We start from the raw sequence: 115,875 nt of genomic DNA, 5'->3' as shown, positions 1-115,875 counted from the left end.
TATGTACATAATTATATATTTTAATTCTATAATTCTTATTAAGGGGGTTCTAAACGTCCTTGAGAAGTCTGTTATTTTTTTCCTGTTTCATCGACAAAATGTGAGGTTAAATAAACTATAAATCAATTTATTGGCTATACGGATTGTTTTTTACCTGAAATTGGAAGAATTCAAGAATTCTGCAACCTAGATATATAAGACTATACAGATTGATACATCTTTTTCCTGTACAAATTAAAGTATTAATATTCACAAATTGCGAAGTGCTCTAATTTCTAGCGTAACCTCACATTTTGTCGATAAAACGGAAAAAAAAACAACAGACTTCTCAAGAGCGTTTAGGATCCCCTTAAATTCTTATAATTACGGATCGCGACAAAAAGGGGCATTTATTTATTTGAAATATCGAAAAATGCAAACTGCGAGCGCGAAACAATCTATCAAGAGCACGGTTTCTCACGCACGGACCTTTACAGACGGATTTACGCCATAGGGCCACTTCCTTCGTTCGCGCCGCGCCTATCCTCGGGAATAAACGAAGGCACGTCGGTATAGTAATCACACCATCGCCATCACCATCGCCTACGCTCGAGCGGGCGTGCTGAGCCGAACCGAGCGAGGAGCCGAGCATACCACTACTCGTCTCGCCTCTCCTTCGACGGCAAAGAGAGAGAGGGAGAGAGAGAGTGCGTCGGGCTCTCTAGGTGGTACTTCTCCGGTAATTTTAGCCGGATCTGCATATTTTAGCACGAACACTTCCGTCGATCATTATCCTCGTATTCGCCGCCGCTCCTCGACCCCCCACGCGCGACTTTGTTGCATACAATCGCGGGGGACGGCGATTCGCGCACACGCGAGGCTACCGGAGAAAGAGAGAGAGAGAGAGAAAGAGTCGTGCAATTCGCTTTATGGAAAATCGTTGCACCCTGACCTGCACTCCTTTCTCGCGAGAAAAGCGAGCGGAGCAAGGCTTATATCGGAGACGCGCAGACTTCGCGTCAAAATGATTGTAACTTGTAACGAGATGATGCCTCGAAGGTTTTTCCTTGTGATTTTCATCTTACGTATTTTTTGTCGCTAACTTAACGCACGTGTAAAATGGCTGCGAAGGTGTAAGGTAATTAGCAACACGTACGCGATTATTCGGTTGTTGAACCAGGGTGTTCACGCCTATAGGAAAATCTGAGATTATCAAGGACTTTTTAGCTCGAGAAATCAGGGAATTTTATTTAAAAACATTTATTTTATTTATTATTTATTTTTTTTATTTAAGTGTCTAGCGAACCAAAAGAAGTTTATCATAATTATTATTAATTATCATTATTAGAGCCGTTATACAATTAATTCAGTATTTTGATTTTATAAGGGAAATTATCAGAAATTTGATCAAGAATTTTTTCCAACATTCCAAGATTCGAGCAGGCATATTATAAATAATGTATACGTGAAAAACATAGAAAGAAGTTCATCTGATCGCCGTTTCGCGATGCTAACTCCTTTATGCTTTCCTTTGCATTATCCGCTACACATATCGTATATATTATATATGTGTAGCTCTTTGAAGAATTGTTACCTTTTGAATCGGTTCCGCGCACGCATGAGGTAATTTTTCATTGTGAACACACCGAGGTAGCTACCGTTTTCCGCAATGAAAATTCTAATTACTCTCTAATTTTAATCGGCGCAACGCGCAATAAAGCGCAATTACAGAACGCGCGCGTTATAAACATAAACGCGCGTCCGGATTTCTCGCGTAAGTATATGGATCGTACAGATTGTGCCTCGAATATATTCTGTATATCATTGATGAACGCGAAGACGAACAAAACACGGCGCTAGAAAGAAGAAAAAAAATAAAGCCACACAGAGAGAATTTTTTTCTTAGAATTTTCTCTTAGAAACTCTGATAATCATGGTAATCATAGACAATATGGTATTGGAAGGATTTTATAAGAATTTTTCTGATTAATATTTACCACAATAAAAATAATAATTATCTATCACAATAAAATATAAAATATGTTAGATGAATATTTTACTGAGTACATAGTAAAATTTACTATGTACATATCTAAAAAAAAAAAATTTATTGAATTTGAATAAGTATCATATATTTATTTTAATACTGTCAAATAAATTATTTATTTTAAACTAATAATATTGATTTGATAAAAAAAATATTTATTTGATATAAGAAAATTTTTTTCAAAACAAATAAAATATTTATTTATTGCAAATAAATTATTTATTTGGGAGTATTCAAATAAATATTTATTAATTTAGTCATTATTTTAGTGTACTAAAATTAACTATGTACATATTAATATTTTTTATTGTGATAAATCAGAGAAATGTGTGTGATTAATGAGAGAAATGAAATGATTAATCAGAGAAATTCTTATAAAATTCTTCTAATACCTTATTGTCCATGATTACCATGATTTTCAGGATAAATTCAAAGAGAAAATTCTTTCCATGCACGAATGAATTTCAATAGTATGATTCGAGCTTTGACCTTCTTTCTCTTTATCTCTATTTTTCTTCAGGATAGAAATCTCTCGCTAGGTACCTCTTTCTCTCTTGATTCCTTTCCCCCTTCCGAGCAAAACACGATTGTACGCCAGACAAAGTATGTATATATACGGCCTTGTTTCTCTGCATTATGGATGCATTCTAATTATTTATTCGTTTTTCATAGGCACATAACATCGTGGCGAGCCGTTCGTGCGCTTTGCCTCTGATTGCGGACGAGAAAGAGCTATAGCTTCCAACGAGTTCGTATCGGGGGAGCGAAAGAAAGGGGTTGGAAAAAAGGGGAAAAAAGACAAAATGTGCGAGATACGCGATTACTGCGTGTTGTCGATATCTCATGTCACCTTACTTGAGAAACGTGTCCCTTTACCTCTCTAAGTTTGAGCTCTGAAGGTTAAAGTATTCATCCTAGGCATAACTTTTTGATGCAATCATTAAAAGTGCAAATTATAGTGCTGTCTTCTGTTATTCTCTCAAAATTTCCCTTCAGAAATATTAACAAAACAAAACAAAAACAAAAACAACAACAAAACAACAACAACAGCAATGGCAACAGCAATAATAACAGCAATAGCAATAGCAACAGCAACAACAACAACAATAATAATAAAATATATATAAAATATAATAATAATAATAATTTTACTATTATAAATAATGATTTTTGTTTAGAATTTTCCTCGGAATTGTTTTCTTTTCTCTCTCTACAAAAAAACGATGAGAATCCAGAAATTAAGGGTTTTAAGCATATTTCGCAGAACAAAGGATAATGAAATATTAATGGAAAATTTTCGCGTGTGTGTCGCAACCTTTGTTTTAACTGTTTTGTTGTTGTCGCATTATGTTTCCGCGTATATCACGCGAAATATCTGTCGTGTCCGTCGATGTGGCAAAAGATTCCGGAAAATATGCATCGTGCGATGCTTATCGCCGGGCAGTGATACGTTTCCGTTCCTCATAAACAATGGATAATAGCCGTATAATGGCATCGCACAAATTGCGATACCGCGATAGCAGTTTATAATATGCCGTGCTTTGTCAGTTCTTTTTGTGCAATATCGTCAGCTGTCTCTTTTCCCTTGGACGGCTTTTCCCCTACTTTTTTCCCCTTTTTCTCCGTACAATCGCTTTTTACAATATTTATTTTCACTTAAAATATTATTTATTAATTACGCAATTTTGTTCCACATTTAAATTAATTATACACCTTATCGTTGAAAAAATATCGTCATACATTTCCATAATATTTATTTTCATTTAAAATATTATAATTTATTTTTATTATGCAATTGAGTTCCTCATTTGAATTAATTATATCCTTATCGAATAATTACATTACTAAGGCGTTCTTTTTTTAAATTAAATTACTCGCTATCGTATATACAAGCTTTTTACACTTGCTGATCGGGAGAGTGTATGCCTGCGCGTCGATGACTTTTTTTCGTGAAAAATAAAATCGTAACCTCGGCTTAGGTCTCTCATACGAGGGGGTGGACTAGGACGCGTCCCTCTTTTTCGTGTGCGGGGATAAAATGGAAATGTCTGGCAGCGGGCGGTATATATAGGGGAAACCCCGCGGATTCGACTGTTTCCAGGCAAAGAGTGCGAGAGAACGAAAAGCGTACAAGGGAGTCATCCGGATTTGCCCCTTCGAACTATCGCCCGCACTGAAAGCAATGTTTCCTACTCTTATGCCAAAAAAAAAGACTCCCCGATTTATTTCTCCGGGCGATCGCACATCGGAATATATATATATATATATACATATATATTTACAGTACCCTCCATAAGTTTGGAAACACCTTACATTTTACAGTTAAAAAATTGCATGGCAGCGATCTGTCATAAATAAAAATGTCATTTAAATATTTTACGTTTATTTTACGATTTATTTATACAAAAAATCTGCACAGATCTGTCAAAAAATCCTCTTAATTTAAGAGAAAAATTCTCTAAAGAAATATTCTTTAATTAGATATTCGTAACATGCAAGATTATAAACTTAATGGGATGTTTTTTATCAGTATATATTATTTGAAATATTATTAATTGTGATAACAAAAAACAGTCTTATAAATGGATATTTGTTATTTATTGCATACAGTACCCTTTACAAGGTAGAAAACACCTTACATTTTACAGTTAAAGAATTGCACGACAGCGATCTGTCATAAATATAAATGTCATAAATAAAAATTTAAATATTTATTCATACAAAAAATCTACACAGATCGCTGCCATATTGTTAAATTGTAAAATGTAAGGTGTTTCCAAACTTGTGGAGAATATTGTATATATTTGTGTGTATGGAGGTATGCATATGTGTGTGTGTGAGCGCCGATAAAATCCGGCGGTGACTGATCAAAATCTTTCCTTTTTTCGGCTACACAACGTTTCCATCGGTTTGAACGATTCAAATCTGCACGAGAGATGCATACATATAATATATACACGCACGCACACAATGCATCGACTATTATTCCCCGTCACTCGTGGAAGAAAAAAAGACACAAGATTTTGTCAGAAACAAAATATATCTCTGTTTTTAAATGCAGCCAATATAGTACATATGTATATGAGATAAAAATTTATAGTAACATATTTATTTTGTTGTAAAAAATATCAGTTTTTGAACAAGAGTCTTGTTCATTTCTTGTAAATTTATCACATCATAAAAGTATAAAAGTGTATATAATTTTAAATAATTCACAACGCAAAATTTGTTTCTAACATCATAATTTATCATATAATTGTATAAAATTAGATCGATAAATAATTGTATAAAAAAATATATTAGAATCGTTATTTATAGGACAACAAAAATAACAAGATTTAAACAAGGTTTTTTTAGCGTATATATTAATATGTATGAATTATATCGAATTTTCTGATCTAATCCGCGCGGAGTCAATCTAAATAAAATTCATATGCAGTTATCGAGTGAAAACCAATAATCAAAGTCGCTCGATTTTCGATATAAGTACCTATATATAGAAAAATCGAGATTTGTTGATTCATAAAATCATCTCATTTTATTAATGAAACATTGAGTTATTAACATTCTCGATTTTCTTCTTGCGCCTTTCTCATATTCTTCTCGTGTTTCTCTAATTTGTTAAAAGGCACGCTTGCTATTGATGAAACTCGACATACATAGATAAAAACTAAAAAAAGATATGCCGACACTTTTTTTCACAACTTTTAGTTGTTTAGGTGTCATACATCATTAATTAAAGTGTCATATTACATGTCCATCTGTCATCTAGTTTCTTATCGCGCGCATGTGATTAATGTCTCAATTTTATCCACACAAATTTATTTCATTCATTTCAGTTTCACACGCGATTGTGACTTCGGTGTACTTTCGAGCTTTTTTACGAGCGTAGGAATGTATATAAAATGTATATACATCATTGATGCCTTTTGAAATTCTCAATGTAAATAAGATAACATTTTAATTGACGTTTAATATTAATTCGTTGGTGATTTTTACTCATTTGTATATTTCTATATGAAACATCTTGTATCTTCTAAAAAATATATAATATGTACATGGCTTTAGACATTCTTCTTTTTAATATTTTTATTTATGAATTAATTAAATATTGTATCAAATAAAAATTTTTTACAACTACTACTTCCTGCAAAATTAGAAAAATTTATACTCGTGTTATAAGAATTCATCTTCAATGAAAGATGTAATCTAAATATGGGTGGGAACAGATAATATATACATTTGGAATATTTTTATTATGTACATTCTTAAACTATTTAATGCACAAAGTGCTAAATTATTAGTAGGCCAATCTCATTTTTATTAGTTATGAAATATTGAAGTTTAAAGGATACTTTTTATCACTAACATTTATAATATTTGCATTATTTATTGAATGTATTTATTTATTTATTATATTTATTTTATAAATATAGTACTTTGAAGCATCTGTAAGATCTCCTTGACTGCAACGAGAATTTTCAGGACACTTAAAACGCACTATTTTGATTAAAACTCTTTAAAGAAGACTCAAACATAATTTTGTCATTTTTTATTTCGATTGATCAATTAAACGCTCTGAAGCATTCTAGCATATCTCTCAGATCAAATCTCCGTTATACACAATGATGGCAAATTATTTAAACACCTTCAGTAGTTTTAATCTTATTGTCTATTTGTTAGTTAATTAATATTATTAAAACAATGACTTTTAATTCCCATAAAAATAATAACTACACACAGTACCCTCCACAAGTTTGGAAACACCTTACATTTTACAGCTAAAGAATTGCACGGCAGCGATCTGCCATAAATAAAAATGTCATCATAAATATTTTACGTTTATTTTACGATTTATTCATACAAAAAATCTGCACAGATCTGTCAAAAGGATTCTCTTAATTTAAAAGAAAAATTTTCTAAAAAAATATTCTTTAATTAGATAGACGTAACATGCAAGAATATAAATTTAATGGGATGTTTTTTATCAGTATATTATTTGAAATATTATTAATCGTGATAACAAAAAACAGTCTTTAAATGAACATTTATTATTCATTGCATACAGTACCTTTCACAAGTTTGGAAACACCTTACATTTTACAGTTAAACAATCGCATGACAGCGATCTGTCATAAATAAAAATGTCATTTAAATATTTAATGATTTATTCATACAAAAAATCTGCACAGATCGCTGCCATACGATTGTTTAACTGTAAAATGTAAGATGTTTCCAAACTTGTAGAGTGCTGTAACTTTTTCTATTATTTGATTACAACTCTTTAAAGAAGGCTCAAGCGTAATTTTGTCATTCTTTATTTTTGACTTATTTTCACTTCATCAATTCATTCTCCACATGGAGAGAATTTTCTCTTAAAATTTACCCTGAAAATTATGGTAATCGTGCGACAATATGGTATTGGAAGAATCTTATAAATTTCTCTGATTAATATTTACCACAATATAGTATATTGTCTATCAAGTGCGGAAAGTTGACAATTGGTCACGAGTGCGGGGGATGGTCGCACGAGCCAAAGGCAAGTGCGACTACCCCACACGAGTGAACAATTGTCAATCCGCACATGATACACATACTATTTTGTACAAGTGCAGGCAAAGTGGCTTTGTGCGCGTTTCTGTGCGCGAGGTGGCCGATCGCACGCCGCCATCTTGCGGCGGCACGGTGCGGGAATAGCCGTGTTCAATACATTGCCTACGGCTTCAGCCGTGGACAATAACTTTGAACGCGGCTCAGCCGTAGGCAATGGCTTTGAATGCGGCTTATTCACTCACCGCGTCGCCGCTAGATGGCGAAGTGGGAAATCGGCCGCTTTCCGCACAGAAAACACGCACACAAAGTGCCACTTTGCCTGCACGTGTAATACAAAAAATATTAATATGTACATAGTAAATTTTACTATTAATATTTTTTTGTGGTAAATATTAAACAGAGAAATTCTTACAAGATTCCTTCAATACCACCCATACAGCACGGATTATTGGAATTATATTGCAGCAACGTTGCAATGTTGCAAGTTGCAATGCAACATTATAAAGACATTGCAGAGATATAGGTGCACAAAATTCCAGCACACTTGTAGCAACATGACATTAATATTTCGGAAATATTGCATGTAATCCAAATTCTATAATTTATATATTGTAATATATATAAATTAATTACAACGTATTTTCATTAATGATTTATTTACATTTATATACCTGTATATGCAACATTAGTTTATGGTTGCAATAACAATGCATTATTGCAAATTCATAACATTGCAATATTGTTGTAATATTTTGTTGCAATCTTCCAAAAAGCGGACATTTTAACATTGCTGCAGTTCAACAGCAATGATGTAGCAACATTTTGCAGTGAATTTGCAATATTGCAATATTGCGGTGAAAGATTGTTGTAATGTTTTTGCAATCTATCGGTGCTGTATGGGCATATTCTACAAGAAAATTCTCTCTGTGCAGAGATGGGGCTTATGATACATTCTGTATAATAAATAAGAAATTTCAAGTTTTTTATTCGGTTCGATTTTCCGCGGATTGCGATCTCTTGTAATGATTTCGGGGTACGATTCGGAGAGTTTGAAGATTGCTCCGATATTTTTCCCGAGGAGACTAGAATCTGTCCGCGTGAACGGAGGAGAAAGAGAGTCGGGGGCGAGAGCCGCCGCAGTTTATTTTGGTCGGGTTAATTAGTGTTGCCTCGCGAGGTTTACGGTTGACATTTCGTTGGTCGTTCGTTCGTCGTTCCACGGAGGGTGAAGAGTCGAGAGGGAAAAGAGAAGGTGGAACAGAGACGAGGGGGCTGAGAGGGGGGCAGAAAGGGGGGACCGGCTTTTTTACGGCAACACGCTGGTCGGCCATGCCGAAGAGGAAGACGAAGTCGGCGCAGAAGGGTGGAGGAGGAAAACGGACGAGTTACAAGAACGCGTTCCTGACCAATAAAACTGCGGTGCCCCTCGAAGGTACCCCTCGAAGGCGCCAGGGCAGTCTGGATCTCTCTCCTCTTATTAGTCTCTCTCTCTTTCTGGCGAGAAAGAGCGTAACAATCTTTTGTCTTATTCTCCGCGGTGTGAATCGCGCCATTCGAATTAGATCCGCTTTTATGATTCCGCCGTCGGGATTGCTTTCGAAAAGAGCGATAGAAAACTCGTAAAGCTGTCGTAAAAGCTAGTCGAGGTATTACAATAGTGTAATGTAATAGGATGAATGAATTTAGAGAGGTCCTTGTTTAAAAAAAAGTTTTATGTAACAGCAAGTAGATTTTCCTCTTTTCTCCATTATTTTAAATATTTCAGAATAAATAGCTGATGGTCTAAGAAAAGAAACTTATGAATTGCGAAATGCAACTCGTAAAATAATTACATGCTATAAAATATTATAAAATATTAAAACTGATGTTTTGTTCTCATATAATCATAAATGTTGCGCCCAACAAAATAAATGGACATTCCACAGTCATCGAGTGATATTTTCACATCGTACATCAGATTTCATTTTGTCATCTCCGCATCCGTCGCATAATTCTTCTAATTTAATTATTCGAACAATATTGCATAATCAGAATAGACAATATTTTTTTCTGTGTTAAAATATTTTTTACTAATAAAAATATCTGTGTTATTTATAAGCTGAAGTAAAGGCTAATAATCTTGTCTGATATGCGATCTATTTAAAAAAAAGATAGATGCATGAAAAGTTTTAATTTCTTAGAGAAGTTTCGATGTTTCAAAAAAAAAGAGACATATATTTTTTATTACATTTTCTTCAAATTCAAAATTTTAAAATAGTTCCTGAAATATTTTAGTGAAAGTAATTTATAACCTACTTTTCCTTTTTCTGTATTTATACTAATATATAAAGAGGTAAAGTTTGTTTGTTCCATTATTCGGTACTCTCAGAAACTACTGAACTGATTTGGAAAAATCACGCACTGATAAATAGCTCAGATTTTCCTGAGTAATATAAACTATGTGGCGTTGTGCTGCAACATCTACAAACTACAAACCGTGTACTTAATAAAGAAGAACATGCACTAAGCCATAAAAACTATACATTCTTCACGCTCTATATTCTAATTTAACGTAGAAATTACCGATTTTGATGAAATCTTCAAAGTGCAATTATAGGCATTTCAGGAGTTTCTAAGGATACAAATTATTACGTTACAATTCTAAAGTTTTTACGTAATAATTGAGTTGAACAATAAATAAAAAAGTGGTGCAACGTGTAAAAAAAATTGATACAATAGCAAACAGTTTCTCACTTAGAGATTTAAAAGAGAAGCTTTTAGTAAAACTAGATTAAATAATTTTAAAATAGGGTGATTTGACTTTTAAGTATCACAGTGGATAAGTAATATTAATAAAGAAAATGAAAAATAAGGGAAAATTTTTGACTCGAAATACGTACAAAGCTTGAAAGTCACGAGTGTAACAGTTAAAAGAAAGTCTTAATAGTTGTGTATCTTTTAAAATACAATCCGATTTGCCGAAAAATTGGAAAACATCTTCAAACTTTGCATGGTGAGAATATGATGTTTTTCATTCAATGACGATTTTCCAGAAAGAAACGAAGGATTGAGCACAAATTATGTATCTTTAGATGTTGCGCGTGACTCTTTAAAAAGTGACAAGTAGGAGTTGAGGTCTTTCTGATGTAACAAAAAGCCTGCGGTTTTGGGACAAGTTTTCTTAAGATTTCTCTGTATTATGGGCTTGGGATTATGTTCGTTATACGGCCATGATCAGCAGGTTACCCAGGTTTACGCACAACAATAAATCATCAAGGGTTCGTTTCCTCGTACCCCCAGGGTGCAGATACGAAGGGATGTTTATCTCGTCTCTTGAGTACCTCGTCAACCTGTCAGTTAATCCTATTAGCAAGGGTATCTTATTGCGTCCAACTAATATCTTCTCGTTGTCTTCCGACCATTTTTATCTGTTTTCGTCCTTGTTCTCCAAATATCTTTATCTTCGAAAAGACCATCCTATTAAAGCTATTTTTTTCATAAGCAAGTTAGTTCTAAACATGCTAATATATCATTGATTATCAGATATTTCTTTCCAATTTTTAAATCAGTACATACAATTTAATGATTCGACAAATTAGATTTAGTTCTTATGGTACAGAACACAACGCCAACGCGTTATGGAATAGCTCTCCTCGACAATGAAAATTCTTGTATGTATAAGCGAACGCAGCAATCTCTTACGCTAATTCAGCGGATAAGTATTTCATGCGCGGTTAATGGTTTCGGCCCATTGGTACGACCTAATAACCCGTGAAATTATTCAGGTTGCACAGTACGGGGCAAATCCCACGGGCTAATCTTCTCGGCGTCCATCGTTCGTGAAATTTTCAATGGGAGAACAATAGGCCAGAATAAATGTTTGGCTTATGCACCGGCGCCAGAAACGTAGGTACATAGACATTATACAGGGTGACCGCGTTTTGTCTACTTTCCTCTCTATCGTAAACTCTTCTCTCGAGAGAGCGCGATACATGATAAAAAAATATAATTTTATAAAGAACTTTGCCCATTTTTATAGGGGTTTTGAGACCTTCCGAGCCCAGAAATAAGACATATATTAAATTTCAAGGTATTATGGATTTTAAAATAGGTATCAATGTCCAAAGCATCCGCCGGTCAATGTTCAAATGTCATCAATGTTGGTGTATAAAGTGTATTCATTTTGTTATCTATACTCATACGTTTGCAATCAACTGATGATTTTTTATTTTATAATTGAACATGACTCTCAGAATTCTTGTTTTTTGTATTCATCCTTTCCTACAGATTTCTTTACGCCTTCTGGTATAGAGGTGCATTGGTATTTATGCTGTAGGCTATTATTTTCATATCATATCAATTATTTAGTATCTAGAATATATTAAATATCTTTCAAAAGGTATGCGGATACTTTCTGATCATAGTAATGATATATATTTGTTATCTTGAGACAATTTTGATGAGTTATCAAACGAATATGTACATTATATCATTAAAAGGTAGAACTACTCCGGGAGAAGGTGAGATTGTTGTGTTCTGAGTTCTAAAGCGTTGCTGTACGCAGATCACTTGATTAAGCTTATTCAACACATTAATTAATAAAAGAGCATAAATCATAGTAAGTACGATCAAAACTTTGGAAGTATTTATTCTTCAAAATTGATAATTAAGTGAGTTGTAACTTTGGATTAATGTTTATGATAAGCCCAATCCAATCTCTGATTTTGATCAACTATTTTAGGAGTCTTCTTTATAGAACTAATTGCCAGAGATTATAACTTTTTAAATTACACTAATGTAATGTATTTTTTTAAATCCAACTGCTGGCATTTCGAGAAATGACTTTCCTTAAGATGCGAGTTGCTTCGAAGGGGGAAATTGGTTCCCCACGCTGACATTTGACAATCGCACTATCTTGGGATCTCGCGGGCCGGAAGAAGTCCGCTCCTCCCCTGCGTGCTAGGAGGGGCAAGAGAGAAAGGGAGAGAGAAAGAAACGCGGATTTATTCAAGTCCCTCGCCGAGTCGAGTTGACAAGAGTAGAGCCGCGTAAACACACTCGTTTCTCCTTGTTCAGCCGCGATCGGATGCAGCATCCCGTGGCGACGAGGCAGGGCGTCGCGACGCCGGATCGTTCGACGATCCACCGCCACTTTGGGGGTGAGTGGTGGGACGGGAGGGGAGGAAAGGCGTCGCGACGTCAATGGATACGTTCAAAAAATAACTTTCGCAACCAATCAGGGACGGTTGAGCAGCTCGTAGATCCCACCCACAGACTAGCGAGCGACTCCGTGATTGGTTGCGTTTCGCGCTAGTCCCCGCCCACTTGTCCTCTGGTGGGGATACGCGATGCTTTCAGTTTTCCTCGCCAGAGGGGGGGAGTCGCGACGGAGAAAGAGAGAGCGAGCGAGCGAGGGAGAAAGAGAGAGAGGAGCCGGAGAAGCCCGCTGAAGTGGTGTGAGTGGTGCCGAGTCAGTCGCAGACTGGAGTGCCCTGTGAGAGCAGGGGCCGGACCGAACGAACGAACGAGAGAACTTTTACTCCACTATATATCCTGCTGAACGCGCGTTCGTGTGAAACAACGGCCTCGCATCGCTCGCTCGCTCGCGTGAAACGAATGACCGTCTGTCCGAATGTCCGTCCCGTGTCTTCTCACCCGGTGTCGTGGTCCCGATCTCGCGTCGTCCCGTCGGTGTCACCCGTGCCAGCTGTTTTCATGACGTGCCGCGAACCGTACCGTGTTTTCGCGACCAGAGGAAGCGCTGCCGCGGATCGCCGCTGATGATCTCGCGCCTCCCTCGTTTGAACGTCCAGCGGGAACTCGGGATTTTGAAGTGCGCGATGACGTCTCTCGTTGATGAATAATCGTGTGCTCGCTGGAGGAGAGAAAAACGTGCGTCATGAGGTCGGTCACGACCGACCAGGACTTGGGCGCAGCCTGATGTCTCGTTACTCCGTTTAACGTCGCGCAACTCATAGACCTAGTGAAGGAAAGCAAGGGAGAGCGAAAGAGAGAAAGAGAGAAAGAGAGAAAGAGAGAGAGCGAGAGAGAGAGAAAGAGAAAAAGAGTGCAGTGTGTGCAGGTACGAGATCGGGCTGCGTTTCGCGAGAAAAGGGAGAAGACAGCTTCATTCACGTTCATCAACGTCCGTAAACTCTAGACATGTCAGCGTACGCGCAATTTGGATACTCGTATCCGTCGGCGTCCCAGGTAAGTCACTTATTAAGCATTAATCATTACAAATCACGCTCGATGCACTCAACATTTGATCACGCTTATTGTTTTTATATTTATTGAATAATTTAGAGAGGGACAAAAGGAGACGTAAAAAAGTTCATTTAATCATTTGCTCCAAATGTGTATTTTATAAACATATCAGATATACCCCTAACAGCACAACATATCCAAAAAACGTTCAGAGGATATCCAGAGGATATCCAGGGACATTCGAATATTCTCTGGATGTCCGTCTTTCAAATATGTGAATTCTGTTAGGGACGAGAGGGTATTGATGTGTTTTCATTGTATTTTTCATTAAAACGTACGTAATCGCGTAAGTTACGTAAGTAACTTGTCTAGCGAAGAGAGACAAGGTCTCTCTCTCTCTTTCTCTATCTCTCTTTTTCTCTCGTGCGCGCGCGCGCAAAACGAGGAGCGATCGCAGAAGCGGAATTCCACGCGACTGGTCGTTGCCAATAATAGCGCACAATTAACATTCGCGCGAGCTCGCCCGAAGAAAGCGAGATCGCCTTAGAGAGACGCGCACCTGCCTTAGATAGGCTAGAGCCTGCGGAAACTCAGCGACGGCCGTCGCTCGAGCGCGTGATGGGAAGGGACTTCTCGCGTTCTATAATGCTGGAACTTAATAATAACGTTAATAATAACGATCGTCGAATTCTCATCTGACGCGCCACTCCCGATCTCAATAATTTAATTGCGAGAAACGTAATTTACGTCAAATACGAAAACAGCTGTTTTATTTGAAACGATACCCACGGGAGATCATTTAACATTTAGCGTTAAATGTTTCGAGTGTGAACTCAAATTATATCTTTTCTCCTTCCCTCTCATTTTCATGGCGTGTTTTATTTATTTATTTATGTTTATTAGCTTAATTTATTATTATTAATTTATATTTATATCATTAGTTTAATTTATTAGCGCGTGGATAAAAAATACGACCGATCGATGCGGAAAAATTCTAAGTGAATATTTGCATTATGCTTTTCTGAAAAAAAAAGGAAATAATTGATTAATTCATTACTCGTGTAGAGCGATTAATTATCTTCGATATTTCTGTCGATGGTTCTTGGAGAGAATAAGCGAGATCTGCACTCGCGGTTATTTGCAAACAGATTTCTTCTTCATCAACGTCAATATCCTTAACTTAATGAGATAATGGCTGTTTTTACGCTGATGCTCATTCGCGGATTTTCCGAACGGAATTAGTAATTAAGAGAAGTCACGCGCAGACTTAACTGATAAGTTTCCTTTTTCTGCGATGCGTAAAAATGTAATTTTGCGCGTAGGATGTTATTATGGGCTTATGGGGATCGAGTAAATAAGCGTAGAAGTAGGAATTCTTGCGTTTCCCAAGTCAGTAATCTTAGATTGATATATATATATACATATATAAATATATCGGATGCATAAATGTATCTCAACTATTTGCATTCCTGGCTGAATTACACGCAATTCGTCGACTGCAAATGTAAGCAGAATAACAAGAAAGTGTTCGGTAATTAATAATAAAAAGATATTGTGAGGTTGAAATGTGTAAATACTTGTTTGCCCCGACGTTGACTGAAAACGAGTTTCCGTCCGGTTTTCAGCTTTAATACCTCCAACTATGTCAGCGTTATCTCGTTAATCGGATTTATCCTACTCTTTGTATATATATATATATATATATATATATAAAGAAGAAAAATCGCGAGGTATAATTTTAATATGCGTACTGTGATATAAAGAACTTTATTGTTAGACCTATAAAATGCGTCTTTTATTATTTTATTCGTATATTATAATTTTTCTTATAATATAGTATCATATACTGAAAAAAATTGTTAAATTAACACATATTTAGTTCAAATAAATCATTGATTTAAAATAAATAAATATTTATTTGTTTTGAAAAGGATTTTCTTATATCAAATAAATATTATATTATTAATTTTAAATAAATGATTTATTCGACAGTATTGAAATAAATATTTATAAGAAGTAACTAATTATAGTCTTTTTAATTAATTTGCTATAATTCTCGTGTATGATTAATGTACAAGAAAGTTGATAGAAAATTAAGTGTTGACTATAAATATATATCATTTAAGAATAGACGAGAGAAAAAAATGATGCAAACATCGACAAAATTTACATGAAAAACATATGACTAACTAGTATCACAGTGCTCGCATAAATTCATGTTTGTATAACAATCGCTCGGTGAACACACACAATATTAAAATACGCTGTTAAAATATGCGGGATAACATTAATGTTAACAAAACGCCGGACGATACGGCATTATAAAGATATATTATGTGTTGGTTGTCGGGTTAAATTAGATAGGCGGTAATTAAAATTCTAGTTGGTCTGCGATGAATATTCAGCCGCGCGTTTCGTTTGAGTTTTTCCTCCACTTGATCCTGATGCGCGTCGGAATTTCGCTCGCCGGTGAATTTATCGGAAATCGTTTGAATGGCTCCATTAACGATGCCGTTTAATTTATATTAGAATTAAATATGAAGCAAAAAAATAATTCATTTTGCGTACAATGCAAATCGTGGAATGTATCGTGCAAACAGATTGCAATAACGTTACATTCAACAAATTGACATGTTGAACAGAAAAAAAATAGGAAAATCGGACTTTGAGACAATTTTGTTCATTTTTTATGACATTAAAAATTAAAAAAAATATTGATTCTCTCGTAAAATATTGATTTTCTCGTAAAATATTGATTTTCTCGTAAAACTTGTCGTATTTGGATACCTGGGTGGTATTACACTTCTCGGACACTTCCGGTATAGACATTATAATTTTGTTTCCCAAAGATGGGGATCCCAAAGTTTTTCTTTTATTTTCAATCTTCATTTTTGACCTAACATTTTTACTTTGATGCTTTAAGTAGTCGTTTTAGTTTTCTTCGAAATTATTTAAATTATAGTTTTCTGGTTCTTTTTCGGAAAAATAGGAGCTGAATTTCACTGCAAGAAATTATTTTATTATTTTTGTAGTAATTTGCAAAACATAAACTTTTATGTGCACCATAAAGTGCATATACATCAATTTTAAACTTTGGTGTCTACTCTTTTTTGTGAACTTGAAGCCATCTAAAATGTCAGTCGAATTTGGTACAATTCGGACGTATTTGCTTTATAAATTTAAGAGCCTATCGTAAGATATGTACGGCATTTGAAGAAGATGCGGTAACAGAACTAGACTGTCACATTTGAAATAGATTACAATTTTAGAATAAAATAGAGATTAAACCTGAACTTACTTTTAGATACAACAATTTTATAAAAGCGGAATTTATTTTTTTATCTCGTTGGGAAAGTGTTGTCAAGGTGATTATTTTAATGAACAAAATATTTAATAATTAAAATGTTCTGTGCTTGTTTAAAAAAAGATTTAAATATATAAAATCTCTCGCACCTAAATAAATGAAACCTCTATCGAGATCCTCGAAAGTCCAGTAAAGGTAAAAAAAAGATGCGCCATTAAAATTGGAGCGAAATTTTGACGCGGGATGATGCACGTGCTCGGCGTCGCATGTTCTAAAAAAAAAAGGAGGAAGATGGAAATAAATAATGCTCGATAAAAGCGGCGCATACGTAAAGTGCACCGAGGGTCGCGCAGGTGCAGCCTCTGCGCCGACTCTAGACGGCAATAATACGGGTAGAGAGGAGGTTTGCCCGCATCGGAGGATCCGTTGCAAGCGAGCGAGCGCTGTAAATTGCATTATTACAATATTTGCCGCAAACGTCAAAGCTGAAGCCTCCATGTATTCCAGACACGGAGAGAGGCACAGCTGATATTCCCGCCGGGAGAAAAAGGAAGAGAAATTAAAATATTGCACCGAGACTTCTCTCTCTCTCTTTCTATGCCGTCCAAGAATCTGCATAATCGTGCCGATGAGCGACGCGGTGCCTTCACTTTAATAAATACCGCGTACTTGATTGATTCATTGGGACGTGAAGTAATTTGAGGAGAAACTTGGCTATTTCGATGTAATCCGTACATCTAGCGTTGCAACACATCTCTGTCTCTCATCCCATGAGAGATTATCCGAGTCCTATGAATTCGTTGGAGTTACAAGTGTCGAGAGCGGTGTAAAACTTGAGCAACGTCTAACGACTTCGATCGACTTGCACGATTACTTCGATTATATGTTTTATTAATATCTTTTTGCGACAAACTATCCAAAAATAGTATATTTATTGCACATCGGAATGCACATGTGCAAAAAAATGTTGTTCTTTTAATATTATGAGATTAAATGTAGGTTACAATGTGACGTTGACGACGATGAGCCTCGTTCATTTCTTCGTCAATCTACATATATCGCAAAAATGGAGTAGGAGATCCGGTTGTACCGTTGGAAACCGAATGATTAACATGTACATAAGCGTAGTAATTATGTATAATTATCTAAATGGCGTTACGAAATTTGTCATGGTTTACGAACAAGTGCGCGTTGCACGTCGATGCCATAAGATAATAACTACCTTGTACCAATGATTTCTAAGCATATGCGATAATTGATGTTTATACTCTACTTATAACGCGACTCTCTCGCGCGCCCGTAGATAGAACTGCAGGACGAGTCGTAAAATCTACAATTGTAATTTTAATTGCGAATTAATTCTACCTCGGTGGCTTTGATTACTTAATATTTGCCAATGAGCTCTCTTTCTCTATCTCTATATCTCTGTATATCGCGCTATCTCTCTTGTCTCCTTGAAATCGTCGTAATCATCGGTGTAGATAAGGAACAGTAATAAGATACATTCCGTGTAGAAATAAATCGCAAGAAGGATTTACATCGTTCACTCCGTTCAAGAACGTTTAACTATTACAGAAATTATCATAATCAAAGAATACAAAAATAAAAAAGGAGAACGCGTTTCAGAAAAAATCACGATCGAGTCAGGTTCCTTTCAATCTTCTGAATTTTATTTTCAGTTGGATTATATTTACAAATCGAAAAGGGAGGTTCTTCTTAGTGTGGATATATGTATGCACAAATTATTACATACTCGAAATTACATTTTAATATTTAAGAAGAAAATCACTTTTCTTCTCCAAACGTCAAAATTTGGACAATTCGAAAACACTGTATTGTTAAATAATTGTAATTCAATTAAGATAAATTATTTTATTATTGGATTCTACCACTGAAAAAGATGTGTGCTCTTTCTCATAATTTCTAGGCGCAAAAATTATTTTCTTCCCCAAACGTCAAAATTTTGACAATTCAAAAACACTCTGTATTGTTAAATAATTGTAATTCAATTAAGATAAATTATTTTATTATTGAATTCTACCACTGAAAAAGATGTGTGCTCTTTCTAATAATTTCTAGGAACAAAAATTATTTTCTTCCCCAAACGTCAAAATTTTGACAATTCAAAAACACTCTGTATTGTTAAATAATTGTAATTTAATTAAGATAAATTATTTTATTATATTGGATTCCACCACTAAAAAAAGATGTGTGGTCTCTCTAATAATTTCTAAGCACAAAAATTTACTTCCCCAAACGTCAAAATTTTGACAATTTAAAAGTATTCTGTATTGTCAAATAATTGTAATTCAATTAAGATAAATTATTTTATTATTAGATTCCATCACTGAAAAAGATGTTTGCTCTCTCTAGTAATTTCTAGGAATAAAAATTATAAAGAAATCTTCAAAATCTTTCATAAAATAAATAAATATAATTAACTTGAAAAATGTAAAAAGATATAACTTTGTGAATAATTTTAAACATAAAAATAAAATGAGCATAAAAATATGTTTGAGTCCAATAATCTGAACACGTCTGTATATAAGTTTGCGAGTGTGCAATTGCGCGCATACACTAAAATGGTTAAACTGGTCGCGATCGTTCCGTCATTCAGCGACGTCGCTCTATCTATGCTCGAGCATCGTGCGCTCTGTTCGCTAACAATAAGTTACACTACCGTGATGGCAATAATGGGAATCGTGCAACGCGGTATATCGTGCACCGCGGCATATAATTACGACCGTCGACACGGAAGCGCCTCGGCATCCGCGATATCGATTTTCAGGATCGTGCTCTGTAGGTTTCTCTCTCTCGCTTTCATTCACGCCACCCTCTTTTTGCGCTGTTCGCGGCCATTGTTATCGCGAGGGAATCGACGCGAACCCTTGGCAGAGGAGTGACGCGAGAGAGATCGACGAGCTAACTCAACTGCGAATGTGAACGCATCGCTAATTCTCGCCACTCCTCTTGCTTTCATGAACTAGTAATTAGGCGATATCCGAGAGCCGGAGAGAGAGAGAGAGAGAGAGAGAGAGAGAGAGAGAGAGTTAGGAAATCGTTACACTGTAGTGTACATGGCAAGAACAATATATAGAATCTATATATGTATATAATATATAAATATAATAATAATATATAATATAATAATAGAGTATAAAATTAAATATAATTAATAAATATAATAATAATATATAAATAATAATGTTTGAAAAAAATACAAAATAATATATATGTAGATGTATATATTACTTAGAAAAAAATAATAAAATTAGGAAAAGGCTGTATATAAAGAAGGAATCCGATTTATTTTTCTCTCGATCATTAGGTCGGTTAATTATAATTTATTAAAGATATTGTGTATCTGGCTTTGAGGATTTTCGTGCGGAAATTTTTATTCCCGATATGCATATATATATATAGCTTTAATGATATACAAATTGCCGCGCCCATGTAATTACAGCGTAAAAAAGTACAACTTTGTTGCAACGTCGTCTCTCCTCTCCGTCCATTGGTTTACAATAATGCCCGGCGAGATATTAGCCTTTCATTTTATGCTCTTCTCACGATCGCATGTCTGGAAAAAGGGAATTTCGCGTGGTGCAGTGGACCCCGCTCACTTCGTTAACTCGCATTATTATGCCGTCGTTATATTCGGTTATACTTTGTTATTACGCGCTGTTTATCTCGTATCACACGCGGGATTTGGCAGCGGCATGAAAACACCGTCGCCCGATGATTGACGGAATCGGCAATTACGCCACGAATTCTCGCACGTACTTGCCGAACGGTCTTCTTCGGGCTCTTGTGTGTTGTCTCGCGTTTACACGCACGTCGCGTGGAGAAACCGGTTGCGGGTTTTTAAAGGTGCACACGTGTCCCTCTCTTTCTCTCTGTCTTTCTTTTTCGTTCGCATAGAAACGGCCTCTTTCGTGAGCGAGCGCGCGAGCGCGAATTTATCGCCCTTTTTTTCTTCGCGAATTTCCAAAGGGTTGACGAGAGACGGAAATTAAATCAATCGGGCCGAGAAAAGGCTCTCTTTAGAAAGAAGTTTGAAAAAATTAGCCCCACATCGAGAGATAGAATCCCCTGCAGCACGAAATATTGCTAAAATATTGCAGAAATATTTCAATATTACAAATATTGCAGCAATATTGTGCTAATATTAAATTGATTGCTCAGAAATCGGACAAATAAATATCTGAATAAATGAAGAAAGTAAGAAATAAGAAATGTTCTGCAATATTTTATAAATATTATATTCACGTTTGCAGAAATAAATCAGCATTATTGCAGAAATGTTGCACAATATAGTTTGGGAGTGGACATATTTATATTGTGGCAACCTTTCAGGAATATTGCATGCAATAATTGTTTTTTACTTACATCAGAACACTTACGTCTTCAACATCCACATTAAAAAAAAAACAGAAGTGAGATTTATCTGAGTTTTGATGAAAATGGAAATCAACTAATATTTCAATCTTGCAAAACAATATTCTTGCAATATTCCGTCAATATTTCGTGTTGTAAGGGATGTGAGAAACGGAAAAATAAGTACATAATTTTTATCTAGTACTAGGATGAATTTGGAATACAGAAAATAAATATTTGTGTAAAATAAATTTTGACAAACCATTTAATTATCTTCCATAGCCTCATATCGAGAAAATATGAGAAAGATAAATATATGATTTATGTAGGTCTGGGATATATCCTTTGGGATATAGAGAATAAATAATTGTGTGAAATAAATACGCGGGAAAAATATTATAAAGAAATTAATTTTGATGTTTAAAAAAATTATAATCGTATTTATTATTATAATTTCTCTTCTTTAGTGTATTGAAATGAATATTAAGGGAAAAAGACAAGAGAAAGATTAAAAGCAAAATACATGAAGCGCTAAGTAAAAGAAGAGATGATATATTAGAGTCGATTTTTTATGAATCAACATCACACACATTCTTTGGAATATTTATGTAGTACAACCCTTGCTTATTATTAGATAATATGAATATCTGTATTGAGTCATTATACAGTATTAATTATTAGAGTTAATAAATATACTACTGGTTTAACTGGATTAGCAGAACATGATAAATGGATTGAAAGTTGCAACCTTGGATATTGCTTGGATTAATTGCTTTTCAGTTTTCATTACAATGTGTAACTAGTTATGAGAGCAATGAGAAAGAAAAATATGAAAAAAAACTCACAATAATAACGAAATTAATAATATTAATGGACCTATGTATTCAATTATTCCCAGAATTATTTGAAATTATCCATAACTCTAATAATGATCTTCATTTAGAATTGTACCTTTTTTTATCTCTATTCTTGATTTTTCAAAAATTTACATGAAAACTGAAAATTATAAAAATCTAGATATCCAGATTAGTCAGAAACCATCTAAATTGATTGCTTGATTCCCTTTACGCTTCTTTATATCATTCTGAATGGTAAAAAACGCGCAGTCAATTAAACACAAGACTCGCATATATCAGAACCTGGTGTTTTTTTATTGTTTCCTACATTCCAAGCATGCCATAATACTCGTATTTATCATTTATATTTATACCGATAATTATCGGCCGACATAATTAATATCAGCATAACTTACCTTGTATCTACTTTTATACTTGTCAGCACTTTGTCCACCTTTAACGCGTCAATTTATCATACGATACCTCGATGTCCTATATAAGAAAAACAATTTTCACGCTCGCAAATTTGAATATCCAAGAGATAACAATCCCGATCTATGCAATTTCAATAACTTCAATAACATTTCTATCACTCTCCTTCCTACTTAATTTAACCACTCAAAAGTTATGACTCCATGAAAGCCAAGTTTGACAGGTCTTCTCCATCTAAAAGAGAGAAGGTAGAGAATTTTTCGGAATTTTTCCTTCGGCCGCCAATTTAATTCCGGATGCTCGTAAGGATTTCCTCCTCGGGGCGTCGATAAACGCTTCAACGAGCCGCGTAAAAATACCCCTGTCGCGATACCCCCGCGACACGTTCGCGCCTTCTTAACGTCGAGTTACTACCGCTTTAACAGCGGTCTTTAACACGCCTCAAATAGATCCCGCTCGCGCGCGGTGACGTTTTTACAGCCGCGCGCTCGCGGAATTCTCTCATCCCCACGTGACATCGTCCGTTCGTCGCGTCGCGTCTCATCTCCTCAGACGGACGTAATTAACGTGGGGAACTGTCTCGCCCGTGTAACGCTCGCAACTTTCGTGACGGCTTTCCGCGCACGTCGCATTAAGTTCGCCGACCAACAATCCGTCCGTATATACATATTTGTAAACTTTCTGCATTATCCATCCGTCCGTCGGATTTAAGTATTAAATAAACCGTTCCGTGTCGTACTGTGAAAATTGCGTCGTCGCGTCGGTGCACTCAATTTTATTTGACAGATGTGGAGTAACTCGATTTTAATGCTCTCGATTGTATGGAGGGCAAGATAGAGGGAGGAGAGAATTAATTTTAGCGACAAAGCTGAAGAACATGAAGATTATTTTTAGGAATAATCGAGTTCTGCAAAATGCAAAGTAAACAAAAAATTAATTCTTGACATCTTAGAATTATAATTTTATTTTTAATTTTACAAATCACTTGATAAGGACTCAAAGAAGGGTCGAAACGTTGTGATTGAATAAATAATATTTGCCAGTACGGTCGAGAGAAGATTTTTACCTTTTTTAAATTCTGTCTGGCGATTCTCAAATATCTACGTTCTTATTATTAAACAAAAAATTATTATGAGATATATAATTCTATTTTGTATGAAAAATATGATTAATGTTTTAGGGTGGAAAAGAGACGGAAGAGAAAAAGGGAGGAGAAAAAGAAATTTATTTTAACGATAAAGCACATATTTTTGCGAACATGAAGATTATTTTTAAAACTAATCGAGTCGAAAAATTTAAAGAAAAAATTATTAAAGATTTTTTTTTACAAAACAACAGTCAGTCAATTAATATCGTGAGAAAAGAGGGACAATTAATTACGTATCGAGTATAGTTGGCTATCGGCGACGTTGTTTTTCGCAAATTTGCAGACTGCTTCGAAACCTCGGCATTCTGTTAAATTTTAATGGAAGATCTCTTCTGTCCGCATATTACAAAGTCTTTCCGCTTGGCGGCTAATTTGTCGAGAGAAGAAGGGCTCTCTCTTTCTCTCCCCGTAATGTCGTTGTCGTACAAGAATTCCTACCGGAAAGGTCTAAGGGAGAATCTTGCGGATTTTCTGCTCGCTTTTGCCGCGATTGGTTGCGATTTCAGTGAAGAGAGAGAAAAATACATGCGCGCGCGCTAGAAAAAGAGGAAAAGAAAAGAAGAGAGAGAAAGAGAGATAGAAGCCGCAGCTTGTAAAAGAGGAGCGGTCTCTGAAGAGGAAAGGCAGGCGAGCGAAAAGATCGACCACGCATTCAATCTCCCATCCCTCTCCTCCCTTCCTCCGGTCGCCATCTTTCCAGTATAAACCGCGCGTCCGCGTAATTGGTGGCTGCCAGTTTGTTGTAATGGATTTACGAACATACGTCTTTAAAAAAACAAAAAAAAAACGCAAATAACAGGATTCGAGCATCGCTGCTTGAGAAAACGTTGAAATATTCCGGCTACCGGTAAATTCTATCGCAAACACACAGGAAGGAAGGAACGAAGAGGAGAGGGTAATAACTTTTGTTATTTAGGTATTCGCGCGTTTTGCGCGAGAATGATGATTAAGGGGATCCTAAACGTTCTTGCGTTTCAGTCCTGTTTTATCGACAAAATGTGAGGTTAAATAAACTATAAATCTATGTATTGGCTATACGGACTGTTTTTTACCTGAAATAAAAGCGTTCCCACATTTGTTAATATTAATACTTAAATTTCTACAGGAAAAAGATTTATTTCAGATAAAAAACAATCCGTATAGTCAATAAATAGATTTATAGTTGAATCTAACCTCACATTTTGTCGATAAAACAGAACTGAAACTCAAGGACGTTTAGGATCCCCTTAAATAAGAGTTTAATGTAATAAGAACGAAGCCAGATGTCGATTATTTTCTCGTAGATGATAATCGATGACGGGATGATTAACCCCGTAACGGAATACTATTCAGTTTCACTTGGAAACACTTGTAATCCTGTTTATACAAGCCCGTTCGCAACGAATACGTGTACACAAAAGCTGTCCTTGGAGGACTTCGATTTCTCCGGGTTCTTTCGTTCCCTGCCCCTTCCTCCCTTTTCTTTCACCCCTTTTTTCTCCCTTTGTTCGCGCCTATGAACGTACGTGCGTGTTTACGCAGCCGCGTGCAACGATGCGGATGTATCGATAAATGGCAAGAACGTGCGTGTATATTGTAGATAGATGAATGAAAGGGTAATATACATATATATATGCAGCGTAAAATTTGAGAAAAATATATGCAACGAGAGATTGGTAAGATCAATCCTCGCACGCACTTTTAATAAACGCGTGCAAATTAATAGGGTGTCATGTACTCCCTGGAGGAATCTGGAATTCTTCAAGCTTTCTTTTTTATGTAGAATAATCGGGAATTATTATAGGGAATAAAATTTGAAAAAAAAGAATATGTAACAAGAGTCAGGCAAGATCGATCCGCACGCACTTTTAATAAATGCGTGCAAATTAAGAGGGTGTCATGTACTCTTTGGAGGAATCTGGAATTCTCAAGGCTTTCTTTTTTACGTAGAAAAATCAGGACCTATTAAGGGGAATAAAATTTAAAAAGAAATTGAAAAAAAAAGAATATGCAACGAGAGTCAGGCAAGATCGATCCGCACGCACTTTTAATAGAGTGCATGTCCTTTCGAGGAATCTGAAATTCTCAAGGCTTTCTTTTTTACCTAGAAAAATTAGGGAATTATCAACCAATTTTATTGGAATTTGTTAAAAAATTCTCTCTTTCTTTGATCATTTGCTTTTATATTGTAATCATTAATTGACTAAATTGCAGAAATAATTATGAATACTTTTCTTTCTATTTATATATTTAATATATAAACAAAATGTTAAAATACATATCTATATATTCTTGATTGTAATTTTAATAATAAATAATTGAATCTTTTGTCACATTTTTCAAAATCTAACATTTGAAACTTAAAAAGCTCTTTATTTTTCCTATAAGTAGAAAGTATTATAAAAAGGAGCAAGGATTATTTATAAATGCTGAATTTCAAAAGTCTCTTTATCCGGAAATTTTGAACAAAAGTAACTGAGAGGTGGGGAATTTTTTTTGCTAGATTTGAGTAGACACCCCGGAGAAAATAGTTTTACCCACAATACGCTTTGTCACGACGTCTTCCGCTTTGCATGAGAGATTCTCGCGATTGTAACAAAATAAAAAGCGAATCTCGAATCACATTCTTTGTCGACCATGTCATGCGTTCTGTCGCTACAAAGATCTTTACTTGAGTTGTACATGGTGAAAGTTGTAATCGAGAATCCTTTCTATCTCGACAAAGTGACGAATCTTGTCAATTTCGTGAGGCAGATTATATTATTGGTCGACTATCTCTTTTGATTAATCGTTGCGATAAACGACACTGATTTATTGTTCTCAGAAGAAGCCGCTCGTTTCTTTTTCTTTTGTGATAATGAAAATTATCGACTATGCGATAACAATAAACGATAGCGATACTTCAGCATTTTCACTTGGCCTATTTAAGCACGGTTTAAAAAAATTTTAATTTAAATTAAAATTTCTTATTCTTTTAGAGATGAAGAAAATATTTTATGCTTTGCATTAAAAATTAAGATTTATTAACTATCACATTGCCAATATGTATAAATTATTTTTTATCATAATATATCAATTTTTTGCGTGGAGAGATCAATTGATTCAGTCAAGGCTTCGGAGAAAGAAGAAAATTGAATTATTATTTCAATTATTGAATTATATGTCGATTACTTGCTATTATATCGATCGTTCACGAATTCAGGAAACTTTAAGAACGATTCAACTTTTTTACGTCTGAAATTAATAGAGATCAGATTGCGGCTGAGTATGTTTTGTTCAAGAAATCATGCGAATAATGTCTGCTATTTTCCGGACGATGACGTCGAATAATGGAGCTTTCGCCACTTTTGTGTCTTATTTTCCAAAGAGTAGAAACCTACTTGATCAATGATACCATTACGCAAACCACAAAACATCGAGTATTAATGAAGGTACTTTTCTAGCTGATGTGTTTGCAAACGATCCTTGAATTTGGAATTATTTAGCGTCGTCCTCGCACACACGTGTTGACGATCGTTTAAAGGAGAAAATACGTAGGCTCGAGCGAAAAACTCTCCGACGGTGGGATTCGCACTCGGCTTCTCGAGGGGTTGCTTCGCCAAGGCGAAGATGATACAAGAGAGAAAGAGAGAGGGATAGAGATCCGAAGGATTTTCGCGACGACCGCTGCAGGGGTGGAAGCGAGATCTTAAAAGGTTCGGGTGGGATCCCAGCAGGACGCGAATGGCTTCAGACACGCACGCTGGAGGTGTCGCCGGAACGTTTCGTTAGAGGCGAGAAAAAAAAAGCACGTCGGAAAAGACGACGAGAACCATATACACTACCATCAAAAAGTTTAAGACCAAAGTAATAAAGATCACAGAAAAAATAGAAATATAATATTTCGCTAATTGCATCTTTTTTTATTAATAGCTACAAGATCATTTTATAACACCACAAAAGTAAAAATAGTTTGCATTATTTTTTGGGTAGAAATGATAAATTTATAAATTTTTTTGGTCTTAAACTTTGTATCGTTAAAAACTAGCTAGATCAAGATGAGATGAAAATATGTAAATTGATCTTAGACAAGATAAAGATGATTTTGTTTTAAATATATCTAGATAAAAGATAAAACTATTTGGTGATTCATCTAGATAACTTATATATATTATACCTTATATAATATTATATATTTTTTTAAGATCTCTTATATAAATACAGTTTTATTATACAAAAAAATGTAAATTATAAAAAGGATATAAAAATGATATATATTTTAATTTGTAAGTTTTTATTGCTTAAGTTCTACTACTTAATAAAAACACTTTTAAGTATTTTTAAGTGCTGTGATTCTAAATCAAGTTATATCTGAATATTATTCTAGATAATTTAATAAAAATAACACTTTCTTTCATCTAAGATGCGCGCGCAGATATGTATAATACATATTTTATTATCTATATAAAGATATAAGATGATGTACAAAAATTTCATTTAGATAATCATCTATATAATTTTATTTAGATAACAGCAAACACTGGTTATGCGTGAACGACGCGATAGACATGTAAGATAGACCCATGAATGCCCTTGGCAGAATGGATGAAGAGGCAAAACATAGGGGAATTTTCTCTCTTTATCTGCGCAGATAGGATGTGCAGTCGTCTTTCGAAAGCTATTGACGCATAACACTATATTTATTCATCAGATTATTGACAATTAATTGTCGGCCATTGCTGACATTAATGCGCAGAAAAGGACGCAGATTCATTGATGTTTTGCCTTTCTATCCGTTCTGTCAAACTTAACTTATTGGAGTCCTAGATAACAGAGATGCGACACTCACGAGCATGGCCTGATTGGCTGTCAAAATCACGTGGTCACAACGCCATTGTATTTCCTCACTGGTGTTCTTTAATACATGCAAAATTGAAAACATTAAGTTTATAACGGAGAAATAGAGTCTACGGAGAAATACAAAGTGCAATATAAAGCTATTATTATGGTGTAAGTATTTTTATTTGTCTAAATATTTAGTAGAGAGTATTGAGTTTAGAGAGTATTAATTTAACCTAACTTAACTTCTATCTTTAGCGTCTCGTCTTCCTAAAGCTGCGTTCGTTTTGGACGTTTTCAGTGCAATAAGCATCTTCTGTCTTCATTTGATATTTGATGTGCAACGAAGACAGAAGATGTTTATAGCGCTGAAAGCGTCAAAGCAAATACAGCCTAAGTGCCCATAAGGAAACAAAATGTCGGTTTTTGATATATCGAACCTATCGACCATGAGTGTCGCATCTCTGTTATCTAGGACTTTAAACTTACCCAGATAGCAGAGATTTTGATGTCAAAATGATGTCATAATAATTACTGTGGCTATCTGGGTATATCCTGAGGAAATGTATGGCATGTTGGCTCTATCTTATATGTCCATAATATATGCGCATGCGCACGTAACTCGAAGTTTGCCACCGCATATGTATGTACCAAGAGATGAAAATGTCCGGGAAAGCTTCTGTTCACGAAAGTTGGATCTACCTCGCCTTCTCTTCGCCCTTCTATTTTTGCAACGCCAAGTCCCGGGATATTTCTTGTGAAAATACGCGGGTTTATTGACGCGCGCGGAAAAATCGATGACGCGTCCAAGATTGTAAACATTGCGAGCTGTATCCGGCTAGAGATGTCCCGGAAAAGCGAATTTCCTCGGATTTTTTCCCACGAAGACGAAATTCGTAATTAAACTAAAAATTCTAAATTAAATTAATAAATTTTAATTTATTAAATTAAATTAGAAATTTAGTAAATTAAATTAGAATTTATTGAATAAAAATTTATTCCATTTATTAAGTTAAAAATTAAATCTATCTGAATTAAATGAAAAATTACGTAGAGTAATTTAACTTTACGTCGTGGATAAATACTTGTCACGTAAATTACAGGCGAAAATTATTTCTTCCTTGAAATAAAAACATCGCAATCATATGTTGTCGTGGAAGTATCATATATTAATAGTCGAACTTCGAATAAACAGAAAATCGAAGCGACCGTCTCCAAGGAATTGCTTAACAACCGAGAGACAGTTTTGTCGTGCGATAAAAAATCCCATCAATATATATGCAAAAAACTTGACCGCAAAAACTTGATCGTTGTATTTTTCTAAACGCACACTGACATTGACATTGATAAGCATTTCAATAATTCACGAAAAGAGAAAGAGAGGGAAGCGAACGCTAAATAAAAATGCGAGGGAAAATCGTTTGTGAAAATAAATTTCTCGTCGACAAATCCTATCCATCACACACTCTCGTGTTTTCGATACGATCTACGAATAGAAAGATCTATATAATCGAGTTTTGTTTTTAGTGTTTTTTCCGTACTATCTCTCTCTTTTTTTCTTCTCGATTTGTACAACGGAAGAGAGTTCGAGAGGGAAAGACTTTATCAACGTGAATACATATATATATGTATATACGGAAATAATTTCGCGCCCTTGCCATATTAATTACTGGGATTTATTCCGTTCTCATTTACAATAGGCCAATTTAGCGCGAGGTAACGCACATGAGAGAGTGACGTCTTTCTGTTTATACGGGAGCTGTTTATACGGAGCTATTAATCGTCAGGGAATAATCGTTCGCGATTATTCGCCGAGATTCACCTCCGATAAAATTGAATACCGTATGAAATGTACATTGTACTACGTTTATTCGTAATATGTTTTTTTCTAAAAAGATGAAGCTCTGATTGTAGAAGATCTTCCATAGTGCATAAGATTCTCGTAAAAAAAAAGAAAAAATATATACTCGAAACATTTTTTTTTCATTTATTCTGTTGAAAGAATTTTTAAAAGAATTATTAATGATGTTATAAACAATTTCTGCCTCTAGATTAATTTTCTCTTATAAGATATTTTTACAGAATAATTTTGTCTACTAATTAAATAATAATTAATTAAGAAATAATAAATAATTACATTTACAATCTTGATTTAATATAATGTTAAATAAATCATTAAAATAATTTTTTAATATTAAGTTTGTTAATTTACACTTTTAGTGATTATTACTTTATAAATATGCAACATCTACGAGTTGACTTCTAATCGAGCATTTTACAATTTTTGTATTTCATATAAATGTATATACAATATATTTGCTATTCAACATATTCATGCTTATTGCAAATATCGGAAAGTCGTTGAGGCGATGTAAATTGATTAAAAAGACAACGGGGAAAAAATAGATTTTTTTTTTTACGTCTCTCTAATCGTACGTGAATATGTAATACACAATGTAATGTACATATACAATATAGTATACATATACAATACTCTTATCACGACATGTCTATGCATATTTGCGTGCGAGCAGCTACCGCTTGATGTGTCATTTATATGTATCACTGAAAAGAGAGTGAAGAGAATGCAAAATGGAAATCCGTTCAGAAGGAAAACAAATAGTTTCTGCTACGCAAAACTGCATATATATCGACACGAAATAAGTTGGAAAAATTGCCTTTCCATATATTTGCCTCGGGAAATATAAGGAAATAAATATTCATCCGTGTTTTTGCAATTATACTATGTTAAGGGGATCCTAAACATCCTTGGGTCTGTTGTTTTTTCCTGTTTTATCGACAAAATGTGAGGTGAGATAACCTATAAATCTATTTATAAATTTATTGGCTATACGGGAGTTTTTTAGCGTCCTTTGACGCGTTTAGACGTGTTTCGTCCGAAATTCTTTTTTCCTTTGTCGTATATACGGAAAAATATAAATATTATAACCCACTGATAGCCGAAAGTCGTACCTGTCACGAAGAATTAAGAAGAAGAAGATTGGCTACACGGGTTGTTTTTTACCTGAAATTAGACCAGGCCGGATTTGGCATTGGATAAAGGAATAAAAGTGATTATTTAGATATAAATTTGGAAGCCTAATAAACGAGAATAACTCATCCTACATTTTCGTGCACACATGAAAATGTAGGATGAGTTATTCTCGTTTACTAGGCATCCAAATTGATATCTAAACATTCACTTTTATTCCTTTATCCAATGCCAAATCCGGCCTGATCTAATTTCAGGTAAAAAACGATCCATATAGTCAATAAATAGATTTATAGTTTATCTAACCTCACATTTTGTCGATAAAAGAGAAAAAAACAACAGACTTCTCAAGGACGTTTAGGATCCTTTTAACATATAGTATAATTGCAAGAGCACGGATGAATATTTATTTCCTTATATTTCCCGAGGCTTCATGTGTGCACGAAGATGTAGGATGAGTTATTCTCGTTCACTAGGCTTCCAAATTAATATCTAATTATTCACTTTTATTTCTTTATCCAATGCCAACTCCGGCCTGATCTAATTTCATGTAAAAACAATCCGTATAGCCAATAAATAGATTTATAATTTATCTAACCTCAATTTTTGTCGATAAAACAGGAAAAACAGCAAACTTCTCAAAGACATTTAGGATCCCTTTAACCATCCCATGTATATTTTTCAGCTCCTGGTGAGCGGCGGACAACCGACGACGGCGACCTCGCCGGCCATGTCGTCGGGGAGTGCGTTGAGCCCGGGGGGCCTGTCACCCTCGTCGACGGCGACCACGACGACGGGGATCGGGCCCGCGGGCACCGGTGGCGCCACGACCCCCGTCGGGGGCGCAGCCACCGGGCCCGGTTGCTGCGAGAACGGCAGGCCCATGATGACGGACCCGATGACGGGCCAGACGGTATGCAGCTGTCAGTACGACAGCGCCGCGAGGCTGGCGTTGGGCGCTTACCCCCGGCTAGGGCCCACCGCGACCTCCTACTCCTCCTACCCCACGCCGACGCCCTCGACCACCGATCAGGGACCCTACCCCAGTATTGGAATGGACAGCTCCGCGTTCTACCCGCCGCTGGTGAGTTTTCATTCGATTTTGACAAGGAATATTTTTGGCGCAACTGTGCGCGTTTTATACAGGATTTCGAGAAAAATTGGTCAGCAAGGGAAGTCAGGTACTTCCCGAAAATTTAAAAAATTCTGAAACTTTGGGTACGTAGAGTAGTTCATCTGTAATGCAAAGCTATTTTTTGTTTGTGCTGAATTATGGTTTAAGGGATGAAATCATTCCTCATAAATAAAATGGATTTTTGCTTTTTTGATATATCTCGAAAATTATTCAAGATATTAAATTATATTGATAAAGAATAAAATTGATAAAGGATAAATTATATGACGGTTCATCTACATAACTTTCAGATAATATTATTTTTAAAACCGTTTATGTAAACATAGTTGTAAAAAGAATGTAAATTATAAAAGAGATATAAAAATATTATATATTAATGTTTTTATTTTTTGTTGCTTAGTGCATAAATTCTACTATTTAGTAAAAATAACACTTTTTTAGTAATTTAGTAAAGATAACACTTTTTTAATCTAACAATAAGATGCAGATATAGAAAAAAACATTTTTATTATCTTTGTAAAGATAAGATGACATCAAAATTTTATCTATATAATTTTATTTAGATAACAGCAAACACTGATTCTAGGACATTATTCATATCGTTTTAAACAAAAAAGTTTATATAAACATGTATCTTATTCTGAACGATTATAAAGATACAACGTGTTCAAGTTTAAGAACGAATACATATTGAATTAACTTATTATTATTAGCAAAAAAATGCTATGAAACGACTATATTAAATAGTCGTTTTTTGTTACCATGTTACGAATGTAAACAGCAGATCATGTTTGATAAGTTCTATGTTAATTATTGGCTTATTAGTTCTAATGATTAGGTTATAATTTTAGGTTTCTGCTGTAATTAAAATGACTCTTATTCACTCATGTATAAATTAGTATTAATTAATTGAAATTATTGTTTATTAATTAATATTAATTATTCAAATAAATTGTAAGCTTAAAATTTAATGTAATTGTTTCATAGAATTTGAGTCTAATAAGTTAATAAATATATTCGTTCTTAAGACTGAATATGTTGTATTTTTATAATCATCTAGAATAGGACACATGTTTATATAAACTTTTTTGTTTAAAATGATGTGTACAATCATGTCCTAGAATACTGACCATTTTTCCTGAAACACCCTGTATACAGGATGTTTTCTAACAATAAGTACAAAATATTGAACGAGATATTCCTTGGCTTATTTTATGAAAAAAAGATCTTATAAACATTTGCCCCAAACTACTTTGTTTTTAAAATACAAGTTGTCAAAGTGTCAAATGCCAAAATGTCAAAATATCAAGGAATATCCCTTTAAATTTTTTGTACTTAAAAAATTCTGTATATTATATAGTAATTAATTATAGTATATTATATAGTATATTATATAGTATATTATATAGTAATTAATTATATGTATATTATATAGTAATTAATTATACATTTTTTTTGCGTTTATTATATATTTTTCGTATTATTCGTTCCAAAATAAATATCAATTCCATCTCAAACGATCAACGCGATCTGTCGCCCTTCTCTAATTTAAATTACCTGACTTAACTGTATTAAAACATATGACAAGTTTCTCCAAGTGTGATCTATGAAGGATCGATCTGCGCTTCTCCGCAACATGTAAAGCGGCCGGAAGCCGGATGCAGATTGATCGGTTCGTCGTGCTAGGCGTGCCGGGCGATTATTGCTTCTCCAGTATTAACTTAAGACGGATTAGCACGTGGTGTTGCCGCGAATTAGTTCGGAATCCCGGTACCCGCTTTCGGACGTCGGCCCCTTCGGCTTCAAGAATTCCTGTGTGCGTCTTCGCAGGCTCTGCCGGGTACCGGCTGCGTCAAATTATTCACGCGTCCCTTTGTCCTAGAAGAGGCCGATAATCTCGTTTAAGTTTCGCTTCGCGGAGGGCGCGCGTCGCTCGTTACGTTTTCTCGCTCAAGGGGCTGTCCTCGGTGACGAATTCGCGCGCATACGTCACCCAAGAATTCTTCTCAAACGATCGCACTTATTCGGTCCTTGCTCCGTCGCAGAATTCGTCAGGAATCTCGTGAAACACACGCTAAATCCGTTTTGCACACTATATTTTTTATCGTAATTGTATAGAATTGAATATTTTGTAGGTATTAAAATTAATTTGACTTTAAAAATCTGAAAAATTAATATGTATTCTATTTTTTATCGAGAAAAAAATTACATATTCTGCATGTATATGTAGAAAATTAATTCGCGTAAAATAAACAACATAAAAAATAAATTATTTTTTAAAAATATTTTATAGATTAGAATTATATATTAAAAAATTAATACTTATTTTGCTTTTTTACGAAGAAAGAAATTGCATATATTCTACACGTAGAAAATTGATTTGCGTAGGATAAACAAAATTAAAAAAGAACACGATCGAATTATTTTTTTTTTAAATATTTTATAGATTTTATATGGGAGGGAGAATTGTTTCAAAAATTAATACTTATTCTATATTTTTTATGGATAAAAAAACATATATTCTGCGTGTAGGAAATTAATTTGTGTAGGATAAACAAACTTGAAAAAAAACACGATCAAATTTGTTTTGCAAAATATTTTATAGATTGGAATTATGTATTCCAAAATTAATATTTATTCTGCTTCTCTCCCTTTTTATGAATAGAGAAACTATATATATTTTGTGTAGAAAATTAATTTGCATATAATAAACAAAAAAATAAAAATTAAATAAAAATAACAAATTAAAAAGACGTGATCAGATTTTTTTTGAAAATATTTTACAGATTGAATTATGTATTCAAAAAATTAATGTTATCTTAATTTACCTTTTTTGGAAAGAGAAGTTATATATATTTTATATACATACATGTAGAAAATTAATTTGCGTTAGGTAAACTAAAAGTAAAAAAAACACGACAGAATAATTTCTTTCTCCCATTATCGGAATTTTGTGATTCGAGAAAACGAAACAGGCACATCATTGATGTTGCGCATTCGATGTCATCCCGTATCGGAAGAAAGTGCAGCGGGCAATTAAATTCGAATTTATCGAGTGATTATACTAATTGGCTGCATTTATACGACGTTGTTGATTAATGTATTCTTCGCGCGAATCAAAATAGAATCTCGCCGTCGTCGGAGAAGAAAATCCGGGAAAAAAAAATCAGTTACTGAACGAAGTTAATAACGATGATAATAATGGTCTCATAGAAACTACGTACGTTCCGCATATTTTACATCGGGGATTTATATATCCGGCGCGATTCATCGCATGTAATTTGTTAACACGAATTATTTCGTAGTGCGAAAAAAAATTCAACAAATGCATTTATCATTCGGAGACACATTTCCCATCTCTCATATACGCAATTAGCGATGTAAATTTGTGGATTGCAATTTTTGAAACGACTCTCGCGATCCTTCATCGATCAACTTTTGCGACAAATCAATTAGAGCGACGATTCGCACATCTTTTTTTATAAACTGCTTTTATGACTGTGTAATAATGTTTATTAACTGAGTAAGTGGACACTCGCGCGGGACACTAATTAAGATATCACGACAATTTATAAAAAAGTTAGCCGAGAGAATACCAATTTCGTACCTGTATAATTATCGTTAAAATCAACTTTTATATTAATAGCTGCGCGCTAGATGTGTAACACGTACATATAATCTATCTGTAATAGCAATTTCCGTAATGGCACGAGGCGGCGTGCCATTGACGTGTCGTAAATGTGTCATTACCACGTATATCAGATACGTATATATGCGCCTATCGCTGCATGATACACATTTTCATTTTCGTCATGCTTGTATGTAGGTATATATATATATATATATATATATATATATAAGCTATAGTATATAGTATATGTAGTATGTAGTATAGTCATAGTATATATAGTATAAAGTATAGTCATAGTATATATAGTATAAAGTACAGTCATAGTATATATAGTATATAGTATAGACGTAGTATATATAGTATAGTCATAACTATACTATATATTATAGTCATATACAGTTATATATACATATGACTGTATATGACTATACTATATACGACTATATATGACTATACTATATGTGACTATACTATATATGACTATATATATGACTATACTATAAGTGACTATACTATATATGACTATACTATATGTGACTATACTATATATGACTATATTATATACTATATATATATGTGTGTGTGCGTGTGTGACTGAAAAGTCATCGGCTTTTTTATGTCACCGCGTAATCAGGGCGCGCCGGCAGATAAACGTCGATGAAACGCGAAAAAAAGACTGAGTTCTTATCTTAACAGCGTAATCGCGTAAAAATCGCGATGAAAAATCGTCCTCTGCGCTTTCATTATTCCTGCAACGCGCGCGAGTCGTATCGCGCCGACTCGGTATACTTATTCTGCAAATTAACTTATTATTAGAGCGCGGCGATATCATAATCGTATTTATGATCTCGGACCAGCGAGCGTCGAGATGCCGAGATTTAATGCACTCTATAAAGTGTCCCGTGTTATTTCACAGTCACTTTCACATGATAATAATATCGCGAGGTTAATGCAGTTAATTAAACATGTCTGGTGAATTGCAAACACACGTGTTAAAGTCCGGATCTCGCGGATCTATCATTAAATATTATGTTTGTCGCGCGAGATCGAGGCAAAAACCGCGAAAGAGGAAGAGAGAGAGAGAGAGAGAGAGAGAGAGAGAGAGATTGATATTAAAATAATATAGCGCTTATGTGACAAGTGTGGAACGCAAAAAATATAGAAAAACATCACGGGTTATTTGAGATTAGAATATCACATATATGATTTATATTTTACATAATCTCTACACACATACTCGTATATTTGTTTTAATATTTCGCCCTCTCGTAAATATTGTGGAATTTTTTTTTCGAATCAAAAGAACATTGTACAACATACCGTCAGCATTCGCGAATCACTTATCGAGAGATTTTCCCTCTCTTTCTCTTCTCCTGTCAAACGATTCGACGACGAAGAGAGATAACCGCAAGAACAAGAAGGAAGCTTATCGCTCTCACGATAGAATGCGAATGAGTTTATAGAATCAATATACGCGGGATGTGCCGTGAAAGACACAGAGAGACGGGAGAGAAACGTACGTCCGGGAGAGATGCTGCGGGAATATATGCGAACGCGAGAGAGGAGAAGCGACAGTAGACGAAAGCCTCCTCTCATCATTTGACGGTTTTGTATTATCTCGGAGAAGAGGCAATGGATGTGCTCACATACAGAAATTTTTAAGATTTTTCCAGATATAGCGTAGTTAGAATGTTCAGTGTAAGGTCTAAAATGACCTTAAAAAGTCTTCTTTTGAGGAAAAAAATTATGAGAAAATTGTGAATCACATCATCGAAAATATGTAATTTAATATAAATATATTTATATAATTTATATAATAAATTGTATGAATATACATATAAATTAATAATTTTTTATTTAATTTATTAAATATATAATTTAGTTATCTAAAAAAAATTTAATAAATATAATAATAAACAATTAAATTTCCAAAGATTGATGAATAAACCTACTATTACGAGTAAATGAACAATGAGAGTAAATTTTGTCTAAGAATCCCTTAAATAAATACCCTTTTTGAGCAAAAAAAGTTGAATTGCTTCAGAAATTATTAAAAAAATTTTCAAAAGTAGATCATTATATTTATATTTAGAAATAAACTATTACGTCATGACGTCTAGTTTTCGAGATACGGTGGATCAAAGTTCTAGTTAAGTTGCCTGATTTGTAAATAGTAAACGTGTTTCTTTGTGCAAAATAAAACATTGAAGTCATTGTCTAATTGCATAAATAACAATAGTAATATTTTGGTAATGCTATTATTTTTATTTTAGATGGTACAAGTATTTCTTTGACATATTACGCAAATTATTATAATGCAACAGTCAATAATAGCAATAACATTAATTCTGCCAATTTTATTTTATCAGTGAGCGGAAATGACAAAAATAAAATGATAGCAATTTCCTGGTTGCTATCTATAATTGATTTTAATGGATTTTAATTGAATTAATCAACTTTTATTATTTCACTGATTCGAAACAAGTCATGATAATATGATAAAAGTATATACATTTGTAATCAATAAAAAATTATCTTTAATCTGATATTTTTGACATATTTTTTATTTTTGCTTAAAGAGGAAATTTTTTAGTCACTTTAATATAAATAGATATTCACGCGAATTAAGAATTTTACTTATATTTCAATTTTCAATCTAGAGTCGAAATAGAAGCGATTTGCACAAATTTGAAGTTTTTTTGACAAATAAAATAAAATAAAATAAAAAAAAATATTTGTTATAGAGAATTGAATAGAAATTCTATTGCTATGCATTTCTAACATTGCATTGATAATTTTTAACTTTGTTATCAGCAAAGCTATCCAAATATCGAAGTAACATAAATCATTATAAATATTGACAAACATTTTTTTTAAACGCTGCAGAAAATGAAAGAAGTTGACTATCAATGACATCAATAACATCGAGATATTACGCGAACAGCGTATCTTATGTCCGTCATTATTACGCCTTGGCACTTGTTTCGGCGAAGTGTAAAACGATCTGGCTAATAACGAAATGCGCTTGGTATGCTGTAATATTAGCGCGACAGCGTGATATTATGCGTGAAACAACTCATCCGACAAAATCGGGTCTCACAATAGTGACATTTCGCGATCTGTAGCACGCGTGTCGTAATGCAAGAGTCGTAATGTAATGTAATTCTGATTTGCGATGTCGTGCGTTATTTTACGGCTGATTGAAAAGCGTAACGCACGCGTAACTTTCTTAATCATAGATTGTTACGTTTTTAATAATTGGCACTTTAGCGCGTTCGACATGCGATATCGCCACATGTACAATCCGCGAATTACACGAGAATTATGAAACTTGCTGAATATTATTGCATCTACTGGTATTTCGATTTATACGGATTTTAACTGTGCGTGACGAGCAACAATTAATTTTCAATATTAAAACACGTTCACATTAAATAGATCTGTCTATTTTCAGAAAAGTGTATAAACAGGAATTTAGCAACGCTTAGTGATGGAAAAAATTTCATGTATGAATATGAGATATTTGTATGTGTTCTAGTTAGTAATAAGAACATTTCTATTGGTTAAGGGGCGGACATACTTCAAAATAAATAAAATATGAAATAAAAAAAGAATTTTTCAAAGAAAATGTAAATAATTTCCTAAATATATTTTTTAAGTCATAAATAAAATAATTTTTGAATATACATATTTAAAAAAAGATATAGAACATATACATATATGTATAAGAATGATATCAAAACTTTTAAAAGTTGTCTCGCAAAATCATGTTTTTTGATTTTCATTAATTTTTTCTTGAAAATATTCAAGTGTTATTATAAATTACGATTTGATTGTTCAGTTTAAAAGACTAATTTTTTATCATTAAATTACGAATTAAAATTTAATTTTAAATTTAAAAAAAGCTTACTGCATAAGAAAATAAACCAAATTATTCGAATATATTAACCCAGTATTGAGAAAAAGTTGGCTCTCTCTTAAACAACCCACGTATTTTCTGTCAAGAGATTGGCATTTCTAAATTTTCTGAAAGTCGGCAGTTATAAACGACTTAAAAGGGTGAAGGTTTCTCTTACTTTTGATGTCAAGGAGAGACTCAGTGACAAGTGAAAGATTATCGCATATCGTATACCCAGTATATAGTTTATACTTGTGACTTGTTTCAGAATTTTCAGAAACAAATGTTTTTAGATCAAAATAATCCTGTTTTATAACAAATGTATTTATACTTTTTTAATATCTTTAATTCTAAATTTTTAAACACATGTGGAAGAAGCATTTATTTTTATCGCGTGGAAAACGAAAAGAAACTGAAGTAAAACTGCTTCGATTTTTTTAAATTTTATTTTGAACGTTTTCAATAAATGAACATTTTTCTTTCACATTTAGTGAAAGATTATTCTAGATTTATCTTTTACAAATAATTATATCTGTTCAAATTTAGAGTAAAATAATTGTATTTTTTTTTCAAAGTTCAAACTTCGTGTTTTTTAAATTATAATTAAAGGTTTTCATATATTTTCGTTTACACGTTCTTGTAAATAATTATAATAAAATTTGGTTGTTGTATTCTTATTTCTAAATAACTGATGTACTTATTGACACATTAAAAAACATTAAAAAATTTCAATCTTGATAAAAATATAATAACAAAGAAACGAAATTTGTTCACATGTACCAACCAAATAGTTCCTGCTTAATAGTGGCGTGGCGTGGCGTTTTAGGGCTAACACAATTGATATCGTTGTGTTAGTGCTTTCTGTGACGCTCTGTGTATGGGACAGTCGTCTCCGAGTCATCGGCGAGTTCGGATGTAATTGAGACCGATGAGAATGGGAAGCCAAAGGACAACGCAGAGAGCGAGCGCTGTTTGCGTATTGGTTTATAGTCCTGTGAGAGACCCCGGGTGCGAAAGCCCAGGAATGCCATTTGTCGCGCGGAACGATGCGCTACGCGCGGATGTCATAGTTTTGCACACCTTTATCGGCATAAATTGCAGTCCGGCCGGTCAATCGTTCATGGAATTTCAACGTTGTAGGCGCAATTTGGCGCACGCTTGATACGACAATGTAGCCCGGAATGCCATAATGCGTTCCTACCGCCGGGAATTTTGAGCATTTTCACGAGGGGATGCGCCACCCTCTCTCGACACTTCCGCCCGTATCATTTGTCTGACAATGAAATGCAGCGAGAGAGAGAGAGAGAGAGAGAGAGAGAGAGAAAGAGAAAGAAAAAGGAAAAATTTCAATTTTATTTGTTTCGTAAAAAATTACACCTACTTTTGCACGCAAATGCTTCTGGTGATAAGAGATCGTAAGATTTTCTGTGACTTCGCTCTCTCGTATTTTACAATTTTACTAATCAAATTTTTCTTAATAATTTTTATAATTTTTTAATAAATTATTTTTTTAAACTCTTTCTATACAAATAAAGAATTAGTTAAAACTATGATTGATATGAAATTTGAAAACATTCTTTGCACCAATGTAAATTTTTTCCAAAATATCAAATATATTTTCTTTATCTTTATAAAACAATTGATAAAACAATTAATCAACAAATAAAAATGAAAATTTTTATGATTCTTAGCGAAACACTTTTATTAGATTTTTACCTTAATAGAGGAAATATTTAAAAAATCTTACGTAAGAATTATTTCAATTTTTCTTTCTCCCAAAAGCTTTATATAATTTAGGGATGACCCTTAGATATTTATGAGTATTGTGGAAAAATGTTTCTCTAACGATTACATATAAAATTATTTGAGAAAATACGAGAAGAGAATAAAAAAGAAAGAAAAAGACTAATCATGTGGCATTTTTTGACAATTCGTTGATCAATAATTTTGCTAATAACGTTTTTATATCAAGTGGGTCATATATAATTTAAGCTTGTATAAGTGTTTATTCTCATGACGATTCAGGAAATGTAATATGCTCATATCCATTAATTAGCAGTCAAATGAAAATAAAACAATTGCTCGGATATTGACGTTTTATCGTTTGCTTGTAATTTTAAATATAATTGTGCACATAATAGATGGATATGAGATATAGACATGTATATGTTTTACTTGTAATTTTGAACGATTGTAAAATTAATAATAGATTAAATAAATAATAATGATATATAATATTAATGTAATAAAATATTAATATCAATTTTAATAATATTAATTGCTTGACTAAAAATAAAACATAAAACTTGTATATTACAACGATATAATTGTATTATATATAATTTCCATTTATTATATTTATTGATATTTTTGCGCTAAGTTATATACACGCACCTCCTTCTCTCTCTCTTTCGTCTTTTTTTATAGGGCAGTTAAGCAGGAAGCACGTGCTCCTGACGATTTAAATCGGCGCGGTCTGATTTAACGAGCATTATAATATAATAAGAATCGGATTAGCATTGAATGGAGTGGGTGGCACGGCGGGTTGTCGAAAATACCCTATATATAAGAGCTTCCATAAGACCTTTACAATGCGCGCAGAGTGGTTATTAAAAAGAAAATGAAATGCCTTATCCATATTTCGCACGGATATAAATATTTAAATATCTATTGCACGAAAATTTCATCAGACGTCCTTGTATAAAATATTGTTGCATAAACTGTTGCATAAATTTGTACAGATTGAGATCGATGATATGCAGTCCATGAATATTTAAACAAATTACGATGAATTGAGATCTAGCGATTAGAGTATATAAAATATATATTATATATATGAAATAGGTAGAAAAAATGAAAAAAAGACGTATTTTAGCACGAAATGGACATCCGCTTTTTGCGACAGTCCACGTAGAAGCTGTTGCATTAGCTCGTCTGCGGTGTCAAGTTGGAGCTACCTTGCGCTCCCTAATGCGCTCTCGCATGCGTCGCAAGATTTGGGGCGCGCGCGCAACGATTATTGCTACCTTAATGCAGGCGAGCTCGGTATAATCGGTTATACCGAGAGCGACCGGTGACCCTGGTGTGACTGCGCAGTCGTAACAATAGTCCGAGGCGTCGACGTCGGACCACCCGCAGTTCGCCATTAAAGCCGCTTCTGAAAAGAGGAGAAAAATAAAGACGGAGATATATGTATATATATATATGTGTGTGTGTGTGTGTGTGTGTGTGTGTGTGTAGGAGAGTAACAATAGTCCGAGGCTGAGGCAGAAGAGAAAGAGAGAGAGAGAGAGAGAGAGAGAGAGAGAGAGAGAAAAGGGAAGAAAGTCAAGGACACCCGTGAGGGACTTTGAAAATTGAAACACAGGTTGGGGGCGGACAGGGAATTAAGAATCAGGACGCCGACGACGACTAGATGTAACACGAAACTCCGTGGCGCCAAAGACCATCCCTCCTAAGCCTGTAGCGCTAATAATATCATTCCATTCTGCTACCATTAGAGCCGCATAACATGCCGACGCGTTTCTCCCCTTTTCTCACCTGCGTTTTCTCTCTCTTTCTCCGTGCACCCTTGGTCCCATCTTGTTTTTCTCTTTGTGTGGCTCCTCTTATATTTTGTATTAATACGCCCGACAAGTCTGTCTGCGATAATGTTTTAGGGATGTCTGGTTAACGCGCGGCACATCGGAAGGTCTCTTCTCCTTCCGTCTTAAATATGCGTCGCGAGATGAACCGAAAGAATGAAGGATGGTTGAAAGATTTCTTTCAGGGACACATTTATCGTGCTTGTATAATCTTCTTATAGGGCTACAAACCGCTTGCTGTATATACTACAGTGGTTTAGGTCGGGCATTATATTTATATGACCATTACGATTTCCTTGTAGTCGAGATCTATTGACGAAAATTGAGATGGATCGAGATTGAATCTTTCTGGAAGGCTCTCAGATACACACAGATTCGTGTATCTCAGCCTACAGAGTAATCTATCTAACTAGAATTGAATTAGAAATTTAATTAGTATTTTTTGCAAAGAATGACGCTTAGAAAATCCCCCTTTTGAGCAAAAATAGAAAAATATTAAAAATAAAATTTTTCGGCATTCGAATTTATATAATTGTTGCATTATAATAATTTACATCATTTGTCATCATGACATCATCAATGAGTCAAGAAAATATTTGTATTATTTATAATACAACAATAACAACAACAATAACAACAACAGCAACAAAGACGACGACAACAATGACAACAACAGTAACAACGATGACGACGACAACACCAACAATAACAATAATAGTAACATTACAAAAATGTCATTATTATTGTTACTTGTATATTTTTATTTCACTCAAAGAAACATGTCTTTTATTTACATACATAAATTAGGCAACTTAACTTTGATTCACGATATCTTGAAAACTAGATGTCGTAAAGAGTTTATTTTCAATACCCATCATTTTGTACCCATACGATGCAAATTTTTGTTGTTCAAAAAGATAATTTTGAAGGGCCATTTTGAACGTCACTCTTTAATCTAGAATTTTTGCGCAAATCTATATAGCTTTTCAAAAAATAATATTGATCATCAAATCATCCAATTCCTTCGAACTTTTGAATCTCTAGAAGAGAGATGTGTATGTTGACGCAGGTTTAACGTCGAAAACTTAGAATACACGCTAAAATATACGAGATACGTGCTAAAAATAAATTATAATGCTTATCGCACATGCTCTTTGCAGGGTAATCCGTACGGGCTGAAGGACGCGACGGGGATGGGCATGACGGCGGACATGGGTGCCGCGTGGGGTACGGCCGCCCTTCAACCTGCCGCCACGGGTTACTACCCTTACGATCCAACCCTGGCCGCCTACGGGTAAGTTTATCGCCAGGTTTCATGGTCTCTCGGCTCCATTAGATTAAACCACCACCGGGAGAGAGCGCCGCGCCGAAGAGTCGTCTCTTTCCCCTTATCCCACTCGCAGAAGAAGACCCCCTTTGGCTTCCCCTCGTTCCCTCGCCATTAAAACAAGAATCACGATCGCGTAGCCGCGTATATACTTCGCTAGAAGCGTTTCCGCAACGATGGTTATCGTTATCGCGCGAATTCGTAATATCTGCCCCTCCTCTCGCCTTTCTTGCATCGCGTGAGCACCTGATGAAGAAGAGAGAGAGGTAGTATATGGACCGTTAAAATTGCACCGGCTTCTGAGATGAGCTGTAACGCTGTACGCTTTGATCGGCGATAGAGAAACCACATCCGGCGATGGGGAATAATTTTTTCTGCGATAATACAGATATATATATATATATATATATATAACGATCGGATATTTTCATTATAGCTTATGGTACATAATTCGCCGCTTACACAAGTCGTGATCGCACGCAAGTACATTAATACAAGTAATCATCGTCGGATCGACATTTGGTCGTTAACTGCCGCGATTTCCGGATTCTGTCGAACTCGAAAGGAGGAGAGGGAAAGGAGGGAGAAAGGGGGAGCTAGGGTTGAAGGTACCTCGGCTTTCGAGAGTTAGGCCAAACACGACGGACGGCTACAAAATGGCTGTAGGCAGCCGAGTGGGCGTATATAATGGAGGCTTCCAGATTGGACGCGTGTGTATACATACATGCATATACATACATATACATACACACAAACGCATATATGTATACCTACATACAGACGCGAGCGGTATCGCCACATCGCGAGCGTAGGGAGAGCAGTAGGTCTCTCACCGTAGGAGAGCGAGTGAGTGAGTTTATTGATTGGCTTTCTCCCCGGGGTTGGCTCGCCCGGCCTCTCGCTCTATCTTCATCCCTGTCTCTCTCTCTTCCGCCCTCGCCACCCGCTCTCCGTCTACTCCCTTTCGACTACTTCCCCGGCCACCTTCCTCCGTATCCTCCGAACGAGTCGGCTCCCACAGGTGCTTTACTTGCTTCGCTTAGCAACCCTCGTGTCCGCCTGGCGAGCACACATACATACATACACACACACTTAGATATACACTCGCGCACGACGTTCACGCATAGGCAGGCGCTGTGACTCACGCAACGGGAGAGGCTTTCCCTCCCTCTTCGAGGCCATCCCCCTTTTAGGGGTATATATAGTCTGCATGTGCTCGACGGCGGCGCCTGCCGGAGAAACTCCGACGGGTAGGCATTGTTTATCGTGGAATTCAGTGGCCTTATACTGTCTCGTTCTCTCCCTCTCTATCGCTTTCTCACTCCGGACACAAGCCTCTATTAATTTACTTGCTTAATAATACGACGGCCACTCTCTGTCGTTCTTCCCTCTCTTCCCGCTTTTCCCGGAGTTTTGCTTCTCTTCCCTACCCTTAAAACGGGGCTTCCCGTTCACTCTTCGACGCTTCGTCGGACCGCTATTGTTTTATCAGCGGCGTTGAAAGTTGCGGACTTTGCGTTGTTGTTGTTGCTCGGCGACACAAGGAAGGGAGGCTTCCCTCTGTCCTTCTCTTCCTTCACCCTCCGGGTCTGCTGTAAATTGAAGCGACTCGATTGGGACGCGAACGCTCTGATTACAGGAAATGAGAAATACGTCGTTACGTCGACTATCCCACGAAAGGGTTCCTTTGGGGACACTTGGTGAACGGGGACACAAGTGGAAGTCTCTTTCTCTCTCTTTTTTTCTGTTGCCTTCGCACAAATTGATGGAATTCTCTGTTCTTCTCCATTCGCGCCGTTGCACACCGGAGCTTCATTCCACGTCCTGTTATTTATTTATTGGATGATGAACGAGCGCGTCTGGGCTCTCTCTTTCTCTCCCGTGTAATAAGATGATGCAGCAGATATTTAAGACGTCAAATGGAAATTTCAATGGCAGGGATAGATTTGTCGCGTATAGCTTTTTAGCACCGAAATGTTACACTGTTCAACAAAAAATAACTTTTTTCGAATACCGGAACGACAATAACTTCTTATAGGTTTTTGGATGCTAAATATGCATCCGGTTTTTAAATTGCTCCATCACGTCACAATTTTGGGAAATTTTTAATTAAAATTGAAAAAAGAACTGTTTTCACGAATTTTGTCATATTATAATTACAATATGTGACATGCTAGAGAAATTTTATTGCAATCGAAATAAAGTATGTTGTTTTATCTCTCGAAAGGAATTTTTGGTGTCGGTTATGGTTAATAAAATATTCATGGTTAAATATGAGTTGTGTCGCAGAAGTTAGTTGTGACTTACAATTAGGTCATTGACGATTTACTAAATAGCTTTTAAGGATTTTTTAGGTTGAATACGAATTTAATGTCAATTCAAAATGGTATTCAATTTGAGTGATGCCAAATTTTAAGAAATGTTTTTTTATATAAATCCACAATATTGAGTCCATATCATTTTAAATTTGACAATTTTCACACTGGATTTGCATTCAGTGACCTAAAAAACCATTAAGATTGAATAAACATAATTGAAATCCAATTGGTAAATTGTTAATGACCTAAGTCACAGCTAACTTTCCATTTAATCATATCTTATTGATCATAACCGACATAAAAAATTTGTTTTGCAATCAAACTTTTCTAGTACATCACATATTGTATTGTGAAAATTGTGATGTGATGGAATAATTTGGAAATCAGATTCGTATTTATAGCATCCAAAAAAGTATAAGAAACGATTAGTCTCATTGTGATCAATTTTTTTTCTTGAACAGTGTTATCAATACAGTACGCAATATGTGACAAATGTGACGTGCAAAAGTTTCTACTCTCTTTTAGATCGTTAAATATGTAAGTATCAATCTCGTATTCCTTTGACGGAGCCGAATGGAGCTGAGTGCCGTCGCTCTTTTTCACCCATTAAAAGATAGGACATCGCGTCAGCGAGTGGTACTAACTTAATTTCCACCCGATCGGGAAATACCGCTTTTTAGATGGATGATTACGCTTATACGGATGTAGACTATGTCGGGATCGTAGAAATGCGCCGGTCTTTTTTTCTCTTCGACGATTCCTCGTGATTTCCCGTAACATCGATCACTTATCCGCGTCTTTTCTATCTATATCCAAAGATGCTTCGAAAGAACTAAACCGGTGTAATTTTAGAAAAAAATTACTCGAAATATGGAAGATACACAAGATACATTTTATCGATCGTACAAAGTAAACAGTTGGGATTCTCACAGTCCGATCAAACAAGTTTACAGGTTGATTAAAACAGAAATTAAGATATTACTCCGCGATATCGTCCTCGTATTTCAAAAATAATTGATCACTACTAGGAAATTATAATTTCCTTTCAATACCACCCTAATATGTTTTGCAAACTATCCGCCTTGCTTCTCGTCTTGGAGCAACAATGCGGAGGAGAAAGCTTCGATGATTAGATGCAGACAGCATATCGCTTCATCGTAGAACGCGAATGCGTGGGCGGATCTTGTCGACGAAGCAGATGCTATGTATGGGAAACAGAGAGAGAGAGAGAGAGAGAGAGAGAGAGAGAGAGAGAGAGAGAGAGAGAGAGAGAGAGAGAGAGAGATAGAGATAGAGAGACGGAACTAACTATTGAAGCCGGGCGTAACTATTGAAGCTACATATATTGTGCATACACACACACACACACACACACACACACACACACACACACACATATATATATATATATATATATATATATATATAGACACACATACGCACATACAGGATTATACGAGGCTGGAGGACGTAATTACGCGCGTTCTGCCAATATTGGTTAACCTTTCGAGGTTGACGCCACCATATGCAAAGCCTCTAATGAGTCGCTCGAGTGCCGCCAGTGTCTAGTATTACGCGCTTCTCCACGCACCCCTTCACATCGTTATTAGCTGTCGTAGGTATTCGACGATCCTGCCGTATCACTTCCCTCCCACTCATCCCATCATCTACCGTCAATTTTATATATATATATATATATATAAAAATTCAAAAATTAATCAGAAAAAATCCAAGTAAACGAGCAAGAAAATTATACATGTTAAATAATTTTTATTTTATTATATTATAATTTTGTTATATATTTTAATATATTATTATTATTATTATTATTATTATTACGTTATTGTATTGAAGAAGATCGAGTATAGTCGAAACGTTTGCAATTCAATTATAATATATATTAAAATATATAATAAAATTATAATATATTAAAATAAAAATTATTTAACATGTACTTTACATTTAACTTATTAATTTATATGTATATAAATATTATAATTTATATATATATAAAATACTAGTTCTTCTCTCTCCCTTTCACTCCTATCAGCAAAGAGCATCGTGCCTCTTTGAAATTGACATTGATTCTTGACCTCTGCGAAAAAATATGATCGCCGATGCGATCTTTATCTTTCGCCGATTGTACGAAATCAATTTGAAGGAATCCGATATCACGATGCAGCTGACGTCAACGTTCGATTATTCGGTCTTTCGATTGAGCAATCAGTTGATAATAAAAAAGGAGAATAGGGGATTCAAGGCGTTTAAATTATTAATGTTTGAAGAGATCCCCTAAATGATTATCATGTGTACAAATGTGATTAGACTCAAACTGTTTTAATAACTTATTTGAGAGTAATCTTAATTATATAATATACAGACAAATTTACACTTAAAATTATATTTAACATTTAGTAAACAAATCACTTTTCTTTTCTAAACGTCAAAATTTTGACGTTTTGTTGTTAAAAAACAATCTGTCTTGTCAAACAACAATAAGAAGTATAATTATAAAATAAGAGAAATTATTTTATTGATTTTTATCATGAAAAAAAAACAAAAATTACGAATAATATCTAGGTTATTGAATTAAAAAGAAAACATGTTCAACTTTTACATAAAAAATAACAAAATAAAATTTAATTAAAATGAATTTCAACGTCAAAATGCGTTTGAGTCTAATAATCTGAACACATCTATTTGTATACTCGTTCGGCTATAAAGAAATCTTTTTTCTTCTTCCTCTTCCTGCTTATATCGCTACATATTTATGTGTGTTTGCATACCTTTAATTTAATAAAAATCTTTATGACGTTATCGAAAATATTAAAAGAATAACGGTGAAATTTTTCGCGGACCAACGTTATGAGAAAAAAGCTGCACTCGCGCATCCGCGCATCAAGTTTTTATTTCGCTCCCATTCGTCATCGCGTCCGTCCGCGGGTTTATACGAGACGCACGATCACATCGATACGCATATCCCAGCGATTCCCTCTCGGCATGCAACGATACACTTAGTATGTAAATGTCAAAAGAGAGAGAGAGGGAGAGAGAGAGAGAGAGAGAGAGCGTCGACTCGTTGTATATGTAGATAATTGCGCGACGCGTGTGGGAGGCAGCCGAAATTGCGCATATTAATGAAGGGGGCGAAGCTTGATTGTATCTGGAAGCCGCTCTCGTCTGACGGGCCTCTGATTCGACACGATTATTTTTTTTTCACCGGATTGTCACGATTTCTCGCAGCGCGGAAATTGTTCGGATAATTGTTTTGGTACGAAGAGCGGAAAAAAATGTTAAAAAAGAATAGTCATCGATACATTCGAAGATTACACAGATTATGCCGGGCGTATATTTATTTTCTCTTCACAAATATTTTCTTTTTTCTTTTTGCGTCATTTAATTAGTGCGTGGATGTTTTTGCGTATTTTAATAGTCATATTTACTTAACTAATTATAAGTTTCATATATTTATTTTTCTTATAAAAATTGAAGATTTTTTATATTTCTTTGACTTGAGATTATTCAAAAGTATTTTTTTAGTGGTAGAAATCAATAATAAAATAATTTATTCCATTAATTTAATTAAATTACAATTGTTATTTTCTCTTCACAAATATTTTCTTTTTTCTTTTTGCGTCATTTAATTAGTGCGTGGATGTTTTTGCGTATTTTAATAGTCATATTTACTTAACTAATTGTAAGTTTCATTTATTTATTTTTCTTATAAAAACTGAAGATTTTTTATATTTCTTTGACTCGAGATTATTCAAAAGTATTTTTTTAGTGGTGGAAATCAATAATAAAATAATTTATTTCATCAATTTAATTAAATTACAATTGTTATTTGACAACACAGAGTGTTTCTAAAGATTCGTCAAAATTTTGACATTTGGGGAAGAAAAATGATTGATTAAATGTTAAAATAATTCTGTATATTACAACACACACAATTAAGATTACTTTGTAAAATAAAAATAAAAATATTATTGAAGAACTAACATTAATTTTCGATATTATGTGGAGTTTTTGTATGATTTTGTATTTTTTAATAATTACTGTAATATAATACTGAGGAAGACCGCGTGCGGTTGAAACGTTTATTTTATAATAATTGTAATTTTCGCTTAAGTTTGAGTATAGAATGTTTGTAGCTTTCACATAATGTTTTATGTTTAGTTTATACACGGAATAAATTTAATTTGACAGAACAACTCTAATAATTGCTCGATAAGTTGGCTTTTTTATCTATCACTAGTTGTATTTACAATATACGAGCGAAACTTTGCATCAATTGATTTTTAAAATAAAAATGTTTAATAATCTGAACGCATGTATAAAAAATTCACATCGTAACGCTTTAATAAGGTTTCGTTTTTAATTCGCGAGAAGAAACTTTTCCGTTCTGTTTTTTTTCTTCGCGCAGAAACGATATCTCGAGCGAAACGTCGTGCAATATACATATATCTGTCTTCTAATACGTGCATTTTATTGTTTCGTCTTTCGGCGCGAATCGCTTCAGCGACGGAAGGCCTATCGGAATCGATAAGACTCCTTTTTTAAGGACGCTACGGTCGTTCTCTTGCGGTGGAACAGCGAAGGACGAACGCGGTCGTGGGAGAAGAGAAGGGAAAAAAAGAAAGAAAAAAAAAAGGAAAGAAAACCTGAAGGAGTCGAGAAGAGGCTCGTTTTACCGGCGTATGGCGTATCCCTGGCGGCCGCCTTTCCCTTGTACGAGGGAGTTTAATAGAGGGTGAAACGTCCTCCACCTTCTTCGAGTCAGCTTCCTGCGGATCGCTGCTTTCATCCCCGTCGATTCGGTCATCTCGGCAATCTCGGATACGGATCGCGGTGCCTAGTTGGCCCAGAAAGGGGGTTGCGCAACCTTGCGCTCGTTGAGTGAAAGCGAGAACCTAATCATTCGCCATTCGTTCGATTTCCGCTTCGCTCCCTCTCTCTTTCTCTCTCTCTCTTCTTATTTCTTCTCTTCGGACTCTTCCTGTAACCGAGCGATTTCTCCGAACGATCTGCTCTGACGCGCTCGTTTAATTCGATTACATAAAATGGAAATAGGGATTTGACAAGGTTTATTTTTAACGTTCATTTTCAATCGCCATTCGATAACGATCGCTCGCCGCGGCAAAAGTAGAGAATAATCCACGCTGCTATTGTGATTATTTCCGTATACGCAAAACACACATACACATATACATATATCTGGCAACTGCCAGATCGTAAATTGAATAAATTGATAGTTTGATCGATGTCATCACAATCGCGCGTCACTCGGACACGAGACCTTTCGCTTAAATTATTTCCAAATCGTGTCTCTCGTGAATTATATCTCTCCCTCATCTCTTTTATATCTCCAAACGGAATTCACATTTGAATAAATTGGAACCAGCGGGATATATTTTTTTTGTCATTATTAATCCTTCGAATTTCGATGTCGATTTTCCTCGACCGCCTTCTGGACGAGCAACAGTTCTCGTTGGCAGATCCGTCTGCGTTCCGCTCGAAGCAAAACATCCTTGCTTAACCACCATCATCGTGGTGAACCCGCTGTGCCACCGTCGTCGTTTCACAGCCGATGGATTCGTCGATAGGTATTTTAGCTTGTGTGTAGTATATAACAGTACCCACCTCTATAACATACTCCGGGGTTCTTTGCCGGGGAGAAGGGTGGTAGAGCGAGCAAGGGGGAGTGGGTGGTCGAGGGAGGAGATCGATCGAATCGCCATTACGGCGAGTGAGTGCCGGGGGTGCACGATGGAATCACGCCGCCGCTGGGGGTTTATTCCCCGTATATATTTGCCGGAGTATCACCCCACGACCCAGTAGGATACCCTCCCTCCTTTATCCCGGAGGGGTTTGATGTCGAGCAAGGCACGGAGAGAAAAGGGAGAGAGAGAGAGAGAGAGAGATATCTAGGAAAGCCGAGGGCTCGTGCAGAGCACTTCGGACTTGCCAAAATCTGCAGGGAATTCGCACCCTCGACACGATACCACTTTTCGAGTGGAGTGCGGCCCGTTTCGACAAATATGGAACAATAGTTATACCTTCTGCGGCAGGCAAGCGGCGAACGTTGTTTATAATGGGCGATTATTCGATCGTTAATAACGCGCGATTGACATTTATGAAGGGACGGGGTGTGATCCTTTTTCATAAATTTCTTTGAAATAAGATAGATGCGCAGAATAGATAGATATGCAAATGTTATCCACGGTCTTCGCATCTCGATTCCGCTTCCTGTTTACAAGCTGCTGTTTATCTGCGCGTGACGACATCTTTTTTCTAAGGATTTCAGGGGCGATCTCATTGCAAGTCGGTCGTTTTTCTTTATTTCTTCAGGTACAGCGCCGGTTACGATCTGGCCGCGCGACGGAAGAATGCCACGAGAGAATCGACGGCGACCTTGAAGGCTTGGCTGAACGAGCACAAGAAGAACCCGTATCCGACGAAAGGCGAGAAGATTATGCTGGCTATCATCACGAAGATGACGCTGACTCAGGTCTCCACTTGGTTCGCAAATGCGCGGAGACGTCTCAAAAAGGAGAACAAGATGACGTGGGAACCCAAAAACAAGACGGACGACGACGACGACGCGGTGCTCTCCGATTCCGAGGATAATAAGGAAAAGGATGATCTCGCGGCGGACAACAGGGGCGACCGAGTCGGTGAAGATGCGAGACGGGGCCTCGATGACACCGGTAAGTCTTTTTTCCCTTCTCTATTCATCCGCGCACGCGCGATGTAGCAGGGTGTCCACACTCGAAGCTCGTAAAGAAAAGCCCGGAAAGGAATAATCCCATGACAATTCTTAGAATTTTTCAGGTACAAGAATAAAATTCTCCCCCCTGAGAATTTCACGCTTTTCCAGGAAGTGGACACCCTGGATTATAAGAATATGTTATTCTAGGATTTTTTTGCTTTAAAATACGGCGCCGTCGGGTTTTCCCGTCGTGAACCCGCGAGAGAGCGATTTAGAAAATTCGCGAGATCTGACGATTGACACGCAAGAGAGAGAGAGAGAGAGAGATCTCAGCTTAACAAGGCTATAAACTGTGAAATGAAATAAAACGAGAAAGGCGTGTCCGTCAACGTCGCAGTAGCAGAAATAGACCGATAATACGAGTAACATTCGGCGCTATCGGGGATTTTCTATCGTTAAGAAACGTCCGATTATCGATATTGCGAAAAGCATATTGTTGACGTCGTTTCTCGAAGGTAGGGTCCGGCAAGCAGGGCGAGCCGATCTCTTTGACTCCGGAATGTGTCGATGGCGTGTTTACCTCGCGTGACCAGGTTCCCCGATATCGAATACCCATCAGCTGGCATTTCTCGTATTGCGCAAGCGTGCATAATGCACACGATGCAAGTCGACCTTCTAACTTTGTGTGTTGACAGTCGCGACAAGTATTTCTAAAAATCTTTTAAACCCCTCCTTTTCGAGCAAAAGTGTGGACACTTTTGGATAAATACATCTTTGCTCCAATATCTCTCTCTTTCCTCGAATCCTAGAGACACTGCTCGAGTTGCAAAATTCGGCTCATCCTGGCTTTCGATACCACCGCAAGCGCTCGTTAAGGGTCCCGCTTAATGCCCGTTTCCCAAAATTGTGGTTCCGATATCGAGATAGGTCGCATTTCTTGGCGCGGCGGCCGGAAACGGCGAGGTTAGGAATTCGCAGCGGAGCGGAGTTCTATATTGCGAGGGCGGACATAATGGTTCACATGTGGGTAAACACAGTGACAGGTTGCGGGTTGCCGCGCGAAGAGATTAATGGCCCTCAGTTCGGTCCCCCGGTGGACCGGGCCGACGGCCGTTGGTGTATTGGTACCCCGGGCTCTCTCTGGACCCGGGCTGCCCGCCTGTGTTGTGAGGGCTCGTAGGTAGACCTGTATATGTGCACACACAGGCCAGAGGAGCGCGTAATTGTATGCGTGCGCGAAAGAGGGAGAGGGTGCGCCCGGGCTGAGTAGCCATCCGTAGAACCCATATACTCTCTGTGCCACGGGATCCATATGTATGTATATGTGTGTGTGTATATAGATATAGGTATATATACTGCGAACTGTATATAGATACACGTGCGGGAGAACGCGCTTGGTTCGAGGTACGGTGATGTATCGGCGCCCGCGGCGAGACGAATGGTACGGACCCTCCTATAGCCACCATTACCCCACCGCACATTGGCCAATATCGAGTCTTCTCTGTCTCTCTTTCTCATGGGTTCTCGTCATTTCGATCTCTCTCTCTATCCCGATAACCAGGATATCCAGGTCCTGTCGTGCTGCGTCACGCGTCCTGCAATGGCTCGTAATTTCAAAAGACCGAGGTGAGCAGCGCTTCGACAATGCGCACCAAAGGCTTGGAAAAGGCTTGACGAGAACCGACGGGAAATTGATTTGCCGCGCTCGGTTCTCTCTCTCTCTCTCTCTCTCTCTCTCTCGTGTGAAAGCAAAAGCCTCCTTACGGCTAAAATATATATTTTCGCGGTATTTCTCCTCTCGGATAAAACTAGCGAGAACGTGTATGCGTGTATGCGTATTGACACTTTGCTTGTGGAAAAATGAATACACACGTACGTACGACGATGTGACCTTTAGAAATTCAAAGGGGAGCTTTCGGGAACGTTCATGAATTTCTACGCCGACTCTGAAGGAAGATAGGTCACACGAACTGTCAGCCACCTATGCGCCGGAAGGTTGAAATATTCGTATTCAGGCGGAATATATCCGAGCTCTCTCTTGGCTCTTCGAGTTCGCTATTGTTTTACGTAAAGTCGGAACATGAGCAAAAGTTTGGTTTGTTTCGTGAATTAGCGAGATATAACATTAGAAGCCAAAAGAGAGATTATTATTATTATTATATACTTTTGTCTCGTGTGTAAGCAACGAATCCGAAACCATAAATACAAATACACACAATTTAGTTATTCAATTTTAAACAGGGAATCTGCCCGCACGGCGTGAAGATTATGAGATTAACGTTTGATAAAAGAGGGTCAAAAGTTAAAGAGCCACTTGTGGACTCGACGGTAGTATCTATTTAGTTGGCCTATAAGGCTCCCTTTATAAGGGGGCGTGCATGCGCCCTAAACCGAAACTCTTTTTTCCTCTCTCCTCTTCTCTCTATCTCTCTTTCTCTTTTGCACTCCAGAATATAGCAGCACGCCCTTCGAACTTGGGAATTATCGCTTGACGACCCATCAAGTAAACCCTCTGCCGACACATTCGAACCTCTTAATGAAATTCTCACCCCTGACTGACTGGCTGGCTTGGCTCGGTAGCTGCCTAGCTGGCTGGCTGGCTGGCTGGCAGACGCTCGGGACGATTCGTGAAGCGCCCCGAGAGACGAGACGGGACAGGGAGATCGGGAGAAAAAGGAGAGAGGGATACGACGCTCCATCTTTCTCCCGCGCATCCTCCCCGCATCGGCTGCCCCGAAGGGAAACTGAAATCTCTCGCGCCCCAAAGTGGTTGAAGGCTTCGCTTCCCCTTTTTTCACAGCATCCCTTACAGCTTAACTATATAGGGGCGTAAGGGAGATATCCGCCACTCTCGCGCGTCGCTCGACGACCCTTCACGACGACGGAATCCCGTTACGTTGCGTTCTGCGTTCTCGAGCATTATAAACCATTAATGCCTATATTCCGCGTATACATTTTCGCGAACCGTCTTCGCCATGACAAACGTGGCACACACGAGTGTATCGAATTGGGAAAATTTTGTGGTACAAAATCAATTGTCATGTATTATTACACAGGTATGAAGTAAAATGTGAAGAAATCTAACCGAAATGTGTAGGTCTTGATAAAAAATCATAAAATGGGTCCGATGTGTTCGATAATAAAATAACGTTATTCATGAATGGTCCCTCACAAACACTGCAGCTTCGCTGGCTACATAAATGGGAAGTGTGCCTAGTTGATAAAACTTTATAAAATGAATGCGTGCATGGTGATTAGCAGGGTTTTATCCCCTTCTGTTTTCCTCGTCATCGTCGATGTCCATTTGCCATTCAATTTTGATTAGATTTCTTCATATTTTACCTCATACTATGTCCACGTCAAGTTTTATAACGATTGGTTTTGTACCACAAAATTTTTCAATTTGATGTATTTCTTTCGTGCTGGAACATCTCGTATTTATTTTGTTGACGTTTCGCCGAATCCACAGATACGTTCAGTTGATAAGTCTACAAATAATTTCCCCTTGATATCGTTTCCAGAGCCGATGAGGCATGTGAAAGCAGAGCTCCTGCAGCACGATAAGGATCTCGATGATGAAGACGACCTGGAACTTGAGGACGATCGTCGACGGAACGAGCATCCGTTTCATCACGCGATGCAACATCACCACCATCACCATCAAGGCTTCGGCGGCGAGGATCATTTAAAGGATGAAAACATCAAACCGGACTGTAGCGCGGGCGGCGTGCCTATCCCGGCAACGAAACCAAAAATCTGGTCCTTAGCCGACACGGCGGCGTGCAAGACACCGCCGCCGCCCTCGCATCCCCATCATCAGCAGTATCATCATCAGCATCATCAGCAGCACTACCCGCAACAGAACCAATATCACATGCCTCGTCAAGATATGATCCAGACTGACACGCGACATTCGTGGCTCGGTACGGCAAGCATGGTGGGTGGAGGCGGCGGTGCCGGAGGTGGCGCCGGAGGTGGCGGCAACTTGGGGAGCTCGTTCGCTCTACCCTCCTCGGCCGGGATGAGCCCGTCGGCGGCGGCGACGGCGCCCTTCACAGGCATGACCGCGAGATACGGCGGTCTGCTCTCGTCCTCGTCCGGCAGTCAGCTCCATTACAATCCCAACTCGTCGTCGGGCTCCAGCTCGAGCGCGTCCTCCTCGGCGGCAGCTGCGGCGGGGTTTCCCGAGGTTGGCACGGACACTCCACCTCAGACGCCGCCCAACATGAAGGTGGCCACGCCGAACGGAGTAATCCAGGGCCCTCCGGGTGGTTACTGTCCTGGTGGCAACGCGACCGGAGCCGCGACTAACGGCAATCCCAACAATCCCTATGGCGCGGCGATTCATCCCGGCGGCGGGGGTTATCTGTCGACGAGTTCGGGCTCGGCCAGTAGCGCGTCGTCCTTCAGCTCTCGGCTGCAGAGCTCGCCGGTCGGACAGAATTCCATTCTCCATCAGCATCAAACCACTGCCAGTTTGCCGCCCACGGAGGCCAGCACCGCGTTCAAACCGTTTTACAAAAGGTGAGCGGAGAGAATACCTAGGTCCAATGTCGGATATAATTTTGTCGTTAATATTGTCAGAGTATTTGTATGATAAATCGCGAGTAAATTTTTATTTGATGTACAAAATAAACAGAAAATGTTTTCTCTCCTTGAAAACTATAAGGAAGAATTAGAAAGTACGCGCGTCTCTTACTTGTGTTTCAGCTCGCAATCAATGGGTAACGGCTACGTGTCGCCGGTTTAAGAGAGCTGGCAGCGAAGGTCCAGAACGCGACATAGTCTTTCTTGAGGTAAGTTCCGCAGTTTTATTATTTTCTTTTCTTTTTCGTTTTTACACGCGTCGAAAGATTTCGAACTTCCTACAGAAAGATCGATGCAAAAATCCTGGGTCGGTTCATACATTAAAGCCACGTTAACGTCACGATGAGTTATTTTCGTAATTTACTTTCGCGACTGTAAAAGGAAAAAAAAATCTCCGACGGAGATGAGCGGAGAGAAAAAAAAGAAGGAGATGGGAATGGACGGAAAAAAGGGGCAAGTTGTCCGAAGCAACGGTACATGACCGGGTCCGGCTTATCGGCACGAAAATCGATATAAGGATTCTTGCTTGCGCGAGAACTGTTGTTGAACTCGGTTGGTGCCAAACTCGCGCGTGGACACCTCGGGAACAATCGATAAGAAATTAATATCCGGCGTGTCGATTGGCGTGTCGTTAAGCTGGGCGACTCGAGTTGAAATAATAATGGTATCGCGCATCGGAGCAGCGCGTGTGGGTAGCCCACAGTCGAGAGGCTGAAGAGAGAGAAAGAGAGAGAGAGAGAGAGAGAGAGGGAAATAAGGAGAAAGAGGCTATCGCCACCTCCTTGACAGTGACAAATGGACAGAGATTTCAATCAGTGAATGGAATCACCACTGGCTAACCGCGTCTTTCTCTTACCACACCGTAGGTCGTCCGTAGCTTTTTATGTATGTATGTGTGCGCGCTCATATGTGTGTTGGAAATATATACTCGGACACACCTCAACCTGTCGCGTTGGTGACCGAACGGACGACTTCGGAGGGTTCGGTCTCGTGTTTAGGTCTCTTTAAGCTTGAGATGGACACCTCCGAGCGTCGTAAAGAAGTATCAACGCTGACCGCGTTGTAAATTCTATCTAAAATTACATTATATGTTGCATATCGGACGAACGATTTACGCGCGTATAAATTGTACGAAAATCTCGTTAATTCATTCGAGGGAGGATTCGTGAATGAAATGGTCGATAGGAGGTCGACGGAAAGATAGGGAAGCGGTTAGTCGAGAAGAAGGCGATCGTTAAAGCATCTCCGGGAAAGACTCCGCCGGAGTCTTCGTCCTCTCATTCGCGGCCGTGAATAAAGGGAGGGTCGGAACGGCTGTTCGCTCGTTTCCTTACAAACGATTCGCGGGATTCATCTCCAGGGCTTTACCCTCCTCGGTCTCGTTCGTTCTTTCATTCTTCTCGGCGAATCCTCCCCGTATCCGTAACGCTTTTCTCGCGGTACGAGCGCGAGTTCTTTTGAAGGTTATCTGATTCGTCGAAATCGTAAGGGAATCCCCCGGAGTCTCTCTTCCTGCGAAAATATACTTTCCGGTTTTCAACCGGCGTCAATTCGACAGCACTTGGAGCGAAAGGACATTTTTTCTCTCTGCGTTTGATGGGGATTCAAAATTAATAATATTTCAAAATTCTTTTTTATGTAAAAAGCATAGAAAAAGCTATTTAGGGCAAGACATTAAAATAACTCACTCTGTATATAAATATTTAAATTTGAATCTCTGTTGAAAAATAATTTCCACGATAAAAAATTGAAGGAAAAATTAAGAAAGTACTTTTTAGGGCGCAATAATATGAAAAAAATTATTCTGAAATATCGCCTGAAGAGGCGAAACAAGATCATACAAAAAATTCGAGAGAATCGCAGAGACGAAGAGAGCAAAATCGAAGCTGCGAAAAACGTTCGTCGTCATTCGTTGTCTTTGTAGGATGCCACGAGACGTTGACGACGCGAGGTAAAAGGACCAGGATGAAGGATAAAGGGAGGCGAGGGAGCGGAGGAAGGTCGTCTTTTCAGAGGGAACCGGGTGTTAGCCAGTACTCCCTTATCTCGCGGCGATCTGATCCTAATTTATAGCCGCGTTCCAAATAAACTAGTTTTCGCTGTCGTCACCTCGTCCCCTTTCCTTCTCCACCCCCATCACTTCTCTTTTTCGTTCGTGTGTATACCAAACGCGCTTATAATGCTGCCACCGTCCCTCTTTCTCTCTTTCTGAAGGGTCCCGACACCTTCTCCATCCGGTGACCATCCTCGAGTCTTCTGCCTCTTCGCTTTTCGCGCACACAGAGGGACAGGTAGACGAAAGTGTGAGTCGCGCGAGACGCAACGTTTTTTGTAGGACCCACCGTCAGGGATAAACCCGATCTTTGCTCCTTCGCAGAGTGAAAGAGAGAGAAGGGAGAGTATGAAAAGAGCAAGAAGCAAAGCTCTGTCAAGGCACCCGTGCCCTGTAATTGCCAATTAGCGCGAGGATGTTTAATCGTTATTAGGATGTGGAGGGGCTAGGTTCTTCCAAGGATCGTCGCTTTCCTAAGCTAAACGATATTTTATACGATCTCACGGTATTTACATTAAAATTCGCGACCACCGGGCACATCCTTGCCACACGGAGGCGAAAGAGGATAGGTGATCTTTTTAACGGTTTCGAGATTCCGAACGGGAAGAGATTCAGGTGTCTCCTTAATAAATCCTCGAACACGTCGCCGCGGTTTCCTTTCTCTCCCACCCTTTTCTCCTTCTTTCTCTTGCTATATCGCGAAGGAAGCGTCGCGTCGCCGGTGAACTCTTTGAGAAACGCGCGCGTTTCTGGAATTCCCGGTCGGTTCTCCGTCGTTGGTTTTGGTCAGGTTTTGGTCAGATCGACATCTCCTTCCTTCCCTTCGCGTCCTTCTTTGTCCTCGACCTCTATATTCTCATCTCTAGTGTTTATCACGTACAGTAGTAGCCTCAGCGTGCGAAAACGGTAGCCTTTCTCCTCCTCTCCCTGTATTTACGTTCCCAAATGCCAGGACGCGAAATGCTAATCTGGGACCGTGCATCGTCACCTTCTCGACCCTAAAGTTTATATATAAAAAGGTTAGGACGTCTCCCACAGTTACCCATGATGCTCTGCGATGCGCGCCTGCGCGACTGTGATTCGAGTTGACAAGTTAGGTTATGTTATAGTCAATATAATAAGAAATGGAAATATTAGTAAGTAGGACATATGAATAAATTAGTTAATAAAATAGTGTTGTATTTTCCAATTTCAATTATTTATTTTTTTACAATGCAACTAACATATCAATATATCACCATAAGCATTTCAAATCACGCAATGCATCATGGAAATACCGTGGGAAATACATAGACTAATAGAATGTCTAATCTTCTTCGCGTGATTTCGTGCGAATCTCCACTTCGATGCAAATGTTATTGATTGGGATTGGAAATAAAATGGCAACTCTTTCTCTCTCCTCTGAAAATAAATTGATATGTTAATTTTGAAACCAGACAGATACGGCGAGAGATAGTATCTCGGCTTATTAAAAAAAACGACGCGTTTCGATATGATGATCGCCCTCGTATAAAAAGATCTCCTCGGACAGCTCGTTGTCGCTTATACCCTTAAGTGTTATCGTGTAAATCGCGATACTATATACATCTCTCTCGTATACGTGTGTATGTGTGTTTAACGGTATTATTAATAAAGTTATAAAATAAACATACCCCCTTATATATATCTCTCTCTTTCTCTCTTCCTCTTTCTCGGTCACGTTATAATTAAATCATTATGAAAACGCGTATACACACGCGCGTTGTTATTATAATTTCCCGAGGAAATTATAATTCGCGTCGATATACGCGAGCGGAATTTAAAAACGCGTAATGTAAGGCAGGGAAGAGACGTGGGGGAGGGAAGGGGGAGGCTATCACAGCCTGAGTTATTATTAAAATTCCCGCAACCCGGTGCTTTCATTTGAATTAATGATTGTTTGATGTTTATAATTTCATGCCGGTCTGTCTTCTGCATTTATTATGCGAGCATTATCCGGCCACGCGAAAGCAGCGATATAATAATAATAATAATAATAATAATATTACGCACGGTGGCACGTTGCCATTTTACAGGAGCACAGCTTCGCTTGTTCCGCGCTGATATTTGCGGCAATAAAATTCGCGTTATCGCTCTGTCGATTTTTGAAAGGGAGAGAAAACCTGCCCTTGTTCACACCAGGATTTTTACGTTTGTCACGATCGACAATGTGAGATTTTCATGCCAATCTTTTCCGCGAATCGTTAAATTACGATGTAACACATATAAACTTGTCACCTCTCTCTAAATTAAAAAATTAAGAATTTGATCTTTCTTTTAATATTGGAATTTACTTGCACATTAAATATAAAAAATGATAAGGTAACAAAAAATTTTTAATCAAAAAGTTAAAAAAAAAAAACAAAAAATAAAAAATATAAAAATTAAAAGCCCAACGGAAATCTTTTTTGACATACACATTTACCTTGTCACGGAGAAAATTAATATTTTGAATTATAAAATTATACCTTTTCCCTTCCTATAGAAAAAATTCTCCAAATGTTTTTCCACTAGGATTATTTTCCTTTCAGGAATTCCTATAATTGGTGCGATCATTAGCTTTCGTAATTGTAAATAAATGGTCAATTTATCCGATTGAAAATTAATGCTATTCTAAAATCGTAATCCGTTGTATCCATAAGAGAAAAAAAGAAAAAGAAGGAGGAGGGAAGGGAGATTATTTGAAGAGATGCAACTGTAATTGATTTGCTGGTTTGTAAATTGTAGAGAGACAATTTGTATGTATGTGGTATAAGGTGTTTACTCACAGATGATGTTTGAATACTTAATGATTTTACCGTGAAATGCTGTTTCATAACTTTTGGACCGTTAGAAATGTGAACGGATAAACAGGTTTCTATAGAGAATCAATCAGTGGAAAAAATCAACAGGTACAAAAGCAGTTTTGCGTTTCCAACAAGAAAAGGCATTTTAATTATTATTTTTCTCTTTTATTTCGATTATTCGATTATTTATTTTAAAAAGCAAAACAAGTGCGAATTAAATTTTGCTCTTCCTTTCTTTCTTTTGTTCTGTTTAAGATAAGAATTTTTCAAAAGATTTCTCGTCAAAACGAAATAATTTGCTCGGGAGTTAATAATCGAGTACTAATCAATTACTAATCATATTCTCTCTCCTTCTCTACGCATTGCGATAATAATTATCGATAAAAGCAAAACTTTTTTTTATCATCCAGATAGATCGCTTCGAGTGTTTTGCAACGACGAAGAGTAGAAACGGGGACGCGACTCTTTAGCCGCAGCGTATAAATGATAATCGCATAAATGTTTATCGCTTGTCGCGGCGGTGGCCGAACGCGCGCGTGCATGTAACATCCAGATGTCACTGCAGAAACTTTCGAAACGACTTGCCGCATAATCGCGCGACATTTGTCATCCGGACCGACAGGAAAGCGCGGATGTCATTTCGCGGTTCGGCGAACGAAAGAGCAAAAAGGAACAGGGAGAGACGGGCACGACAGAATAGATGCTGAATAGACAACTCGAAGTACAGGATTTTCAAATATATTCGCAGAGGCAATAGTTGATCGAATTTTAAAACGTATATCAAAAGAGTGACGCTTAGAAAATTCTCCTTTTTTTAGAAGAATTTAAGAAATATGAAAAAGATATCGGATTAAAACTATTTCTTTATTATTTACAAATATATATATATATATATATATATATATATATTTTTATTATAAATCGTTTTGGATCAATAAAATAATCAAAGTTGATTTTTTTATAACTAAAATTCATTGAAGTTAGTTGGTAATAAGAAAATTTGCACTATCATATTCTTATGCAACTTCTGTTCATTCAAGAAATACAATTTTTTGACAAGAATTTACATTATCGTTATTGTTGATTATTGCATCACAATAATTTACATCATTTGTATCACTGGAAAAAAAATTTTGTTGGATTAACAAAAATTCTGTTCGAAAATGGACGAAACGGAATTACTGGTTGAATCTACCAGAATTCCTTTTAATGCAACAAGCATCTACCAGAATTTCTTTTAATGCAACAAGCATCTTGTTTGTACAACAAATCAGTTTGTTGGTGCAAACAAGATATTTGTTGTATTAAAAGGAATTCTGGTAGATTCAACCAGAATTCCGTTTCGTCCATTTTCGAACAGAATTTTTGTTAATCTAACAAAATTTTTTTTTCAATAATAATGAACCAATGAAATACTTGTATTTATCTATAACAAAAATAATAATATTTTTAAAAATGTTATTATTATTGATATTGTTTTTTATTATTCTACATATATTATGATATAAGAATAACTGCAATATTTTATTTTATTAAAAAACATGTTTATTGTTTAACAAATTAGGTAATTTAATTGGAATTTTGATCCACGATATGTCGAAATTTATATATCATAATAGTTTACAAATAGTTTTATTTACAAATAATAATCTACTTTTGAAAATCTTTTCAATGGTACCTCATTCGATTCAAAATTTTTTGATCAAAAGGGCCATTTTAGACATCACTTTTTAATTCTGATAATTCTTTGATTAATGAATAGATCTTTAAAGCAATTTTATATGTTAAAAATGTGTCGGAACTTTTCTTCATTAAAAACAAAATATAAAAGGTCTTCGTATTTGAAAATGATCGCCAATTCATACTTCCGTACCCATACATTGAAAAGATGAAAATTATGTATTGCCAGAAAGACTTATTGTGCGCCATATAAAAATCTCATCATGTATTAACTGTATAATTATTGTAAATATTATTGAAACACGATTAATTTGAAGATATCGCTAATTAATATCACAAAATTCATCCTTCTTTCAAAAATAAATCAATTGCAAAAAGTCCTGAAATCCATTCAACTCTTCAATTTGCGCATTTAAGATTAAAATAATAATTTCTATATTAAAAAAAAATTAATAATAATTAATAAATAGTAAATAAATACATTAACAATTTGAGTATCCGTATCTTTGTAAGGACACCGTCCTTCGATTGTGAACGTTCTAAACACGTGGAAAGTGAAAGTGAACAAAGCATTGTCTTCGAAAGAATTGTCAGAGTCAACATGTAAGAGGGCAATTAGTCTCGATGAAGTTTCGATTGCGATCAATATGACAAATGTTTATTTTGCGCAATACTCACATACATATAGTACGATAAAAGCAATGTATATCGATCATACAGTGATCGTATTGGCATATTGTATAACGGACTCGCGTCCACCGGAAGAGCTACACTAATCGAGTATCGATATATAAATGTCGATCCATCACTGGAGCCCGGTTAATGGCCAGTTATCTAGGAATTTCGATCGCCTTGAGCCGACTTCATCAATTTGAAATGCGAAAATCATCAATCTGCGCGCGATCGCGATTAATGATAAAAATTCTTGCGCAAATCTTGGCGCGCGAAGACTCTCTTACGCGCTCTCGGAGATTAAAGTCTGATGGATCTCTCTCGAACTAACTAACGCCGGGATTTGCCATCATTAAAATCCTCCTCGTTACGCAATCAATCGCGTGTCAATCTAGAAATACGTCACGCGGAGATAGTTGACAATTGTCGCGAACGGTTACGGGCGCATTAAATGGCCGCATATAAGTGCCCCGTTACGATAATAGCCGGGTGAGTAGCGTGTTTTGCATAACGATCGCATTTTATCTCGCACACGTGCGGCGCATATCGTTTATTAACACTGACACAATCGTTGTCACGAATTACCAATTATGGGGAGCCACGAGAATAGTAGCAATACTAAGTAATGAGCAGGTTTCCCGATGGCGGATCCAAGTCCAGTCAAATTAGTGCTATCGATATGAACAAGGTTATCTCGAGTACTAGGATACCTTCGGTGACTTCTTATCCAAATTCCCATATGGATATTATCCAGATACCCTAATATTAAAATTGCAGTATTTGGATTTTTTAAATATTATATCGAGTACTATATTTTGATGTATTTGAGGTCACCGTTAGACAATATGTACTATTATTATATTTTTTCTGTCAACTATAACGTTTTATATGTATTTAATGTAAACTTAAAAATCCAGGTAAATAACTAGAAATTATTCGTAAAATCCTCTCAGTCGAAAGTATTCGGATATCAACAATATTATTATAGATGAAACATATATGTATATTTTTCCCTTTTCCATCTTCTATCTTGTTATATTATATTTAAAAAAATTCAAAGTTTTCTTTTAATGAATTCTTTTAACTTATTTTAATGCCTATTCCTCTCTCATCAATAATTATATTCTTCATAAAATAAAATTAAAATAAATTAATATATATATCTATTCTTATAAAATTTTTTACTTTTTTCCGAAATTTATTTTTTATTTTTATATAATTATCTTCTAGCTGAAATAAAATTTTATCAAATATTTTTTTCGATAATTTTTATTTCTTAATTTATATATTATTTTAATTTTTACATATTAATTAAAAGCGCGAAATAATTGAGTATCGATCAATAGGCACGCGATTTACCGATCCCTTATGAAGGTAAACGCGTGTACTATTAATAGTTCACACGACTATTATTCGTAATAGGTCACACGAGTGTACGAATAACCGCGGCATTTTTGCGGATATTGCGACCACTTAAGCCAGTTATTCGCTCATTGAACGACTAATTATCGCAAATCGCGATTGTCGCCTTGTCGGTTCATACGTCAGCACCTGGAAAAACCACCCGTTCCTTCTTCTCTCTTTTCAAACAGATCGCAATTACGCACTCGATATAATAAACCTTAACTATTGGTTCTCATGACAAAGTTGAAAGACAGCTGATACCGTAAAATGTGTAAAGCACGATTGCTCGATTCGAAAGTATCAGAGTTGCTCCAAAATGGCGATAAACGTATCCCTTACGATAACCAGGGTATAACCATAGTATAGACATTAATAGTAGCGACACTTCGTATTTATTTTGGGGTCTGATTTTCATTGCGCATGTCATAGCCGCCATGTTCTTACCCGAAACATATGCACAGTGACATAACCTATTCAGACGCATGTTGTGTATTGTGACAAGTTAGGTGATGAGTTGAGCACGCGAATCCACTAACTTTTTACAAACAATTTATTGTATAACAAGTAAAATGAGTGCGAGGGCGTATTGTGCTGCCACAAATTGCCCGAATCGCGGGAAGAATGCCACTATTTTAGTCTAACAATATGGCGGTTAGTCTCAAAGTCATAAAAATTGAGTCCATGAAGATCATGTTCTGTCGCTACTATTAAGTCTATACTAGGTAATATTAAGTCTATGGTATAACCAGGTAGCAACGCGAATTTTCCTAGCCGTGAACTTTACGGGAGAAGAGGAAAGGAGAAGAATCATGGCGGCGCCGATCTCTCTAAGACCATTTCCATTTCTCTGTTGCAGGATAAAGCGGCGCCGTTGAGGAAAAGGGTCCTGCGAGGAAGTTCCGCGGCCGGACTGTAAATACACGCGCTCCCGAGAGAGTAGAGTATAGTCTCGGGGGATTTATTAGCGTCTCTCGACCTCGCGAGAGAGAAAGAAGCGCGAAGCGAGTATAGACACATACATGTACACACACATTCACACAGGAAGGAAGGAAGGAAGGTGCTCGACTCTTCGAGATACATAAATCTCGTTCCCCGACCTCTCTGGAAACGCGCGACTAGGAAAAGACATACGAGGGAGAGCAGCGGAAGACGGGAGAGGAACGGAGGATACAGAAGCGCGCCTGGCGAGGGAGGAAGCGGCTTAGAGGAGATTTAGGAATTAGGAGAATTACGTCAAAGTGCCTGCTTACGCACGGCTACGTACGGCGAAGCGACACCGCAGCCGGGTAAGAAGAAAGTATAGGGATACGCGCGTCGGATTTAAGAGAGAGAGTCCGACGTGCGAGAGATCTCTTCCCTCTTTGCTGCGAGAGCAGAAGCGCCGCCATACTTTCGATCGGTACCGGCCGACTGATCTGGTTGACGAGAGGTTAAGGAATCCGGGGGAGGAATGTGCTTTCTTAAATGGAATCAGTGCCTTATTGTTTATTCAGCCACAAATAGAGGTGACATTTCACTGACATTGAGACAAATAATAGTTGCTTTTAAGAACAATTATTAAGGTAAGGATTACCGAAAACTGAATATTTTACAATTTATGTCAGAAATTTGTTTAACTTCAAACCTTAATAACTCAAAAAGTACTTAAGAAAAAAATATTTTATTACAGTGCTTTGAAAAGTTCTCAAAATAAGCTACAGGAATATGCATTGAAATAGTAGTTCCATGAAGGAAATTGAAGGTGACCTTCATGTGACCTTCAAAGGACTATCTAAGATCAAATCTTTGTCACTATCTTATTAATATTATATTTTCTATTCTTGTTGCTACTTAAAATCTTGTCACATCTGTTTTAATCAGTGACATTTCCACTGATCTATTTTAAGAAAGCAATGACGACACTTCCGTCAAGTCAATCAGGTCGGCTGGTCAACGAACGACCTTTCCGCGATCATCCTCGACGTTTATTGGTGCATCGTTTTTTCACATATTCGCACGCACACACATACACACGTGCGTTTACCAGATACATGTATAATTACAAATTTTTATTTTTTTTTTTAATTAATGTTTCAGCGTCTTCTACGAAGACGAATTCTTGGAGTTGTCGATTCTGTAAATAAAGGATATACATATATACATCTTTGATGGAAAGGCGGATCGTTTCGCGGAAATAATGCATTTTTTCACACGGGCAACGTGCAAAGTAGCACTTTTTTCTCATTACGAAGTTGCATCTAACAGTATATATATTTCTTAAAACGATCGTCGCATCACGAAATCCCTCATAATTCAGCCAAGAGATTTCGACGGAGTTTCTATCACATTATAGTTGCGCGATATCGTCGAAAGAGAAAAAAAGGAGGAAGTTGATCTACCTGTTGTAGGCTTAAGGCAAAGAATAAATAAATAAATAAATAAAAAGGAAAGACAGATTATATACATTACAAAGCTCTACTCTATCGTTAAACTTACCACTAACTCCTTCAATTATCCGAATGAAATATTAACATATACCTACCCGAATACCCGCATATATAGAGAGACGGAATGATAAATAATACACCTACGCATTACACACACGATGACACGCGCAAGTATCTTTAGGCCGTAGATCTTAAGGCTGTATCTACCACATCAGGAAATTTTATCCGCGTCTCGTAGTCCAGTAAATTAAACTTGAAAAGAGCGAAACTTCAAAACAATTATAATCAAGCTGAATTTTTGTGGAGATCTTTATTTCGATGTTTTAATAAAATCCTGAAAAGTATCCTTAATTTTAGCTAAGACGTTTTTTATGGAGGGTAAAAGGAGGTAAATTTTAGTTCTTTTGCCATTATCTCGAAAACTATCAATTTTTCGAGAAAAATTATTATTATCCAACTTGTAATTCAAAATTTTTTATAAAAAAAGTTTTTGTACTTTTTTTCGTACAACTAATCGTTTTTAAGTAAAACGCGCGGCAAAGTTGCAATATTTCTAATATAATTTTTCTGCACAATTAGTCACACATAATACTATAGTAATGTGAACGTTTTCTTTTAGACTTAATTCGCTCTATATCTTTGAAACGATTAATTCCACGAAAAAAGTATACACACCGTTTTTGTAGGGAATTTTATGAGCTACAATTTTGGTAATAACTATTTTTCTCGAAAAATTGATACTTTTCGAGATAATGGCAAAAAACTACAATTTACCCCCCATAAAAAACGCCCTGGCTGAAATTAAGAGTACTTTTTATTAGAACATCGAAATAAACGTCTCCACAAAAATTCAGCTTGATTATAATTTTGTTGAAGTCAAAGTTTAATTTTACTAGACTATTGAGGATCTTGCAGAGAGAAAGAGAGAGTATATATCGCTACATTATAAGTATATGGGTGGATCGTACGAGTGGAATCTGCATGTGACGTGACACACTTATGCATGTTAATTATCAGCCGATGAAAGAGAGAGATGAGATAATTAAGGATCAAATTCGTCCCTTTTCGCGCGACTCAACCGTGCACTCGCGCATCTCAAGAGTCAAAGTAGAGGATCGTACAACACTATATATTTCTTTCACCCTTACATAGATATTTTACGATTGTTGTTTAATGCTATATTTTATATTGCATCTTTCTTGCAGTTATTAATTTCTTTTTAAGAACAATTTTAAGTTCTTGTTGCTTAATTAGTCGCGAATTAACGTGTAAATGTTTTCTCTTTTTTTACTTTTAAGGGGGACGGAGAAGGTTTTTTTTTATAATAGTTTTCGAGAAGTTGTACAAAATATATATATAATATAACACGAGTCACATCGCGAATGCGTATAGCGTAAATTAAGAGAGAGATCGAAATGCGACGTGCACGGTGCTTGAAATTGTTGATACCTTTTTTTATATTACGTTCGTTTTTTCGAGGAGTTTGCTGTCGCGTTTCGGAGAAGAATAAAAAAGCAAAAGAATAAAAAAACGGGAGAAAGAAAAAGAAAGAAGTTTATTATTTTGTACCTTGGCGCGTAAATGTAAACAAGAGAGAAAGAAAGAGAGTCACGGTCGAGGATGCATCGAATGGAACATTGTACATTGTTTTGTAAAGAATACATTTATTTATCTGTGATAAAACGGGAGAGAGAATTCGATGTGGAGGGGAAAGTAAAAAAAAGAAGACAAGAAGAAGGGGAAACAACATACACACACACATACACACACACACACACACACACACTTATACAAGGCGTTCGCGGTATACTTTGACGAGGACGTTCGGTGCTCGTGCATTTGCTGACACACGTATATCATAGTATAATTATATAGATACGATAATGTTTTTTTCTGTAAATATTATAATCAATAGTGAAGAAAGAATGAGAGACAGAGTGAGAGAGTCGGAGAAAACGAGGGTCGAGTGTACCACTTTGCGCGAATGATAATTAACAATGGCGAAGGGTAAATAAAAATATAAATATATTACATATAAATATATACATATATATATATATATATATATAAAATGCACGTTTTGTGTACATTGTCGCACCCTCGTGAGAGAATCTATTTGTTGTGAATATAGTACAGGTATAATGAGATACAGGTATACTATATATAGGACTACCAAGTTTCATTCGCTTGTTCGTACTTCGATTGTAAAGTAACTAAACTGTACATAGCTCTGAATGTGAATATAAACAGAATATATATATATAATTATTATTATTATTATTATTATTATTATTATTATTATTATTATTATTGCTATTATTATTAAAAAAAATATTTCGACAATATTATTGCTATTATTATTATTATTATTATTATTATTATTATTATTATTATTTTATTAATATTATTGTCTATCGCATTATAAATTCAAGTATTACATTAAAAGGAAGATTATTCTGTTCCACGCATCATACTTTTCTTCTACCTCAATTATAACAACACGTTATTCAATCGCAGCGTTACTTTCCTCCGGCTATTTGCGAATTTTTGTGAATAAAGAGACCACGTCGAGATCCAAAGAGAAACCCAGGTTTCGACATTCCCTGACTCGATAAATCGTCCTCAGTCTTGACGCATTCCGTACAAGGAGAGATCGACAGGCATCAATTCGTGGGACGATCGACACCGTTCAAAAAATTCGACCGCGTTGTGTATCGCAACAATGCGCGCAACCTGTTTGCGAAATCCCACCCGGGCCTTTATTTTCGGCATCGTGCGGATTTGAAAAAAGAGAAAAGTCACGGACGACGAGTTGTAAGTCGCAGCACGCGCGCAAAAGCCCGCAACACAGGATCCACATTGTGCCTATTCTAACGTACCACAATGGACGTCTCCGTTTTGAATATTCGAACAATGGTACTTTCGCGGGGTGGGTGGAGGAGTTTCAATGAAAATACATGGTTCTCCGGGCGGGCGCAGAAAGAGGGAGGGACAATGAATCGCGCTACTCTCTATCCCTCTTCCTCCGGAGAGAGGGTAAACTTTACTCGGTAGTTTGCAGCCGGTTAAAGTTTTCAGGGAACCAGGAAGGGGACGATAAATATTGGAATAAGTTCCGATATACATACATATATACATATATACATATATACGCGCACACACACACGCACACACGCACACGCACACACGCACACGCACACACACACACACACACACACACACACACACACACACACACATATATATATATATATATATATATCCACGTTACTCTAAAATCGGTGTCCGTTTGACAGCTGTCATAAATCGCACGTGGCAGCCGCGTAGCGATTCTTTATTTGAATAAAAAAAGGGTGGCGCGATGAAACGTATCGATCGATTAAGCATTAAAAAAGCCTGGAGTATAAAAAGGCGGTTTGTTTTTGCTTATAATAAAAATCCTCGAACCTTAAAACGAGACCACCCAGACTCCCCAGACTCGCCGAGGGAGACGACGCTCTCACCTGACCCGCGTCCTTCCGGTCTGCTGGCAACAGACACGCACTTGCGGCACGCACGGCCATCGAGGATTAAAATTCGAGCAACGAGAGTGATGTAAAATTCTGAAATAGCGTGAGAGACTCCTTCCACGGATCTAGATACTTTCTTATGTATGCAAAAATAATTGACGTCATTTATTCTTTTTTATAGGAAAGAAAAAAAACATGAGGAATTTTTCATAGATATATAACTTTTATATTTTTTTTCTTAATAATTGAATGTACATTTTGAATTATATAAACAAGATTTTAATTGACCACCCGCAAACATTTTTTTATTTTTAATTGTACAACAAAATTCTTTGGACAAAAATTATTTGATTAGAAGGGGGGAAAAATTTCATAATTTTTTAGCCATCGCAGCCTTATAATTTTTCACGCTGTAAATTGGGAGGAATTGATTTATATTAAAAAATTACAGTTCCATTAAAAAAAAAGACTTTAAATGACCTTGAAAAGTATTCGTCCGAAGCATTTTGTTGCACAATTAAAAATAAAAAGATTTTTAGGAGTAGTCAATTAAAACCTTGTATTTCAAAATGTACATTCTATTACATATACAATAATTGAAAAAGTATATTTGAGCAGATGCATCAAGGAATTACGGTAAGTTTCTTAATTCCCTCGTACGCAGATGATCCTCCACCGGTTCAGTCATCACGTTGCGTGATAAACAGCTTTTTTTTCTTAGCTCATAATACTACGATCGCCCTCGTGTGCACGGCTATATTGCCGTATGTTAAAAAATCCTAACAACCATAAATTGGGCAACAAAAACTCATCTTCTCGCGGCGGCCGCAACGGTATAAGACAAAGGATTAGGACCACCAATTTTCGTGACAGGATATAACGCCATAAAGTCATAACGTGTCGGTTCTCTTTCTTTTATTTTCGCTCTCTCTTTCTCTCCTCATCACTCTTCTTCCTCCCTCGGTTGCGTTCTCCCTCTCGCGAGTACCATCGGTGTATTCCACTTGAGTCGTATTACCACGCGGCGCCGATGGGGCAGATGCAAGCGAGCGAAGTTTACATGACTCGGCCATATAACAACGGTGCTATATCATTTGACAAGAAATATGGGATCTCACGCGGCTATGTGCAACGTACGTATAAATTCACCGCGAGCAAATCTGCCGCCAAATTGTTTCGATTCGAGAAACGCGTGAGAATATAAACATCGGAATACCGGCGTGTTTCGAGGACAAAGAGAGAGATGTGTTATTTAGCGACAGATTTTCACCGTCACTCTTCCGTCGACGTAACAATGTGAAATTTGTATCAGCGACTTTTGTTTTTATTTTTTCAGACAAAACTTTCGCACCAGTGATATCATATGGATTATCATGTAACACTATTTGTAATTTTAATTTATATATATATATATAATTAAAATATAAATAATTTATATATAATTTATAAATGTAAATTATATTATAACATATAATATATATTATATAAATTTTTAATTATAAATAAAATTTATAAATATTATATATATTATATATAAATTATTTGTTATTATTTATAAATTACGATTTATTTATAAAATTTATATATATAATTTATAATAATTTCTGGCGAGAGTAACATTAATATTCATGAAATCCTTTCGGTCGCTCGTTTTGTAAAATCTCATTCGATCCGCGATTGATCCTCCGTGTGTCCGAGCGAACGCAGTACGAGAATAACGATAAGAGGAATAATATTAATAATAACGACGGGGTAACAATGAGAGAGAGGGAGAAAGAAAGAGACACCAAGATCGATAACCCCGCGGGTCCGAGCGGTCGAGCATTACCATAAATTTGAATGTCCTCGCGCGTTCTATCCCCTCTCTTTTCCCGCTTCGTGACCTTTTCGCGATTTCTTTCGTGCCCCCTCCCTTATTTTATGCTCTCTTTCTCTCGCTCTCTCCTGCGAGCATTTCCCCATGACTGCCACCCCTTTTTACGGCTTATTTTATGGCAAAGACTCAATTTGGCCGCGGCGGTTGCTGCGCGTTCTTCGGTGACTAATATATCGGGCCGCGTGGGGTGCAACTCCGGTGATGCATTGCCACGTATGTATGCCTTCTTCTCCCTCAGGAGATAGAGACCCCTCTACGGGACACCTTCGTTTCCAACGCGCGGGTACGCGTTTTTATGAATGACTCCCCCTTATTGAGCCAGTCGTTCCCTCTTGCTCTTTCCGTTTCATAAGATCGTTTAATATCTCCGACCCCCTCAACGCGAAAGTATATACAGAGTGGGGGACGGAGGTAGCAAGGGCAGGCGAGGAGGGGAGAAAGAAGAGGGCAAGGGGGAGGGGAGAGGGGAAGAAGGGGGGAAAGGAGAGAAAGAGAGGAAGGGCGGCCGAAAGGAAGGAGGGGGCGGAGGGAGCGAGAGGGGAAGAAGGGAGGGGAGAAAGAAGAGGGCAAGGGGGAGGGGAGGAGAGGGGAAGGAGGGGGGGAGGGAGCGAGGGGAGGAAGGGAGGGGAGAAAGAAGAGGGCAAGGGGGAGGGGAGGAGAGGGGAGGAAGGGGGGGCAGGAGAGAAAGAGAGGAAGGGCGGCCGAAGGAAGGAGGGGGCGCAGGGAACGAGGGGAGGAAGGGAGGGAGAAAGAAGAGGGGAAGGGGAAGGTGGAGGAGAGGGGAAGAAGGGGGGGGGGCAGGAGAGAAAGAGAGGAAGGGCGGCCGAAGGAAGGAGGGGCCGGAGGGAGCGAGAGGGGAGGAAGGGAGGGGAGAAAGAAGAGGGCAAGGGGGGGAGGGATGGAGAGGGAATAAGGTTTTTTATTATATACATATATTAATTTCTTCCTAAATTAATGATTTTTCTTATTTATCTATATTTTAATAATTTATTTTATAAATAATATATTAATTTTACTTTAATAAATTAATAATTAATAATAAATATTGAATTGACATTGCTTTCGGCTGGAGAATAAATACATCGAAATAAGATATTCGCCTACTTTGAGCACATTTCGATAATCATATTTTATATGTCGCCTTCTCTTTCTTCACTTTTTGTCATGTTCCTCTTATATTGTTAGGCCGTTTGCGAGCGCGCACTTACGAATGGGGCCCTTCACGAGTACACGCCCCACGTGGGGCCCCACGTCTTCTTCCTCGCCGTGGGGCATCGGGGCCCGCGCTAACTTACGCCGGATTACGAACATTATTTCATCGGAACGCCAAGGAGAGGGAGCCCCGGTCACAATACGGTCTCTTCTGCTGGATCGAGCGGATATCGCGTAGTATGCAAAATATCGCGTCGTTTCCTATGATATACAACGATGTGAGGATAGTCGATTTATCGATGTAAAATCGGTTTATTATACACGACAAATCTCTGTTATAAATTGTTGACGTTGTAAATTGCTCCCCTTAACGAGAATTGTATAATAACTTTATGAAGGGAGGCACATGATGTAATCTCGGTGTACATAATCTCCGTTAATTAAAATTTCAATTTATTTTACATTTATTACAGGCGGGAAAAAAAAGTTATAATAATTATAGTAAATTTATTTATAATCGATGATATCCCTGTCCTCGATATCTTCAGGTACAATCTTCAAGTTCTCTATTTTACTGCCCATATGTAGATCGTAAACAGAGAGAAGGAGAGAGAGATAGTATCGATGTATGAATTAATCGCAGCACTGCGTCCGTGTAACCCTAACTCGCTGCATTAGCGTAATTATGATGGTTTCTGGTCAACTCGCCGTACAAAACTGCGAAGAAGTCGAGCGTGGAAAGTTAATGACAAACCGCGCGCGTCTTGGAAACTGGTCAGGGGACGAAAACTATATTATATTCGACGGAATCGTCGACTGTCTGGTCTAGGAGTCTCTCGGCGGAGCGATGGAGCTACCTGCGGATACTCGAGCAAGTACCTATACGCAAGGACGAGCTTCCAGCTGCGCTGGAATGTCGAATTTCCTTTAAGTAGCGTCCCTTCGCTGCGACACTCCCGTCGAGCAAGCTCGACGGGAAGCACACGTCCATGCGACTCCTAATGTTGCACCGTGGACGACACAAATGTCCTTTCTACCGACTTAATTATAATAAATCGTAGTCCTTTTCTCGAGTCGACTTAGAAAAGTTTCAAGAGATTACGACTATTTGTAACCTCGTGATTTTTCCGAGTGGACAGCATTATTTCAATTAACTGTTGCGACTAATAAAGTACTCTTTCTCTTCTCTTTTTTATAAAATAACATATTAACAAACAATTAATTTAAAAAAATTTTAATAAATAATAAACAATAGGCAACTATGAAGAAATAATAAAAACATAAAAAATTTTAACACATTAGCTGCATTAAAATTGAAAAGAAATCAGATAAATTACGACTATTTGTAATTTCGTGATTTTTCCGAGCGGACAGCATTATTTCAATTATAATAACTATTGCGACTAATAAAGTACTCTTCCTCTTCTCCTTTTTATAAAATAACATATTAACAAACAATAAATTTAAAAAAAAATTTAATAAATAATAAATAATAACTATGAAGAAATAATAAAAACATAAGTTTTAACACATTTGCTGCATTAAAATTGAAAAAAAATTATTGATAAAAAAAATATTAATATTTTTCTACCGACTTAATTATAATAAATCGTAGTCCTTTTCTCGAGTCAACTTAGAAAAGTTTCAAGAGATTACGACTATTTGTAACCTCGTGATTTTTCCGAGCGGACAGCATTATTTCAATTAACTGTTGCGACTAATATGGTAAACTACTCTTTCTCTTCTCTTTTTTATAAAATAACATATTAACAAACAATTAATTTAAAAAAATTTTAATAAATAATAAACAATAGGCAACTATGAAGAAATAATAAAAACATAAAAAATTTTAACACATTAGCTGCATTAAAATTGAAAAGAAATCAGATAAATTACGACTATTTGTAATCTCGTGATTTTTCCGAGCGGACAGCATTATTTCAATTAACCGTTGCGACCAATAAAGTACTCTTTCTCTTCTCCTTTTTATAAAATAACATATTAACAAACAATAAATTAAAAAAAAAATTTAATAAATAATAAATAATAACTATGAAGAAATAATAAAAACATAAGTTTTAACACATTCGCTGCATTAAAATTGAAAAAAAATCAGATAAATTACGACTATTTGTAATCTCGTGATTTTTCCGAGTGAACAGCATTATTTCAATTAACCGTTGCGACTAATAAAGTACTTTTCTTCTTCTCCTTTTTATAAAATAACATATTAACAAACAATAAATTTAAAAAAATTTAATAAATAATAAACAATAGGTAACTATGAAAAAATAATAAAAACATAAAAAGTTTTAACACATTCGCTGCATTAAAATTGAAAAGAAATCAGATAAATTATAGATTTATTGATAAAAGAAATATTAATATTTTTCTACCGACTTAATTATAATAAATCGTATTCTTTTTCTCAAATCAACTTATACAAATAAAAAATTACAATAATTTTAAGAAATTACAATGTAACTAGGTAATTTTTTCAACAAAAAGCATTATTTAAATTAATTGTTATATACAATTAAATATTCTTTTTTCTTTATATATTTTAATAAAATAATTTAATGTTAAACAATAAATAACATTGAAAAACAATGTTATAAAAAATTTTATATTAGAGTGCATTAAAATTGGGAAAAAATAAATGATAAGCGTATAAAATAAATATGTATCAATGTTTTTTTATCTACTTAATTATAATAAATCTTTTTCTTGATTTGACTTAAATTTGAAGAAGTGACAACTATCTGTCGCCACGTAATTTTTCTGACAGAGAGTATTATTTTAATTAATTGTTATAATTAATTGAATACTTTTTTAATAATATATATATATATATTTAATAATAAATATTTAAATAATAAAATAAATAAATAATTAAAAAATAAATTAAAAAATGTAAAAAAATTGTATAATAATAGACTGTTGTAATTTATCGTAATAACAGAGTGTTTTAAAATTGAGAAGAAATTAGATAGATATGTATATGTATTGCTAAAACAAACATATATTAATACTTTTATTATCTTAGCTAATTACACGCGAGGATTGGCCGAATTGTTCAGAAATCCGATATTTACACGTGCGATGACGCGCTTGGCTCGTGTCGCCTCGACACAACGGGCAAAAAGATAATACTCCAATGAGCGAAATAATCGAGAGTACAAAGTAACGCCGATAAGCTCCGAGGAGAGGAAGAGGCAGATGCTGCGGATGCGCGCGCGCACTTATCTGGCATTAAAGATGTTTACACAGCGCGCTGCGCGCCGCCGCTATCACCCTTTCGAAAGAACGGGGTACTCTAATTGATTTGTGGCTCCGGCGCTATCGGCGCTCGTAACTTAAATTAAATTACAACGAGCAATCGCGCCTGCCGACTCATCGAAAACTTATGCCCCGAGACCGCGATGCCACTTGCCCCATCCCGATTTCGCCTTCGACGATCGACGCAGATTACTTCCTCGAGGAACAATGTTCATCTTGTTGCCTTACAGCACAAGTGTAGTAATGTGTATTCAAATATATATGTATATATCTGTGTATGATTAGCTAATAATAATAAAAATATTAATATATATTTGTTTTATCAATATATGTCTATTATTTATTTGCCCTCTCAATTTTAATGCACTGCAATGTTATAATTTTTTATCTTCTTGCCACTTTTTTAACAATTGCTGTTTATTAAATAATTCTTTTATTATATAATTATTAAATTTATTTATAATTTTATTTTATTATTATAAATATTAAAATATACAAAATTATTATATATATATATATATATATATATATACATACATATATACGCATATATGTATATATATTTGTGATATATTATTTAGCCGCAACATTAATGACAATATTTTAATAAGAATATTTGAGACGATTGTATGATATTTTATAATTTTATATTTATGTATTTAATGCGATAATTGTGTACTAAAAAAATAATTTTAAGCGAAAGCCCATTCGATGCATTTAGGGGCAATTGATAAGGTGACAAAGTCAAGGATAACGATATCTAAACGATGTTAATATATTACGATAAGACAAGACTTAAAATGAAAAACTGATAGCTACAGATTGAGTCTTAATTTTTTTAGCTTTAAAGAAATACTATACAAGGATATATTTTATCTAACACAAGATATGGTTGATAAAGCAAATAATTTAATGAAAACTGACAAAGGAAAATTATTGGAAAATCATCATGGCGCACGTTTAAACAGAAATTAATACTAACTGTAAATGAATTGTCAAATCGACTTAAATATACATATATGTCAAGTATTAATTTCTTTTCGATATCTTTACTTCTGACAGCTAATCAATAACACTCATATAAAAGTACGCGAATTAATCCAATTACAACGTTTTCTTGTCAATTACGATTTTAACGATGTTCCCTTATAGTAATAATATATTAAACTGCTCTAATAATAATTTATGATACGCTACAAATGCTTCTAACATTTAAAAAGACATAATGAATACCTATCATCTAAAATTAATATCAACGAATTAGACAAGAAATGTCGAATAAACTTATAATGGTACAACTATAGAATTTCTTTCATCCCTCATCATTTTACAATTCTTTTATCTAGGATTTTTGTAATTTTAATGAAGAGTCTTCGAGTACATCATCCAGCAGCTTCTACAAACGAGGTGCGACGAATTATAGCAGCTTTCAACCAGTTTAGTCCAATGAGGGATTACCTTCAGACCAGAAGAATTTGGTCCCTCTTTCTCTCTTTCGTGGAATATCTGTCATATAAATAGGGACGAAAATGTCAGATATAACCACCAAAGACATCCAATATTTTTTATTCTCGAGGATATCTTATCAGACTTCAAATTCCAAAGCTTTTTCTTCTTCACTCTCTGCTTCTCCATCGTCTCTCTAAATTTTATGAATTTCAAAGTTTTCCGAATTTTAAGTTGCAACAAGCTGCAAAGATGGTGAGAAGGTAGGAAGAAAGGTCCATGTTAAATAGCTGATCGCTTCTACGAAAGACGAGGCATTCATTGTGAAAATGGGACAAAACGAAGACTCACTTCTACGAAGATTTGAGAGTTTTTTTTGTACGAGGGTATTTAACGTATACAATCGAACAGTTATTTTTTTTTAAACTTCCAATTCTTCCAATTTGTCTTTACAAACATTTCTTCTTCCTTAGTTCAACTACCTGAGGACTTGAGACGCAGTCAAAAATAGAGTCCAAACAAAGGACACGGATGAACAACGAATTACTTACATTAGACTTCGAGAGAGAGAGAAAGAAGGAGAGGGATTTGCGTGCATTGAAGGTTGGTTAGGGATTGTTTGGGACCAGTCTTGCATGTCAATGTCTTTTTCTAATCCCCCGTTCTTTCGGCGTTCTCGCTCATTAAACAAAATTACGTGACACGTTCATCGTCATCGAATATCGATGCCTCGTTAATGCTTAGTTCGGCTTAACGAGCAATTATCCGTCGAAGACGTCGCTTCGAAGACGGACCGCCCCGAAGAAACGTCGGCGACTCCGATCAGCAGAGTGGTAATAAAAAGTTTCCAATTAAACGAGACCGTGAAGATTTTAAACGCTTTTCCGAGTATTACGCTTCCCCGAGATTCTTCCACTCCAGATTAAATCGATCCTCCTTTTGTTCTTCGCACGGGAGAGTCGTGAAAGCGGTTTCCTTTTTTTTTCCACGTAGTATTATATCCTCCCTTACGAGTTTAATCCTTCTGGGCCGACGGCGGCACCGTGAGAGCGGTATTCGTAGGTATACGTGTCGGTTCATTCACGCTTCATACCTTCCATTGATGCCGCGCCGGAGTCGGGAACACGGGCCCGTAGGAAGAAGCGTGACTCCTCCAAAGGAGAAACTATGCGGTCCCGGATAGCGTAACGAGGGAGGTCCGCGCATAAACTACTCCCTCTGCGACGACTCCCATGAGACTCGCATGTTCGAAAAAACTCCGGATCGCGGAGACGGACGGTCTCGGGAGTGAACGTGTGAAACCGGTGGAGATAAAATGAAGAAAAGGGACTGACTGGCCGCCGAGAGTAGAATTGGTCCCAAGAATCACGCCTGATGATACAGTACCCTTTACAAGTTTGGAAATACCTTACATTTTACAGTTAAACAATCCTATGGCAGCGATCTGTGCAGATTTTTTTGAATCAATAAATCGGAAAATATTTCAATGACATTTTTATTTGTGACAGATCGCTGCCATGCGATTGTTTAACTGTAAAATAAATAAATAATAAATGTCCATTTAAAAGACTGTTTTTTGTTATCACGATTAATAATATTTCAAATAATGTATGCTGATAAAAAACATCATTAAATTTATATTCTTGCATGTTACAAATATCTAATTAAAGAATATTTCTTTAGAGAATTTTTCTCTTAAATTAAGAGGATTCTTTTGACAGATCTGTGCAAATTTTGTGTATGAATAAATTGTAAAATAAACGTAAAATATTTAAATGACATTTTTGTTTATGACAGCCATGCGATTGTTTAACTGTAAAATGTAAGGTGTTTCCAAACTTGTAAAGGGTACTGTAGCTCATTTTTAAAAATTTTTATTTGTCTGTATTCAACCACATCTTAACAATATTTGTAATTAATTATTTAATTTTATTTATTAATGACGAAAAATGTACTCATAAAGAGTGACGACTGGGAAATTTTATTTTTGAGTTAATAGAAAAATATGAAAAATTAGATTAAAAATAATTTTTTACTGATGACAAATGTATTGTACATATACCTTTTTATCACGTAATCATGAATTGTTTTGGATCAATAAAATAAGGGTATTTCTAAATAAATGTGAAAAATTTTTGCAGATGATTTTTTATCAAAAATTAAAAGAGGTTTTTCATATAAATATATACTTCTTATATCCTTCTCTGAAAGAGTACATTCTTCCAAAGGAGGAGATACAAATTAGATTTTAACTTTTCTCAAATTTTGGACAAGTTAAAAAATAAAATTGGATGGATATTATCATTAGTAAAATGTATTTGTTATAATATATTTATTATTTTATTTATTAATATACTAATATATTTTTAATTTTTCCGTATTGCTATAAGGGGATAAAACTAGCAACTCCTATTCACTTTTTTATTTTTTTTTAGAATTTTGTAATCGGAATGTAATCATCTAAAAATATACGTTGGAAAACTTGATTCTTTTAGTAACTTTTATTTTTTTTTGTATAAAATTAATAGTTTAAAAAACTAAAGTCCATTCAAGTTAATTGTCAATTGTAGATATAAAAACATTAGCACTATCATATTCTTATGTTATTTCTATTCACTTTTTCGGTAAGCTTTATATTGCTATTTGTTTTGATTGTTGCATTATAAATTATAATATTTTACATTATTTGCGTAACGATGAAGAAAAAATACTCGTATCTTCTATAATAAAAATAATAAGAACATTACAAAATTTTTGTTTACACATTTTTAAACAATTTTTAATTTTACTTCAAGTATTACAAATTGATTTAAATTGGATCTTTAATCCATGATATCTCAAAACCTAGACATCTTAACGTAATAGTTTATTCGCAAATAATAATCTATTTTTGGAGATCTTTCCAATGGTACCTTACTCGCTTCAAAATGTTTTTGTTCAAAAAAATTCTTAAGGACGTTTATTCTCTGAAATATTCAGGAAGGTGTGTTTTTTTCGGGGAGTCACAAGATTAATCTCTACCTCGCGTAGATCGAGAAACGAACCGCGCGGCGGCGGTCCCGAAATATTTCGAGGACGCGAGACGTTCCCAAGGATATGTTGCCGCGACACCTGGATCCCCTCCTTTTGTCTCTGCCTCGTTGCATCCGGTGCAACGCGAGCGAGACGGCACGTTACGTCATCCGCGGCTGCGATTTATCACCGTCGCCGCTCGATTCGATCGTCCATTCGCCGACCATCCGCCGTTAGAAAGCCGTCATTATTTGAGAATAATCTAAAACCGATGGTGATTAGTGGAGGAGATCCGCCGCGTCACCTGCGCGATCAGCCTCTCGTTTATATCGAGAACCGCAGCGGCGATTCCGGACAGGACGGGACGGTCGATTTTAACTATCCATCATCGCTCCGGCCTCCGCTAAATGACTCCTCGTCTCTGGTATCATCGGATGCTGACTTCTGTTTCTCACTGATTCCGTCATCTAAATATATCGGAATTCTACACTGAAAAAAAACTGCAATTGACCCCTCTTGAAATCAGTAGAAAAATTAAATGTTTGCTCTCCTTTTGATTCTTAAACACTGGAATTATTTAATTTGTAAATAAATTACTCTTTTTATATTAAATATGTAAATAAACGAGTAATTTATTTACATATTTAATATAAAAAAATGAAAATAACAAAAATTTATATATTTAATATAAAAAAATGAAAATAACAAAATAACAAAAAACTTAAGCAAGAACAAAAAATATATATGAAACGCCCCCCGGAAAAAATTCTGCAGACGTCCATGAACTTGATTAAACCTTTCAACTAAATATTATTTTGTTAATTAAACAGCTAAAATATTTAAATTAAATATAATATGCTAAATCTAACAAAAATATTTGACTTATAAATATTAATATACGTTCAACAAAATAGTAATTTAGTTGAAAGATTTAATCAAATTATTAAATCTTGTTCTTTTTTAGTGTAGATAAGTTCCATACTTAAGGTCCGTGAAAGAAATGTGGAATTTTTATTGCGATTAATTAAAACAAATTGCAGAAAAAATATAGATTGTGACGAATTAATGGCAAAAGAAAGTTCTTTACTATAATGCGCAATTTTTTAGACTTTCTTTGTGTTATTATTGTTGTTCCTTCTTTTAAGGTCGAGTGGTCCTTTTTTAATTTTTCGTGATGAGACACCCTGAGGCACAATTACAACAGATAATTGTGACGTAAAATGTAATGGAAGAAGAACGCCGAAACATTCGGATTTGGGTAACCTTTATTAGGTTCAATCTTTTTTTAAAAGCAATCTATATATCGGCTTCCTCGTACATATTTTTTACGGAACTGTTACGAATTTTATGAGTGCGCACTACATTAAGTTCGTTACTTATTATTTCGAAGATTAGTCACGACTCGGTTGTTACAGCGATTTCACCAAAAAATTGTTATTATAATTCTGCGTGAAAAAGTGTAGGGACTAATTGAGGCAAATAAAAAAGTAAGATATTCACAAAGAGCGACGTTAATTTTATCGCGTGACAGCCAAGGTCTCGATTATTCAATTCTTTATATTTTGTTTTTCTCGATCGTATTTTGTTGGCAACTTCCTTATTGAAATACCGTTTTTTGTAACAATAGTAAAAATACTCATAGATCTTGTAAAATATGTTTTTTTACTTTGACCTAAAAAGTCTGTGTTCCTAATTTATATATTTATAATATATATGTTGCTCTTTTACACTTAAATTGAAATAGAATAGAATTTTGCTCATAAATATTGAATTTCTTAAAAATCTGGTCCCGTTATCTTAGTCCCGTTACGTCCTAAACAATGAACTTTCTTTTCTTTTCTTTCTATTTTAAATTATTATACTTTGATTTAAGGAAACACATGCGTTTGATTTAAGGGGACACCTGAGACGAAAATAAAAATAAAAATTATTTGAAAAAAATTGTTTTCTCAAAACATAATAATTTCTTTATTTATTAATTTACAGATGTGCTATTTAATTAACGTGTGTGTTTCTAAGAATTTTTTATACTTCTTATAAAATTAAAATGGCAGCAACTGTAAGTTGTCAGATTAAATTCATTACGTAATTATGTAAATTATTTTCCACTCTAAACACATATCACAAATTATAAAATCTAAAGATTTTTTAAATCTAAATTTTGTATAGTTATTTTATTTCAAATTATTAAGTTTTTTAATTTTGAAAGTAAATCATAATTTTTATAAGAAAAAAGTTAAATTTTAAAACTTAAATAATCACAATGCTATAAGAACGCTTTAAAAGAAATACACTTTCCTTTACATAAATATATATTTTTTTTAATATTTGGAGAAAGAAAACACTGAATATATATTTGGTATATATTATACCGTATTTAATTTCCCTTTTTGTTTGAAACTTCTCAAGCGCTACGAATATGTAGATAGAACATGAATTATCAAATTATACTAACAAGTTCTTCTAACATTATAAATTACCGCCAATTTTTTTTATTTTTAATGCTTTACATTAATATTTAATTAACATAATCTTTTATTTAAATAATACACAGAGAGAATTTTTTCTTAGTATTTATCCTGAAAATCATGGTAATCATAAACAATATGACATTAAAAGAATTTTTTAAGAATTTCTCTGATTAATATTTACCACAATGAAAATAGTAATATTTACCACAATAAAATATAAAATATGTTTGATGAATTTTACTATGTACATAGTAAAATTTATTATGGACATATTAATATTTTTTATTATGATAAATATTAATCAGAGAAATTCTTATAAAATTCTTTCAATACCATATTGTTCATGATTACCATGATTTTCAGGGTAAATTTTAAGAGAAAATTCTTTTTGTATCTAATCCTAATTTTTCAAAAAATTTAAATTTAAATTAATTTAATTTAAATTTAAAAAATTTATATTAATTATATCAACCAACAAATTGAATAATTAAATTAAACTAGAGTAAATAGTTAAATTAAACTAGAGTATTTCAAATTCTTAACAGTTAAATTGCTTTTTGACCGTGACAAAATACACTTGTTAAATTATACTACACATTATTTCTCAATGATGACTGGGTTCATTTTGCGATCTAGATTAATGCGATTAATACGAACAGTATTTCAAACTGGCGTACCTTTATTAATGCGATTCATTCTTTCGAATAATCATCCAATTCTTTGTTACTATCGTTGAACTTAAGATTTTTTTACTTTATGTAATTAATTTTTTATTTTGATGGATTTTAATATATTTTCGTAATAAATTTTTTCATTATATGTATGGTTAACACTGAGGAAGACTAAGTACGTCAAAACGTTTGTATTTGTATTTTATTAAGTAGACATTATTAAATAGTCACTTCTTACAATTAGTATTATAATTTTATGACACTCAATTCTTTGTTCGTAAATCGGTCTTGTATTTGATTTTATTATTTGCATTGCAAAAACACGAGCCATTATATTATTTGTATTTTAATTTAATTTAATTTAAATAATTTGTTTAGAATTCCAAAATTTACCTTATTTACAAACATCTGTCAATGCAATTAATTTGATCGATCGTCAATCCGACACGATTTCTCAACAAGGAAGCAGGTTTGGAGAAAAGAATCTCGCACGATTATTCGCCATATACAAGAAGAATCTCCAAGTCGAATCGTGCAAAACGCGCGCGATTTCGTCCAACAATTTATTAGCCATTATCTGAGACAATGCCGGGGCTACCTGGGCGCCAAAGGACGCGTACGCGGTTTAAAGCGCGCGACTTGTCCGCTGCCGCGAGAGAAGCGGTGTACGGGAGTGGCGGAGGGTAGATTTCTGTGTGTGCGAGAGGAAGCCGAGGAGGACGGCATAGGTTGACCACGCATATATAGCATATATACGCATCCTTACTCCTCTTCTCTTCGACGTGGTCGAAGAAGAGAGGCGAGCAAAGCGGAAAGGACAAAGAGCGAAAGAGAGAGAGAGAGAGGGTACGAGCAAGCGGAGAAGTGGAAGAAAAAGTCGCCTAATTGATGCTTCGTCTTTGTTTTGGTTAATTCCAACATGGTTCGGCCATTAAAACGTCCCGCTATATCGGCGGGCCCGATCTCCGGTGCGAGATAAATGATGACACCCGCTCCAGGGGTACCATACTTACCACCACCACTACCATCGTCACCTTACTACTACCACCATCATCGTCGCCACTACCATTCCTCGGATCATCGCTCCTATACACGGCGAGTATTTTCTACGGTTTACCATAAACGTCCTCTGTCCCTTTTCTTCTTTCTCTCTTGCTTGGGGCCCGAGGTGTTCCACTCCCTTCCTTTCTTTGCCATCGGACCCCATTCGAGATCCCTGAGGAACCCGATAATCGTAAACAGAGGTTCCTATCCATACAGTACACAAGTTTGTAGCAATATTGCAACAACATTGCAATATTGCACGTTGCATAGCAATATTGCAGAAATATTATATAGGCATGAATTTGCAATATAGTTTAACCAACGTTGCAGCAACATTTTAGAAATATTATGAAAATAAAATTCACGCAAAAAATATTAGGTACAAAACGTTCAGTCCGATCATGTATTTAACACATTTTCAATAATCCAATAGTAATATTACATACTTATTTTATTGCATTATTGCTGCAATGTTATAGAATAATATTAGTGAAAACGGACATTTTATCGTTGCTGCAACCTTGCAGCAAGATTGCTGCAATATTTCACAATGTTTATGCAATGTTGTAATATTGCAATGAAATGTTGCCACAATGCTGCTGCAATCTTGTTGCGCTGTGGGCGGAGGTTCCTGTTTATACAGCACACAAGTTTGCAGCACTATTGCAACAACATTGCAATATTGCACGTTGCATAGCAATATTGCAGAAATATTATATAGGCACGAATTTGCAATATAGTTTAACCAACGTTGCAGCAACATTTTAGAAATATTATGAAAATAAAATTCACGCAAAAAATATTAGGTACAGATCGTTCAGTCCGATCATGTATTTGGCACATTTCCCATAATCCAATATTAATATTACATACTTATTTTATTGCATTATTGCTGCAATGTTATAGAACAATATTAGTGAAAGCGGACATTTTACCATTGCTGCAACCTTGCAGCAAGATTGCTGCAACATTTCACAATGTTTATGCAATGTTGTAATATTGCAATGAAATGTTGCCACAATGCTGCTGCAATCTTGTTGCGCTCTAAGTGAAGGATTTCCTCTGAAATCGCGCGTTTGACTTCGAGAAAGTATCAAAAGTATTAAATCCAAGAAGCAACGGGATCCCCTTCGAGGTCGGCGGCCCAAGTCGGCGGGAATAAGGTCAAACGACCTCGAAACGTAGATATCATATCGGACGGGGAACGCCGTGAGTGTATAAATTTATAAAGTCGGGAGCCCCTGACCACTCAAGGAGCGGAGTGGCATTAACGGCCCCGGCGATCGCCACTAAAACACTAAAGTATTAATGTAAAACACATTCTGATAGAGATATTCTTTCGTCCTGCGCCTCGTCCTCGCGTCGGCCTCCTGGTAAGCATCGATTTCTGCGGCTCTCTGGGTGCTATCGCGACATGACAACTCCGGTCCTGCCGTTTTCGGGTCCCGATTTCGACGCTGGAGCGAGAAATGTTTGTTTGTAATCGTGCACTGAAATTACAAGGTCTCTTTGAACTTTAGAATATTGAAATATTAAAGACAAATTAATTCAATCGATAATAGGCCAACTTACGAGCTAGACTATTTACGATGTTAAACAATTATTTAATAAATATATTCATTATATAATGTTAGAAACAAAATAAAACATGTAAACGTTTCGACAGTACAACTGTCTTTTTCAATACAAAGAACTTACAAAAATATTCTTAATTACAAAACTTGAAAATTATTTAGAAAAAAGATTCTATATCTGAAAGATACAATAATTAACATATTGCAATAAAAATTACATTTATACTCGAAAGTTTAATATCAAATACGAGATATTTAAACTTCAGACTAATTGCATAAGTAAAAAAAAGAAATATTCGCCTAAGATACGATAAGCTTAATGGACAGTTGCGTAATGCTACAAGCACAAAGAAAAGATCGATTCTTAAGCAGAATTCCTAGAGTAATTACCAATCTGTTCTACCTATGTTCAAATATTTTTTTCTTCCTTTTTGTATTGACGTTTCCTAAACTTTCATAATAGCAATTATGTATCAGATGAGGAGACTCCTCTCACGTGTCGCGAAATCGCCTTAACTCGTTTCGAAACCTTCCCTTTTATCCTCGTGAATATAAATATTGCATCAAAGCGGTATCTTAAAACCATTATCTTGTCATTCTTGCACCGAACGGGAGATTATCCTTCGATAAATCGAGGCTCTTTGCGAAATGCTGAACAAGCTAAGGACATTTGTCATTTATAAGATAAATATAAATATAATACATGGAATAATAAAATAATATAGAATATTAGAATAATAAATAATAGAGAATAATCTGAAAAATAATAATAGAATAATCTGAATGGTTATTATCTAGTTGAAAAGAGTTTAGATAAATGTCACCTAAGAAAAAAAATACACGAGAACATTCGCTTTTAAAATCTCGATAAACGTAGTAGTCCAGCAAAATTATATTTAAAAAAGGCAAAACTTAAAAAAAATTGTAATCAAACTGAATTTTTATAGAAACATTATTTCGATGTTCTAATGAAATCCTGAAAAGTACCCTTAATTTCAGCCAGGGCGTTTTTTATGGGGGATAAAAGGGGGTAAATTTTAGTTTTTTGCCATTATTTCGAAAAATATCAATTTTTCGAGAAAAATAGTTATTCTCAAAATTGTAGCTTATAAAATTCTCCATAAAAAATGTCTTTATACTTTTTTGTACAACTAATCGTTTTTGAATAAAACGTGCGGTAAAGTTGCAATATTTCTAATATAATTTTTCTACTCGCTCTATATCTTCAAAACGATTAATTCCACGAAAAAAGTATGACCTTTTTTGTAGGGAATTTTATGAGCTACAATTTTTATAATAACTATTTTTCTCGAAAAATTGATAGTTTATCAAGATAATGGCAAAACCCTAAAATTTACCCCCTTTTACTCTCCATAAAGAAACGTCCTGGCTGAAATTAAGGGTACTTTTCACGATTTCATTAGAACATCGAAATATATGTCTCCATAAAAATTTAGTTTGATTATAATTTTGTTGAAGTCAAAATCTAATTTTACTGGATTATAGTGTTCGCGCCGAAGGGCGAATCGTAGATTTGAATATATCGCGATCATTAATTATCGTCACGAGCATTATCTGTCGGCGACGAATTTCGGCTGCCTGAGGATAGGGAGTGACACGAGGGAGGGAGGACCCGAGAAAGCGCTTCTCCGTTAAATAGAAGAAATCGCGCAGGAGTCGCGAGGAGACGCGACGAGCCGGTGGTTTAATTAAATTAACGCTTAGCGCGAGAGATTAACAAAGGTGCGAGGAGAGATTCGAGATGCATAATGAATGACTCTCTCCTCTCTATTCGGGATCCTTTGGGTGGTCCGTCGTCGGCTCCGTTCGGACTTCGGGGCCTCGTTACCGGCCCCGGCGACACATTTTATTGCCAGTTTTCGTCCGGATGATTATTTAGCGCTTTACGAGGGCCGGCTGCGCAGGCCGAGGCACATCCGGTCGTACGAATTCTCGAAATCCCTCCCGACGAATTTAAAAATCGAGATGCTTATCGGACCGAATTACGACGAGATTATTTCCCGCGCAAATTCTTGCGAAAGCTCGCCGAGATTTGAAAACAACTATCAGTGAAAAAAATTGTATTTTCATTTTTCAAGTTCGCCACTTATTTTTAGAAATCTTTGAAAATCTAAAATAGACGCCAAAAACAGCTCCTTAAGAGGGAAATCCTCTAAAGATTAATACTTTTTTAAACGAAACTATCATAATTTTCTTACATTGATCGATTCCTCGTAATATTTGATGTAAAAAATTGTTAAAGTGGAATAATGGAAAAATGGATATTTTATGCTTTAGTCTGACAGCTTTTGACAAAAAATATTATATATCACATTATGTGACTTTTGATAATTTTACCTCAATGATTTTCTGTATGTAAAGAGATAAATCGATTAATGTAAAGAAAATTTATAATTATTTTTTTTAAATGTATGCAGTTGTAAATTTTTAAAATCACAAGAGTATGTTCTTATATCAGTTATATGTTTTTAATATTTATTATGAAAGTAATGAGATGATTTTCAAATGTCAAAAATGCCATTACTTGTAATAAAACTATGTTTACAACAAGACATCACTCTCGAAATCGTATAACTTTTATATAAAATGTTTTTCGATAAAGCCTTTGTTATTAAAAAAATAGCATTTATTTAAAATTGGACATATAGGTACATATGTGATTGCAACAATATAACAATAAATAACAATAAATAAACAATCTGAATAAAAAAAAAAATATGATCGTTTGTTATTAACAAAAAAAATATTCTTAGTCTTAGAGGATTTTGTAGAAACATTAAAAAATATAAAAGAAATTTTATAGTATACGGTTTTCTTCTGCGAAAATACAATTTTTTCGGTGTCTTTAACGAAAACTATTCGTCGATTGAAACCTTCCTTTATTGTCCAAGCTTTATTGGTTCGCGAGCGATTGCAAATTTAATAAATTCCCGGGCACTTTAACGACGGAAGAGAGAAGAGATGGTCGTCCAGCGGATGTCGTCCGATGATAAAGCGACTAGATCCTCGAAAAGATAACGGACGCGTAATTAAATTCAACTTGATTTTATTGCCTTGGACGCAGGACGTCGTTTATGCGGCTTTTATGCCTTACGAGCAAATTCTCAAACTACGCTTTGATAGTGCCCTGAAAGATGAGCATTATACGTCGGCTATGGTGTTCTTCGACACTTTATCGCCGCAATTCCGACGTACAAATCTTCCCTTTAGTCAAAAAGGTACCTTTATTCACGTCGATGGTCGATAAATCATCCAGCAGGTAAGTAACGATTGTCGCTTTTCGCATACAAATATACACTTTGAATAATTGATTCAAAGTTAACCGAGCTCTTTTTTATCGATTTTCGATCATTTATTTATTCGAGATAGAATATTCCGTTAAAATTCAATTTTTTATCCACATATCGCACTTGACCGTGTTACATTTAAAGTTCGATCAAATTCTCTACTTAACATAAAATGATTTAAATACGTTAAATATATATATAACATAAAAATATACCATTTTAACAAAGCTTTCGGTTTACAGAATGGAAATAATTTATTATCTCTCGACATGTGTGTCAAAAGTCGATTAACTCGATATTCAAATTTGTTTGAAAAAAGTTCAGGATAATCATTGTCATATTTTGAAGTACTTGTGATACGTTTTAATCATGAAGCTTTCCGTTTATGGAACGGAAATATTTTATTATCTCTTGACATGTGTCAAAAATTGATTTAATTCAATATTCAAATTTGTTGAAAAAATTTCAGGATAATCATTGTTAGTTATATTTTGAGATACTTCAGGTAAGGTTTTACGTCGAGTATATTAGAAATAATAATAATGTGTAACACGCCCAACTATTATTTCTGTCAAAATACTTATAATTTGATTAAATATTGGATTTGATAATATATGGTAATATTCATCACGTGCATAAAAAATCGTCGGAAATGAACGCAATTGTATCATTTCATGGATGAATAATTATGATCCAGATTTTGTATTTAATCCGATTTGTGTAATAGGTAATAAATTTTTCAGATAAATTCTAAAAAAAAGACGAAAATATGCTACTTGTCAGGTAAAACTTACCAAGAGTTGGAACAACCAGTCCTCAATCTAAAATATTTAGGGGATTCAGTTTTTTGAAAGAATATTATTTATGGACCCCTCAATTTGATAAATCATTTTCATAGAATTTTTATTAGAAAAAAATGTTGCAAAATACAATGCGCTACATTCCATAGTTTTCGAGATATTGATTTCTAAAAGTTGCAAGAATAGAAATATTTTTTTTACGACAATTGATAGTATTATATACAGGATGTACTATATCTAAATAATTGAAAAATTTTAGATGATTCTTTTTCGAAAATTAAGAGGGGTTTTTTAATAAATATATCCGTCTCTAAGAAGTTACACTTTTCTAAAAAAGGGAGGTAAAAATTAAATTTGTATTTTTTTAAAATATTAATAAATATCCTTTTTATTACAGTGGAAAATATTTACTATATTTAATTTTTTTAATTTGTCTGAAATTTGAAAAAAAAATAAAAGTATATATGTTTATATAAGAAACCCCTCTTAATTTTCGAGAAAGAAACATCTCCTAAAATTTGTCACACTTATTTAGATATACCCTATATACATTTAAAAAGAATATATTTAATAGGATAATTTAGTATTATCTGTATTATATTGGGAAAGCGGAAAAGAGGCGTCTTCACCTTGAAAAATTCTATTCCTGATACAAATTCGTTTTCGATTAAATTAAAATTAAATTTATTGAATTAAAACAATTTGATGAAAAATCTCTAAAAATGACCTTTTGTCAAAAATTTCGAAATCTCAATATATTTACAAAAAATTATAATTTTGAAACGTTCGATATCTCGAAAACTATTGATCATAATGCATCATATTCATTTTCTCAGTAAAAAATTTAGAAACATACCAATTAAATTGAGAAGTTCCGGAAATAACATTCTCCCTAGTTTGTTAATTACAGAAAAATCCTGCAATTGTATAAAGAGAAAAAGAGAAAGAGATCTTATGAAGTTACGGCCATTCCGACTCTCGTCTGAACAATGCTTAGGGATAAACACGCGGCAGCTCATCCTGTCACGTATAGAAGAGTACATCATCGATTTATTCTCCTCCCACCTCTTGTGTCTTTTTTACTTCCGCGTACCGAGAGAGAAACATGCTATTGTCGTTCGGAGCTCGGTGTATTCCGACTAAATCATCACTTTATACCGTTATTATTACCGGTATCGTTATTACCGCGTGTCTTGTGGACACATTGATTTTTCCTGCGGTGCATAATAGCCTTACAAAAACATGAGTCACACACTCGGATCGTGATGAATACGGTCGACACTTATCGCGTCATGCCGGACTCTCGTCGATCACCATTATGTTGGCCCCGGTTATTCGTTATTTCGAGAACCTATCGTGAATAGACACAGTCGTCGGAGAATTGGAGAAATGTCAGGTAGAAAGGACGACGCGTCGGGGAAGAATCCCGACTTCCGCTTGTGCGTGAAATCGTATCTCCGCGTATAGTCAAAAAAGAAGAAAAAAAGAAGGTGACGTTCTTTCCACATCCATGCGATCTAATCGTTCGAAAATGACGACGATCTCGGCGACATATAGCCACACGAAACACGAGACATATACCTCTACTACACGTCGCAAAGAAGTACGCGCTTGATGAGAAACGAAGAAGAAGAAGAAGAAGAAGAAGAAGAAGAAGAAGAAATCGGTGTATATGTGGAGTCTATGACGCGAGAGAGCGGCTGTCCTTGATTCATTCAGACCCTTTTTATCTCGAGAATTCGTCCCGGAAAGGACGCACGATTTCTCGGAAGATGAGAAAGAGAGAGGGACGAAGGGGCCCGTCGAACATTCAGGAAGATATTTAGACCGGACCGTGAATGTGTGCTGATAGCACGAGAAGACGACGCATCAATGGGCTCCATTCAAACCTTCGTTCCCGATGCTATCGCCGAGCGGTTTTCAGGGACCGGAACATCGATCTTGGTTCCCCTAATTATTTCCAAGATGGAGATTCGTGCAATCTAACCTCTCTCGGTTCGGTTACTTTGGGGCTATTTTCGACCCTGAAGAGACGTACCTGCTGCTCCTTCACGGGAGTGTCTCGTCCGGTGGAAAGATAATTTTGTGTGTGTCGTCACGCTCTAACGATGGGTACCAAGGTAACTTTGCGCAGAACTGTAAAACTCTCTTTTCTTTCCACTCCGAGTTATATTTATAAGTTTATACATTCATTTATTCTTCTTTTTCTACAATTTATTGACTTTTGCTGACCTTAGAAGATTTTATCTTGCCAGCCATGGGACTTCGGTTTTGAGTATCTGAAACGGTCTAGAGTATCCCAAATCTCGTAAGTGTAAGTGTACGTGTACGGATAATATTAAAAAGAATAACTTAGCATATAAGTCCGAAGTAGTCCGTACCCGTCCAAGGATGGCAACAAGTGGAATTGTCAGATCTTCTATGCTGGAACACTGATGGACGTCCAATTTCTATCTCGGAAGTTTTATATACATATACATTCGAATATTATTTTTAACCGCAGGAGAGAGGAATGTTAGGCCCCGGGGCAAGCGACTAAACACGTCAGGATTAAGAGATTATCGAGAAAAGTTCCGCAAAGAGTCAGCAATGACTAGGAGAGAGAAAGAGAAGAAGAAGAAGAAAAAGGAGAGAAAGATGAGGTCGTGAAACGACGAGAACTTCGTCGAGAGGATATCCGCGATGATGGAACGTGGCGGAGGAACGCGGTGCCGTATCGGGCATGCCGGCCCCGAGTGGTTTCGAGGGGGGCCCTTGGCGGGGGGTGGTGACAGCGGAGTCCACGGACCGCGGGGGGCCTCCTCGGAAGGAGCAGGAATTTAAGCACGAATGGCCACGCAACCAGCGGTGAGCCGTCACTTCCAGCGAGCCCGGGCATCCATTACCTCCTGGTGCCCTGCCAACCACCGCACCGCCACTCGTATCTTATATTAATATATTATTTACCTCGCTCCGTGCCGCTATAACTCGTTGCGTATCGTTGTACTATCTCGCCGAGCGAGCGGAGAGAGAAGGAGGGTGAGAGAGAAGTCCGAATAAGAATGGCCGCGTTGTGTCACATGCCTCGCATTGTTCTCATTACTCGACGACGAAGCGGGAGATCGACGATGATCCAGAAGTATTCTCCAGGAAGGCTCTCTCTCTCAAGGCGAAGTCTGACCGTGAATCGAGCGAGATGGCTCTCCCACGTGTATACATATATGTAGTTCAAATATACCGTTAAAGTTCTCTTTTTTATTTTAACAATTCCACTTGTTGCCGTCCTTGGACGGATTTGGGCTACTTTGTCCTGGGCGCTTTTACGCATTTAGGTATTGTTTGGGAATATTATCGTACACTCACACTTTACGAAATTTGGGATGCTCTAAACCGTTTGAGATACTTAAAACCGAAATCCTTTGGCGAGATAAGACCTAAAGTCAGCAAAGGTTCATAAATTCTAAAGAAAAAGAACAATTCCATTCTAGGGTGTTCCTAATTTATAGACAGATAAATCTCAAGTGGTTTTAAATAAAGGATATCAATACAAGCCAATTTTGTCAAACTTTTGTCCGCAAATGAGCCGTTTTGGCACTAAACAGTGAGGATATCTCTTCAAGTCAATTTTTCTTTTGTTGCTTCCCAGATAACAAAACATTTAAAATCGGGATAAGACGTTTTAAAGGAGTCATTAAGATGTTTAGATATCATATTAAAATATGTCTTTAAGACGTCAATAATATCTTTAGGACATTTTATGTTCCGTTTTTAGACGTGATGTTGTTTGGGGTCAAGCTTCCTTATAAATCAAATACATTTCGGCCAGTTCTTCATAAAAAAACTGGTCCATCTCGAGAACAAATTTCGACTAAATAAATGAATACTAAGTGTGATGCTGAATGATAATAAGCTTTCGTTAGTTAACAATGTCTTATTCAAACAATGTCAAATAATATGAAACAATGCCTTATTGTTAGCTAAACAATGCTCTATGTTCAATATTCTTTGATCCTTTAAACGTAGGTACGAAAACGGGTCATTTGCGGGTTTATTGACAAAATTGGCTTGTTTTGATGTCCCGGATGACTATCTGAAGTTTGTCAGTTTAATTTTACATTCTATATTTATTTATTTATCTTTCAATCCATTGACTACCATCGATCATTCCGTGGTGATCGAAGTGTCATGAAAGTCAGTGAGTTTGCGTTAAATTCAGATTAATGTGTTCCCCTTGCGTGACCGAATCCCGGCGCGTATCGTGGGTGCAATACGCGTGTGCATACGGCTTAGATGCGTACGGGACAGCGTGTTGCGTATTGGGGGTCGCGATACGACAGGTTTTATGGTATCGCGAGATACAGAGAGGTGCTGGGCATGAGAGACTCTACGAGCACGGCGTGGCGTATTCATTTTCATGCCGGCCTCGTAAAACTGACTTAATTTAATGCTTTACCTTCCTCTCTCTCTCTCTCTCTTTCTCTTCCACCCTTTTCAACTACATCCCCCGTGTTCTCTCGGTTTGTAATAAAATCATAACACTCCACGGATTATCCGCAAAAGCGACGGCACCATCTTTTTATTATGATTCGGCAAATTTTTATAGGATCGATCGATCGAAAGAAAAAAATTTTAATATCAAAATGGCGATATTGTTACGTGGAAAACAGAGTGCAAGAGGGAGAGAATGTAGAATTCTTTACATTATATACAGGATGTTCATAAATATGTGGGATGCACTTTAGGAACGGATGAGAAGCAGAAAAACAATTAAAAAGTTCATATAATGCATAAATTATGTATAAATTACAGAAACAAACAACGAGTTATATATATCCCATGAACAAGGATGTGAATCAATCGGATTGAAAACAACCCGTGTTTTCTCGAGCACTCGCGGATTAATAACATAGTATGTATGTCCTTATTATCGCTGTCTCTCGCGTAAGCGGGCGCTATAATTCATTAAAACGTGTTCGTAATCGCAACGCACGGTAAATCATGTATCCCCGCGTGCGATCGTTCCCTTTCTTTTTCTTTCCTTCGTGAACAAAGTTGCCGGAGGCCATCGGAATCGTCACACTACGAACGTAAACACAGCAGGTAGAAGCGCCATTGGGACTATCGGTCTCAATAATCTCCCTCGCTCCCACCATTGAACTAAACCGCGGCGTTTTTCAGTTTCGTGCCACACAGAATCCCCGTACTTGGATACGTTTTGTGCAGATACTCCTGGCGACTCTTGCAAGGACGTACAGACTGAATCGCGGATTCCCTCCCGCAGAGAAAGATAGAGAGAGAGGAATATCTCATTTTTGCGGGACTCTGTCGGTCTCTTTTTCTCCTAATGTCTAATAAATGGTTCTCCGATAAATTCATAAGTAAGCATTTTATAACATGACCGCGAGATGGCCAGGACGCGATTCGCAAGCATTAAAGTCTCGAAAGTACGCGAATTCGATGATTTACAGTAAGAAGTTAGTAATATTATTACTGTATGTAAGTATTTAAAAAATACGAATTTGTAAGATTCTTGTAAAAATAGTTTTCTATCGTAATTCTCTCTTTTACCGGGACTTTTGAGTCAAACAATCGAGTGCGAGTGTATCGAAGATTTGTATACATGCATTTTGCAAAGGAAAACTTTTTACATAATTATCAGAAGTATGTATACAAACTTATTTTTATTAAACCAATAATAACTATAAAAATAAGAATCCCATCCATAATTATTTTATTATACAATTATAGTTGTGAATACATTTTTCTCAATGTAAATAATTTTGACAGCTTTAATTTATATGGAGCTAAAAAGAGTTCCTATTTTGTACTTTAAATAAACAGCAAACAAACAGTTTCCCACTTATAATTAAAGGTTTAAAAGAGAAGCAAAAACTAGATAAGATAAAAAGTTCCAAATAAGAATAATCCAATTGCTCAAAATCTCAAAGTAGATTAAAATATGAATGAGATAATATATATTTAATTAGATTGAATTTAATTGGAGATTGATATAACATATGTTAGATTAAAAATTGAAATCAAAGGTGGGAAAAATTTTCGATTCGTCGGGTCTCGATGTTTTTTCATGATTAAAAAAATTCCATACATAACATAACATCGAAGTTTATTTACGATATTACGCGCTCGCCATTACGATCGTAAGATGAGCGTAGAGATGAGCTGCAAACGCAGAGAAGCATCGAGCTCGTTACTTCAGCTTCTTCACCGGTGCTCTTTTACGATGAAACTTTTGCACTCTCTTTCTCTCTTTCTCTTTTTCTCTTGCTCTCTATCTCTTTCTTTCTCTCTACGCATTAAGCAACGCGTCGCAGGGGAAGACTCCGAGAGTTCCGTTATATAGTATACGTAATACATGTCCCCAGACGCCCTCATTGTTGAAATTTTCGGTCGAACGACGTAAACGAGATTATTTAGAACAGCCCTGTATACAAGAGAGAAAGCATTATTATTTTAAGTTTTCGTCGCAAAGTAACTTTGAAACCTACAATATTTACAGCAGATGAAACTCAGAATAAAACCGACATAACAATTCAAACTTGAATTTCTAACAAAAATTGTAATCAGAGGAAAAAATTTTTAATTTTGCATTATTTTGTATCTTAAACTAATCCTTATATATCTTCGATTAATATTTTTTGACAGAAATCAGCTGATTAAAGCGGTAATTGCTAATTAAATTTTAAAATAGTATTATAGTATGTAATAAAAATTAAAATAATGTTGTAATAATATGTTAATAGTACTTTAAATTCGATAACTTTTTGATAGTTTTTAGCTGATTTCTGTCAAATAATATTATGTAAATTTAAAGTATTATATCTTATTATTTACAACATTATTATTTTAATTTTTATAACTTATTTTTATTTAAAAATTTAATTAACAAAGTAATGCTTTAATCAGGTGATTTCTGTCAAAAAATATTAATCGAATTTAAACAAACTTTATATTATTTTAAAAAAATATTTTGTTTAATGAAATTAAATCGCAGAATGGCGCGTTTGGGTTGATCTAGTATCACAAAAAGCCATTTTTGCGCATTAAATCTCAATTATTGCGGAAACTTGTAAAAATTGACTCATTGCAGTCTTTTCAACATCAAAAAATCTGTAATAAATACCTTGTTCAGTTTAAAATAATAAAAAAAAAACTACCATCAGAGAGAAAATTTTAAAAAGCACATTGAAATATTTTGTAGGCAACGTGAATCGTCGAGAAAAGAATCGCAACTCGCGCTCGATAATATCGGGACGAATCTCTCCCGAATGCATTCTGTGTATGCATGTGCAGATATGTATCCGCGAGATGTATTCTGAAAACTTCAAATGCTCGTACAAACTGTACAATACGCTGTTTCGACAGCGCGAGCACGCTTACACGTAGACGTACGTCGTACAACAAAGGTAAAACTTGTCTTGAACTTTGCTGCTCGCGAGGAAAAGAGGCGAAGTAAAGAGCCGGCTGCCGGCTGCTGCGCGCGACGGAAACTCCCGTTCTTCGACGGAACACAACGTCGCGCGGAAACGGAGCGTAAGGCAGTTTGTAAGAAGAAATCGGAGGCTGGTGCGCGTGTCGCGCGTTCGTGAAAGAGGGTGAAAGGAAGGAGAAAAGAGGGGCTGAACTTTCGAGTGAGTTGACACCGGGGCAAATTTCGGTCAAAATCTCATCGTGTGCGAAAAAGAGGAACGGAAATTCATCTTTGTGTTCTCCTCGATTTTTTCTCCGAATACTTTCTCGACGATAGGAGGATATACTTGACACATCAACAAACCAACTTATTATTGTTTATATTTTTTTGCATTCATTTAAGAATAACATTCTCTTTCTTTACAATTATATTAAGTATACATTATATAAATTTTTTAAATATAAAAATTATATTGAATTTTTATATATTAAAATTAATATATAAAACGCTTTAATCAGCTGATTTCTGTCAAAAAATATTAATCGTTAAAATTATATTAAATTCTTATATATCATGTATTAAAATTATATTAAATTATTATATATTATATACTAAAATAAATACTAAAGTTATGTTAAATTATACATTAAAATTAATGTTAAATTGAACAATTTAGATACAAAATGTTGAAGGTTAATGAAAAGAAATCTTAAGCTGTCACTCAAGATAGGGTCTCGAATCTATCTCACTCTTAATGCGCTGTCGCGCTGTTCGATCTGTTTACGCGACCACGACTATCAAAATAATTATCGCGCGAGTGATCCTTACCTGGCGCGTCGATGCTGATCTCTGCGAGGCGCCGTCGGAGATAGAGGAGGGAAAGCTCCATCGCGATCCGTCGGGATTTATATCTGATCGTCGACACAGTCGAAGAGCGAGTGAACGATTTCGCTAATACCGCACAGTTCGTGTCCGAATCGATTTCTTTTTATTTGCCACTGCATAGAGCGGGTTAAATCGAGTAGAAAAGTCCTTTATCGTTTTGCGATCCTCGCAATAATTGATGAGAAATTAATTAAAAAAGATCGGCAGGTCTAGCAACCAACATTGGGTTATCTCTTCTTGCTTATGTACTCGCGCCAATCTTTTTTAATTAATTTCTCATTAATTATTATGAAGATTGCAAAATGATAGAAGATTTTTCTACTCGGTTTAATTCATCCTTCTACTACCTTCTTATGAAATGTATAAATTGATTATTAATGTATAGCAAGATTACGATTGGCCTTCAAACCTTAACTTGCAACATCCTTGGCAAGTTGCACGTTGGATTTATTCCAATACGAGCAATATGCAATGCATTATTGCGCTCGCAGGAATTATATAGAGTTTTTCGACCTGAAAAGCTTAAGCTTATACTTTGTTGCGAGAATGCAGGTGGTGAGAGTCATTGCTCAATCAAGTCCTTTTTTCGTCCCAATTGCAGGTACAACTCAAGTGGACATGTGATGAAAGCAGAGGAGAGAAAAAAATAAAAATAAAAATTTGACGATTTCGTGTGTCTTAAGCGCTCTCGACACGAACGTGTCATAATCGAGCAAATGACCGCTTTAAAAGCCCGGCTACAATGCTATGAGATCGCATCGCGACATTACGCGGTAATGACCTAATGACACTTTGCACCTTTCGGCGGCTCCTCTGTCTGCTATAATTATTTGCGGCAGCACTGCAGTTTTCTGCACGTAATACTGCGATTTGTCGACCGGCACTATTGCGCTCGTGTGCGCAATCTGCAACGAAATATCGCAATGTGTATACATACGCCACATCCGTGCCATTTAAAATCTTTAAATTAATTTTTGCGACTTTTTCCCTTCTATAGCGAGAGTGAAAAGAACGGCGTCGCTCATGTATCATAAAATAGCGTAATGAAAAAAGTTCGATTATTATCTCCGAATGATGATAAATGAATAACAAATTGAATTTTTTTTCTTATTTTTGATTTTAATTTTCAATTCTAATATTCTATTTACTTTCTTATTATTATGTTTTATACTGATATTTTATTATTCTATCTTATTCTATATCTTATCTCTATTTTTTTACTTATATTTTTTTATTATCTTATCCTTTTACAGTCTTTTTAGCAGTCAGGTATTACTTTTTTTTTTAAACTATTTAACCTAGTTTTGCTAAAGTTTCTTTTAAATGTTTAAATAGTAAATTATTTGTTTATTATTTGAGGTATATAATAGGAGTTCAGTTTCTGTGTAAATAAAATCTAAATTCTCTGGAATAATTATAAACTTAAAAAAATTAAGGCGTTAAAAATAGAAGCTCAGAAAATTCCTTTTTGAAAAGAAATAAAAAAAAAGAAAAATCAGATAAAAAATCAAAAAACTCAAAAAAGAAAAATATTAGAATAAAGCCAATTTTTTACTAATTATAAATATATATATTTTTATGTATATGTTTTTATATACATTATTTTCATCATGTTAGCATAAACCGTTTTGAATAATAAAAGTTGATTATTTCATAACTAAAATCTATTTAACTCAATTGTAAATATGGTAATAAGAAAATTAACATTACTATATTTTCTTATGTTACTTCTGTTTTCTGAAATAAATTTTTTTGATTGGATTTGTATTATTGATTATTGATAGCTATTACTGATTATATACGTCATAATAATTTACATCATTTGCACAATAATGTGTTAAAAGACTCATACTAACTATAATTAAAGTAATTATAACATTACAAAAATGGTATTATTATTATTATTTGTACATAAAATTTAGTCAATGACTGTAATGTTTTATTTTATTCAAAGAAACATGTTTATTATTTATAAATTTGTAAATTGGGCAACTTAACGAGAACTTTGATGCACAATATCTCAAAAATTAAATGTCGTAATGTAATAGTTTATTCACAAATAATGATTTACTCTTGAAAATCTTTCCCATGGTAATAATTTTTAATATTATTAAAATATTACATTCTCATTTCATTGTTTATATCATTATGATATAATATATGTAATATAGAAAGATGACGGTATAAATTATATTATATTATAGTATAGAAAGATTAGATATAAGATACGTACTCCAGGTTACAAACATTATTAATATTATTATTATTATCATGTATTCATATTGTAATATCATGTTATAAATCACAAAAAACTTACAAAGAAAATAAAAAAAGAAAAATCGTCATGAAACAGGGAGCAAATAAAATTAATATAGCTAGCGCGTGCGTCTTTATTTTATTTCTTAAGAATTTGTTATAACATAACTTTATCATACATAGTTGATTTTGGCGCAATATAAGCTTTAATATAATAAAAAATTTTTTTTTTAATATTTAAAAATAATAATAAGTAGTGGGGGTATTTTGAAAAATTTTATCATTTTTTAAAAATCCATATGCGTCATTGTAAAGTACATTTGAAGCCGTAAAACTTTTGTTAACACAATTCTTTTATAATTCTTTTCATTTCGGAATGTAAAAACCAATTTTCTCTTTAAGGGGTTGTTTTCACCCTTAAAACCGTGCCTTAGCACCAACAAAAAAATCGTTTCGCTATTAGGGCCTATTACTCTATAATTATGCAAAGTTTTAGATTGTTTTGAATTTTCGAATGCTCCTTGTCAGATATTTCCCGATATTTGACGAATATTCAGATTCTTTAATGTAACGCGATTATTTAAATCTCCCGTTTCGTCTTCTTTACGTACTAAGCTGCGTACAATGTATGTGGGAAGCAAACACGTCGACGAGAGGCGAGAGTCATTGCTCATTAACGTGGCGATATCGTTGGATCTCAGTCGCGGTAATCTCAGTCGTGTACACTCATAGTAATTTATTGCTGATAAGAGAAGCGTCGGGGAAGGTGGCATTTATCGCTAAGAGCATAATGGCTGCTTTGGCATTTATTATCAGTGAAATGGCAACCTACGGCGAGCTTGATATATGATTGAATTCTATGATATATTTTTATACCTTTGCGCACCTATACATGTACAATATACATGTATACATATACATATGTACAAACACATATGGCTGTCGGCGTCTATTCTAACGTGTAAATTATAATATATGTTTTGCTTCGAATTAATAATCTCATATCTTACCGTTTTACGCGCTTGTCAATTAAAGTCGACGAGGAATATACGTAAAAAAATAAGAAGGAAGATTTAGAAATCGAATTTTTTTCCCGTTTGACGTTTATCGCGCGGTATGATGTATCGCGATGTATTGCAATCTTGAAACAAGATGTTTAAATTGTGTACTTGATTGCGATGATTTATTGCAATTAACGTTTGCTCGTTGCAGTAAAAATTATCGTACTAAGAAACACATTTTAATTTAATAGAGCTGAGAAATTTAATAAAATTAAAATTTTTAAAGTCAGACAGAAATGTAGGAATTCAAATTGTGGAATTGAGAATGAATTCCAAAATAAATCTTGGCAATGCATTAAGCAAAATTTTCGTATTCCGTGCAAATTATCTCAGAGGTCTAGCAAAAAAATTAATTTTTTATTTATTATTTTATTTAATTATTCTAATCAATATATTCGTGTACGGACTCGCATATAGCCAATTTATTTCGCAATAAATGAAGAAAAAATGTTTATCGCTGCACGACTGATTTTTGAAGCGACAAATAATTGGGGGAGCGACTGAAATCGCGTATCCACGAATTCTCGATACAATAGACGCTTGTATCGCGTCGGGACGTGCGGGCTCGTAACATTTATATTCCCAGAGTTCCCGGTCACAATCGCAGCCATCATAAAATCGCAATCACCACTCGGTGCAAGTGTTGCATCGTATAAAAACGCTTAGTTCACGTAAGTAATAGATGGCAGCACCGTACTGCGCCATATGGAATTAAAAAGAGCCACCGAAAGAGAGAGAGAGAGAGAAAGAGGGAGAGGGAAAGGATCAGTGGACGGATCACAAAGGGGTTGGAGAGGGAGAGCGTGAGAGAGGGCGGAGAGATGGACAGATCGAGAAAGAGAGAGAAACGCATCGGAGAGGTAGGAGGAAGCATCGGATCAAAAGGAAAAAAGGATCGATGGATAAGGACGGCATAAACAAACGAAAGACGCATTGAAGGAGGACGGATGATGTTAATGCGTGCGTGCTCTATGGTGGTGTGCGTTTAATCTCCTCCGCGACACGGAGGTGGGCCGATGGGAGTCCAGTCCGCGCCTCTCTTAGGAGGGAGATGACTCGGCTTGCCTTAATGATTCCAAGGGAAAATAATGAAACATGACCAGGTATCAGAAAGGGGCGTTACTTCGGCGCAGGGAGGGAGGGAAGTTTCTCTCCCTTTTCCTACGCGTCGTTGATATAAGGACCAGAATACGGCGTCTCGTCGAAGGAGTAGGAGACACTAATGAGGTAACGCGAGGGAGAGAAGAAGAGGACCAGGAGAATCCCATCTGACGAGAGAAAGAGAGAGGAGAGACAAAAGGAGAGAAAGGGGGATGAGAGAGGCCGAGAATAGACGAGAGAGGAAGGAGGGAAGGAGAACGAGACAGGAAGAGAAGAGGCTGTGGCTCTGGACCACTGATTATCAGTGGGGATTGGCCTATGGGCCCGACCATCGGCGCGACCTGGTTGGACGAATGGATCCCTCGGTGGTGCACCAGGTGAGAAAAACTCACCTGAGAGAAACCATGCCTCTTGGCGGCAACTGGGAGTGGTGAGGCTATATCGCATCATGGGGTAGCGCTATCTCACAAGGGGGTACCGACGCTTTTATCGCGTGGATTCGGTTATCAACGTTATAGGGCTGATCCGCTACGCTGTTGCTCTCCTGTAAAAATTATTTTCCCCTACGTTCAATCTAACATTTTTGTTTCTAATAAATTTCTTGGAGTGAGAACTGAACAATCTCATTCCAAAAGAGTGGAATTTTACTCCAAAAGAGTGAGATTCCACGCTTTTGGAATAAAATTCGGTTATCAACATTATAGGGCTGATCCGCTACGCTGTTGCTCTCCTGTCAAAATTATTTTCCCCTACGTTCAATCTAACATTTTTGTTTCTTGGAGTGAGAACTGAACAATCTCATTCTAAATAAAGAGTGGAATTTTACTCCAAAAGTGAGATTCCACGCTTTTGGAGTAAAATTCCATTCTTTTGGAATGAGATTGTTCAGTTTTCACTCCAAGTAATTTAGAGAGTAGGAAATTAAATAATCGACCAAACTAGCAAGAAATCAATTTTATTCATCTTCACAACGTTTCGATCATGTGATGATGGTCCTTCTCAAGTGAACAACACTAAAAAATATTGAAAAATAAAAACATGACTACTCAAAATCGCATATAATAATGTCCGAGTGCAGAACTGATAATATAATGATATTACTTACAATACAATCAAATCATAACAAAAGTTCACAAGTTATTGTCGAATTTAAACGTCATACATCTTCATGACAAAAGTCAGAAATTAAAAGCGATTTCTATTTTTATAAAAAACTTATAGTTTGCCAGACAGATAAATAAATAAAGTTTAATATATGAGCGACCAACTCCGGCAAGAATTAAATTTTTTAATTAATTTACAACGTTTCGGCCATCGGTTTTAATTCTTCTCAAGTAATCTCTATTTTTATCGAAACAGAGTCAGAGAGATCATGTTTTTTTGAAACTATATTTAATTTATAATATAATCGAAAGCTCCTCTTTTAAACCTCTCTGAGCGAGAAACTGTTCGTTTATTGCTTATTGGAGATGCAAAATAGAAAAGCTCAATTTTTATATAAATTAAACTCATCGACATCCTTTCAAATCTATAGATGTAAGAAAATTTAATTTAATTTGAAAATGGATAGAAGATTTTTATTCGACTTCCTATTACAATATTTTTCAGTGATTATACGAATCTCAATAAGTTTCATCTTATACACTTTGATTTATTTAAATATATAAATTTATTAAATAAAAACAAACAATACATATATGCGATAAAAGGATACTTCCTAAAAGAAAATTTTTAAAATAAATCTTATAGCTAAAATATATTTTTTTCGCATTATATTATATTTTGAAAATATTTTACATGATTTAGCGAATATTTCAAAAGCTCCTAAATCGAAAGTTCGCTGTTTTTAGAGCCTCGATTTTCTCATGTTTATAAGTTCTAAATGATATTGATATTTTAATTTATACACAAATTAAGCTTCTATGTAACTTTTCTTCTAAACATATAGGTAATAAACAAAGTTTCCTATTCATAGATTTAAAGGAAAGAAGTTTTGACTCGTATTAAAATATACAATATAGAAAATTTGTTAGCAAAAAAAATCTATTTTTTCAACAATACGTATGTATATCAGGTGATGCCGAAAAAATAATATTGCGCGATGATGATGATAATAATGGTTTTAAAATCCGCCTCATAAATATGTATATCCGTTTGGAACACCGGAGATTACCGAGATATCAAACTGTATTAAGCTTTTCCCTCAAAAGATCGCGATCGATCGGAATCGGTCTCTCTCGACGCGTCGTGTTTTCGCGTATGAATATAAAATAAGTCTTCTGCCGGCCTTCCATACATATATAACGCGACTCAACAGGAAACAATAGTTGCTTTGTTATCAGACGGATGCAAACTCGCGCAATTATCTATAATTGCCGTTTAATGGCGGGAACGATAGGGGAAGACAGAGGGGGACACCTGCTTGTCAGAACCCGCACACCACCTGATGCAGATCGATACTGCGCACAATGAACGTGTTTAATTGCATCGGATATTTGGCAAGATCGCGGAGATGCCGCCGATATATTGTGTTGAGGAAGTACAGTCTCGCCTCGTAACCATCGCTTTCCTACGAACTATACTTTGCATATTATGTAAATTGCGTCTTTTAATTACATTCAAAGGGCGAGCGATGTTTCTTCGCCCTTGCCGAATAGTAGAAGGGAAAAAATGTTAAATTATGTTCAGATTTCTTATTAAATGATATACACATCAAAAGATATGCAAAGGGTGTAACTAAAAAACCTATATATGGAACATAAATATATCAAATTCTCTAATCAATATGGAGACCATTTTTCCTCAATGAAAATGTCGAGGCACCAATAACTTTTAACTTATAAATGATTGAATAAGGAGGGCTTCTCGCAAATTAAACTTTGTAGAATTAAAATATTAACAAAACTACATTCTTTAGTTTCAGGTAGAGTTTACTTTAATAGAATTTTAATTTACGGCTTAATTACAACGATACATGATAGCAAAAATTGGGAATATGTATAACAAATGACCAGATTGATCGGAGAATCTGACGGCTTTATATATGTTTTTTCAGTTACAACCTGTATGATAAAAGAATTACAAAATGCCTTGCATTATTAAACTAGAAATAATTATTAATAATTAAGACATGATTGCGTGTCGCTTTGCAGAAACAAGACACTTTGAAAGAAAAACTTTGAACATTGCAAGTTCATTAGCGCGTGTTAACATGTTTAGGACGTAAAAAAACAAGTGCGTTGCACGTGTATTGTTTTATCGAATTTAATAGAAATTGACGCGACGATGGCCGAATTTAAGAGCAAATTCCTCTTCTGTCAATAATCGCGACCAATAAAATCTCTGCCAATGTTGACTTTATAACGAACAAAACATACGCGCCCGCACTAGTGCTAATTTCCGTACATGATAGCATACACGTTTCTAGATAAGGGTTTATGTCCAATAATTAGTGTATGCATAACTAGTGTTTGAAGGAAGCTTATCGCTTCCCTTAAACCACCACTTGCGGTAATCGAGTCGCTGATTATGTAACCTCGTGGTTATTTCCTTTTCTGGTAGCAGTATCTAAAGACATGCTATGTATTTTTATATGTATAAACAAAAATATCAATGAGAACCTGAATTAAAATTTGTCTTTTACTTTGAACCTCTCAATTCAATATCTACTTTGATACTTTAAGCTTTAAACAGTCGCTCTTTTAAATCATCTTCTTTGAAACTTTTTAATCTATAATTTTTTTAACTAGATTATTATTATTAATTTTTATTTTATATTAATTTCTACAAATATATTTAACGTTACATAATATTACTATAAATAACTATTTAATTTATAATCTATTAATTTTTTTGTAGAAAGCTTCTCTTTTTTAAATCTCTAACAATAAGTGGGACACTTCGCGTTCACTTTGTTTTTATTTAAAGCATAAAAATAATCCAATAATTCTATATAAATTAAACTTATCGACATTTCCTAGAATATCCACAAATATAAGAAAATTGAAATTGAAAATAAAAGAAAAGTTTAACTTAAGATTTTTAGACATATAAAAATACAAAATAAAAAAATATACACGTTCAATTGATGGATCTAAAGAGTGACATTTTTGGACCAAGTATATTAACTTAAACAATATAACAATCTAGGCCGAAGCGATCATTAACGCATGACTCGCTTTGTTTCGATGACACGGTTGAAACAATCGCGATTGATTGACACGTCCGCGTAAATTCGTCGATCGGTCTTTCAATCACAATCCATCAGCTGGGTGGATCAAACAAATTCGAAAGAAAATCGTACCTGTCTACAACAAATGATGAATTGTTATTTCGATACTGTCGCGTGCGTACCTCGCATTCTATATATATGTTTTCATCGCGCTGTAGCTCGCTGGATTAATAATAACAAATGTTTATAATAAAATTTTATCCGCAAATTACTCTGATTTTAAAGATTATTTCAGAAATTAGGATGGAGAGGGAAAAGTGAAGAGATAATGAATTTCTGTATATTTTATCAAGCAAAGATCTCTATATGGAAAGAGAGACTCGTCTTTCTTGCGCAACAACCCTTCGCTTCTCGATTGGAAGACGACGAGAGTCGACACTTTGATGACTTCACGAAACGGTTGATCGACTTTCTTCTTCAACGGATGATCATCGGAGGCGGCTTCTTCAGATCGTCCGCAGGATTGAGGACCGGCCTGCACAAAGACAAGCTGAGGAGCGACGAATAAGAGAGGATGAGCCGTTGGAGAGGGTTGGAAATCTCGCGCTTCGTTTAATTAATGAATGGCGGCAGCATTCCTCCCTTCTTCTTCTTTCTCCTTTTTTTGTAGAAGAACCGCCGCTCTCTCATCTAAATGTAGTTCTCTCTTTAGGGTTCTCGGCGTCACGTATTCATCACATTGGATCTAACTACGACGCTTTTTACGGGCCTCTCTCGCACACATGGATACACTTATATAACTACATACATGGCTGAGACTCACATGGGTGGATCTAACTACGGCATCCACCGCGGTAAATCTTTCATGTTGCCGCTCGACAAGGTGCATCCTTCGGATCCTTCTCCGAGATCGGCCATGATGGCGCCGGCTATGGATATCTCGGAACATCGACCATTAATGTCGAAGACTCGGTTGCTAATTTTTTTTAATTTTTTTTTTTTTTAACTCGACGCGCTTCTCGCGAAAGCGCGATGTAATGACGTACAAGCGTGCACTTATGAATCGATAAGTGATTCTAGTAATTGACAAAAATTTGGAAGTTACCTATACTCATGTATGTTTGTGTCATCTCCGAATCATGCACGACAATTGTGCGTGTATAATTCTTTTTTACATTGTATCGAGATATTTATAGAATCAGAGACCTTGGTCTTTTGATCTTCGTATCCGATCCGATATGAAATTGGGTAATGTAATTAATGCGGTGGTGCCAATATTAGGATGTTTCGCTTTGCGATATGTTTGCCCGTGCCAGATTTCACGATTATTGCGGATACGTCAACAAAGCGTCGGCTGAAATCCTTTGAAGATATCGCGTATCTATCTGTCTACCTCGGTGTTTGATCTACTTCGAAACATGGACGAGCACTCTGTTCGTCGGTGATAACGGCCGATGATCGCTGATACATACTTTGAGCGATTATAATGCCTGTCATTCGTATAGATTGATCTTATCGAATGTTATACGCACACATATGTGCGCACATGTGTGAGACATTCGTGTAAATATCGATGATGATAATAATAATGCCATTATTTTTCGTGTGTTAAGTAAAAAGTATGCTCTTATATAGTATTATTTTATATATACATGTTTTAATAATATAGGGGAAAGTTTGCTAAATCGTAAGTATTAAAATTGTAAGAAAATTATCAAAGATTTGACATTTTTTTCATTTGATACTATAGTTCTTTGTTAACGATATACGCTAAATATTCAAACAAATTTACTATTGTTTCATATTGTAAATTAAAAATTTTAAAGAGTGGTATTCGGTACGATTTACAATATCGGTTTGCTAAATTGTACTCATTAATTTGTAATAAAAATAAAGTTTTATTTTCTGCAAAAGTTCACAGTCTATAATAAAACATATATGTAAGAATGTTATATTTATAATCATAAACTCTTTTTATAAGTTTAACAGAAATACTTTTTGTTTCGCAAGAATATAAATAAGTATTATCTCAATATAATTATATTTGATACTTTTTTTATTGTCTATCTAAATATAAAGAAAAAATAACTACACCTAAGTAGAAAAATTAATTTAGTATAGATACAGAAAGTTAGTGGTACGATTTACTGAAAAGTTAGTGGTACGATTTACCCAACTTTGATTGCTTTGTCAAATTTGTGAATAAAAATATAAATTGAAAACATTTTACCGGGTTTTCAACGCTTTCACAAACATAATTAAATAAAATAAAAAAATATTTTAATAAATATTTCAATAAATTTAATTGTTTATATTTCTCAATGTGATCGCATAGGTACGAAGTGCTGAATGTTACATGAAAATCACACAAAATAAATTTATTAACGTCATTCATAAACGGATCGCTTGAGAAGGAAAACAAACATTGCGGCATTCAAATAAGACTAAACGTGATACAACGCACACGTTAGCACCTTAAAATATTTTAACTCTGTTTAGAAAATACAGCAGAGGTGCAATTTAATGAAGGGATTTAACATACTTTATACATACATAGGGTTTCAGAATTAAATGTCCTCATTTAAAAAATATAAATTTATCTTGAAATAAGTTTTCCTCTAGAAAGTTACAAGAGTTTCTCTACAGATATGCATATGCCCTTAAACGTTTTGTTTAAGAAATATTGATATATAAATTATAACTAATAAGAATTATAAATAAAATTATATGTATTAATTCTATTAATTAAGTCTATTAATACAAAATATTTTTTTAATTAATAAAATTAATAATTAAATAATACACATATACATCCACGTAACTGAATGCATAATTATATATAACATTAATGTTTATATGAATCAAATGTTACAAAAATCGTATACAAACATTATATCATTGAAAAATATTTTTCTCATATATTAATATATGATTTTCGTAATAGGAATGTTAATGTTGCTTAATTTTTACGAAGAAAAATTATTTAAACAATTGCAGCTATTCAAGTTGTGTTGATACCATGAAAGAAAGAGCCAAGCTTGTTTCTACATGTTTAAGATCATCACTTTGAACAAAATTCAATTATTTTAGAATTTTTATTTTTTCTAGTAATAAAATAATTTAAATTATTTTATTTTTTATTATAATAATTTCGTAAAATTATATATATTTAAATATCAATACCTTCCAAATAAGACGTTTGTAAGAACACATTTCTAAATGAATTTTCTTACTTATTTTAGAATTCTTTAAAGTCATTTAATCTCGAAACATTTTGTACATAGATTGTATATATGCACATATATTAAAATATTTTTATTTATAAAATTACACTATATGTAAGAAATATATGTATAACAATAATATCTATATATGTATATGTGTGTGTGTGTACTATTGTTATCTAATATTCAAATCCTGAAGAATATCTGACTTAAGTGAGCGACTTATTATCAGATTATAAAGAACCAAGTCTTATAACGCGGACAAACATCTCGCATTGTTTGTGATGCAAGTTTTTGTATATACTTGTATCACATGCTCACACACAATGGCGCGCGCGGAAGTATCGCGGTTCAACCCTGTCGTAACGGAGGCAGCCTTACGCCGCGTGAGTGGCGTATTAATTATACTGCGGCTCCTTATAATGTAATTTATGGGAGGGCGCGCGAGAGAAGGTGTACGAGAGAGAAAGAGAGAGAGCAAGGGGGAGCGTTATCAATTCGCGCGAGATTAATCACTTAAGTTTATACTAGCCTCTTCTATCCACTTTACTCTGTAAGTAGTACTCCTCGCCTTGCTCCAACGGGCTTCTCTCCCGTGTCTCAACACCATCAGCAACGCTCTTGATTTATGAGGTGGAGCCGTGCGGTAGGTCTGCTCAGCGTGCTATTACACTAGACGAGTGGTCTTAATAAAAGTTTATCCGGAGAGTCATTGTGTCAGGCCGGGAAAACCTTGTGTTAACCACCGTTTCATTACAACGAAACAGTCCCGTGTCATGAAAAGCAACATTAATCTTTCCTCGACTTGAGCAGAGCGTTTCTCTAGGGGCCCAACGTACCATTATTTATATAAAATTATACGTATCAGAAAAAAATATAAACTTGTAAAATATCGATTGATGGAATTTTCTCAGTAAGTAGTACAAGTTAGAGTATCACAACACGGTCCGTTCTCCGTTTACTCAAACAATCGATGTGGAATAGAAAATAATCTTCAAAGTACTCGCATATTTATTAACGGCGTGATATAAGAGATTCTCAATTGCATAACACGCTTACAGGAAAGATCGGATGTTTCGCAGCTTGTGTTTCTTAACCGACATGAAAAATCCAGTTGTCTTTTTCAACCAGAAAGAATTAATGCAAAATATAACGTGCGCGCACTCTGCCGGAGAACGGAATAAACCCGTCCGTGATTCTTTCCTTGTTGCACCGGGCATTAGAATCGTCTCGCTCGTAGAATCCCCTTGCGGGTAATTCAACACGGTGACAACCGTTGCTGCACACACCGTCGAGAGGATCTCCCCTCCGCCTCTAGCGAGGGAGCAGGGAGGTCGGAGGGGTGGCCGCCGCCGAATGGCCACGATGCGGCACCCCCTTCTCTCCACCTGGGAATCTCTAGTATAACACACTAGCTCCCCACTTTTCTTGCTTCGTCGTGGATACCAACCAGGACGGTCTATAACCGTCCTTTGTGTCGAGTCGTGCTGCCACCTGTCCAACAATTTCGACGACCTTGCCCGTGACTGGTCGCCGAGCATTTCAGATTGTCGTCTTGCACGCTCTCATCCTGTATGACGTCTGTATAATCAGAGAACATCGAACTCTGTAGGGTTTCTTAACAGCACCATGATTGAATTCATCTTCTGAAGTAACCTTCGCTTTAAAGATCTCGTGTACAGGTATTTATATGTTAGTAATAAAAAAGACATTTTTATTTCAATAGTATTCAGGTACAGATATATTCAATTA

The 115,875-nt window shown here is 35.6% G+C and overlaps 1 protein-coding gene across 2 annotated transcripts; it reads left to right on the top strand.

Annotated features, from left to right (window-relative positions):
- The first annotated feature begins 13,045 nt into the window (after positions 1–13,045).
- LOC114929546 (homeobox protein caupolican) lies at positions 13,046–72,337 on the top strand. 2 transcript variants are annotated; one of them, XR_003819269.2, is made up of 8 exons: positions 13,046–13,768; positions 32,333–32,731; positions 45,056–45,189; positions 53,889–54,247; positions 57,771–58,773; positions 58,960–59,045; positions 68,306–68,735; positions 69,526–72,337. XR_003819269.2 is itself a non-coding variant. In XM_029301120.2 (7 exons), the coding sequence occupies exons 1-6, from the start codon at positions 13,721–13,723 to the stop codon at positions 58,997–58,999; spliced, it is 1,983 nt and encodes a 660-aa protein (XP_029156953.1). In that variant the 5' UTR covers positions 13,046–13,720; the 3' UTR covers positions 59,000–59,045; positions 68,306–72,337. The 2 variants fall into 2 exon arrangements, 1 of the variants encoding a protein (XP_029156953.1); XM_029301120.2 differs by having other exon boundaries at positions 68,306–72,337.
- Positions 72,338–115,875: the final 43,538 nt, after the last annotated feature.

Source organism: Nylanderia fulva, unplaced genomic scaffold (assembly GCF_048542155.1).
Source record: "Nylanderia fulva isolate GAGA-0341 unplaced genomic scaffold, ASM4854215v1 Scaffold44, whole genome shotgun sequence".
NCBI lineage: Eukaryota > Metazoa > Arthropoda > Insecta > Hymenoptera > Formicidae > Nylanderia > Nylanderia fulva.
The sequence above is the reverse complement of the archived record's forward strand: the minus strand, read 5'-3'. Positions and strand labels throughout refer to the sequence as shown.

What these genes read in the sequence shown, in the direction of transcription:
- LOC114929546 (XM_029301120.2), top strand. Translation starts at nt 13,721, where the DNA reads ATGTCAGCGTACGCGCAATTTGGATACTCGTATCCGTCGGCGTCCCAG. An exon ending in CCAACCCTGGCCGCCTACGG is followed by an intron (nt 45,190 to 53,888) that starts GTAAGTTTATCG and finishes TTATTTCTTCAG; the next exon opens with GTACAGCGCCGGTTACGATC. An exon ending in TTCAAACCGTTTTACAAAAG is followed by an intron (nt 58,774 to 58,959) that starts GTGAGCGGAGAG and finishes CTTGTGTTTCAG; the next exon opens with CTCGCAATCAATGGGTAACG.